Source organism: Prinia subflava, chromosome 14 (assembly GCF_021018805.1).
Source record: "Prinia subflava isolate CZ2003 ecotype Zambia chromosome 14, Cam_Psub_1.2, whole genome shotgun sequence".
In the NCBI taxonomy this organism is placed as follows: Eukaryota; Metazoa; Chordata; class Aves; order Passeriformes; family Cisticolidae; genus Prinia; species Prinia subflava.
Genome location: NC_086260.1, coordinates 4,411,045 through 4,552,796, shown reverse-complemented (window position 1 = coordinate 4,552,796; position 141,752 = coordinate 4,411,045). Strand labels below are relative to the sequence as shown.

The window sequence follows — 141,752 nt, the reverse complement described above, 5'->3', positions numbered from 1 at the left end:
CATAAAACCCATAGAAGATAAACTATAGAAACTGTAGAAACCAAGAACAAAGTACAGCACCACATGTTGCAGGTCACAGGAAATTTATAGCTTTAAATGGTATTTTAATTTTATGAAACTCCTGTCTGATTTATTCCTCTGGGTGAAACAGCTTTTCCCAAGCAACTCCTTGTTATCAATAGCATGTGAGGTAATACAAATTCTTTTGGCAGGAGTATCCAGCGATGGAATAGCAAACATTGCATTACTAACCTCAATAATGCAGGGAAAACATCTTTCTATTGTGCAAGCAGACAGCAACAGAACACAGAATTTCCCTGCAGGAATAGATCGAGCTCTTACAACAAAAGCTTGTGAAAGCCTTTGTTCTGATCCCTAAGGATTTTATGATTGTCACACAATCTGTGTAGATCAGCCATTCACTCTGATAAGCAGACTTTGCATTTCTGTGATAGCTGGCTGCTGTTTGAATAGAAGAAAAATAAAATAAAATAAAATGAAATATGAAATGAAATATGAAATGAAATGAAATAAAATAAATAAATAGGTGTTTTGACCATTTTCAGAAATATAAAATTTGGTTGGTTTTTTTTGAAGGAAGAAGCAAGAAGGAGTCTGAAATGCCCAGCTGGGAAGTGTGAGTGTCTCTGACTGACTACAGCTAGACCTCAAGGAGGTGTAATATCCTAAGTAGCCTCTAAATATCTATATACTATATCTATATACTATAAATATCTATAGCTTTTGATAGTAGGTTTTGTGCCCCAAATCTGCTCTGTCCTTAGTTGAACCTTTACATGGACCCCATGTCCTGATTTGGTGTTGCTGAGATGTGTGTCAGCATCCCAAATATTCACTGCACTAATACTTGTCCCACATTCAGTGATCACCCTCTCATGGACATGTTTTCTCCCCCTAGGCAGAGAACAGGAGGGATGTTGCTGATGCTGCCTGGGATTGTTTTAGAGCACTGAGTGTGTGTATAATGCTTATGCCATGCAGGGAGCCTGCACATGACCATGGCCAGAATTACTGCAGCTGCAGACCCGCCGTGGTGACATTTGTCAAGTGATATTTGCCAAAGGTGTTTTTATAAACCTCAAATATCAGGATCCTGAGAGACATAGCACTCAGCAAGTAGTGTCACTAGATTATAATAATTCATAAGTGATGGCTTAGTGATCATTGGGAGAAGGATCTGAGGGCACATTTGTTTAACTAAACCTGATTTCCTTCAATCTTGTCACAAATGGGCTGCACTTGCAATGGTTTAATATATTAAATCTACTTCAATGTCTTCTACTCCAACCAGTAGCCCGCACTTTAGGCAAAATTATAGGACCTAAATGGGAAACCAGACCACCAAGATTTATACTTGTCTCCACCCAGGGTAGCTCTCCTTGCCATCAGGTCCTTTGTGGAGTGCAGGGCTGGTGATTGCCATCGCTGCTCCCCTCCCTCTCCCCTCATCATTAGCATTCCCCTCCCGTGCCAGCTCCAGAGGGGAGCTGTAATTAAAATTCAACCTGACAGAGCATGTCAAATGCAAAGGGTCCCCTTGGCACAGAGTCTTTGCTGAGCTCCTGTTCATTTTGTGGTTGCTCTGTTCTGTGTGCTGCTTTCTAAGAACAAATGGACAGGAGGAGGTTGGGCTCCTGCAATATCCTACAGCAATTTTGTTAAGGTAATTTTCTTGACCATTAAATGTCATGCATTTATTGGTTCTTTCTTGCTTATAAAAGCAAAGCAATAATCCATGAATCATTTCTCTTCAGAGCCTGAATGTGCTCAGTGTAACAGAATATTGTCCCTGGAGCAAGGGCAGCTCTCTCAAGGGCAGCTCTTTTCAGCTGCCACTCCTTGGGAATGTGCAGGGAGGGCGACCTGGAGGGATGGATAAAAGCAACCAGCCCAGAGCAGAGCTTCCCAGTGTGCAAGATCTCCCCCAGTTTCACCTAGATGATCTAGGAAACAAGAAATACACGGCAATGCTTCAGCAAGGAGGCCTTGAAGTGAGTGAGGTCTGTGTTCGAGAAGGGTTTGCCAAAGGTGTCAGGCTCTGATGGATGTGGGGCTGCCAGGAATGAGAGGAATTTGAGACTGGCAGTGGCCCTGCACCAGCTCAGCTCCCCCTGACCACTGCACATCAGGAGATCACCCAGAGGAGACACAGGACATGCAAGCTATGCACACTCCCACCAGCACAGCGGGACAGGGACGGGCAGGGAGGATGAGGAGGATGGAGCAAGGACCAACGGGGCTTCTCTCTGACAACAAGGGGGGACTCAAGGGTCTTGTTCCATCAGGGAATTCTTTATTCCAAGTTTGCCAGTCATTTTCATTTGGTGATGAACCTCAGTACATCCCAGGGGTCCCACTCTGCTTTGAACCTGTCACTGGTGATTCTCGGGTGCTCTGACCTCAGTACAGATGTCACAGTAAAACCAGGGGAGATCACTGTGGGCACATTGCCTTTAGGTAGAGGAAACTTTAAAGACTCTTGAGTAAATATCCATGAAAGAGTAGGGCAGCAATAAAACTTCTAAAATGATAACAAAACTCACACCAAGAGCAAAACTCCCAGTGAAGTGAGGAGGATGTTGGGGTATGGCAGATCCACACCCATCATCATCACCCATCTCCCTGGGCTTCTCAGAGCAGAATAATACTGCTGGAGCAGGTATGGGATAATCAAGGCCATGGTACCTCTGGAAAGCTGGGACATTTCAAATCTCATGGAATGATTGCAGAGTTCATGAGAAGGAGCTGTGTGTTCTCCCTGGCTGCTGCTGAGGGCAGGGTATTTGGGCAGGCAGGAGAGGGGCAGAGCTCTCCCTAGGTTGTCTGACAGTGCTTGGGAGGGGTTCACTGCAGAGCTGCAGTTTCCTGTGGCATAAACACCCCTGGAAGTCTCAGCATGCTGCAGGAGGAGCAGATAAGTCAGGAAGAAGAGAGAAGATCCAGCTGGGATCCCCCTTCTGAGGAGGTATTGACCTGTAAGCCAACCCCCGAGGCAGCTGCGTTACCACATGAGGAGTGTTGGCTTAACTGCAAAAAGGAGATTATGGATGAAGTGGCTGTGCTGCCAGGCCTTTAGCTTTTGAGCCCAGTCACTGTGGGAGCTTAGGAAGCTTCCCAGCAAGCAGAGGGAATTTGTAATTTGTTATTACATATTAATGATGGAAAATATAACATCACTTTCTTCTGAGGTGTGGAAACTCTTGTAGCTGGCATTGTTGAGCTCAGGATTAGTCTCTGGGAGGATTTCTTGACACCCTTTACACTTGGAGCTCACTGGAATCTATGACCATGAGTCCAGTGACTTAAAGGTGTTTTAATTTATCCCTGGGCTGCTGTGGGCAATGAGCAGGAGCTCTGTTTCTGTGTTAGTTACATTGCCCTGCCCTGCCTGGGTACACCAGGGGAACGCCAGTACCCTGCCCAGCATATGTCCCTTCTGGAATTTTCTCCTCTGGGCTCTCCTCTCCCTATTCCCCAGCATTCCTGGGGTACTTCCAAGGAGCAGCTGCATACCTGGTGTGCCATGGCTGTTGTCACCCACTTGATTTCAGCCTCATGTCCCAAGATACCCCCAATGTCTGTTTGTACTGTGACTTACCCTGCTTCTGTTAGGTATTTACCAAATGCCATCCAACATCAGGGAGGTTAAGGTTTTAGGCATCTTGGCCAAGATTTAATTACAGCTGCTGTAATTAGCACTTGGGCTCTGAGTGCACACACGTGGAGCTAGTGGAGAAAGCTCCTTCTATCCTCTGTGTAAAGGAGACTTGCTCTCAGCCATCAGCCTCAGTCAGCAATGACCATTTCTTCTTGGACACTTATGATTTTTACCATGTTTGTGCTTGTGAAGCACAGAAAAAGGCCCAAGAAGCAGATAGGCTTGTAAATTGGGTGTGTGAATCCCTTGATGAGAAGAAGGCTCTTCCTGCACTGAGTTCCTTCTCTTGTGACTTAGAAGGGTGTAGAGCACAGGAGAACTTCCAGCTTGTCCTGTTTGATTTCAGTGACTTGGTCCCCTCCTGGTTATTGGCTGAGGAGCACTGAAGAAGAGTGTTGGAGTATGTAAGACATGTGCACTGCCCTCCCAAAAGCTTCTTTGTTAAAACAGAAAAAATCATGTTAACTCTCTACTTGATGCTTCTCTGAATATGATCAAGCATTATTCTACAGGCAATAAAACTCGGTGTCAAAGCACCAAAGTAATTTATTTTATTCAGTCCATCCACGCCCTCCTACTCAGAAAGGAATAATGCACACCAGCTGTACTTTAGAGCCTAGCTGGCTTTGAACATTATGAAGATATAAGCTAAATTCAGGAAATTACCTTGCTAAGGGCTCATTGAAGATTTCCATATATGGTGCTTATTACTATTACAAATGAATTCATGGGAAATTTAATTAAGTTCTCAAAAAGAAACAAATGGGTTTCTATCTATTAAGTACACTGGCCAAGCTTACTTTTGGCATATTTCCTTGTCCCATAAAGGTTTTGAGAACATTACTTTTCTCTGAGTAATCTTGTTACTAATTTAAGCCTTGGGGTCAGCACCAGCTCGCTGTCTAACATGGGAAATGTTGATAACTCCAGTGTGCTGCACCTGCAGCCAGGGATGCTTTAAAAATTGAAATCACTGCTCTCAAATAACACTCACAGAGGGCTCACAGTTACTTTCCCTGCATGTGGCTCCTCTGTGTTTCAGAGTGGATGTGTGAAAACAGCCTCTGTGCTGGGGAGCCAAAAACTGCCCTGCCCTGCTTGACTGTCCCTGCCAGGCTGGCACAGCTGGGGCACCTGGAGCTGGTTTTGTCCCCCCAGACCCCAAATCCAACAACCTGGTTGAAGGTGGGAGCTCAGATGGACTTATCTACTTCCAGATAAGGACTGTGCCAACATGGGATGTTCAGTGGCAGAGCAGTGGAAGATGGGGATCATCATTTATCCCTAAGTCACAAGGAATCGTGCAGGAGAGCACAGGCCACCGAGACAGCTGCAGAAGACAGTGGTAGGGCAAGGGGGAATGGCATTAAACTGGCAGAGGAAAGGGTTAGGTGGGATATTGAGAAGAAATTCTTTGCTGTGAGGGTGCTGAGGCCCTGGCACAGGGTGCCCAGAGAAGCTGTGGCTGCCCCATGCCTGGAAGTGTCCAAGGCCAGGCTGGATGGGGCTTGGAGCAACCTGGGATAGAGGAAAGTGCCCCTGCCCATGGCAAGAGGGGTAGAACAAGATGATCTTCAAGGTCCTTTCAAGCCCAAACCCGTTCTGTGGCCATATTTTGATGAAGCAGCAAAACCTTTCTGCTGGTTTAGGCTGTAAATCCAGAGTCACTTATCTGCAAAAGGAATTTAAAAACATGAGCAGCAGTACCAAGTCTTCTGCTTTTGTGCCCCTTGCTGTCTTGCCATCTGATCAATGAGGATGAGAGGGGAATGTGATTTAGCAACATAGATCAAAATAATACCAGGCATGGAAAATACTCTTCCTAAATCCTGCTATGTCAGAGCCACTACCTGTTCATGAGTCAGTGCTGACTGAGTCTCCTGTGCTGAGGGTGCTTTGCACAGGCAAAAAGCCTCACTGCACTTCAGTGAGACCCTTATTCAGTGCATGGATCAGAACACAGATGGGTTTGCTGGGCCGGAAACAAATCCAGCAAATCTTCACCCCAAATGTGAATTTTCATGCTGCGTGTATTCTGTCATTGTTGTGGAAATGTAGACTGGTCTGTCTTGGAGTCCATGGTAGGGAAAGGGGCTTATAAGACTGAACACCATTGACACTGCACCTGACAGCTTTAAAGCCATCCAGAAAGTGATGCAGAACTCATCTGCTTGGAAACAGTAAACTGCAGGAGGCACATTCAGTCACTGCTCCATAGTGTGCATTCACTCTCTCACAAACTGCATGCTACAGGCTGTATCTGCTCCCTGGAAATCCAGATAACTTAGGAACTTTATTTCTAAGATCCTGCCTCTCCACCTAGGGCGTGCTGCCCCAAAAGAGCAGGGGATGGAGGAATCTGTGCCTGGTCCAGCTGATAGAAGCTTGGTCAGATCTGTAGGGCTTCCCAGAGCCTACTGGGAAAGCTTGAGAGTAAAATAATTCAGTGGCCCCAAGTTGCTGTCCTGGCAACTGGGGGAGGGAAATATTCCCCCCAAGCCACCCTTAAGCCATCCTTTCCTCCTAGAACTGGGAGATGCAGTGGGGTGGCAGAGATACCTCAGATAAGCTGTTACATCACCAGATGATGCCATATATGATGGTGAATTTACACATATGTACACATATAATTATATTCAGAGACTTGCCCAAATTAACCTTGTGCCAGACACTTTGGTGGAGGGGACCAGCCTGGGGTAAGATTTGTTTGCTGGAGTACTGAAGCTGGCTAATTTAAAAGAGCATATTTCACATATTTGCTGCAGATCTCTGAGGACATGTGACAGCCATCTTGGGTTTGGAGTTACACCACAGAAAAGTGGGATTTACTGATTGGTTGTAAGGTAAGGCTTTTTATGAATTTAGCAACAGACAGTAAATGATGTAATGCTTGGTCTCTGGTCTTTCTAAACCAGCTGTACACTTCTACCTCATTTATTATTTAGAGCTGATATGTTGCTTTATGTGGTGAGGAATTTATGCTCTCAGTTATTGATTTGGTGAAAAATCATAAAGCCACTTCAGGTATTTCTGTTTGAGCTTGGAAAAATAAGCTATTGTCAACTCTATGGAGGCTGCAGCTGTTCCAGGACATGGTCTGATCTCAGGGTGATGAAGCTGGCCAATAATATTAATAATATTTCTAATAATAATAGTGATAGTAATGAAAAGGAGAGAGAGTAATAAAACTCAATCAGTCAAACTTCAATTGCACACCACCCACTGACCAATAACCATTCCTGAGCAGTGATCAGTGGCTCCCAGTTTGTGCACTGAGTGTGACATTCCCTGGTTTGGAGCATCCCTTTGGCCTGTTTGGGTCAGCTGTCCCTGCCCTGTGTGTTCCTGCTCACTAGCAAAGCATGGGAGCTGAAAAGTCCCTGACTCTGTCAGCCCTGCTCAGCAGCACCTCAACCACCCGTGTGTTTCCAATGTTGTCCTCACCCTAAATCCAAAACACAGCGCTGTCCCAACTCCTTGGAAGAACACAAATTATCCCAGCCAAAACCAGGACATTGTGGATACCCAGCCCATCCCCTCCCAAGGGGCAGGCACTCAGCTCAGGTAGAGAAAAGGAGCTTCTCTCAGAGCATTTCTGAAAGCCCTCAGTCCCTGCTTTCACTGGGGAGAAAGGGAATGTCCTAGTGAATTTAGAAATAAGCACAGGGCAAAATCTCTGACTGGGAATTGGAGTTAGGACAAAAGTAGTTATTTTATTTTGGGTGAGACCCTAGGTGTACTTAGATCTATAGAAGATTTTTTTTTCCCACTCCCAAAGTGTATCCCACTCATTAGCAAATAAACAGTTGTGCATATTTTCATTGACTTATCCTTAAATCTACCCGGGCCCAGCCTGCTTTCTAGCTGGAGACTTGCAAGGGTGTAGCAGGCCAGCCCTGGGAAGGGTGACAGCACAAAGAAGGGTGGAGGTGATGTGCTCTGATCCTTTTCCCCAGCACCAGTGAGTGCCTGCATCTCTGGGCAGGGTGGAAGAGCTGCTGGTTCCTGGCGAGTCAGCAGCACCATCTGCTGCAGAATGGCAGAATTGCGAATTAAATGCAGATTTCAGGGCTTAGGTGCCGCTGTAAATCACACAAACATGAGGCTAAAGTTGCTCAGTGCAGCAGCTCCTCGGTGAACAGCAGTGGGCTCAGCTGGTGCTCCAAACACGAAGTCGAGTGTAAACCTGCCTTGCTAAAATAAGAAATGTCAGGTTTCCACAGAGCCTCTGAGGCATTTCAAATGGAAAGGAGTCAGGGGAAGTGAGTCTTTCCTAATTATAGAAGTTGGTCAAAACCTCTGATTTAATCCCAGGAGAGGAGGAAGTTCAGCTGTGACCTCTGTATCTGAGAGCTACAGGACACAGCAGTTTTGGGATGGTAGTGGCACTTGGTGAGGTCATTAAATAAGAGGACTGACACTGCTGTGAGAGCTGTTTGGAAACCTCTCTGCTGCCCTTTTCCACCCTGCAATTGGCAAACTGTTTTCCTGGGAAGAATGGAAAATTGAGCAATGTGCTGAAGGCTTGATCCAAAGCATATTGGTTTCGAAGCCCATCCCAAAACTTCAGCTTCAGGGGAATTCAGTGTGTGCTCATCCCAGTAAATCTCCACTTGGAATGGTAAAGAACAAATTTATTTTTCAGTATAGGAGGTGCCAGACAGATGCACCAATCACCTGAAAATTTGAGTACCACACCTTGAACTGATCTCAGCAACTAGAAATTGTGTTGAACAGGGGAATTTTACCTCAGGGACCTGTAAACATGAATAACCTGAAAACTGCTTGTAGGTCTATACTGAAATCTTTTCTCTGGGAGCAGTGGAGGTGTTCACCACCAGGTCCTTGGCAGACTGATGAGCAGATAAAGCATTTGAGGGAGCTCCCCTGGGCATGGCAGGATGGGCTGACTCTGGGGCTGGTGATGCTCTGGGGCCCTTGGCCCTGCTCCCTCTTGCTCAATGCCCAGGAGCAAAGCACAGAGGAGTGTAAGGAGACACCCCAAATAGCCTGGCTGTTGCATCTGTTTTCCAGCAAGGCTTGTTCTGCACCCAGCAAGGGCAGCCCAGGGCTCTTTGGCCTGTCCAGGAATGTGTGTTTCCAGTAAGCTCCTCTCATGAGAGGAAGGCATGTTCAGGAAACCCAGAGCAATTTTATTTCCTCATTTCGAGACACACAAACAAAAAAAAAACCCCAGCAAAACCCAAAAAATGCTGCCAGAAACTCCCAGCAGGATAAAAAAATCTGGTGACTGGAGGATACTGGTGAGGAGGGGCTTTCAGATGGTCCAACAAGCCCCTGCCTGTGTGACATGGGCCAAGGAACTCCCGAAGCACCCCAACACCAGGAGAATATCGTGCCACTAGCTGAGCCAGAGAGTGCAGTCAGCCTTCTGCTGGGGCTTTGGCAAGCAGTGTCCAAAGCTGGGATGAGAATTTCCTAAATTGCAGTTAGCTTGAAGAGCTGCATCATAAATAAGGGGCTGCTGCAAAAGTAATTTTAAAGGCAAATTTCTGTCTTAACCCTGTACTTTGCAAAGCCCTGTTGATGCTAGGTAGAAGTTTTATTTCCATTTCAGTCCCACCCATCACATCCCACCCTTGATGGCTGTGCTGGAAGCAAGGCTCTACCTTATCCTCCAAGTAGAAGGTACACAGGCCACTTAGAGAAAGCCCCAAGTTCATCCTCTATATTTATTTTGGGGACAGGCTAAGGAAGGAGCTAAGATCCTGACCTACAGTTACATCAGCTTATTCAGCTTCAGCAGCCAGAGCACGTGGCTATTAGTAATCTAGTGAAAAATGTAACAACACTAGCTTAAAAATAAACAGCCTACTCAAAAAAGGAAGTTAAAATAAATAATCTGCATGAGAGGTAGCAATAAAAACTTCATGGCTGGAGTCATAACTGGCTGTAGAAATAAATGTCTCCAGAGCAGGAGGTATTGAATGTTTTCCTCCATACATCTTGCCACTGAGATTTCCCCAGCTGGAAGAAAGCAAGTGCTCCCAGGCCTGAGTGCCAGGGAAGGAGACATCACTGTGTTTAGAGTCACCTCGGTGCTTCTGCCCACACAACTTCCTTTCTTCAAGTCACGCTGGAGGGAGAAAATGCTTCCCTTCCACTTGCTCAACAGAGCATGGTGAGCTCATGAGCAGGAGACTTCAGCTTTCAAAGGCTGAACTCTGCTGAGGGCTGATTGCCCTCCTTATTTATGTTTTCTTCAGCAGCTCCCCTGAAATGAGGCACGCTCTGCTAAACTCATATTCACCAGCTTTCACTCCTCCTTGTCTGGAAAAGTTGTTGCAAGTGGCTGTGGCTGGCCTGTGAGTAATCCCCCAGAATTACTGCAATCCCAGATAATCGGGACTTGCCAGATGAGACAGGGACAGCCCAACAGGGGGGTGGGAGAGGTTGCTGCTTACATCTTCTTTCTGCTAGCTTTGAGTAATTTCAGCTCAAAGATGGATTGCTTAAAACCTGCTCTAAAACAGAGTGGTAAAAGCAGACAAACTCCAACTTGGCTTTGTACCACCAGACTCCCAGTTAAAGAGAGGACCCAAATCCAATTTCCAGGGAAGAGACTGACCCAAACCCCAATAAAGCCATGGCAATGCTGCCAATCCACTGCAGCTCTGACCTGACAGAGTTCAGAGAGTTGTTCTTAACTACAACATCCCACCCTGTGTTGCAGAGATGATATCCTCCCACACATGTTGATATTGTTCTCCAGAAGGCGTGTGTTTTTTTTATTGTGCTGGTAGAGTGAGATGAAACTAATGAGTCAATGGTCCCACATTTTTTAACAGATGGTTGAGATGCAGCACTTTTGATTTTAGTCAGCTGATGTGCTCCAGTGCCTGTGTGTTTTGGACTGTTTGGGATTACACCTGTAGAGAAAAGAGGCTTAAAGTGTCTGTGGATGCAGACTGTGGAGTGATGGTACCTCGCTGCAGGAAGCCTTCCATGGGTTTTAAGACCTTTCAAGGAGAGTGGTGTCCTTGAAAAGGAATAAATTAGTGTCCTGAGAGTGACTGGGACATCCTAATTAGCCCCACACTGAGACCAAGTTGGTTGCCAGTGATGTCACCCAGATTTCCTTGCACACCTTCACCCTCTCTGTAGCCATGGTGCTGTTATTCATGCTGAGCAGCACCTCTCTGAGGAAGCAGTCCCTGGTTACACCAGGACTGCTCATGGCAGCACCCATCCTCAAATGAGTAAACAGCTGTACGTGTGTGATGGGGCTGTTCAGAGCCCTCTGGTTTTGCAAGCCCAGGAGTACATTTACACTAATGAAAAGTTCCAGATAACTGCCCTCATGGTTGTGTTGGCATTTCTGCAGAGCAAAAAAACAAGAGCGTTTCAGTGATTTTAGCTGGGAAGATTTTTTTTCCTCTGTTCTGAACCCATTTCCTTCCTGTCATTTTCTGGGTTCTGTTGACTGAGCTTAGAAGCTAGGAGAAGCAAAGTGTGCAAAAAGTAGAGTTTATAGACCTCACAGTACCTGAATTCCTGCTTGGAAGTGCCCATACTGGCAGCTCAGAGGATGGCACCCAGCTTGAGGACTGGAAAAGTTGTCAAGCCCATTGCAATGCTTAGTTTTACTACTTTATGGATGATTTTAAGGAGTGTATTTGCAGCTTCCTGTGTTGACTGTGTAGAAAAGCCATCACAGAAGAGCTGATTGACATTTTGGACCCACTGTGCAGAATTGTCCATGCATCTCCATGGCCTCCAGGGCAGAGATGTTGGGCAGCCTAGTGTGGCAACTCTCAACTGCAGGCACACCCCAACACCACAGATTTTGGGCTCCTCTGGCTCTCAGTCCACAGGCATTTCAATAAATCCCACTCTGAAGTGTTCAGAGGAGCTGGGAATGGGTGGAAGGAAAAACTTTGTTAAGAGAATGGAAAAATCCCATTGCCTCTGCCCTCTCCATGGACTCCTGGAGGTAGGAGGGTGCTTTGAGTGGCATTCGTAGAGGCTGCCAGTCCCACGTAATTCACGTAGGAAGTTTCTCACTGTTACAGGCTTCAGGGACATTTCTTCCCCCTTAGTGACCTAATTTTGGTGAGTGAGCAACCGTTTGGAAGGACTTTCCTGCCTGACTTTCCGACTGCAGCTCAGAGCCAGCAGGAACAGGAGCTTGGGTTCAGAGCTTCCCTGGTGGCACACGGTCCACAGGGACTCTGCCTGGGAGCTCCCTTGTCTCTGCTGTCCTGCTGGGTCACAAGGTGACACTCAATGGATAGAATGTGACAATATTGCTAGAATAAATAGATCCCTAAGACATTAAAGCAGCCTAAAGCAAGCTTCAGATCCCACTGAGAGTAACTGGATGTGGCTCACTGAACTTTCATAGGGCTTTGCCAAAAGAAAGTAACTTTTTTTTTTTTTACACAAGGCACATGATTTTCCTTTGAAAATATGTTTACAGAATAGAGCTCATTGCTTCATCAGTCAGTGAATCCTTGATATTTTCATTTATGTGGTTTCTTATTCAACACGTGTTTGAATCATAAGACTTCTGCCCCTTTATCTGAATTTATCTACTGGGAGCATTTTAAAGAGTGAAATGTCAGTCAGGTGCATGCCAGACATCCAACAAACATTTTTTTCTCTGCTCCCCAACTCAGTTCTCTGGAATTCCCCTCTGCTTCCTTCTCATTTTTCATGTTCCCTTTCTAACAGAGAAGAGATACAGGGTTTTCTCTGACCAAGGGAGCACAGAGAGGTCCTAGGACCAGCTCCTTGCTTAGCATCTTCAATCCATTGACATCACACCAGGAGGTTCTCTTATCTCTCAGATGAGAGACTTTGAAGATTCCTTGCATTTATTTGGCTATTGATCTGTTCTGGTTTGGTACTGGAATGTTCCCTGCAAGCTTTTGATGAGTCTAAAACCTGACAGCAGCTGGTTGTGCTGCTGAAGTGTTTTTCAGGTGGGTTTTTGCTTGGGTTCATTGGCATGGCAAAGGAAGGGACAATCAAACGAGTCAGGAGCACAGGGAGCTGTGGGTGCACACCCAGACCTGTCAGCAAGCACTCCTCTCACTCCTCTGCTCTGGATGTCTCTTGTTTCTGATCCCTTGTGCTGCAGCTGCATGGAGATCTGAGGATGTGGGCAAAGCTGGAATGGCAACAGAATGTCATTACTTGTGGTGAATTATTTCTTCATGCTGAGTGTAGGAGAGACCGTAAATATATGCAACGGCACAGCATTAACATGCTTCTCTCTTCACAACAATAATGCAATTTTCTACAAAATCTTATGGAAATCCAGGCCAGAATTTGGTTAAATGAAATAGATTATTGTTTTTCCCACGTTTAATTTTTCACTTAAAATAATACACCTAGGTGTCACCAACAGCATGATGCATGGGCAAGAACGATGACAAAGAACAAACACGGGGGTGGTGTGATGCTGATCAGAGGCAGCTTGATGTTTGGTGGTTTAGGCAAGGCATGTTTAGGACCACAACACTGTATCTAAAATATATGATCTTGCATGTGTGCCCCTGTTGGCTGCCCCTGGAATGTTCTCCTGGCTGCTGTGTGCACTGACATCACAGGCAAATGTGGCTGCTGGCATTGATGCCTGTGTCACACACATTGTATGGGAACAGGGCAACATCTGGCAGTAAGTACTTCAGGCCCCCAATCAGAAAAATCAAGTGTAAGAGGAAATATGGTGGTTCTGTTGTCTCCTGGGTGCTTTAAAAATAAGACAGACTCAAGAACGAAACTATTTCTTAATGAGGCCTACATGATCTTTCCAGTATTAACTGCAATGAGCTCAGACAGCATCTCCCCAGAGTGCTGACGTGGGGTTTCAGATGTGTCTGCAGCCAGCAAAGGCATCACCCTGCTGCTGAGGTCCAGGGCAGAGCCCTGTCCCTCACCCAGGGAGCTCAGGGACACGTGGCTTCAGCCCATGCTCAGCCACACAGCAAACCTGGGGAGGGGACACAGCAGACCTGGGAAGGTCAGCACGTGGTGACATCTCTTTTCCTTACATTTGGATGTGCTGAATTTTACTGATGGTGCCCCAGCTTGGCAAGAATCCTGTTCACTCACCCCCAGTGGAAGAGGAGCTGCAGTGCTGATGGGGCCTGCAATTTCCCATTAATTGCAAGGTGCTGTGATTGCACATTTACATTTGCTGCTGCTGCTGATGGTGTCTTTCAGGAAAAGGTATAGAGTATTTTACATGACTTTCAGCTGGAACACGGTGTCACCAACACTCCCCCTCCCAGGCTGGTGGAGCAGCTCTGATTGCTTGCAACACTTTATTAATAGACTTGCTAACATCAAGGAAAGGTTGATGATCACTTAGGATACAGGGAAGTGCCAGTGACTGCACCTTGTGCCGCTACTGCTAATAATGTGTAGAAATTATAAATAATGTATTTTTATTTTCTGCCTGAGATGAGTTAGTGTCACCAATGGGTGGCCCTTCCTTGACCTTTCAGAACAGCACTCAGCAGCTCTGACCCCTCTGATGCTCACACCAGGGCAGGGACAGGGGACTGTGTGCTTCTTGCTGCATGGTTTGGCAATTTCTGGTAGCAGGAACCTGAGGGCTTTCATGCCTCAAACAGAAATATCCCTTTCCAAAGAAACCCTTGTTCCAGAGGTGATGACTGACCTTGGGTGCACTGCTCTGGAGGGGGTTATGAGAGTCAGTCTCAACCACGTTATTTGATTATATCTCAGCAAGGTGCATCAAGGTTGTCCTCAGCAAGGACATCCCAGTGCCTTGAGTAGTGCTTTTTGCACTTACAATGGATGAGAAATGCAGCTGGTTAAAAACCCCTCTACATGGGGAGGAAGATGATTTTCCATAAAAGGACAGACAGGTATTGAGGTGCCTTGTAATCACGTGGCATGAACAGGGCAAAATGTAGCTCTTTATAAGAAGCAGGACTTGAGTTCCTTGGCTTGGATAGCACCTTCTCCAGGCTTTCCACACATCTTGAGCTCTGATCCTACTGTACTTGTAGCCTCCACTACACCCCTGGTTCCAGTAAATCCAGCCACTGTTGGGGAAAATTAGGTGAGATAGGCTTTATCAGCTCCAGACAGAATAATCTACTTCAGAAATACCTCTCCCTGATAAGGATCAGGTCTAACCAATACAGGAACTCCCACTGGTGTGTATCAGAGCATCTGTGAGCCACAACATGTAGCCTCCTCTTTGCCTTCATTGAAATTTAAAAGATTTCTGGAGGTTCTGACAACAATCAGACTAATTAGCTGGATGCAGACAGGGATGTGAGGCAACCACTGGGTACCTTGATACTCGAGGCTGCTCTGCACTGCTTGGATGCCACAAGCAAAGAGGTTTGTAGCAAGGACAGCCCTGGTGAGCACAGAAAGGTGGATTTCAAGTAACTTGGGCTACTCTAGACTCAACCCTTCTGAGAAGGCTTGACTGGCTGTTGAGCAAGAAATAACTTCGCCTCAAGGCCTGCTGTGATGACTTTCCATGGATATCACTAGAGAGTGTTTCCTCCATTCCCCCACAGCTGTACAGAGTGTACTTTTTATTTCATGTTACCCCAGTAATGGCATTAACTGCTGGGAAAGCAGACATGAGCTCCAGGTCTGTCTTTCTGACTGTGAGCTCCTTGGAGAGGAGTCAGCTCACTTCAGCCATATCCTTGAAAGCTGCCCTGCCAAATAACTGAGGCCATCTGAAGCAGTTTGAGCACCCTGCTCTCATGCATACATCATTGGGCAGGGTGTGGAAGGCTGAGCCGTGTGTCTGTTCATGCATTCCAGTCACTGAGCTCTGCACAGTTTGGTCAAAGCTGTGCTATTCTATGTCAGCTCTCCCAATACAGAAAGGAGCATTGGTGCTTCCCAAAGGACTGACAAAATCTAAAGAAGCAGTGGGTGGTTGAAGCATGCACTGCACATGGCTGGGCTGTGCGTTTGGGGATGTTGATGCTCCTCCCAGAGCATTTTCCCCGGCCTCCTCACAGGCTGGCACTGGTGGGAATGAGAGCTGGATCAACACAGAACTGAGGGAAGTGTGGGGGAACAGATGATGGAGGGGTGGGAACAGTGGATGGAGGGATGGGAACAGTTGATGGAGGGATGCAAAAGGAGGGGCAAAACCACAAAGGCATTTTCCTGGGTAAGCTACCTCATTTTTTTTGCTTCTTGTACACACATATTTGAAGTAAACCTTTAAACTCCTCCCTGGATTTGCTCTTCTTCATGGCTGAGTGGCTTTTCTTCACAAGCAGGACACGGGCCAAATGGATTCACATTCAGCATGTTGGGTTGGGCTAGCTGGCCTTTAACTGCCCTTTTCTTAATGAAACCTCGTTAAAGAAAAAAGAAACCTCTGGCAAATTATCCTTCCCAGGTAGATGGAGGCAATGACATCATGGCCTTACAAAGCCTGTTCAGATCAAATGGCAGCCTGCTGAGACAATAAAGGAAAAAAGAAGTATTATATCCCTGTGGGGCTCTGAAGTAGGCACACATCCTGAGCAAAGTATTTAATGATCACTCAAGAAGAGTTTTGGGAAGCTTTTTTTTATATATATGTGCAGTTTTGATCTCAACTATACATAGTTTTGGCCCTTGATGCTACCAATTACCTCGGTATAATATGGATTTAAAATACTTGCCACACTCTCTTGCTGGCTGAAGGCATCCTTTTTGTACATCCAAGAGTGTGAAAGGTAACACAAAAAATTCAGCAAATTGGCCTTTATCCTTTAAATGCTCTGCTTCAAAAACCCACAAGTCTCAGCAGGCTTTATGTACTAAAGACTTTTTTATTTTCTTTGGATTTATGATTCTCTCACTGCTTAGTTTTGTTTGAAGACAAACTCTTTAGGTGGTGACATAGAAACGTAGAAATACAGTAGATGACAGGAAAAAAGGGATTCTGACTTCAGGTGGGGAATATTTTAGTATTTATTAGAATAATATTTGATATTCTGATTTCAGGTGAGTGAGTAATTGAAGACATTTGAGGAGAGTTTGTGTTTCATGATGTGTCTGTTGGAAAGCAGAAATATGAAAGCCTTGGTATTTGAACTCATTGTGACTAGTAATATTCATATTTCTAGTGTTAAAAAAGTCTTGTTCTCTTCAGCTAGTGCTTGTAATGAAATATCTCAATAGACACATAAAGCACAGGAATCATTCATGGGATTGTATAGAAATAGAAAGCCTGAGAAAGTTTTCACTGAAAAATCTTTGCTTTTTCCATTCAAAGCTATTATTAGGCAGTAGAAAAGGAAACAAACACCTTCCCTCCAAATCGATGAGATTGTGTAATTTAAAAACAGGCTGTGATTTTAGTCTCACCTTTTATAACAGGATTTTTGGAAGCAAATTTAGACCTGAGTGTTGTTGACGTGAAGGTGGCTCCATTTCTCAGGAAAGCTGAGGAGAATAAGGCACCAGAGACCAGGGCTGCTAGGCCAAGTCCCCTGCTCAGTGCTCTTTGCTCCTGGTTAGAAGCAGTTTCCTACACGTCTCTACAGGTTGTACTGGTTTAAATGCAACAGGAGAAGTTTGGCAGAGGTCTACAGGTTGCTTTTCACTTTAAAGCAGTCCAGTAAAACCAGTGCCAGTACTTAGGGCAAATGTATTTAAACCAGTTAACTCTCTAATCAGTTTAACTACCACTGATGCTGTACTGAATTACATTAAATCAGCATAAGTGAGAGTTTAACCTGGTTTATCTACGTCTGCTCTGGCCTTTGCACCAGTTTAATTAACTGGATTTGCAATGCTGTCTTGGTCAGATGAGGTTTGGCCTCACAAACTTTATTCTACAGAGGATTACTGAGTTTCCAGCCTTTGTTCCCAGCCTGTCCACGGCCGTGTCTGAGTGCCAGTCAGGGATATCTGCTGGGGTCCAGCTCTGGCTGCTTCTGCCCTGCCCACAGAGAGCTCAGCAGGATGAGCCTGCCTTCCTCAAGGAGCAAGACCCAAATGATTTCCCTGGAGGAGAAACGCTCTGGTCCCCAGGATGCCCCCACAGCCTGCTGCCAGCTCTTCTGACCCTATTCTTGGCCTTGGATTTGTCATTCTCAAGGCAGTAGTTCTTAGAGCTGTTCTAGCTCAGGAGAACCTCAGCTTTCACTCAAAGAAGAGGCCAACTCCCTGCTTCTCCCCTTGCAAATGCACAGTCACCACTTCCGAGGTGACTGGGTGTTCCTGGCTGGGAGCCCAGCTCAGAGCCTGCTGTCAGCTCCTGCTCCCCAGGCCAGGGACAGAAGGCAGGGGTGCCCAGACTCTCCTCTCCATCCTGCAAGTCTCTGAACACCTCCCCAGACTGTGGAGGACTGACCATTTGTCCCTGCAGAGGCAGCAGTGACCCCCCCACACCCTCTGTTTGAACCCAGGAACATCTGCCCTGAGCACCAGGCTCAGGCCCTGGCGTGGAAATCATGAAGGCAATTCTTTTGATGAAGAACCAAAGGGAATGACTTAATCCCAGTCTAGGCTTTTTTTTTTTTTTTTTTTTTGCCCTAAAGCCAAGTCAGAATGACATTGCTCTTCCAGCTTCTGTTTGCACCACCACTGCTGTTGCTAACCAGTGTCATGAGTTAGCATCTGGAAAGAGGAACATGTGAAAATCAAAACAAGGATATTGAACTAGAGAGATTGTCCAGTTCCCCCTTGAATTCTTCCGTTACCTATCCAAATATGGCAGAGATGAAGAAAGGGAGGACTAGGAATTAGTGAATGATTCATTAGAGTAACATAATTTGTTTGGGAGCCCCAGCTGCAGAATTAATCTCCTTCAATTCTGCTGATAAAACCACCCTGGGACTGACAGGGTTTCAGACTTTGTTCCAAACTGATGACACATTCTAAGAAACTATATTTGAAAATACAAATTCTCCTTATTTCTCCTAGTGTATTCAAGTAACAAAGGGGACCATTTTCAATATGAGAACTCCAAACTTTTTTCTAAGAGAAGCAAATGCAAACTTTGTTGGGAAATTATTAGATCTGGCAATAGCATCTTGTGTGGGGCAGGCTTTGGAGAGCAAGGCTGTCCTGCTGAGACGTGGGGTAGCTGGCCTGTTGTTTTCCCTCATAAAATGATTTTTGGATGCCTTCTCAAAACATCTGGTTGTTTCTGGCTGTCTAGCAAAGCCCTGCATGAAAACTGACAAAGCTTGGAAAAATTATCTCCTTGTATGTGGCTGCTGATTTTCACATATGTCAGAGATATGTCATGTGCCGCTCTTGCGACAATCAGGCTAAGTGATAATTCTTTGCAAAACTGTACCTGGTATATGCACAGCAAAGCAGCAGTTAAATTTCCATGAGCTTCATCCCTCTCAGGCATTTTCCACCCTAAATGGAAGCAGGATTTCCCGTCTGTTACACTTCTGAGGTCCTGTCTGTAGGGAGCTGAGAGGAGATTGTTTGGTTTCTTTTCCTGAGTGGGGAAAAGGAAACCCTTGATTTGAAAGCAGAAGGGGTGAAAATTGTACCTTATTGGAGAAAAAGCTCAAAGAGCACTCAGGGTAGGCAGAAACTGTGATTAAATACAAATGTGGCTATCACTGGGAGGTGGAGGGAGCTGAAGTCCAAAAGAGGGAAAATGTGTCTTGCCTGGGCAAAGAGATGGAATGGCAGCTGGGGAAGGAAAGAGATGGATGACAGGCTGGGGGTCTCCAGTGTGGCTGGAGAAAAAGAAACTGGGACAAGAAATGAGATCCTGGAGATGGGAGATTTTAACTGGCATTATGTGTGCTTGGTGGAGCAAAGAAATGGGACAGGGATGTTCCTGTGAGACTTTACAAAATCTCTCCATGGCTACTGGAAGCTCTCACTTAAATGCCCCCTTTCTTTCATGCTCAATACTGAAAAATTCTACCAAGTTTTCTGCCTTGTAAGGAGATAAAGAGCGATAACAACTTCTTGTCTTTTAGTCTGCAGGGGTAAATTGCATTCTCTTCACGAATTTCACAGTGTACAATGCCGAATATGAACGCAAAAGTCTGGGAACTTTCTTCAAAATTAAATCACATGTCTGTTTATTTTTTATTTTGAATAGCAGCATTGACTGCTTCCTTTCCTCTTCACATGAATGCACAAATAGTCGGTGCGGGGGAATTCTTGCAAACTGGGAACTCTGCTGAGTTGTGTGTCAATTTTTTGCCTACTTATAGAGATATCAATCTATGTTGTTGCTCCCTGCTGTCAACTAGAGATCCCCAGACTGTGGTTGGAGTAACATTGCTGATGGGAGAATCATTTTAAATGGTACTTGTAGGCAAGAAGAAGAAAAATACAAATTACGAGAATTATAAGTGAGGATATTACAAATAAAGGAATTGCAAAGAGTAATGGGGGGAAAACACAGCAGCTGTGCTCAATGTGCTTGCTGCACATTAAATTTTGTACCCCATGGTATCTGAAAATCATTGCTGAAATCACAGGAAACATTGGTTCAGAATGAGGAAGGGCTGTGTCTCCTGATAAACCTTTCTCAGGAGCTGCACAACCAAAGTCCTTCAATCTCCTGAACCTTTGTGATGCTTTCTCAGTCTTGATGAGGATCCACTCCAAAAAGGAGAATTTGCCCACTAAGCTGAACACATTTTAATGGCTTTAACAAAATCAGACCCATCATTTGAAAAATAACTGAACAATGCTGCCCCAGTGTCTACATGGCACTGGGGAGCCCAGACACAACTGCTCATGGTTTTTGAAGGGGTTATGTTAGTTTGGGTGAAAACTGAGACAAAAGTGTCACATAAACACTGAGACTGCCTTCATTGCTGAGTTAATTTCCAGCTCTGGAAAGGAATTAGCAAGGACTTGCTGTCAAGCAGTAGAAAACCAAGCTGAGCACTCCCAGTGAGCCCTAAATCTGAATACAAGGCTATCCCTTATGAAACCAAACTTTACCTCCCAGAGACTGTTTGGGACTTGCTTCTAGGCCATTGTCCTTTTTGGAGTGACAATTCTACAGAAATCCTTCCTAGTAAGAGTCTTAGTGGGGTTGTGCCCATGAAGTGAACGCTGGATTGAAGTTCATGTTCTGCCACTGATTTGATGTTTAACAAATGACCCTTCCATGTTTTGTTTTTCACTCTGCTAAACTGGATAATTGTTCTTGCTCACCTCCCTAAAGCACTTTGACATTTATAACTGGAAAACAGTCAACAGAGCTGTACAGAATTCCAGCTATAGAGAGTAACTACAGAACCCTGCAGCAACACAATTGTCACTTCACCTTAAATTTTACCTAATATGTATTTTGGGGTTAATTTAATTTTCTTGATAGCAATTTAATTGCAATATTGGCATAATAACATTCATTTTTAAGCACCATTTTTGTTTTGGGGCATGCTTACAAAGTAGTATTCTGCTTAGGGCACAGTGGAAGTATTGTTCTTTCACCCTGAAAGATGAACTCTAAAATGATATTATAAACATGGATGACATCTATTATGAATAGAACACTTTGTATGACTCAGCAAAGCCCTGTCAAGGTCCCAGTTAGCCCAGGTGCAATGAGAAATTGCCTTGATCTGAACACCAGATAAAACTTTGCATTGCACAGAGGTTGCAAGAAACAAAAGATTCATGGTCTGATGAGAAGTAAACCAGATTCCTTTCTCCCTGGGAGCTGCACACACAGCTCCTGCTGAAGCTGTGGTATCTCAAGTGAAGCAGCATTGCCTGGGATATGTATTTGCATAAAAGATCTTTGCTCTTTAGAACTAGTGCTATAATTAAAAAAAAGCTGAGGGCTCATAAGCTGTACACTGTAAACAGCAGAAAAGAATATCTCATTTTTACACCTGGAAAAATAGAAGCAAAATCATTGCAAAGAGATGAGTCCTGCTGTTTACTGCCTTCATCAAATCATGGAGTGATTCCTCACTTGTGAAAACACAGCTCCTCAGCAACACCCCCTAACCCACAGAGGCTCAGGCTGTAAATGTAGCTTAGCACTGGGTTTATTCTAAGTTGTTTTTAATTGTTTGTTGGTTGCCTTTTTTCCCCCCAAAGCACTGTTAGCAAGCCTACTCCTCTGTCGAGCCATCCCAGCCATCTGCCAATGTGGGCTCAAAAGAACATTCTTCAGGGCATTATCCAATTTGTTGTATCTGATTCATTAAAGTAATTACTCTTGCTATTAAGTCATTTTTTGGAGTTTGGCAGCTGCATAATAATCTGAGACTTAAATTTCTGAAGCAAGCCAAATTTCTTGGGTTTATTTTATCAAATCTCACATTGCATGAAATGAGCAGGAGTCCTGTCTGCCCAGGTGTGAGCAGTCCCTGGTGCAGCACTGAGCAGCTCTGGCAGTTGTGATGGAGGAAAAGGATGTATGGAAAAGACACTTTTTCTGGTTTATCTGGTGTGTTAGAGTTACTGGTGTCCCACTGGCACAACACGAGTGGTGTGATTTTAGATATGATATGATGGCACCAGAATTATTAGGCATCAGTTATCAACAGCATCCTCAAATATCCCAAGCCTCTGAGTTGTGCTATGACTTCATTAAGTGAGGTCAAAGCTGTGGGAAAATGCTGTGAATGAAATTCTCTATGGAATTTCTGTACTGAGGGGAGGCTCTGTCATCCTAAGGTCACAGCAGGTGAGGGGACAGCACAGAGCTGAGAAGGTTTCTTGCCCTCTGTGTTTTAAAGGGAGATCAGAGATGTCCTGAGTCTCAGTCAGTGCTGACAGAAGGCTCCTCATGAGCACAGGGACAGAGCCCCTTTGCTGAAATCCATCTTCCTGCAGCACCAACCCCCAAACTGAAGAAAACAACAAAGGCTAAACAGGATTATTTAATGAGTTCTGAATGGAGCCCTCCGCCTCTAGGGTCTTTGAAACCAAGGAAAGACCAACACCATCCCTCACAGGGGCTGAGCAGGCACAGGACATCTCTGATCCCTGACTCCATCCAAATCCTCCTGTGCCAGGACCTCCTTGCCACCCTCCCACCCAGCCCTCCTGTGTGGGTACCAGGGTGTGTGGCAGAGGCTCTTCTCACCTCTGTGTTCTGAGATTATCTGCTTTTAGTGTCCCAAACGTGCCAGGAGCCAAACTGGAAGGGCAAGCTGGCATTAAAACATTTCTGCTGGAAATAACTGCACCCAGCTGGCTTCAAATGTTCCATTTTACTGAACCTTTCTTTGCCACGTTTATGAGCTTTGGACTCTTTATAAAGGCAGATAAAGTTCAAAGAAAGCCACTTAGAGCTGTCAATTCTTGTGCTGGGAACTTAACTGGAGCAGTGCAAAGTCCTGGGATGCAAACAGTCATTGTTTTTGTACCCGTCAAAGTGAGTTACAATAAATGTCCCACGCTCTGTCACCACTTGATCTCTGCTGTGGGCATTCAAACCCGTCACAGCCTCCCCTCTAACTGAGCTCCTGGCAAGGCTGATTCCTGCATCTGGAGCAGTGCAGGAATGTTGTTTGCAGCTGGACTCCTGCTGCCTGTGCTGGATATTCCCAAGGGGAGGTGAAGAGCTCCTTGTGCTGATCCCTTCCAGCACCTGAAGGGAGCCCACGAGAAAGATAGAGAGGGACTTGTACAAAAGCCTGTAGTGACAGCACGAGGGAGAACGGATTCAGACTCTGGGAGGGCAGGTTTAGATTGTATATGAGTGAAACATTGTTCCCGGTGAGGGTGGGCAGGCACTGGCACAGAGAAGCTGCGGCTGCCGCATCCCTGGAAGTGCCCAAGGCCAGGCGGGATGGAGCAGCCTGGAATAGCAGGAGGTGTCCATGGTGAACGAGACGGGCTTTAAAGGTCCCTTCCGACCCGAACCACTCCATAATTCCGTGATTTTTGGGACACCCGCAGCGCTTTGCGGAGGGCGAAGCCTCTGGAGCTGCTGCTGGGGGGGGGCTGCGGGCAGCGTGACGTCACGCGGGCACCTGTGCCGTCAGAGCCGCGTGACGTCACAGCGGGGGCGGGGCGGCGCAGGGAGGGCGCGGCAGGTGGCGCGCACGGCCGGGCCGGGCCGGGAGCGGGAATGGGGCGGGAATGGGAATGGGGCGGGAATGGGCCGGGCTGGGAATGGGGCGGGAATAGGCCGGGAATGGGGCGGGCGGGGAATGGGCTGCGAATGGGGCGGCCCCGCGCTCCGGCTGACAGCCCCGGGCCGGCCCTGCCCTCACGGCGCGGCGGGACTTGTAGTGCGCGGCGGGCGGAGGCGGCCGGGCCGGCCCCGGGGCGGACTACAAGTCCCAGGCGGGGCGGGCGGCGCCGAGTGCGAGCCGAGGCAGCGGAGCGGAGCGGGGCGGGCGGCGCGGCGGGGCTCGCTCGGGCGCCGCAGCCGTAACCTCCCGTCTCTCCCTCTCGCAGCGGCCGCGGCGACGATGCAGGCGGAGTCGGGGATCGTGCCGGACTTCGAGGTGGGCGAGGAGTTCCACGAGGAGCCCAAGACGTACTACGAGCTGAAGAGCCAGCCCCTCAAGAGCAGGTGGGGGCGCGGGTCGGCGCCGTGCGCGGAGCATCCCCGCGGCCGGCGCTGCGCAGCGGGGCGGCCGCCGAGCGCTCCGTGCCATAATAGCGGCGTTGTTGGCGGAGGGCGGGCCGGACCCGCGTTATGTAAAGGGCATTGTTGGCCGTGCGGGCCCGGCTGTCACCCGGGGCAGCCCCGCCGGCAGCGGGGGCGAGGCCGGGGCCGCGCCTGCCCCGGTGAGCGCCGCGGCCGAGCCCCCCCGAGCGCGGAGGGTCTCGGATCTGCAAGGTGTTGTGGCGTCCGAGGTTGTTCTTGGCTGTTCGGCTTTTGGTTGGGTTTGGGGTTTTTTTTGTACGTGTGTTTTTGAGGTTTTGTTTTTGAGCCTGACAGCGGGTTTGTTACTTTCAGTCGCTTGGGGACTGGAAAGTTTTGCTAGGTAGGTCACTTTCTTCCTAGAGTGTTTTTTCCCTGAAATAGACTCTGTTTGCTTATCTGGAGCGGCTGCATCGCGTAGATATGCTCTGTAAAGGGAAATAAGGCGGTCTGTGTGTGTTTCCCTCCCTTGTGGGCTGTTAGCGTCCCGTTGTCCGTCCTACTGCTGGAAAAAGAAAGTCAGTGCTCTCCCGCGCCTCGAGCATCCACCTTGTCAGCTGTGGCACCTTTCTCCCTCTGTTTTTTCATTCAAGGAACCCTCCATTTCACCTCAGCACTGCCCTTAGCAGCACTCTGCTGAATATAAGGTCACAGCTGCGAGTGTATCGTGTTTATAATCAGGTCTGTTCATGGCCTGTCACTGTGTTCACATTTTAGTTTTGAACGCTGCGCTTCGTACATCTGTGTGTAGTGGAAAACTAAATAAGAATGTAAATATTTTTTTAAAAAGTGCTAGAGTGAGTTTGGATTGTACAGCCTGTCAGACAAACTTCAAAGTAAATAAATGACTTTTTGATCGTCTTCTGGATGTTTCAGATACACTGAATGTTTGTAGCAAAAGGTGTTAAAAATTCTGTTGCTGTCTCAAGGGCTGACATATTGCGGGGCCACCTCCTGTGGCCTGTCTTCACAGCAGTCCTGCCTCCCCCTGAACCCCTGGTACTGCTCAGAAATGGTGCAGGCAGTGGTGGTGATGTGCAGCCTGACAGGCCATCCGAGCAAACTGAACTTGCCAGAACTCCTTTGCTCCCTAAGGTTATGCAGGGAAATCGCCATTACCCAGGTAATTATCCGAGAGCCAGGCTAATGTGCAGAGCAGATGGGGTTCACCAGCACTGATGGGTTCCAGCTGTGATGGAGGCAGCTGAGTGACAAACAGGGTTTTGGTGCTCGTGTTGTCAGTGGAGTGCAGCAGTCGTGACTACTGTGCTGTGGCCCAGCAGCCCTGTTTGTACCAGCTGTGTGTCCTAACTGGTGTGCAGGAGTTGTCCCTTTGTGGTTGTCCTCTCTGTAGTCAGCAGTTTGTCTGTGCTTTCCTGGTGTGAGCATGGATAGCAGGTCTGCACTGGAGCTTAGGTGGCAGGTCTGCATATGACCTTGCACAGATGCTGCAACTGCTTCTAATTCCTGTGACTTGATGCTTTGGGACTCAAATGCAACCTTGCGTTGTTCACTTCTCTCAGGGAGAAGTGAATAAACTCTCTAATGAAGCACTGGAGTATTTTTACTGGCTTCTAAATGTTGTCACTTCAAATTTCCCTCGAGTGAATTTCCCCATTTCATCCTTACCTGCTATTCCTGCACAGACAGCATGGCCCCACCGTGGGTTTAAAGGGGTCTGTCATCCTGACATCCTGGTGGTGCCTCAAACATCTGCCCTGATGTTCCCAGGACAGCTTTTGGAGGAGTGACCAGCTCATCCCAGTCTGCCTCGTGTCCCTCCACATGTACCCATGTGTATGAGAAGAGGGAGCCCCGAGGGTGGAATAACAATCCATGGTTTTTCTGGCAGATAGGGAGCTGACACGTTAACCTCAGTGTGGAGCCTGCCCAGCTCACGTACAGCTCGTACCTCGAGGGAGAGTCTCAGCTGTCTTCTAGTATTGTGGGAGATGAAGATGCAAAGGAGTCAGGGGCCCTGCCAGGCCCATATAATCCTGTCCCTGGAGCCAGGCTGATAAAACTGATGATAGCAGGAGGCAGAAGTTGCTCACAAACCTGTTTGTTTCATGATCATATCTCAGAGGACTTCTGTAGTCCTTCAGCTCTGCTCAGGCCTGGAACCAGTCTGACTGATGATTATCAAGGGTATCAGCATCACCTATGCTTTCTCTTGTGGATGTAAATCAGGAGTAATTGCATAGCAGTGAGTGGAATAGCAGCAGGTCAGCGTGGTGTAGTTGTGGGACTGTGGCCATGGGAATTGCTTTCTTACCATCTCTGCAGCCTGGCTCTGGAAGGGTGCCTGGGGAGCAGGCAAAGCAGAGCTGATGTGAGGAGCTGAGTCTAAACAGCAATCTGCTCTTTTCCCTGGTGAGAACTGCTGATTTCCTAGCAACATTCAGGGCTTTCTCTGATCTTTTTAACCGTAAGAGTTGAGAAGCATCCTTGGCTTACTCATAGCAGCTGAAATTGTGAGTACAGAGAAAATTTCATCCTGCTCAGAAATAGGTAAGAAGAAACAGGTTTGTTGACCAGTTTAACTCAGCCCTGCAGATACTGCTGTCCTTCTCTCAGTGAAACTCTGCTATTTGCTTCCTCCCAGATTGCTTGTTTTCCAATATGTGACATCCAGTTAAAGATTTCTCCTCCCCAGTGTGCTCTCGCAGTTACTCCATCCCTGTTTCATAATTCAAGTCTGCAATCCAAAGCCACAAGGGGTCCAATAATAAAAGCTTTTTGCAGTAAATACTGTACTAACTTAGGCCAAGCCACAATTGAATGCTAGAGGCCAAGTTAAAATGTAAGCCCAGCAAAAGCTTTAATCACAGGGGGTGGAGAAGATACATGGGGCTGAGATAGATCAGTCAAACCCATACTTCCCAAACCCTCCCGACTCATGAGAACTTAGATCCTTGGGCAAAGTCATACCTACATTCATGGGATCTCTGGAATTTGCCATGGTCGAATGTCTTTGAAAACTGAGATGATGTTTCAGTTGCTTTGGTTTCTCCAGAGTCACTTTTCTCTGTGGGAGGAAAATGGGCTTTCAGGCTACCCAGTAAGACAATGAGATCTATTTTTTCCCCCTCATATTCATATTTGATTCTTCTCCTGCCATATTCACAGAGTCTAATAGCTTTAATCTGCAAGTACATACACTTAAATATGTATGTGTTTATGTAATGAACAAGCAAATAAGGTTTGTTTCCTGGTGCAGGCAATGTACAATGAAATCGATGGAGTTTTATTACCAAAAGTAAACACAGATCCTGACGTGTCTGCATGCAGTCAGCAGGGTACTGGAGGCTTGAGTTACATCTCAAATGTGGATTCTTTAAAACATTTGGCAATGTTTTGGATGTCAAACTGGTATCTGGAGGTAAAGGCTGTAGAGCCTGCCATTGCACAGGGCACTCCGAACCAACCCAGGTGTGGCAAATGCAGCAAAATTTTCTATATTAAATTGATTTTCTCTGTATTTTTTTGTTGTCTGCAATGTGTGTCCATTTGGATGGTCTGTGCAATATCACAAGCACCAGCAAATTATTGTCAGCTGTTGTAATTTACTGCTATGCTCTTAATAAAACCTGCAGATAAGTTACTGTTATTTGTGCCCTTTTCTGTTGCCTGTATTTTCAGACTGGTTAAAAAGCACCCGAATGATGCAATTACTAAAGTATTTTTAGTGCAAGAAAATATTAGGAAATACATTTAATTTGCATGATAGTTTCTTAGGAAGCTTATTTTTGTTTTATGAGCAATAGCATTGAGATGTAGAGTTTGTCATTATTAAAGCAGTGATGTCTTTATAAAATTCTCATCATTCCTACTGTCCAAAGACCTTTTCCTTTGTGCAAACCTTCAATATTTTACATATATCAGCTAGTGTCTCTTCTCTCTCTAGATAGGATCCTATGTAAAACATTCCTTTTGGTTTTTTTCCTCTTATGTGGTTCACAGTGCTGAAGTCTTGATTTAGTTAAAGCTTCTCTTTTAATACACAATGATTGTTGAGGAAATAATAATTTCACCAAATAGACACACGTTTTTGAAATGTATGCTTACTCTGGAGCCAAAGAGGACTCTTCTGAAGTGCCCTAGTGCCTTAGCCTGCAGATGATCAAATTTAATTTTGTAAATGAACTTTGCAGCGTGATTGAATTTGAACTTGATTACATTAGGCCTAACATTGAGTTTGTGCCTTATTGGAGGTAGTCTTTTCATATTACTGCTATTTATGGATCTTATTCAAGTGTTTTATATTCTGGTTGGGTTCTGCAATGCAGTTTGTTCAAGCTACCGCTTATATCTGTTCCAGTTGTGCAAGAAGTGGAAAATATCCTTTATTTAGAACAGGTCACATGTTCTTGCATCCAGGAACCGTGTCTCAGTGTGATTAAAAAAAAATAAAAAATCTATCTTGGAGGAACAGATTTAAAAAGTTCCTGAAATATTTTTCCGTCTGTTACAGAGGAACATTACATATTTTAAACTAAAAGGTAATAATAGCTGAGCTGGAAGTGCTACGTAGGCCAGCACTGCCTGAAATCAGTGGTAAAAGTCTGAACCAGCGTCAGTGGGAGTAGAGCTAAGCCAGAAGTATGTCTCTGAAATCTCTCCGGTAACATTTTTGTGAGTGAGTCAATAATTCCATGTTTATTCTGCACCTCAAATTCGCTGCACTGGGAAGGAAACCCTCACCACATCTTTTTGTACTTTTTTTATTTTTGAAAACAGTCTTAAAAGGAAAGGCTGCTGTTGGAGTGTCTATTGTATAAACATGTGGAGACAATAAGTGGTATTTCCGTATATTTCTTTACACAGGGTGCTGCTCCCTGTCTGTAGCACAGCATTTTCCATCGTGAGGGATCCTGGGTGACCTTTTCTCTCCTGCAAATCTCTCACTCTGTTATTTGCAGTAGGCCTTTGCTATTTAGCAAGGAAACAGAAATAGCCCATGAAATTCAGTTCAGCATTTGCTTTGATATGAACTATTGAGCGTCACCTTTTTGCTTCCCTGGCCTGCTTTCCTCAGTAGGGTTTTGTGTGGCTGCCAAGCTGATCAGAGAGGGCACAGATATTTTTGAGGCTGAGCTGGCTGCACTGACTGTGCATCTTTTAGCAAGCACATGTGTTTGCTTTTTATTTATCAGACTGCTGGCTGCATTAGTTGTGTGTAAGTACATACGCACTCTGCTTGAAATAAATCCACACTTTTCTGATGAGTAGGAAACTTCCTTAGCTGGCTGCTGTTGGTTTAAAGATTCCAGGTGATAATTTGAAGCAATATATTCTGTCTCTTAAAAGGCTGAAAATAAGGCTGTGCATCCTTGCTGATGGACAGCTGGGCTGCCCCTGGTGCTGCTCATTTCCCCACTTAGAGTGAAGGTAATTTCACAAGCTTCTGGTGTAGAATTTGTGAGGCTGCTGTGAACCTACCTATTGTCATTAACAAGTCATTGCAGAGCCCTTGTGCACTGTGTATGTTTTTATTTGGCACTTAGGGCAATGTATCAGAGGTCCTTTCCAGCACGTTGGTAGGCAGCATGACTAATTCCTGCTGTACGGTCTGGTCAGGATCTAGAAGAAAACTGGGAAGCAAGAGCAGAAGATATTTGCAGATGTGCTATTTTACAAGCAAATTTAGCCTCTTAACCATGTTCTCTGATTAAAAGTTGATTGGGAAGAAATCAGTACAGCTGCCTAAAAATGAGGGTACAGGAGAAACCTGTTCTGACACTTAATGATGCTGTCCTGCTGTTTCTATGTTTGCCTTTAAAAGCAACATGCTTTAAGACTTTGAAAATGAAACAGAAGGAGTAATTTTCTGTTTACTTTTCTGCTAAAAAAAATGAAATTGTGTGTTGACTGTTAATTGTCTTCTGTTTCAGTGTTGGGAACAAAATGAGAGTCCAACTTCCATTAAGTTGGTCAGGCTCTTGGCCATTATTGTCTGTCTCGTTCTATTTTGGATTCAAAAAGTTTTTGAAATACACAGGCTGTAACATTTCTGTTTTAAAAAATTCACTGTCTTTTAATATAACTTCTTGCTGAAACAAAGACAAGATGATTAAGCAGCCTGGCATGGCAGATTTTGCTAGACAGTTAACTGTTGCATCACTATCATATTGTATGAGAACTGTGATGATTTATTTTTAATAATCTCTAGTTAAACAGTAACAGCACAGCTAGTGGCTTGTGTGTAGTTTCACACTTCATTTCATACTGGAGAAAGAAAACAACACAGGAAAATGAATTTTATTGTGTATTCACAATATAACTATGCCACTGCTTTATTTGTAATAGCTGAGAAAAACCTGATACTGATTTTAGTGTCAAGATTGAAATATTCAGGTTCACTGGAGCCAAAGTCTTGGAAGAGGTCAGCCTATTCTCCAGTCCATCTGAGGCAGAAGTTAAGAGCAGTTTTCAGTGTTAGGCACCCCAAGGCTCTGCTTGCTGTGGGTGGGCACTAACAGTTTTGGGGTGCCTTTTGAAAGGATCTGTCTGAGGATCTTTGCCCAGAAATTCAGCTTGTGACTTGCTTAGGCCATTGTTGCCTGTGGGCTTCACCTGAGAATAAATGTTTCAGAGAGGTCATAGCAGTGTCCAAATGAAACAGGATAGTGTGGGTATCACTGGTACAAGCACAAAAATGACAATTACTAAGGAAGGCTTGCACTACAACTCTCAGCTAATACTTCAACACTAATAGTGCCTTTGGATGGAGCTCATTTTTTCTGGTAACATCCCTGCTGCAAGGGCTGCTGTAATGTTTGTGTTAGCAGCTTTCTGCCAAGCGTGCAAGCCAGGGGCTGGTGGTTTTTAGCTGTTTTTCCCTCAGTGGTAAGTGATTATGTAGAAACACTCCGTAGGCTCCCCCCACCCTGACCTGCTGCTCGCAGCTGCTGCATGGACTGGACTGGCAGGTTGAAGGGCAAAATTGTGTTGCTGTGATATATAATTACTTCTTCCAGCATGAGCCAACAGAGCAGCTTGCTGTGATGATTGTTACGTATACTGCTATGTAAAACAAAATGCAAGTGTAATGTGGGGTTCGGGCTAGTATTTTAATGTTGTAATTAGCAGCCTCTAACAGTAAACAAGTTTTTTTTAAAATCAGTTCCCATGAAGAGTATTCCTTTACAATGCAGGTGGACATACATTTGTAGATGTGGAGTTTATGAATTCTGTGTTCCTTGTGGAAATGAGCATCAAGAACAAACAAGTGCCTTTTTTTCAGACCCTTTTTCTCTTGCTCTAGAGCACCTCAGGTGCGGTGTCAGGTGGTTGGAGCCCCGTCCTGCAGTTGGTGTTTCATAGGGATATTACAGCTCAGGGAAACAGTTGCATTGGAGACCATGCTGCAGCTGCCACCTCGGGGAAGACTTGGATTGATCCTCAACTGCTCCCCAAAAAACACTGATCTAGATTCACAGGTACGTTGCACCTTCCTTTGTGCTGCTCTTCTGGCACAAAATGGGCATAAACCCACCTGAACCTGCAGTTTGGGCTGGTGTGACTGAGGACAACATGTTGAGGATCTGGTCTTCTCAGGCCACCTGTCAGACTGCTTCTGAAGACAGCACTGAAGTTTTGGAGAGTTGGAACTATGTCTGTGTCTGTTCAAACTGCAAAAGCAGTCTTTGTGTGCAAGGATTACGTGCCTGGTTTGGCCTACTGTTACATTAAATAATTTATTTGGGGTGAATTCTGAGAAAATCCAGGTGAATATTGGTATTTTGGGTTCCTTGAAAGATGTTGATAATCTGTGAGACATTTAGGTGCTGGAATCTTGCCAGTTTTAATGTGTTTAAAGCAGCACAATGATAACATAGTATATTGTTAAAGCTTGCCTGTAAAACAAATGCTGAGATGCTGTCTCTTTTCTTTGTAAATATTTGTAAATGTTTGACAACACAAACTGCTGGAGGAATGGGGGAAACGAGTAGGGTGGGAGAATTGGGGTCTGGAGGTGGGAGAAAAGTAACAAGAAGTGGGGAAAAACCAGAATGTCCCAAGTGAAGGATGCCTTGTAGGATGGAGAATGGGGCAATCAATGATTGTTACTAATCTTACTGCCAGCTGTCCTGTTGTAACATATAAACACATAAAACAGGAACTGCTGTGATCCTTTCTGGAGGAGAAGCAGCCAGCTAGAAAAAGAAAACTTGGGCTGGAGGTACTGTTTCAGGGTGAGAAGACGGGAGCAGACTTTGGGAGCTGTCAGATGGTGAGAAATTGGGAATATGGGCAAGGAGAACGTGTGGTTCTGGAGCTTCAAACTGGGAGGTCGGACAAATGCCACAGAAGTGGAAAAGGATCTGAGAGATCTGAGTGGGAGAGGCTAGCTGAGCATGTTTTGTGCACATGTACTGTTTCCTTTCAGGATTCTTTGGGTTTTTATCTAAATAAAGGAAAAAGCTTGTATAAAGTGTGACTTTGGAAATGCTTTTTCTGGATGTGTCGCTGCATGGTAATATGCAGCTGCAAAGCCAAGTTAGGAGTACAAACCCTTTCTATAATGTTTGTGAACTTCAGCCTGGATAAAATTTGCAGCCTGAGAGAATGAAATCAGAATGGTATTGACATGTGTACACACGCAGGCGGGAATGATCTTAGAGAAAAACAAAGGGAAAAATGTTATAGGGGCAATTCATTGGAAGCTGGAAGGAGTTCAGGGGGGTGTGGGTCTCTTGCACTGTGTCCCCTGGGATGCCATTAACTGCTGTGTTTGGGTTTCTGCTCAGTCTAGCAAGCTTTATTTTATTTGTAGCAAATATTTACAGCTCTACCCAAGCTCAGCCAGCTAAAGGCACATGCCAGCTTTCAGTCTGTCTAGTGAAGCCACAGGCACGGTTCACAAGAGTTGCTGGGATCATTCATTTATTTATTTATTGCTGTTGTATCATGAAGGTTGCTATCAGATAAATAATTATTCCACTCTTGGAGAAGGTACCTTGTAAATCTGCTAAGCTGCTCCTTTGTTTGTTAGGCTTGTGCATAATGAGTTTGGAATTTAAGATTAGTAGTGTGCTGTGCAAACTGCTCATTTCGTGACCTCATCCTCGGCTGGGCTCGCCTGCCCCTCCACCTGTCACATCCTGTTGGACACTTGGGGCTATGTTCATTAGGGGAACTTTGGGTTAGCCTTGCGTCATCTCATTTTTATGTGTTCTGTTGCCTAGTGGAATTTAAAAAAACCCCATGAGGTGAGCGTCTGTGTTCCTTAAAGAACTCGGGGTGGCTTCAGAGCAGGCTGGTGAGCCCTGGCCTGGAGTTTGGGAATGCCTGAGCTGGCCAGGGAATGCTGTGAGAGGCTGCTGGTGGTGCTGAGCACTGTCCCCCAAAGCCTTGGAGGTGTCAGGTCCAGGGGAGCTGTTGCCAAATCCTCCTTGGAGTGACGTGCCCAGGGCAGGTGTGCTCTTGGAGAAATGAGGAAGAGCAGCTTTGTCCACTCAGCACACAGAAGTTTTGAGTTCCAGTCCTGACTGTGACTCAAGACACAGGATTGAAAGTGCCCACTGTCCTTGGGAGTGCCCAGACCAATGAACCATGGGCTTTGTGAGGTGTCTTTCTTTTGCAGAAGCTATTCCATTTTGCCTTGTATAGAGTTTGGGCCTGGTGGGGGCAGGAGTGACTTGGTGTAACACAAGGGAGAGAATATTTGCAATGGGATTGTTCTGACTTGGCTCCAGAAAATAGTTACCTGTACAAAGTGGAACAGCTCTACCAGGAAGCAAGTAAGATGTGCTCAGAAATTAGATGGTTTTCAGCTGCCTCTAAAAGGTAGTTCTCCAAATCTCTGTAGTTGAGGTCACAGCATGACATATGGGGACCTGCTCAAAGTAAGAGTGGTGACATTTGGGGTAGAGGGAGTTTGATGAAGGGAAAGGATCCTGAAATGTTGCAAGGAAGCTGAAGGGTGGTATGGATTCTGATGCCCAAAAGGCCTCTCAGAGTGGTGTGTGTTGGTGAAGAAGCTTCAGGCAAAGGTGGATTATACGAGTGACGACAAACATACGTTAGTTCTTAGGGGTGCTTAATTTTTTAGGAATGTGAAGTCATTTGTGGTGCAGCAAAACGACCTTGAATCTGTGTAGAAACAAGTTACAAAGAAGTAACATGAGTAAGGCAGGAGCCGAATTTAGATTGTGTCTGTATCACAAACTTGTTTTTTAATTTAGCTTGTTGCACAATTTACAGTTTCAATCTAATTGCAAAACTACTGTGCAAGTGATAATTTGGTTTCCAGCTAATGCAACTTTTGATACTGTACAAAGCTGTGCAATAGGAGCTGTTAGTCCATGGGACAGGAAGGACTTTTCGAGTGTGTCAAGTAATATAGAGAAGTGTGAAATGGGTCTGCCTGTTAGGAGGATCTCAAAGGTGCTGGAGCTGCCCCTACAACAAAACCAGGGTTGACTGGAAGGGGCCTGGTGCTGCTGCTGGACATTTTCAGAGCTGGGGAGGTGATGTTCCTTGCAGTTTTCTTGGTATTTTCCAAGGAATTGGCCACCCTACCTTTACAGCAGCCTCCTGCTTTCAGGGAGAGATCCCTCCGAGCAGGCAGTAATTGCTGTCTTTCCAAAGCAGGCCTCCTTTGTGGAGGAGTCATAATTATACCTCACTTAGCCTTTCTAATGAGGGTACTTGCAAGACTTGTGCTAGGGTGCAAAGATGTCCATAAGGCAAAGTTTCCCTGTCTGTGCCTGCAGTGGTCTCTTATCCCAGTCTGGGGCGTGTTCTTGGTTCTCAGGTGGGATCTTCAGGGACCTGCTCTTTGAAACTGGGGACCGTTTTGGCTTTCTGCCTTGCAGCACTACTTGAGACTATAAATAGAGCTGCAGGGGAACAGGTCCAGTGATCTTGTGTTCCTGAATGCAGCTCTGCTGTGCTGAGAGTCGCGCTGGGCACCACCTCCGCGAAAGGAGGCTGCTGAGAAAAGGTGGCTCTGCAGTGAGCTTCGACCCGGGGTACCTGATGGTGGCTTTATCAGCTGGTGATCCCACAATTTCCATCCTCAGAGCTTTTCCTGGGCATCCTGCTGCACAGAGGGGAGCTGGAAGGGTCCTGCTCTCCCCAAGGACTGCAAGAGCGTCGCTGCGCTATCGCTGTGCTGCAGCTCAGCAGCGCTGGGGATGAGGGCAACCAGCAGCACTGCATGAGAAAACATACTAATGATCTAAAGAAGAAATACTTTGGGGATTTCTTCCCGTTTGAGAAACTCAGTTTAAGTACTGAGCTTGCTCACTGGCCTGTTTTCTCCTCTCATTTTTGGGGTATACTCAGCAGATGCTGGTTTGTGTGATAACCGGTCCCATCCTCTGCTGCGGGATAACTCCTGCCCCGTTGCTATGAAACATTTTAGTGAGAGGCCATGTGAAAGGGATGAATATCCATCTCTAACTGCAGAGAGATTTTTTTCGTGGCTCAGCTCTTGCTGATCAGTTTTCTGATTCTGCTGTTGGTGGATTTGAATGATTTCAGGTGTTGTCATATAATTATATAGATGCTTGTTTCCCTATCTGTAATTTAATTCCTTTGCTTTGAGATTTATTAAATAGCACAGAACAGAAAATTGCAGTATCTGTCCTCATCTCTTCTCAGTGGGTTTATTTTCTGTGGCAAGGACTTTCACAGCTCTTGAAATTCTAAATCTGTAATCACTATTTCATCTAAGACAGTTTTCCCTGTATTTAAGAGCTGCAGAATCAGGCTGTGCTTTGGAGAAAATAGCAAATTTGCTAAATTTGGCTGCTTGCAGAGTCATTCGAAGTACATAAGTTGTTCAGCAGGTGCTCTTTGGCTTCTTGTGCTGTAGGGAATGCTGGGTTTTGGAGGTTAAGTGGGTGGGAATGCAGTTCCTCCTTTCTGCATGTAGCACAGGAAAAATTAAGTGCTTGAACTGCGTGCAGTTTATTTAGTGGCGCTTACACATGCAGAGCACCCCTGGCAGCAGAAAGATGGGTCCTCTAGAACTGCAAGATTGTATTGATTGTGCTGCATTTCTGCTGGAACAAAATTATAATGGGCTCAGCATTTGCACTTTCCACTTGTGCATTGTTTTCTCTTTATTTTGTGTATTTAGAAAATGCTATGCTTTGCAGACTGCTGCTTTAGTATTTTCAGTGGAATGAAAACCATCTGGATAATTTAACTGAATTTTATTGAAGTTTTTGGGAACAGGCTCTTTTCTGTTTCCTGGCATCTTGTTAGAAGATGAAAATTTGAGTTTAAATTCAGGGAGGTGTCTGATATGCTGGAATTTTGGAAACAATTTGGGCTCGTTTGAGGTTGTAGAAGTAATTAAAATATTAAAATGATGTACAGTGTCTCCCAAAAGCATTCTTCCTCAGCAAATGCCTGCATAGACCGTCCTCCCCCCTAAATGTACTTTAAATCCTTGGCGTAGTGGGAGCTGCGAGCTAAGAAAGCATCCAGTGTTTGGGATGAGGCTTCTTTGAAAGTGATCAGACTTAAATGCCAGCTGAAGTTAAGCATATGTTTAGAGATCTGCCTCAATTAGACCTTTGTTCAACACAACACTTCTGTGTAGTCTTTTTTTCAGAATCTTAAATAATTCAATTGGTTTTGTACTCGTAGTTTTCATCTTGTTGCAGCCCCAGGCCTGTAACAAACACAGGAGGGATCCACCAAGCCTTAAGCATGTGAGCTGTGCTGCTCAGGACTATTTGTGCTTCAGTTTCAGCTCATGGTTTGAGCTCAAATCTGTGTTGTTGGATTGAGAGAAGAGTGTTCAGCATATGGCAAGATCCTAAATCTGATGTACTTTCAAACCTGACACTGTGATTTTAATATGTTCCACTTTCACTGAAATACTACTTAGAAAAGTGAAAAATCTCCCTAGAAAAAGATAAATTCATAATCCTTTCAACATGAGATGCAGAATTAACTGAATTTTGGTAGTCTGTTTAGCAGAGGATGAGCACTATCAGCTGTTTTGGTTTTTTTTTTTTCTTTCTTTTTTTTCTCCAAAAGACTTAACTGCCCATTTGGTTTCTGATATCCTGATGATAACGTTTGAGATGAGTGTTTAGATCTGCACATGCTTATATCAGAGAACAGTTCCTTCAGCCCCCACATGTGTGTTTGTCTGCTGTGGCAGCGAGTGCTCGTGGCTTCCCTGGAAAAGGAGCTCGATGTGACCACAGATTTCTGGATGCAAAACTGGGTTGTTCTCAAAGCCAACCACAATGTTGTCAAATCTGAAGCTGGGTGTCACACAGACAGGATTTGGAAGTTTGGAATACAGTTGTTTCCAACAGTCTGAAGCTTTTCCCAGTGGCTAGACAGACTCACGGAGTCACTGAGGTGACACCTCTGCAGATCATCTTGTCCAGCTCCACTGCTCAGAGCCATGTCACACTGGGTTTTGAGTATCTCCAAAGACAGAGACTTCCCAACTTGTCTGGATAGCTTCTTCCAGTATTGATGACTCTCACAGTGAAAAAAGTATGGAGCTTTTTTGGTGTATTTTGGGTTTTTTATTTTGAGTTATACATAAGCTGTTTCCTGACCTCTGTGTCACAGTGTGCACAAGATGGACTGTGCAGGAGGCTGCACATCTCCTCCCCAAGCTGCACTCCCTCAGCTTTGCTTTTTGAAGTAAAACAAGGGACTGCATTTTTTTTCTAAACTATTGGGGTTTGCCCTAAAAACAGTGGGTTGCACAGGTCAAGCTTAAGACCTGGTGGGCAAAACTGCTGCATCCTTCAGTTGTGATTCAAGGACTGACAAGTTTTCTTCCTCATTTTGATTCATCCCTGTCTGACACAGATTAGTTTTTAGCTCTGCCATTGCCCATTGTGGATGGGTGCAAAGCCCCCTACAACACAACCTTGCATTTAATAAGCAGCTCTGCCTCAGAGCAGAGGTTGTGTCTGGTGCTGCAGAACTGTGCCTTGGTGTTGTTTGTGCAGAGCGTTTGACAGATGCTCATCGCTTGCGATGTTATCTGGACTGTTTAACATGTATAATAATTCCACCAGGCTGTTGACTAAAATATTCCTGTTCTTTGATGCACCAGCACTAACTTGTCTGCTATGAATTCATACACTGAAGTTGAAATTACTTCCAAAATAGTAAACATGAACTTTGGCCATTTCTTGCTCTGGGATAATTCTAGAATTCATTCCTTGGTGAGCCATGCACAGAGTGGCTTTCTGTAACGTGTAGCTGTTTCTGTTCATCAGGACAGCATACAATGCACTTTGGCCAACCTATATTAAATACACATCACATGGAATTGAGCATCTAATCTTTATCTGGGACTGATCTGGTCTTGACTCTGTAGGACTCTGTTTCAGTTTCGTACAGATTGCTTTTGGCAGCTTCAAGGGCCAACAAACTGGGGATTTTAAAGAATATGTTCTTTAGCATAAAGAAAATTTTATTGGAATTATTGGCAAAGTTTATTTTGGAGATGTCTTCCAAGATAAAATAGCAATTAATTAAAATCTTCAATGTGAAGATTGTGAATACTATGACTATTCACTGTGAATAACAAGCAAGAATAAGGTGCTATGCCCTGCCATAGCATTCTCACTTGATTTACTTGGTATCAGCCATCAAGGTGACCATGTTCAGTCTCCAGTCTGTGTTTTCTGAGACTGCCTTCATTTCTGTGTGTTCTCTAGCTCTGACATGTTTGGATAATTGCAGTTGACTGGCAATAGCAAAACATCAAGTATAGAAAATAAGCTGTATTTACTGTTCCAGACTTCGTTCCTTTTGCATTTCCAATAACTGTTGAGAAATAAGCAGAAAGTTATGGGTGATTTCCCAAAGCAGCATTTTTTGGGGAAAGAGATAAGATTTCTTAATGCCATCTAGAAGTTCCAAAGGAACCTGAGGCCCTGTAGATTCAGGGGTCCTTCTTACTTCACTGTTTTAGATGAGGATGATACATTTGTGCAATCCTTTTGGGCTTTTCTTTTGTAGATTAGAGTGACTGTGGATAGTTAATGGTTAGCAGCAATAGCTGCACTCTCAGGGTACTTTAGGCATGGTTGGCTGTTCATGGCTTTGGTGACAGAATTAACACCATGTGAATGCTGAGTGCTGGCAGATCTTGATAGCAGTTTTTGCCTAAACTTGTAATTCATGAAGTAAGAGCTCTTTTTACCCACTGCTTTTCATTGTCTCCCCATGTTTATCCCAAGGCTTAGTGATGTGGATGAGGCAGGTGAGAAGTAGGTAGAGGAGAGGTCTGGACATCTGCTTACAAGGCCATCACAAAATGCTACTTGAGTGGCTCACTGCAAATGCAAGATTCTGGATCAGGAGTCCTGCCCCATCATCTGCATAAAATATGGGATCCTGGGAGGTCTTAATGTGTGAGCTGCAGCTTGAGTAAAGCTGTTGGGGCAGTTTAACTCTGCAATGCTTAACTTCAATTAAGTTGTCAAGTTTAGCATTGCTTTAGGCATTAATAGAGTTTTACTCTCACTTAAAAATCTGGTTTAGTAATTAACCTCCATTTTATTCTGGAGTTCAGAAGGTGCTCATTTAGTGCAGCAAATCTAATGTCATGTGAATTAAAACATGAAAGATATGCAGTAATGAGAAACCGAAACAGGGTAGTGCAGAAATTCGATTATATGCAGTTTACAGGGAGCTGAGTTCTTAATGAGAAGTTTGTTAAAGGCACAGTCTTGCCTCTGCACTTGCAAGGTTAAGGGATGTTCTGAATTAAAGTGGGAGTTAGTAGTGGAGCTGGTATTTGTCATGTTACACACTGAATTTTTGTTGCACTGAGGTTTTATTGTACAGCTTTTTCTGAAATCTGGACACGGAGGCATGGCCATGACCGTACAACTACCAGAAGGTGCGAGGCATTTGCAGGGGCTGGGAGAGGTGTGTAAAGATGAAAATCCCCTTTTCTGTTCTAATGAAGGTCTGAACCCCAACTCCAGCATACTCTGCAGTTTATTGTTGGAGAGAGGCAGAGAAGGTGGTACATGAAGGAGAGTTACACCTGCAGGCAGCAATGTTGCTCCACAGAAATTGGCCTGGTCTTTGTGAGGTAGTTGGTAGAGCTTTTCATGCTGTTGTGCCTGTATTTTACATCCTACCAGAGCCATTAGTGTTCTGAAGAAAAGTCCACAGCTCCTTTGACAAGGAGACTGTTCAACTACTCCCAGCACTGGGTACAGATGTGTTTAATTTTCCTCAGAAAGTGTCAGTTTATTGCAGTGTGAAGTATGTGCCAGCTGCTAGGTCCTGTGCTTTTCAGGGCTGACTGCTGGCATCACACCAGTTCATATAGGCTGACTTGCCACTGGATATGAGGGACAGACCCTCCAACAGCCTGGAAAACTGCACCAGTTTCTGCTACCCTAGAGTTTTGGGTAACTGGAAGGATAAAGCACAGGTTTCCCCTTTTATACTGGACATTGCTTGCACAAAATGCTGATTTTACATCTCTTTTTGGTCTGGGACAAGACACTGTGTAACAGATCCTGTTCAGAACACGAACATTTGCAGAGCGATGCTGTCTGTCATGCTTTTGCTCTCTAATGTGCCCTCTCACATGAAAGTGTGCTTTTACCAATTCTTTTTCATTGTCTGCTTCAGAAAATGTTGGAGGAGAAGATGCAGAAGGCTGAGTGTTTTTCCAGCCATCTCCTCTTTAACTTAGGTATGCGAAATCAGAGGCTTTGTCTTTGCTATCATTTGAGTGATTTAAGGTAAAAAATAGCTTCTTATCACTTAGTTAGCTACTTGATTTCCAAGGCAGCACTGAGGGGTAAAAGTTCACCTCCCATGTCAGAAGGACTCTGCTCTACACAGGTGTGGTTTTGTGCTACACCTGATCTCTGCAAGGTATGGCTGTGCCCAGTCCTGAGAAGGATCTGGGCTGCTAAATGACTGTAAGGAGAGTTGGTTTATCCCACTGATTCAGTGAGAAGGGGACCACACATGCTCAAAAATAAGAAGTTTTCCATCTGCTGACAGAACTGACTTTTGCTGTGGCCACACAGTTACAAGACCCAACCCAAGAGAGGATTGAGAACCAGACTGTGGTCCAGACTCCTCCTGCTGGGACAGCTTGCAGTTATGCTGGGTTGGATGGAACTTAAAATCATGTTGCTGACCTTATAAAAACATGGTAGAAGGCGTGTGGGTTGCATGCTTGCTGGCCTGTGATTGTTTCTTTGTATGCCATTGAATTTTGCTGTCTTAAAACCAGCATTCCAGTAGAAAGTGTGACAAGTACCACTTTTACAGCCAGTGACACCTTTGCCAAAGGTAAAAAAGCGATGAATCCAGTTTGAGGACTTGGTGTCTGATTCTTGACATACTGAATTTCTGAAATAAACAAGAAGCATTTGCTAGTGGTCTGTTAACCTGCCAGGGCTGTCTTCTTCAGCTTTATGCTTACTCCATAGGAACCATGACCCAAAAATATAGGCTCACTGAGCTAATCATCCTACAGCTCAAGCATAGTTGAGTTAATTCTGTGTAATAATTTACCGCTGTCAGCTCTACAGCAGGAGTTATCTGTGTGCAAAGTCCTGGTTCATAGCAAATACCACGTAATGCAGGTTAACACTAACCCCTCTGACTACAGACTAAGCTAAACTGTCTTAGAACACGCTGGCTGTTGTCTAACCACACACGTGGCTGCTCTGGCTGCTCTGCTGCTGGATGCTAACTTGTTTAGCCAAGGGGTTTTGATGGATTGCTGAAGTCCTCCTGCCACCATGGAGGCCTGGAACCATTTGTGTTGACTGAGGCTCTGATGGCCAAGTTGTCCTGTGTTAATCCATTCTCCATGGAAGACAAAAAATGTAGATAAAGGATGAAATGGGATTAAATTCTTCCAGTGAGTAGCTGCTGCTGGTAACTGTGGACTAGTTTGACAGGGTTCACATCTGTGTTAACTTTCAGAAGACAACATGAAGCTATTATGCAGTTACTACCCACTCCAGGATCTGCACATCAATTAGGAGAGGCTGCTTACTCATGCTCCTCAAAAGTTGTGCCAAAATAGCTATTACATTATGTCAGAGCCCATATTTTCATCCTGAACAATTAATCAGAATATAAACCTTGTTTCTCCTCAGCAGTTTTGAATACAGACCTACAACTTTGATACATGGTGCTTTCAGCTGTTCTGGTTGAAGAGGGCTCCTCTGCTGTTGACAGACATTAGGGAAGTTGTGATGAAATGTGATGTTATTTTGTCAGCAGTATATCTGGGAAGCTCTGACAACACCATCTTCTGTAAACAGCTTTAATTCCGTGTGTTATGACTTATTCTACTGTAACACTTCGGGTCCCTGCTCGGGACGCAGCATCCCGTGCTGCTGGTAGGTGCTGTGTGAGCATGAGGGGAGGTGGTGGGCTGCTTCACAGCAGCTCTGCCATCTGAGAATAAGGCACAAGAAGCAGATGGCTGCAGGGGGAAACAATGAGGCAGAGCTGTCAGCGTGATGGGATGGAGTCCTAGCGCACCCACTGCCTTGCTGTTGGTAGAGCCCTGCTCCGTGTCCTGCCCGGGAGAGAGCTCTTGGTGGACTTGGGCAGGGCAGGTACACTTGGAGGTACCTCTGAGGATCTTCCTTTGTAAGGGGGATAAAGCACTGAGCAGGTGTTGCTGGAGAAATGTGACATTGCTTGTGACCAGCTTGCGGCTTTCCTTCTCGAGCATCAGGAACCTGGGGCTCTGCATCCCAGCCCTGTCCCCTTGCCTGTTTGTGGTGGTTCATTACAGCCCAGAGATCCTTGGCAGCAGGGCCTTGGGCAGGTGTAGGGTCTCAGGTAAGATGTGACATGCCAAGGAAGTAATGCCTGTGGTAAAGTGACAAAACCTGTTGTAACAAAAGCAGAAGAATATTTGCTTTACTGATGCGTCTGGTATTAGACAGGAACGTGGAGAAACATTTATCTCCTGATTTTCCAGGCTGTCTTCCTATAAGAGCTGCCTGATAATGCTATTCAGAAGCTCCTCTTGTGGGAATATTTGTACTGTGCAGCACAAAACTTACATGAGGATTCTATAGAGGAAACAGTACCATCATACTGATGGCTAGACTAAGGTCCGTGCTGTAAGTCTTGATCCTAATTCACAATTTTCTGTCTTTTTTGTCTTTTGCCAAATACCTTTAATGCAGAGAACATTGTAACTCAGAAAAGATGGTATATGATAAAAACAGAAGCACTTGCTCCAGTTCTTCCATATGTTAATGGCTGGATTTTCAGGCAAGAGATTCCAGTGAGGTGTGCCAGCAGTCTGAATACCTGCATGTGCTGTGGCCCTCTTTCCATAAAAAAGCTGTTTGGGTTGGAGACAAGGGTGAGGTCACTGGGAGTTTGGTATCTCTAAATTGGATCCAATTCCGTGTGATTTTATTAGAAGAAATGAAGTATTGCAATTCCTGAGGTACTTGCAAGGTTCTTGCTTTGGAAATTCTGTCTTGCTTCCATTTATTTCTTCTCCATTGGAAAATTGGGAGTGCATAACTTCAGCACACTGGAGGCCATTTGGAAATAGCTGGAACAGGCTAAATTACACATTGCATTTGATAAAAACTTTTCAAAGACCCTTTCTCTGGGAAAAGGGAGGATGGAGGTTTGCAAAAAGCTTAAATAGGAAAAACAAGTTAGGGTTCAATAAATAGGAAATTATGGTAATGTTTTCATTCAAAGAAAATACAAAGGCAGAGATATTAGATGATGATTAAATACAAATGTGGTCAACCATCAAAGGGGTCCCTTGCCAGTGGCTGTTCTCTTGGTTTATTCTTTCTTCTACCAGCTAGTGTATATGACTTCAAGATGCAAACCACTTTTCCATCATTCCACAAGATACCTACCCGGATTAAAATAAAAGTAAACACATTAAATTAAATAATACAGGCTTGTGGGGAAAGTAATAAGCTTAAGCAGGTACTTAACACATGGATTTGCTTGTTCAGGAGGCTGTGGAGGTAGATTGTACTGGAAGACTCGAGAAGATTGGGGCTGTTTCATGGACAAACCAGACACTGAAGGCAGCTGGACTGGGGCTGCTCCATCCCTCAGTTAATGACTGTGGATGCTTGAGGGGAGCAGAGCACAGAGAGTAGCTGGGCTTGTGTCCTTTCCCACTGGAGACAGGCTGCTGAACAGGACAGGATGTGGCTCTGCCTCTCCCATGCACTTCCCCAGCACCTGGGATCTGGGTACCACTCAGCCAAGCTCTGGCAGGTTGGATGTCTCGTTCCTTCTTTCTCTCCTTGTTTCAAACCCAGGAACAACTCGTCAAAGTGTGGACTAATGAATCATTGCAAGTGCTTGATGTGTTGGCAGCTCCTTGCCACCCAGCTTCACACTCTGTTCTGCCGCCGTAATTTTAAGAAACTATTGGAACAGTGCCCTCCTCCCCCAAAAAAAGTCTATCCAGAGATCTGGGAGGTAATGTATGCAGCCCTCCCCCAGTTTATTTGTTCCGAGCCGTTTGGGTAGGCCTTGGTGTTAGTTTTAGCAGCAGAGCAGGTTCTAGTCAAGGAACAAAATCTTGGATATACTTTACCCTGAGAGGGTAATTGAGCCAGTTATTCCAGAACTGGTGAAAACAAACTCATCTGAGTTGGAAGAATCCAGTCCAAGACACCAAAATCTTGCAAGTCCATAAGAAAGAGTTTTGCTTTGCATGGGGTATTAGTCATTATCCTGTCAGTCATGTTTGTTATTTTGATTTAGAATTTATGTAGCAGTCTCTCACGCCAAGCTGTGTTCGGTGTTCATCTTTGCATGTGCATGAGACTTGTTTGTTCTCCCTGTGTCTTAGTTTACTTGAAAAACTGAAATCTGTACTTTTTGTCAACTATTTGTCATATTTTATTTGACTCACAAAGTCTGTATCATGAAGTACTTCAGTGTACGTGTTAAAACAACGTAGTCCAGTGTTTCTAAAAGGCTCCTCTGGGCAGTAGATTTCTTGTGAGGGGGACCTTCTTCCCTTGGCTTGGCTGTGGGGTCAGTAGGTTGTATTTGTGCTTTCAGCAGAGAAGAAATAGGGAGTTATGGAAGTGAATGGTCCTCTCCTGACTGGGTTCTCAATGAATCTTTGGGTTTTCACCCCACATCCCTGTAACATCTTGAACCTTTGCTTTCTGAAGCAAACCACAAGTCTCATTGCAGGTGAGCCTGGCCAGAGGAAGAGTTCTCATTTTACAGATGGGTGAAATCAGGGACAGTGTTTCATCTTGAAGCTGGGATTTGGGCCTTTCCAACAAATCCAGAAGAACAGTTCCCTTCTACAAGAACTTAAACCCTTTTCCAGTATTTGAAAAATTGCCTGCTCGCCTCTGCTAGTGTTCCTGCCTTTTATTTTCCTCCATTTCTGCAGTGTCAGGAAGAAAAAATAAATCTGTAATCCAAGTAACATCCTAAATATAGAAGTGCTAGTTTACAAATGAGAAATCTTTCTGATGGCTTCAAAATGGTTTTGTAATAAAAGGAAATGTATTTGACACTGCCAGAATTTACAGTCCCACCAGAGACTTGTGAAAGAACTGCTATACCAAACAGCCTGGGCTGGAATGGAGCTTGTTGACACGTAGGGGTTACTGAAGGGTATTTCTGGCTGTTGCCATGAGGATAACTTAGCAGGAAAAAATACCTTCTCTGCAACTACTGTAGGGCCTGTCTGTACCATCAGCTTTAAGAAAAAGTATTTTAATAGAAGGTGGTTAAAGGGGGAGGCTGCTTTTCAAAATGGGTATCAGAATATGGCCCCTGTGAGCCAGGAGGAAGGGGTTATGAGCAAATCTGCTGTGGGTGATACAATCTAATCTGCTTTTGGCTGTTTAACCGAGTAAAAAACAGTTTTTCTGGAGTCCCTGCAACTTTCAGGCTTTTTTTTTTTCCTCTCTCTTTCTCAAAAATCTTTCCAACTTTGAGTCTCTCATATGTTCACTTACAATTTCAGCAAGGTGTCACAGTGGTGGTCAGGTGCTGTCAAGCACAGAGACCATTCTCAGCTGTTTCATGAGATGTCAGCTACTGGTTTAGAGGTGAATGGTCTTATTCCATTTGGCAGCAATTATTTGCAGCTGCATCCAGGGGTCCAGTTCTGTTTGGCACTTAAAGGCATAACCACAAAGGAGTCAGCAAAAGGGGTGGTTTGCTGTGTTTTCTGCTTGGTCTACCTTTGTCAAAGAGTTGGGGAGAGAGGAACCTTCTACCCAGCTTCTCAGAGCATCCAAAAATAAAACAGGAGGACTTCAAAAAGTGACTGATAATAGATGGGAATAAAAAGGCTGTAATCAACGTTTTCCCTACCAAAAGTAGTATGCAGAGTGAAATAAGATGGCTAAAACAAGTATTGAAGTTTGATCAATATAATTGTCTATAAAACTGGGGATCTACTGCATTGTCTTCAGATGAAGTTCCTGTCTTATTCACTGTCACACACGAGGCTTGCACCATATTATTTTCATCTGCAGGCATCTTAAGGGCTTTATTGCTTGCCTGGGAATCCTATGTTGCTGTATGATCAGAAAACAGAATGTCAAGGTGTATTAGACATTGAGGATTTGCTTAAATGTTTTGCTAAAGATCAGTTCCCCGTGCTGAGTGACAGCGGTTTAAACAGCAAAACCCCAGCTTTAAAGCCTCAGTTTTCATCCACGTTTAGGCCTGTGGTTGTATAACCTGTTCCTGTGGGTGATGGTGCTGTGCTCTGCTTTTTGCTGTGATTTTAACTTGAGGGTTTCTGCTGCCCTCACACCACTGGCTCTTGTTTGAGTCCCCACTGTGCTGGGGACCACCAGGCTCTGCTCCTCCTTGGTGCGCAGTGAAAATACCTCCATGAGCTCTCAGAGATGTTTCAGGTTACATAAACCAGGATTTAAAATAGTATCTTTTTCACAACATTCGGAACACGTGTTGGTGAATATAAATTTTCAGCGCAGTGCCAACAGAGTTAGTTTAACAGATGCAGAACTCTGTTACTAAGAATAGTTTCTGCAGTTATCTCCCCACACAAATTTTCTCCCTGGGCATTTGCTATGTGCTTATCAACACTGCAGAAGATCATATGCATGTTCTCTTTTTTCAGAAAATAGTCTGCAAGCTTTCTGCTTTCAGAAGCTATTGAAAGCACGTTCTTCTCAAGCCACATTGAGTTTCAACTGATGAATCAGAATTCTGCATGGAAAGATTTGGGTACAAACACAATAAGAAAATTTAGCAATACTTTTTTTTTCTCTTTTTTTTTTTTTTTTTCCCATTCTTGCTTTCCCTTGGTAAACAGCAACACTTGCTGGCAAGAATGGGAATAACAGATCAATCTGCTTATTTTCAGTTGTCGGATTCATGTGTGTCAGTCATCCAGCTCTTTTCCAGCTGCTGCCCGGTGAGAATTTACCTGGTCTGGAGGAAGATTTAATGTTTTGGCAAAAGGTCAGACTCTTCCGCAGTAACATTAAGCCCATAAGAGAACCTGAAGTCAGTTTCAGATTTTATTTGAATGAAAGCAGAATTTTTGGAGTTTTCCCACCAACATGCTCTCATGAGTTAGGCAAACGGGGTTTGGTCAGCAGTAAGCTCAGGAAACTATATTTAAACAAGAAAAAGGAGTTAATTGAAGGTTGCCTGTTCCTCTTTTGCCAAGCAGCAGGACTTTTGTAGGGTGTGAAACTGTGGTTATTAGCCAGGGTTAATGGGGATTGTCTCATTCATTACCATGCACTGTTAAGAGTAACTGTTGGTTCCTCTGTTCAAGCAATGCCTCTGTTGCCAGTGCTGTCAGGAGATCTGCTTCATTTAAAAAAAACAAAGACCTGGGTTTGCTACATTAGTAGCCATTGAAGGGGAACATAAAAGGAATACAATAGGAACAACATACTGAAAAGAAACACGGTTTTTAAGGTAGTTGAGTGCTTAATTCTTTTGTAGTCAAAGAGAATTCAAGTGCCCACACACAGTAAAAATATGGCTGGGGAAAAGAAAGTGTCAAAACTAGCAAAAAGGCTTTGGGTCTGCTGAAGTAAAGGGGAAAAAATGAGGGAAGTATCAAAACCCCCTAAAACTAATGAACCAAAAAAAACTAATGAACCAAAACAAACAAGAAAACCCCGAACCAGACAGAAAACCCACCTTTTGGTGGAGGTTAAGGGACATAAATTGATTTGCCGTGACGTACTTTCTGTGTCCCATCACATCTGACAGGTGGCAGTGGAACATGGAGGTTCTGCAGCAGATGTGGACACTGCAGAGTTACTTGTCTTCTGTCTGCTTTGATGTCCAGTAACTTATCAACAGATATAATTTTAGAGAAACGTTGGTGTTAAGGTTTTACATTTTTGTGCATGTTTGAAGTTTTGTTGTTAAGAATGCATTGTTTCTTGTATGTGGGAGAGCAAAGTCCTAAATCTTAGGATGATCAAGGGAAAAAAAAAAAGAAGTTTCTATGAAAGTGTATGGAATAATGTGTGTAGCTTTGCTTGGGAGAGGGAACACTTTTCTTGTGTCCTGTGAACATCACTGCTGTTGGGTTGTTGCTGAGGGATTGGCAGAGTTGGATGTGCTTAGATAACACTGAGCCAAGTGAGCATCTGCTAGAGTGGACACAGCTCTGTGCTTTGGGAATAGCAGGGGATAAGATTCCCTAATAACTGGGTTTTGTACTTTTATTGAACTTGGTAATTGCTGTTGTGAAGGTTGCTGGGATTGGTGGTGTGGTCTGTGGTGTCAATTCTCATCTTCCTAATTCCAAGTTCAGTTCACTGGCACCACCAGCTCTGATAGGTCCAACCTCCCTGGGAGTTGTCCCTTCCCCATCCCGGTGGTTTCAATGAAAAATGGATTTTTCAGATATTTAAAACTTTTTCTGGAGGTGCCATTTCTTTCCGCTCAGCTTTTGCAGGCTTCAACATTGTGGTGCAAAAAATCTGTGCTGGGGTATTTGCAGGATTCCCTGAGCAAGGAACTACTGCTCCAAGTCTGGCTCTAAATGTTACTGTCCCTTTCCTTGCATAAAGACCATCTCTGGTTGGATTCTGCACGGATTCATCTCCTGAAAGTAACTTTAGGGTCTGCTCTTGGGAGAAGAAAAAATAGCTGAGCCAAGGGATCTGGAGCCTACTGGTCACGTACTTTACTTGTCTGTACCTAGGGGCAAAACTGATTCCTTAGGTTGTGTAGGACTTCCCCTTGAAACAGGGAGTAGGAATATGGGGAGGCAAAGGAAAGCTTGGGATTTTCCATATTCTTGTGCTTAATTTAAGACAGTGATTCAGCCAGCCAAGGGAGACAGTTTATCTGTTCAGCTCTGCTACAGGCGTTGCCTCTTCTTGTGCCAAATACCTTTGAGGATGGGAAGAGCCAACATGGTCCTGCTGGAAACCTGAGAAGAATTTTGGTGGTTAAAAAGAAATAAAATAAACTTGAAGCTGCTGAGTTTGTGCTGCCATTTACACCTAATAGAAGAGAGCAGAGGTTACAGCAAAGTTCAAGAAAAAAGCCTTGATTGAATCTATGAGTATGTAATTTTAACGAAGCCTTTTATTTGTGACTGATCTGCGTGCCTTGGTATTTTTATGTCTCGTGGAGAAAGCTACTGTGTGTGGTTTGTCCACCCAGCAGCTGTGGTAACCCATAACCCTAAAGTGCTGCGCTGTAGGTCTGAGATCAGTGTTGAACTCTGCGGGTTTATTTCTGAAACATGATGCAAATGTAATAACTTCTGCAGATCAGCTATAGATTAGCAAATACTTCGTGAGTCATATCTTCCCCTTGCTGCCTTTTTTTTTTTTTTTTCTTAAGCATGTCATAAACGTTTAGGAAAGCTCATTCATCCCAGATAGGTGTGAAATCAATCTTTGATGCATAGGGTTGTGACTCAGGGAGTGGAAACAAAAAGGCTACTTGGTGTAATGTCTGCTGCTGCGCTCTTGCCAAATGCCTTGAGCAGAGGGGGAAATCTCTCCTGCTCCAGTTTGTTTGGGAGATGCTTTGAAGATTATGGATCTCTTCCATATAGCAGACACCCAATTAACTGTGATTAGGAGTGTTGTAGGTAATAGCTCTGCTATGAGGATGAAGAGAAGATGAGAAAGATGAATAGCACAGGATGTGCAGGTATTGGCTGGATGTGTGAGGGGAGGTGATGGGGTATTGGGAGTCTTGTTCCACAGGGACAAGGCAGCAGGGGAGCGTGAGACGTTCCAGCCTGGAGGGAGCTTTTTCAGGAGGGTTTCTAGGGCAGGCGTCAGCGGCTGGCTGGGAGCTGATGTCAAGGTGAGTTTCTGCTTAATCTCCTCGCTCTGGCTTCAGTCCCTCTCTTTGTTGTGTGCCTTTGGCCCTTCTGATGGAGTAAGTGGGGCTGCATCCCTACAAGAACCTTAGGTCCTTTATGCAGCACAAAGAGGAACTCAAAGCCTTTAGAATCTGTCTCTTGCCCATTCTTTCTGGCTTGAAACTAAGTATGTCAAATATATCTTTAGCCATGAGAACTTTCCTTATCCTTCCACGTCCATCTTCTGTCCCCAGGGTGCTCCCCATCCCTTTCTTCTCATACTTGCTCTTTCTGCGTGGAGGTGGTTTTGTCTGTTAGTAAAAGGAACTGGCTGTCATCATTTCCTACATGTTCTTCACCTTCTCCCTTCCCACCTTGGAAGTCACTATTCCAGATTTGTCCTGTGTTACAGCACATTGCTTCCCCTTCCCAAAGCTTTTGCTGTGTCCAGAAGATCGTGTTCCACGATTGTTATCTTTGTGAGCCATTTAAAATGTTTTTATTAGGGAACTGTGCTGTAAACTGGGAGATGGCAAAGAGTGGGTGTCATGTTTTTACTCCGGAGCGTGGCTCTATCCCAGGCACAGGTTCTGTCCAGCCTCTTGCACTCGGGCAGCTGAGGCTGATGGAGCAGTTCTCAGGGCTCTCTGGCATGCTGAGTGTGTTTGAGCAGTGTTGATGTTCCTGTAATTGCACTGGGTGGACAAACAGGCTGCTTATTGCTCCTGTGATTGCCCAGGAAATGTTCTGTCAACTCCACCCTTTTTTTCCTGATGTGTAGCACATCCCTCTGATCCAGTGTTGAGCTAAGCTGGAGAGGAGAGCAGAACACGGGGTGAGTCATCTCACAAAGCTTTTGTAGCAGGTGTCTGCCTGAATCTGCTTACCTGCCTTTCTTTCCTCATGTTTTTTTTTTTTTTTGGCCCCATCTCTCCAGTTTCTTCGGGTTCTTGTTTAACAAGATGCTCTTAATAGAAAGAGACCTGTTAGCTTATTTTTTTGCCATCTGTCTTCCATTCTTTTCCTCAAGATCTTCAGCTTGTGCTGCAGGGGATAAATTGGCAGGTTAAGATGATCTTGAGATACTTTCTACTGCAATGCTTCTATGGCAGCTTCATTCAAAGGAAATGAAGGGGAAGGGTCAACAGAGCAGCACTTGGGGAGGAAGGAGAGGGAGGACTCCCAGCTACAATGCTGTTTCAAGTAAAACTTTGTGTAGGCCTTGTTGCATCAAAATGACTTGACCATTTCATATGGAAAAGATATTTCTCCTTCCTTCAAATGGAAGAAGAGATCCACAGTAGGAAGTAGTTTGGGCTTTTTTGTCGTTATTAAAAAAGACAAACAAACCCTTTGGCTAGCATCTATTGTAAGGATTATTGCTGTCTCCTGGCACTCTTCTGTCTCCCCTCATGTTTCTTATGTTGTCTGTCTTCTATAATTAAAGTTTTTCAGGACATGAGTGGTCATGTTTGCTATTTGTGTGGTGCTGTTTGTACAAGATGCTGATTGATTTGACTGCTCCTGTGCTCTGTGGCAGTGCAAACAAGTAATTAAGTAGCAGATAGAGATTTGGTGTATGTATGAGTGAATATGCATAACCCTCCTGATGTGCTAATATGGAGGGAAAAATACAGATTTTTAGGTTTTGTTGCTTTAATAAATAAACTGTTTTCAAGTAGAGGAACAGTGGGTTAAAATACCCAATGTGCTCAAGGGAATGTGGCAAAATAGAAGCCTCTGAGTACAGGAAGCTGTCAGGAACAAGTCATTCAGCAGCTGCTTTGTTCAATACTTTTAAATGTTATTGTAACTTTTAATGCAGATGGATAAACCTTTACCCATTTAAACAATTTAATTTGTTCAAATGTCTATAATAGAGTGTATTAATGCTTTTGGTCCTCATCAGTTTTTTACAAGTCAGAAAGAAAGAGCTGTAATAGGCACTCCAATAAGTCCATTTTGATACAAGTCCACTCTTCAACTCCTCCATCACAGCATAAATGCTGTATGGTTTCTTTTCACAGTGTAAATATTTCAAGGGAACATAACCTGTCGGTGGAAACCATCTAATTAAAAGTATTAGGAGCTGTGTTTATTTATAACATGTATGAATAATTATTACTCAAAGTCTGGGTATTATTTTCTTGGGAAGTCCCTCATTAGAAACTCTGCATCATCAAGGGTGAACTGCACTGTTACTTAACCAGTTTCGGTTCGCATCTGGGCAGGGGCAGCAGAAGAAAACTCCAGAGGCAAAAAGGAACATGTTGTGAATACGAAAGCAAATTTTCCAGCATCCCAGCATTTTTTGTAATTATTTTCTATATGTGTCTGGAGCTTAAACACAGCCAATGCTGAGCTGCTTGAGCAGTGCAATGTTACGTGCATGGAGTGTTGTTCTGGGTGGTGCAGGGAGGAAGGGGAGAGCAGTCAGGGAGGGGGGAGTTGTTTCCTTCCCTTAATGCCAGTGTTGCTGAGCATCTCTGGGCCTACCATGTACCTTCTGCCAGACTGCACTCCCTTGGTGCAGCTCTGCTTGGATTATACATCCAAGCATTTGGCCCCTCTCCATTTCCTTTAGAACAAGGACCATTGTTTGCGCTTGGACAACAGTGGCTGTGTTTTCTAATTCAAAAAATGCCTTGTAGAAGAGGCCTTTATCATGGTTCCTGCTTTGCAAGTGGGGGAATAGAAAGGGAGAAGGGAGCAGCTTACCCTCAGGTGATGGGGATGAGCGGCAGTGAGGAACAGGATCCTTGTTCTCACCAAGTCCTGTAGTTATTTCATCTGATGTTAGTGCCATCAAGTAAAACTCTCCTGTGAGCTTGTAAAATAGGAGTTTATTGCAAAATATTTCAGGACATGAACAACCTTTGCCTCCATTCAGCCAGAGCTGGATTAGTTGCAATTACTGGTAATCATGGCCTTAAGCTACTGGCATTGATATTCTTGGACAGGTAGGGATAGCTCTATAGTCTGTGCTGGAGCTTTGGGTTGGAGAGACCTGGCAGGCAATAACAGCAACAGCAGGCTGCTTCTCATCTTTCAGGTTCCTGGGAAGGGAAGTTTCTGTACTGTCTGCTGGGAAGTGCTCTTCTCATGGTCCTATGCATGGAGAGCAAGTCTGACTAGCTCACTTCATGTAGCTGCTCTTCAGATTTTGTTACACAACACTTGTCCTTTCCTTAAACAGAACAAAACCAAAAGCCTTTGGGGTTTCTTGTCCTTATTTTCTCAATTCTTCAATTTTTTTTCTACATTACTTCCTTTTTTTTTTTTTAAGATCTGATAGTTAAGTTCTTCCTGAGCCTGTAAATACTCATCTCCAGTCCCATCTGTCTATCTCTACATACCCCCTGACAAGTATTCTTCCATCTTTACTACAGTGATACTCAGTTGTGCTCTCCACACTTTCCTGGCCCTGTCTTTTTTTGCCTTTTACCTCACCTGCCCTATCTCCTATGTTTCTCATGCTGCTGATGTTTCAGACTCCACCTGTGCCACATCCCTTGGGATTGTTCCTCACACACTGACTCTGTCCTGACAGCTTCTTCTCTGCATCTCCTTTTTCTCGCATTTTCCTGTGCCCTTTTCTCCTGAAGGAGAAATCCTCTTGTGCTGCATTCTTCCTTTTGTATTATATTTTTTTCTTTTCACTTTGTTCTCTGCCCTCTCCTTGTACTATTGAAGAAATGAAATTTCTGTAGCTTCGTGCCTAATAGCCAGATCTTGGTTCTTTGTGTTTTCACAGTATTAAAAAAAAAAAAAAAAAATACAGTGTTTTGTACAGCACAAACCCAAGGGTGATCCCCACAACTCTGCAGGGAAAAACTCCTCACAACCTCACAATTGTTTTGTGAACTTACTTAATTTGGGGTGCAAAGGATGGAAAAATAATACAGAAAGAATGGTGGTAGTAGTAGTTACAAATTCAGCTGGCAGGACAAGGAGAGGCTGCTCTCTGTATTAAGAACTTTTTGTTAACAAGTGGCAATTGTAAGGATTTTGCTAACTGTCCACTTTTGAGACCAGGCTAGGGTGGAGAGCAAGCATTTGTGGCAGGACATGAGTTTGTTTTGTGTTCAGGGTAGGGTGACAAGTGATTCTGACCTCCCTGTCACTTTTTTTCTTTTATCCTGTTTGCTATCCATTAATCCTTATATCCATGACCCAAACGAACCATAATGTGTGCTTTGTAGCTGTCATCTCGCTGTGATTTATTTTTACCTGTTTGCTCAGAGCTGTTTGCTTCTGTGGCTAGAAGTGGGATAACCAGGGTTTAGCATGAGGGCTATACTGCATGATGCCAATGATGTTAGAGCCTTGCTCTGCTCCTGCCATGGAAGAGGAGGAATTCAGCCTTGAATTTGGATGTTTCCATCATACAGCAAAGGAAAACTGAACTGGAAGTTGAGGCTTGATAGCATTTTTCTATTCTGTTATAAACCATTATTTCCTGTCACCCACTGCCTCCCTCCCCAAGACTAATTGAATTTAAGGAGAGTTGGCTTTGCATCTAAGAACTGAGCTCCCAAAAAATGCAGTGGAAATGAATCAATTAATGCCTTAAGAACTTTACCATAGAAACATCTCAGTTCTTCCACAATAGCAGCATTTTTCTTGATTTATGCAACCAGTAGCATGTGAAAACGCTCTGTGTTGCTAAAGACGATCCATATGTTGACATGCTATTGGAACAGCAATGCACTTCATGGTATTTTAGATTTGGTCAGCCATCAAGCAAAGTGTTTTCTGATAATTTGGTAGTTTTCTTTAATCATGTGACATTGTAGATGCTGGAACTGGAATATAACCATGCAGAGCTCACAGGAGAGAAATGGCTTTATCCAGTGCCCTGCTTCTGTCTTGTGTGAGAAATACTAAAACCAAAAAGGTGTATTTTGGAGCCTGCTGGTGGTGTGAGTGCTGTGAGCACCGGAAAGCCTAATGAAGAATTTGTCTGTTAAAAGCTTGTGCTTTCCCCTCCAAGGGTTGCTGTTGCTCTGAAGAAGCAGTCTCCTTGCAAACTCTTGAACTGCCCGTGCCCTGTGATCATCGTGGCTGCGAGCACATTGCTTTCTGTTATATTCTTATAACTTCTGGTGTCTCAGCCAAACGTGTTTGTTCATCAGCTGCTCTTAACAAGTACTTTGTGGCTGCATCCTGCAGTCATCTGTCCCGGTTTTCTTTATATTTAGGCAAGGCAAAGGAGCTGTACTGTCAAGACTGACCAAGGGTGGTCTGGGTCATCTCCTTTGAGTCTTGGAGTTGTGGCCCAGGACCTTTAAGCAGTGACTTTTCTGTGTGGGTGCCTGAGTCCAGCTCATCTGCAGCCTGTCGTCCTAAGTGTGGGGTGAGGGGTCAGAAAGACCAAGGTGGAAGGAGGAAAAGAGGATAGAGATGGGCAGGCAGCTTTCTGTCCTGAAGCTCAAAGCCTGACTTAGGGAGATGATATGAGAAGTGAGGGCTTCTGTAGGATTTGCTGGCTGTTTCCTACACAGAAATTAATACTTGTGCTCTAGTCAGTGACAATGTGCTGAGACAAGTCCTGGGGTCTCCCCACCAGTGCTCTGCTGTGCAGGAACTGGAGAGATGGGGAGTGTTTTCTTCAGAAGTTCTGGGAGGACTTGCAGTGTCAGGATGTCTGTGCTGCAGCGTCTGGTGGCCTGAGTGACACTGCCAGATGGACTCTGTGCTCAAGTGGCACTGACCACTGGCCAGATCTTTGCATGTCTGAAGGCTTAGTCACCTATTAGATGAAGTTTTTGAAATATTTTTGTTTTAGTTTATCAAACAAGGCTTAGTAATTTATTCTAAAATCTATGGAATATTGTTTGACCTTCATCCAATAGAAACAGTTATGAGAAAGTGTTTCTCAAGATATGCTCTGGTATTTCTGTTGACTGAAATTGCTTATTAACTTGGTGATGCAGCAAGGCTGCTGTCTGGAATAGATCATTAATACACCCTCTACTGCTCTATTCAGTGTGTGTGTTTCCTTAAAAGTGCTACAAGAAGCACAAATATAGCTGGAGCACCTAGTCTGGAGTCAGGGACAAAAATAAACATGACATTATTATATTGGACTTGGCCACAGTTCTGACTGGTGGTGCGCTTTGATAACTTTGACATCTAAAATTTTTAAGCAGACCTTAAGGTTCACAGGCTTTGCTAGTTTGGTGGATAAGCCTTTCTCAGTCAGTTTTTTTCTTTGATGTTCTTGTTTTGGTGTTTGTATCCTTCTCTTAAGGCTGTAATTACAGAAAGCCAGGGTTGTGCTTTTCCCTGCTCATTCTAAAGTGGCACTTGGACACGATACCCCAGCTGCCAACTGCAAATGCTTGTTTTTGGTACAGCAAGGTCAAAATTATACAGACCTGCAATCAGCTCGCTCTGCTACCTTACTAAAGCATTTTTGTACCTCTCCTACCTCCCTTCCTGCACTGAAACACCTAAATTTAGAATCGTTGAAGTCCAAGGGTTAGATTATGCTGTGAATTTGCCACAACTCATTTGGTGTGCATTATGCCCATTCAGACAGTTAAATGGCAGTTCCCTTTCTCTTGCTTGTGTTTTGGGAAGCCGTGGGCTGCTTGCCAGCAGAGTTTGGCCACTGGGCTGCTTTGGGTCCATGTCACTGCTATTACTCCCACTGCTATACCAATAGCTGTATTTATATTTGCAGTATCACCAGCTACAGCCTTTCTATTTTAAGAATCTCTGGCATGCTGTAGCCTTTCCAGAACATGATTTGCACTCTTAGGGAGAATGAAAGATGCATCCAACAGAAAGGAGCAAGCTTGCAGAAGTTTGGATGTACATCAAGTTTCCTTGGGTCGTACCTTAAGAGAAATGATGGCTGGTTATGAATTATGACTGCTAGAAGATTTCTGTCACTTACAGAAAGCTAACAACGAGAGATTCTGACTGATTCTGATTAATTTTTTCCAATGCGTATACACTGATCAAGTACTTCTGTTTCTAGTTCTGAATAACTATTAACTCAGTATTGTGGATTTGTCATTGAAACTGATGTTCAGTAAAGATTATGGCTTCTCTAAGCCGTAGTCTTAGCCTAAACTTGCTTAAAGGTGATAAAAAGTGCTCTGAGACACTGTTGTGGAATAGCAGTATGCTGGACAACTTGTGTGTGTGCATGTGTTGGGTTTGAGCTGGAAAAATGCTGAAGTTTGACTCTGTTTCAGGGGAAGAAGGTGAATTCAGCCACTCAGTGCAGTCAGGTTTGATTTGTTAGTTTATAAGAAGGCAGTCAGGAAATTTGCTGCCTCCACATGAAGTTCTGTGCCTGATAAAGAGAACATGTGTAAGGTTTCAGTGGTTTCTCGTTGGCTCAGCTAACTGAATTTTAGTAGTTGTCAACATTATGAAAAGCTTACGTGATAGCTCTGGTTAATTCTATTAAAAGAGCTTGGCTGGTATGAACATTCAATCTCTGAATCTCTTAAAATTACAGTAGGTCAACAGACAAACTTACAGGGATTAATAAAGAATTTAACAACAAGGGCCTGGAGAGTAAATGACTTGTGTAGAGCCTGTGTAGCAATTCATGCACAGAGGAGTTACTGAAGACTATCAAGAGTCTTGTTGCAGCTATAAATGTTCTTATTAATCTTTCCAGTGGGTGATGCAGTGCCTGTGGCTCAAACCTTTCTAACGTGGGTGAACAAAATATTTTTAAGTACACAGTAAGTAAATTAAGAGACAAGGATTGAATGTCGCTGTTTGTGGATCAGAAATAACTTGGGTTGGAAGGAACCCCCAAAGGTCTTTGGGACCAACCTCCTTTGTCTGACCCCTTTGCTTTGTCCTTCTAACAGCCCCAGCTCTAAACCATCTTGGCAGTGAGCAGCCAGCCAAGGAACCAAGACAGGCCCACTGATTTCCAATGTGTTTATTTCCTTTTTGTCAGAGGGCTCAGCAGTGCCAGGGCTGTGGGGCTGCTGCCTTTCCTTCCCAATGCACTGCATGGCCTGGATGTTCCAGGTTTCAGAACATTTTCAGCTGTACTGATAGGTACATTGTGGGTGGGAAGAGTTTGTTTCCTGTTGAAGAAATTAATTGCTGGTAACTTCCCACATTCTTCTTTCTCGGTGTTGTCACTGAATATTTTCCAGGACCTGGGTTTTTTTTCTGGTAGCAGTTTTGGCTGGAAATGCTATAGGCTGTTTCTCAGTGCTGTTCACCCAAAGCAGCTAATATTAAGAGGAAAGCTAATTTGAATTTTCAGAACTTGTGGATGATTAAGTTTTTGGTAGGAGAGGGTTTTTTTCTTTATTTAAGTACTAACAAAATATGTGCATGTACAAAAGCTGTGTTTGAGTGCACAGAGATTAAGCCAGCTAAAAATAGCGACTTCTGTGACCCTGCTGGAATTTTCTTTAAGCTTGGAAACACTGAAGTGTGTGTTTTGTCAGATTTGAATCATGAACCTTGAAGAAGAGCTAATGACTTCTTATTTCTTAGCCCTAATCTTCAACTAGTGCATTCTTTATGTGAACAGCAGATCAGTCTGAAATTGTACCACAGGCTTCACTTACCTTATTTAACTTTGCTTACTGGCTTTGTTCATTGTAACATTTTTTTCTGCTCCAGTGAGTGTGTTTATGAAAATCATTATTTTCAAACATTATCAGACAGATGCAAGCTGTGCAGTTGTTGCTGGGGATGACAGTTCCCCAAATCTGCCTTATTTTCTGTTGCACTTAAAACCAAGCTTTTCCTCTTGAACATTCTTACCCTGATGAAATGTGTGGCTTTCTCTGTTACTCCATCTTGTTTTCCTGGCAACTTAATGAAGTTTTTAGCTTTTTAGCTGGGGCTAAATAGTCAACTCTTGAACAAAAGCTGTATTCTCTGCTACCTGTGCTGGTGGATCTGGTTGTTGCTAAGAGATGTCAAAGCTCTCGTTTGCTTTTGGGGCTGAGATTCAGTTCTGGCCTTCAAAAGTGTTCCCACGTTGTGCTGCACCCAAAGTGGGTAGGGTGCAATTAGCATTACCATTAATTATGTTTTTACCGACAAAAGGACAAAAACTGATAGAGATGCCCCAGTTCAGCTGAAGTTGAAATGTTCTGGTAGGAAGCAATCGTGATGCTTTGCACGTCCCTTTTTGATGCAGATTTTCTTTCAGATATATTAGTATTTAAACTATAATAGATGTTTTGGTAATTGGTTGAATCCTTGCTTCAAAAAATCTTTTCTTTAAATTTGTCTCTGTTTCTGTGTAGAACAGAATTGCAAGAAATAAATTCCAGTGCTTGACTAGCTCTTGTTTGGCATGAAGTTGTAGAGCACTTAAAATTCCTCATACAACAGCTTTAATTGCTTGCTAATCTTGCCTAAAGATTGGCTGAGAATGTCGGCTCAGCTTTCCTGTTGCTTATTCTCAGTAGCACACACTGCAAATGCTTGGGGAAAATGTACTGGGAGCATTTACTGTAGAACATGGGTGAAGGGGTATGGAAACACTTGCCTGGAGGTTAAACTGTTGACGTTTCAGTAGTTGGTTATTGATCTCTATCAGCAGCCTGGCAGTTGTATGGCTTTTGTAGAATGAGTTAATAATTTCTTGGTGTGATGTAAAATCAACACCCAATTGACCCGAGCCCCTGAGTGTGAGCCCTGTGGAAGGGGCTGGTGTGAGATGCTGCTCCCAGCACCTCTGCTGTGCTCCACGGAGCCCTCCTCAATGAGCAGCTCATTTGGACAAAGCCTGCCCGATAGCTGTGCCTTCCTCTTTCCTTCCCACGCTGTGCTGGGCTTTGATGAATGTGTTAGTGCTCATGTTGGTGGCTGTTCCCTTTTTTTAGAAACAAATCTTACCCGCAGTAACTCTGTATCCACAGTGAGTAATGGAGAAATCATTGCTCGTTAATGATTCACTTGCAGGTTCCTGTATTGCTCTTGCTCAGTCACTGGTGTTGCTGTTGGCTCCACAGTGTTGCTCAGCCGAGCACTTAGACCTGATTTTCATAGTTTCAGTAGGGTTGTTGTAATGACAGGGTGGTGGGTGGCTGCCCTTGGTTACTGGTTGTCTGGTCCAAAATATATCCCTCCAGAGCTGGTCCTGATGATGCCCTTGGCAGGATTGTAGAACTCCTGTGCTGTTGAACCTTTCAACTGCTTAAAGACTGCTTTTACCAGTTAATTTTTGCTACTTTGCAAAAACTGTTTTTGGGTGTCTGCTTGAAGACCACCTTATGATTTACCTGTCCTGCTGTGCGTATCCCCTCTGTGCTCAAAAGGTTAAATTCTAAACTTGGAGTTTCCACTTTGAACCTTATTTTCAAGAGAAGTTCTCATCCCAGCCTCTCCAAAGTGTTTGTTTTCTGTGTGCACACTTGGTGATCCACTTTCTTGGGAAATGCCAGTGCTTTGCTGCTGCAGTTACAGGAATGGTGCCTGTAATCAAGGAGCAAAAGCAAACTTCAGCTCTTAATAACTCAGAAACAGAATCTGAAGGATGGCTGGGGTCACAGAGTCCGGTCCTTTGTCTCGGTCGTGCCTGTCATATCCTCCCTGGGCTGATTGAGTTACGCAGACAGAGCTTGCCTAATAATTCAGCTTCCTATTTTGTAACAGTCATTATTGTAGGCTGTTTCATGGTGCTATTGTTCAAATAAACTAAGGGAAAAAAATGATAAAAAAGGGCTCACACAAGAACAAGAGGATGCTTTCGCTGCTTTTGGCTTGGTTACTTCCTGTGAAAAAAAAACATTCGCCATGCAGTGCTTGGGATCATTCAGCACCAGTCAGCCCAATAACACAAATTAATAAGCTAAAAACCCCTAGAAGCTTTAGGATGTGAAAATGCTGTGGGCTGACTTTTGAATATTGAGCATCTTTTTTTCTTTTTTCCTTGCTGTCTACTCACCTTACAGCACAGGCAGCCAAAGCCCAGTGTCTCCAAGTCATTTTCCAGCACCATTTGTAGGATAACGGAGACCTGGGGCTTGGTTGTGCTACAGCTCAATCCAACACTGGTGTAAAACCTGCACCCCAAAAAAGGAGACATGGCCTCTGCTTGGCCATGGGCATGAGCATGGGAGGAGCAGGAGGCTACAGCAGACCCCAGGCCAAAGGGGGTGTGTGATGGGAGGCTTCATCAAATAAAGCGTGGCAGACTTGGGGTGATTTGGGACCCTGTCATTTTTATTGCTTTCAGAAGTTCCTGTAATTGATTTGATTGCAGAGAGGAGAAGCAGAATTCTGTACCAGAAGTAGTTCTTGTGGCTTTTCTCCTTTCTTTTCTCTCATACAAGGGAAGGCTTTCCTGCGGTCATTCTCCCGCTGTCACTTCACAGCAACAGCTTCATCCCCTCTCTGTTTTCTTCCTCTCTTGTTGCCCTTCTCCACTTTCTCTTCCCCACACGCTGCCCTTTCCCTGTGTCCCACCTGTTTGCTCCTGGCACAGTCAGGGCCGGCGCTGTGCCAGCGGGAGCCGGGAGCTGCCGGAGCACCTCTGCCTCCCTGAATGCATCAGCTCCTGCCAGGGAGCTCAGACCTGCCTCTGCCTTCCAGTTTGTGCAAGAATGTCTCTGTCCAGATTTATCTTTTACTTGAACTCTCAATATCTCAAGTGGAGGAGCACAAAACATGATTTTTAATTTTTTTTTTTTTTTTGTGAGGGAAGCCCCTTCAAACATCCTGAGATTGCTCCACATCGTGTTGATCACAAATTGTTTGAGAGTCCTGGGCATAAGCTCATATGGGAAAACAGCCGTGGATCAATGAAAGAAAACATTCAGCAATGTGCATTTTATATAAGCATTTAAACTTCTTTTTTTTTTGCCTTTTTTTTTTGGTTTTGTTTAGTAATAAAAGGAACAAAGCTATTATTAGTGACCATGGGCTTGGGAGTTTGCTAAAGCAGCAATAGTTACTCATCTGTTTTCATTTGCAGAAGTGTTCTAACAAAGGCAGCCACAAATGCAGCAGCAGGGTTAGGAGGTGGATGGTAGGAGTGGAAGTGCAGTTTCTGGAAGCCGCTGCTTACTGAGACCTTTCTGTTTGGTCTTGGTTCTGTGGCCACCACGAGCTCAGGTCCCAGGGAGCTCTTGCCTTGCCTTGGATTGAAACGTGAAAGGATGAATGCCCTGGGTAAGTCCTTGGTCCTTTTTCTTCTCTGAGCTGCAGCAGAGCTCCACAGAGCAGTTCTCCCTCCTGGTGCCAGCCTGGGGTTGTGCCTGTTTGTCAGCTCCTGCAGCTGCCTGGTAGAGATGGAGAAGAAGCAGTGGTATATGATCATTTTATCTTAGTTTTCCCTCTGTCCTCCTAGCCCAGGTAGGAATAAAATAGAGAAATTACCTGACCTGGAACCACAAAAGACTCCAGTATTTTCTCGCTCATTTCTTTTTCTTTTTCAAACCAGCTGAACAAGCGTGCACAAAACCTTTTGCATGTGCTTTCATGTGCAGCCAGCTGGGTCAGGGTTTGCTCCGTGGCAGATGCCATGGACTGCAGAGCTGCCTCTGTACGTGGTGGGAGCCACGCTGCCTGTGAGGGCAGTTTCCTCAGGTGCAGCAAGGGCAGGCAGGTTTTTGGCTCAAAATGCTGTGGCATGCCCAAAGATTCTATGGGAAATCAGAATTAAATACTCCTATTGATGTCCTTGGGTTTGGGACCATGTCCCACCTAAATTTGGTTGTGATGTGCTGAATACATGCCTGGATTTAATGCTGGAATTAAATGCTCCACGAGAGTTGCTGTCTAATAATCCCAACCAGCTTCTTTTTCTCCCTAGTCCTGCAGCAGTTAAAAGTCTGATTTGCAATTTGAGTTTACATCCCGAGGTTGCTATGACAAATAGCACGAGAAATATCTTGAATAAGTAACAAATTTCAGGAATTGCTGTTTGCCCACATGTCTGCATGCTGAAGATACACACTTAAAACCATGGAATTGCAGAAGACCTAACTGGAAGGGAGAGATGCAGAAGGAAAACTCTTGTTAGTGCACAGGGATCTGCACAGGGGCAGCTGAGCCACAACCTGGAAAGTTGCAATTATTTTTCTAGTGTCAGAAATGATAGTGAGATAATAGATAAGCAAGGGAGGAGTGATTGAGCTGCTTTATCGTGCTGCTTACAGAAACGTGAAATTTAGCATGATAATTGAATGAAAGGTCTTATCTGTATTTATGGTCGTTAATGGTCAGAAACTGACATCTAAGAGGGCAGATTATGTAATTTGCTCTAATGTTGTGAATTTTTTTCCTGGATTTCATACAAACATGTTAAAAAAAAAACCCAAACCTTCTCTCTGCACTGTGTGGAATAATATTTTGCATTCAAAGATGCCAAACTTTTGGAAGTAGACTGATAGAATAAGAAAGATTTTAAACTTCGTGATATTTTTACACATGGCATTTTGGACGGTTTTTCTGGTTTTTAGGAGTGGGTTATTAAAGTTTTTCATCTTGTAGTTTTCTTTCTTTTTATTGTTTTGAAGGTTTTTGCAAGCATAATAAAATATGTAGGCACAAAAGTTTGAAGTGACCTGGCACTGAAGGGAACAAAGAAACTTTCACCCTCTTGAAACAGGATTCTGCACACAGAACTCCAGTTTGCTTGGTTTTCCTCCATGGCAAACAAATTTTTGAAGTTTATTTTGGCAGGAATTCCCACCACCATTATGTTAAACAGAAGTGGAAGGGTGTTTCCAAGCAGCATGTTTCTTTGTTGCCATGCGGAAATACAGTTTTAAATCTGTTTTCTGTTGGCATTTCGTTTTGTTTTTTATTTCCTTGTCTTCTTCCCATGCATCTAAGCTTCCCAGCACCACTGGGAATCATAGAATAATAGATTGGTTTGGGTTGGAAGGGACCTTAAAGATCATCCAGTTCCAACCTCCCTGCCATGGGCAGGGACACCTTCCACTAGACCAGGTTGCTCAAACTGTTTTAAGATAAATAGCTATATTCATGTTTTTAATTGAAATGAGGAAAGAACTTTGTTCTGGCTTGAACTTCACTGTTTATTTTTTTTGCATGTGAAATGTTAACCGATACAAAAATGCCTGCAGGTTGGGAGCCATCTTAGGTTTGCATATTTGGGTTTTTAAAATGAAAAATTATAAAGAGGGACTTTGCTGTAGAAAACCTATTAGTTTTCTGCCGTAATTTTTTTCTTTGGGTGCTCTAGTGATTATGGAAAACTTTATAGAAAATGCTTTGTGTGTTGTTTCTTGGAGTATTTGAGAGGCTGATAAAATGATGTTGCTGTTGAATAATGCAATGAGAAAATGATAAATCGAGGAGGTTTAGTGCTTAAAACCTGTTTTTTCACCAGGATAAGGTGATTCAGCCCATCCCTGCCATCTCCAGCTGTTATTTACATGTGGACATGGAAACGGCTTTCCACCCTCTCAAACAATCACCTTTTGAATTCACTGGAATCACAGTAGCCTTTTATTGCCTTTGTATTTTTAATGCCAGTATATTGAGGTTTTCCTTAACTAAGGAGTGGTACAGTTTACCTGAAGAAGTAAATGTCAGGCTGGTTTTGGTGGCAGCTTCTTCCTCCTGGCACTTGCTAATGCTTCATCTGCATTTTCTGTCCTGGGCCACCACAGTACCACGGTCTTGGACCTGTTTGAAAGCCTTTTGGCCTGGGAACTGCTTTCTTCTGGCTGACTCTGCAATCCCCAGTTTACCTGATGCTGGTTCTGCAGAGGCATGTGGTGGGATGGGTGGAGAAAATTGATTATTATGGTTTTTTGCCTAGGGCTTTTTTCCTCTTGTTTCGGGGAATTTCTCAATCCCGGTCTGTAAAGATTTAATGTGCTGGCTTTTTAGTAGTACTAAACACTTGTAAGATTTTTAAAAACATACATAATCACTCAGATATTAAAGACTTCAAATGACTTGGATATGCACTTAATTTAATCACAAGAATATATTAATGCATTTGATCTGCTTTGGGTTTTTTTCAGTGTAACTTTTTCAGCTTAGCATTGCTGTGCATTTTTGAGACTGTCTTTGCTTTTCCCCAGTTACTTTTAATAAATTATTTTAGCAGCAGGAGCTAGTGTAAGTGTCCTTAGAAATCACTTGCTCTGCCAGACAGGAAGGTGTTTTTCAGGTTCCGTACTTTGGTTTTGTGTACTTAATTATTACTTTTTTCAGAATAAATTAGCCTGTGTTAGAAGTGCACCGGAGGCTGGAGTTCTTTGTTCCCAGGCTGTAAATACCTTGGTCAGTGAAGGTGTTTTCATTAAGCTCCACTCTTGAACTTCAGTGGAAATTTTGGATGGCACGTTCAGGATGTTGAACAGTTACAGGCTGTCAGAGGTTTGGATTTTCATGCTGCTGTAACAAACTGAAAGGTTTTTCTCTGCTAAGCATGTGAGCAGGTGTTGTAAGAGCCTGGCAGGTTCAGCTTCAGTTATGTCTTGTGTTGCTTGTCAGTGCTGAGTAGGATAAGAGGACATGGCTGTTGGCTACAGAGGCTGGAGCATTCTGGGCTTTAGAGATGTGGTTTCCACTCCTGTCTGTACTGCCCAGGCTGTGTGTCCCTAAGGGGCTTTGCTCTAAAGCCTTGTGTTGGAAGTCATTATGGGTGATGGAATCTTGGCCAGGCGATCTGTGGCTCTTGGACCCTCCAGCTGCTGTCTTGTCTTCAAAGGGTATCCCTCTTTTCTGCTCTGGATGAAACCTCCTGCTCTGCATGCCTTCTGTCTACTCTAGGATGTGTCTTTTTGTAGTAGATATTTCTTGAGCTTGTTTTGGGGGAACCTCTAGTCTTTAGAAAGGAGGGGTTGCATTTTTGAGGTATTATTTACTGCTTTAATTCAGGATGGTGTATGTGAAGGCAAGAGCTCCTGTTGTGTGCAGTATTCTAGCACTGCTGCAGATCCATCTGCTCTGCCAAAGAGTTTGCTTTGCTCTGCATCTGTCCTTTTGGAGCCTTTGGCTGCAGGGCATCTTCTGGGTTCAGGAAATGGCACTCAGTGCACTGCTCTGGTTTATGAGGTGGTGCTTGGTCAAAGGTTGGGCTTGATGATCTTAAAGGTCTTCTCCAACCTCATTGATTTTGTGATTCTGTGTCCTGCAATTAGTTGCTGGCTGCTTTATTCCACAGTGACCTACTTTGATTAGGCAACCAGTCTTTATTTGCAAAGGAGCACGTTGTTCCCTCCCCAGTCCTCCAGCTGGAAATGGTTTCAGTTCTGAACTTCTCAGAATGAGACTGTTGATACCAATTTAATCTTGCTCATGGCTGGTTTATATCACTTGGTGACGTGCCAGGGTTGTTCTCTCCTGGGTGTTTGTTTCTCTGCTGTATTTATAGACAGCAACACTCACTCCTGTCAACCTCCAAACTTTTCTTTAGCTTCCCACTATTATGTGGGCTTGTTTCCCTTGTCCCCTCAATTTAGCTCCTTGGTCTTGAGCACGTTTCCCAAGCAGGAGCCCTTGCCCACAAGGCTCACACAGGTTTTGCACTTGGAACACTGCTGCTTCTCCATCCTCTCTGGCATTGCCTTGTCTGAGACAGCCTGGGGCTGCTGCTTTTTCTGCTTTGCAGTGCTGGCCACTTGTGACTCATCCCCCTGGGCTCCTCTCAGTCCCATTGAGTTTAAATTCATCAGAGAAATTCTGATGATGTACCATATCCTGTTGTGCTTTGAAAGATCCTAATGGAGTTGTGGCAGCTCACCAGAAGGATGAGCTGTTTCTCTTGACCTGTGATCTGAAACAATACAGGCCAAATCCAACAGATACAAATCAAGGGGAATTTTATCCATGATTTGCTTCCCCGAAGTGTCGGTGAATCCAAGGCTGGAGCCTGAGCAGAGGCATTTGGGACAGATGTTTCAGGTTAATAGAGAAGAGATTCAAGAGCTTATTTTGAAAGAAAATAACTGGGAATATGAAGAGGGATACAGGAAAGCCAGAGGCCAATTCAGGTGTGTAATCTGGTAATAAGCTTAAATGCTGTCCCATTATAAGGGGAGGAAAAGAAGTGTAATTTGACTTTGGTGTGAGCTCAGGCAGTGCCTTGCAGCCATGGTAAAGGCTGGTAGGAGCTCAGCATGGATTGGGACTTGGAATTGTTGAAATCTTCCATTCTTTGAAAATGTCAAAGCAGAGCTGCGTTAAAATCAGAGCCAGGAGGGCCCGGTGAGAGCCCAGGTCCTGGCTGGTCCTTGCTGTTCCTGAGGCCACTGCTGCAGGCTGTTTATTTGGGGTGATGCTGCTGTTTCACCCTTTGCCTCTTTACCCTTTTTATCCCAGCTCAAGGGCACTGCCAGACTGCTGGGGAAGAGGGGACAAAGCTCCATCTAGTGTGGAAAGGGAGATGTCTGGGAGCTGGCCAAATGAGAAATCCTACAAGAAGCTGCCTTTCCCTAGCCCAGGCATGGGGGTTTCTTTTTTAGCTCTTTTTGTTTTGGGGTGGGGTTTTTTTGGGTTTTTTTTGGTTTTTTTTTTTTTTTTTTGGTAGCTTGTGTCTAGGATTGCAAAGTGCTTTGGTTGTGCAAGTGTTAATTGAATAACTCTGGCATTGACAGCTGATATTCACTTTTGGTACTCTGGTAGTGTGTGCAGGATAATACTGGCTTTAATGCAACTTTAAGTCATCTGTAATGTCAATTCAAGGCAAAATTAAATAGATATCCTTCTATTAGTATTAGGAGTTCTGTAGCCGGATTGTAGCTGTGTGAAGGGAAGTGACAAAGAAGTACAAGACTTTTAAGGTAGAGTGTTTTAGTTTAAGATGAAGTTCAAGGTTTGTACAAAAATAAACTATAGTAAGATAGATGATTAAAGCTGTTATCCATTTATACTTTGATTATCTGCTTTTAGAAACAGGAAGGAATAGAAAATCATCTTGTTTGTTCTGGAGATTGTAAAAAAAAGATATTCCCCCCCCCCCCCCCCAATACTTGTAAAGCCAATTGCAGTTCCTGAATGTGGCTTTGCATCAGCCTCTCTAAAAGGAAGGGGAAAATATTTTCAGTGTATTAGATATATATTGCCATCTAAGTATCAGGCAGCCACTAAATTTCTGAATTCAATAATGGCTGTATGAAAAAAAAAAAAGTACTACAGTTTAATCCAGATTTTGTATGTGGGTTATGAAGGAAACATTTTTTTTATTTTCCTTAATCCATCTGTGATGTCCCATTTCTAATCCAAACACGTGCTGCTTGTCCTCCTGCCTTGCAGTACCTCTGCTACAGTTCAGTGCCAAAGACCACTGGGCAGAATTGGTCCCTGCCCGATGTGGTAAATCTGTGTAATCTGTGGGGAGTTGGGATCAGACATCCCTGTGGGTTTTCATTGTTGTTTTGGGAATTTCCAGCTTGTTGGGAATACTGGGGATCGTTCTTGCTGGAGGAGAATCATGAAGAACAGAAGGCGAGTGCAGAGAAGCTGAAGTTTTCTGTCACACTGGTAGGCTGAGGTGAGGGTATGGTTTGTAGCACTGACTTTTCTGAGCCAAGAAGCTGAAGAAATGGCAGGGTCACTTTGCTCCAGCACCACATTTGCCAAGCATTTGTTTCGCCCGAAAGTGCAGCTGCAGGTCCTGACTGAGAGCTGCTACAATTCTGCTTTTTAGGGACAGCAGTACAGTTGGCTGCTGGGCTCCAGCAAGTCTGGAGCTGCACATCACTTCCAGGTGACTTTGCTGCATGTTTATGAACCTGACTGACTAATGTAGCACTGTACAGTCGCCTGCTGAAGCCTAAAATAACAGCAGGTGTGAAATGCTGCTCCACAACAATGGTGAGTGCTCCAGCAGGTACTTTGCCAAGGTCACAAATGCTAAGTAAACCAGATTAAACAAAACCCTGTTGCAGGAATGCATGATTAACTGTAGTCTTTGCAGGATTTATTGGTTATAAGCTAAGGCCTGCCTCTATGTTTTTGTCCTAGTAACTAAGGCAGATGTGAACTTCAAGTCCAGTGAAACATTTTTTGGCTCTTGCCTCTGTTTACATGATTCAGGAGTTTGCAGTAGTTCCACAACAAATATAGCTTTGAACAGAAATAGCCATTCAAGTGCTGTGCTTCTGGCAGTGCAGAACAGATTAGGAGGGCCTAACAGAAAGGCTTGTAAATAATTTTGAGTTGGCTGCTTTTTTTTTTTTTTCAAAAGTAAACCAAGGGCTATAATGTATTTTGAAAAGAAGTGGTGTTCCTGCAGCAAGTGATATGGACAGCATGGCTCAGTTGTCACTAAACTGTGCAAAACATGGGGTGTGCTGGACAGTTTTACTTGAGAAAATCCCATTTTCTAGAAACTCAGCAGCTGTGTTAGTTTTTGAGATTGTATTTGGTTGCATAAAGTTATTTCTGAAGATTTTTCCTGATGTCTCGTCTTTGAGATGTGCTTGTGCGTTTTAGATGTGCAGAGCAGAAGGGTGATTGCAAAATTAAATTAAGGCTGTGTATTAGCAGGACCATATTTGAGGTGCTAAAAGATCTGTAAATAGATTAGGGTGGATCTTTTTGTATATATTTTTGACTTTGTGAAATCAAGAAGTATAAATGTTGCTTGCATGTTTTTATTTTGAACGAGACTTCATTCTGTACCATGTTTTTTCATTTGGTATTTCTTTTATTTACATGTGACCCCATGTTTAAGTAATTATTTTCCTCATTCCCTCTCTGATGTTCATGAGCAGTTTGTGGCTTGAAACAAGAAGCAGAATTATTTTGATGAGGGAAGAGGAGGAATTACCATAATAGTCCTTGGAGATGCTGAAGATTCCCCAGTGCTGAAAGCTTTTAATCAATGCGAAGCATTTCTGTGAAATACTGCAGTTCCTGCAAATGTGACAAATTCAGGCAGGTGAAAAAGTCCCACCAACTAACATTTGCACTGTCCTGCCCCACAGTGCACCCTCTTGAGGATGGAAGCACACAGAAACTGTACCCAACTTGGGGAATCCCTGAACCTGGGATTTGGGAGAGGTACTTGGTGACAGAAGGCTGCTCACTGGGTGAGCCTGTACTGAGGATGCTGCTGACAGCACAGCAGTGATGCCTGATGGACTGAGGAGGTTTGCTTCCTCCAGGAGCCTTGGCTTGGGATTCTCCCAGGTCACGGATGTTGTGGGGACATTGAGTAGCCTAAGCAAGGGAATCGAAGGCCAGCTGTCTTTAGTTGTTTGTAGTTGGGCAATTCCTCCATTTTGCTTTGCCTCAATTAGCAAGTTTGTAAACATCACTAATGCTTCCTTACATGGACAGCTGGAGCTTATCCCACCTTCCTGTCTGTGCTGTGAAAACCCAAGGCAGCAAGTCTGCCACGTCTGTCCTGCAACTGCAAATCATAACTGCAGGGTAAATATCCAAATGGTTGGTAAAGTAACTTGTTGTTGAATAAGGGCCTTTTTACCCCCACCGCAAGTAGTTCAGCTTGCAGAGTCAGGCAATCCTCTTTGCTCCTATAACTTTTCCACAAATATCTGAAAAGGTAGAAGAAATATGAGCAATGCTTAAGGGACTCTAAAATTGAAGTTTGTTCCAAGCATGGGGATGCTGCAGAATTGGTTTCTGCAGCCTAGAGAGTTGCTTTGTTAGAAAGAAGAGTTGCTAAAGACATTTGCTGATCTGATCAGATCTTATAATGAACAGCTAGTGCTGTGGCTAGAGACTGAAGTGAGAGTTTGCATAATATCTGTCCAAGAGTGGTTTAATGTTAAAATTATCACAGTGAAGTGTTAGGGCTTGTTTGTTCCCTTGCACATTGTATTTGGTGTTGTGAGCAAGTCCTACGTGCTGATAATGCCGACATACCGAGCACAGAATTCACTGCGTGGTTTTCATCATGACTGTTCAGGATTCTTAATCATTTAAAGCAAATCTTCCATAAACACTTTCCCTTTTGCTCTCAAGATCCTGTTTGCTCAGCATGCCAGGGTGAGTATGTCATCTGCAGGAGATGATGCTTCCAGCTGCCTCATCCTCTTTGGAAAGCGTTGAATAGTGCTGTAACAGTGGAGTCAATAAGCAGAAAACCTTGGATCAATGGAAGGATTTAGGCTGGGAATTGCTGGTCCTGGTAAGCCTCGAGGGGCTTTTTAGATGGGAAGAAGTCCGGGCATGTAAATTATGGATACAAGCTGTGGACACAATGTGGTTGAGCCTTGTCTTCTGCTGAAAACTGCCTCTGTGAATAGACTTGCTATCCAGCTGTGGAAGTGATAATTTGTAAACCAAGATATGATGGAAAGGTGCTGTGAAGCCAGACCTGGGCACTGTGTAGTTGTAAAGTATCAAAAAGTGTGGTGGTCATATGTCATCTTCCCTCTCAGCGACAGTGTTATCGTCTCTGTTTACCCAGATTAAAAAAAAAGGTAAATTCTGCATTACAAAATCAAAACCTACAGAGATTGCTAGTGGAGCGTTATCTCCGCGCTTTTTCTTTTATCACCTCTTGGTTGTTTTAGCAATCTGGCTTTTTGTTTTGTAAATTTGTGTAGAGCTCTTTAGAGAGGGAACTGCCCATAGACGTGGTGTCTGAAAAATGGTTCAAAAAGCCTTTAACAAGGTCAGACTTTTATGGGAAAGGCAAATCAGCTTCATGCTTTTTTTTCCTCGTTTATCTTTTGGTAATATTTTCTCTAAGTTTGTGATGGAAGCTTCAAAAGTTTGAGGAAAAGCATCAAACCAACATTGGATAACGCAGTCAACTATATTTTAAATTGCTTTAGCCCTTCAGGGGACATTTTGGGGAGCTGGAGGTATTTTTGTGTGCCCGCCTTCTGCTTTTCTGAGGGTTTCAGCCTGTTGGAGCAGAGGTGGAGTTGGGGAAATAGTGTGTGCACTGTCACGTCTACTCTGTACCTTTGCAGAGAGATGCATGTGCAGTGGTTCCTAGGTGGGGGTTCGCCTAGGTGAGCCTTGAATGCGAAGAAGTTACATCCCAGAAAACAAATTTGTCTCGCACCCACCCTTTCCCTTCATCTTTTTGGAGATAAGGATCGTGAGAAAACGGTGCTGTTACAGACAGCCCTTATCCACTGATGGTGTTAATGGCCTGATCACACCCCTTTTAATTAATGAATGGGAGAAGTGCTTTCAATGCCAGCCCGTGTCTTGGGTTTCTCCCATTCCTTGCGGGGCGGTGAGGGGTGGTGCAGCCCCTGGGATCCTCTCAGCCCACGGAATTTACCCCAAATCCTGCGGATCGGGGACCCTGCTCCTCCATCAGGAGCCTGCGCGGCGCTCCCATGCAGGTGAGCAGGATGTAGCAGGATGCTGACTCCCAACTCCTGCGTTGTTCTGGAAGTCCTTTGGTGCTGCCCGCTGGCCGTGCTGCCTCCAGCGCGTTGTTTCCTCCTCGGTAGGTGCTGGATTGCACAGGTCTGCAGTGCCGGAGCCGCTGCCCGCGTTGCTGCTCCGTGGGGATTGGAGTTGCCAGGTCCTTATCTGGAGCCTCCCCTGGAGACACAGCCGGCCCGCACGCCGCTTGACTTTCACCCGGGGGTGCTCAGCAAAAGCCCTTGGACACTAAATTTGGGGGGAAAAAGATGGAAGCTGTGCAGATGTTCATGCCCTGCTCCTTTGACAGCCCCTGTCTGTGAGTGATGCTTTCCCGGGGCACTGGGAGCAGATTATTGCGGGGTTGGTTTGGTGTGGTGGAGGCTCTGGGAATTGTTCTGTGCTTGGCACTGGTCACTGTCCTCTGCAGAGCCACAGCAGCTGGGCTGACCTGCTCAGATACTGATGCTGACTTTCAGAAGGGGAAAACCCTGTGTTTAAATATATATACATGTCTCCTGTTCTGAAACTTCATGGCAAAAACAGATTTGGACTAACAGAAGTTCAGTTCAGTGTAAAAAAACTTGGTGTATTATCACTGTTATAATATGGAAGTCTTTGAAGATACTTTAGGTTTGCAATTTTTCATCTCCCTTTTATCATCAGTGGTAGTAAAGGAGTGTAAAATGTGACCTTTGCAGCTTCTGGATTGATCCTCTTAATTTTACCTTGTTCCTTAATCTGGTTTCCAGATCAAGCTTTCCAGGCTATACTGCAAGCTGTGTCCCCAAGTAGGTGGGCATTCAAGCAGATCAACTTACGGCATTTTATTAAGTCAACACTCATACAAAAGCCACCTCCAGAGCTTAATAATTATTTACTGAGTGCTCCTGGGTCATGAGAGAGGTTTTCATTAAGTTCAGAAAGCACTATGTTCAGCCACTTGTGAAGGTGTGTTTTAAAGACAGGAAAAAAAATGGAAAACTACTACATGTTGTAGAACAACTTTAAAAAATCCTTAGCTGAGGACTGAATATTTTTGTTTGTGAGGTTGTGTTTTGTTGAAGGGGTTTTCTGCGTGTGTGTGGTTATTTTGTTGTTTTTATTTTTTTTCAAAGCGGGATGTTCCACCAAATTAATTTGATTTGAAATTCAACCCTTTGCTCCTTGGTGTAGTAAGTGTGTGTGGTGGATGGATAATGAAGGGTTTTGCCTTCCCTACCCAACCAGGTGCACTCAGTGCAGCCAGGCAGATGGGTGGGTGCTTTTTTGGCTGTGGGCTGTTCTGTAAGTGCAGCCCATGGTGCAAGGCAAGCAGTGCAGGTCAGGATACAAAAGCATTTAGGAGGCACAGCAAACATTTACCTTGATGATGGAGCAGGGGCAGGCAGCCTGTCTCTTTAAACATGTAACCTTCAAGTGCGGAAACCTTTCATGTACGAGCCTGAAACGTAGTCCTGGCTTCATTATAAAGGCTGATAAAGGTCTCCACACCGTTTTTGTAACTGCTTTGTCCTTGGCAAGTCAGGACGTAGGAGGGTGCCAAATCTTGGGCTTGTTTTTTTTGCATTGATACTTCATGCAGCGCCAGGCAGTTGGCGCGGTGAGCGGAGCGTCGCTGTAACCCACAATCAATTATTAAATGTTAGGAATGAAGTACAAAGTGCTCCAGGGGAAATGCTGTAGTAGTTGGAATCCCTTACCTTGGCTGAAGGGGAAAAGGGATTGTGTATGGGGTTTTTTTGTTGTTTGTGGACTTCTTGCATTTTGTATTAGACTTTTTTGGGGTGGTGGTGGTGGTGTGTGCAGTCTGTCTCCTCCTTGCATTTATTATTTTCTTTTTGCTGTTCTTTGCTTTTCTGTCACTCCTTTCTGAGGCAAACAGCTGGCAGGCCAGAAGCTACTACTGGCATTGTTGCTTCAGCCACATATAGAGTACAGGGAACAAAAAGTTTCTTGCGGTTTTACTGCTTGGTAGAGAGATTGAAAACAGAATTTGTACAAATCAACTTTAGATTTGTAGAAAGTCTAGTGATTTTCTAGGAATGGTGTTGAGAGCTGAGTGGTGGTCTCCTGAAAATGTCTTCTGGAGGTCAAGTATTTAAGTGTCCACCATTATAGCATAGAACAATCTTAACCTTTAAATCAAGGAGATGAGAGATTGTCAACATTACAACTCAAATGTAGATGCCTTTATTTTCTCTATGAATAATTATGAATGGGATAAGGGTAAGACATAAACAAAAGCATTTAAATCCGCCCTTATTTCTTACCTTTGAGATCTGGTGCAGCTCAGTGGATTTCTTGAGGTGCCAAATCTGCTTTTCTTGGCTGATTTCTCTGTGGACTAACCCATTAACAAACAGTTGGCATGAATGGAGGGAGGAGAGCAGCAGCCTCCCTCTTATGTGCCGTTTCTGAATTAAGAGCAAGGTAGTCCATCCTGCCCAGAACAAGTGGCTTTGAAGGCTCTTTGTGTAATTTGTATAACAAACATTACATTGGAGACATTTTGTTCTTAACAAATATTCAAAGATAGTTACAGTTTCTAAAGTATTTTAAAAGCAAAGTTGAGTTATTTTTTTTTTCCTGTTGAAAGTTTCCAGGGAAGTTTCTTAATCAATGCATAGGTAGTGCAAAATAATGCTTGTACATCAGATAACTCATAACTAATGCATGTGAACCAGAGCATTTGTTTGATCAATTTATAGAATCTGAAAACAAAAACTGTCCAAATAAAGCCAAGATTGTCTTTTTGCCTGAGGAGACAGATAAAATAATCAGTAAACATCTGGGAAGGTTATGGTCTCTGTGGCTTGATGGCAACAAAATCAAACTTGATTTTAATGTGATCAGTTGCCTTTTATTATGCAATGACCACCTGCATAATAACTCATGTATGCAGTAGCTAACATTTCCCAGGCATCTGTGCAAAGGATATGTAATTTAAACTTATTTAATAAAGCTTTATCACTTCATGATTAATTGGATTGGCACATGACACATAACTAATAACTCCCAGTCTATATTACGCTGTGCTTATTAGAGTGCTAATGGATAACTGGTTTAATCATGTGTCAATTAAAAGGATGAGTCGGTTTCATTTATTGCAATTAGACGGTTTCCATAAACTGTTTGCAGGAAGTATCTGAATTGCATTGTGTATTAGCTGTGTGTGGGCTCTGCTCCTGGCTCCACGTAATCTGGGGGTGAATCAGTTCGTGTAGGGGAGTTTTGGATCCACGTGTCCACTCTGGATTGTTCTGTGGTACATGGCACTGAGCTTGGTCACGGGAGATCTGCCTGTGCACCAGCACATAAAGGTTAAGAACCTTTAAAAATAACCATTTTCAAAAGTCTCTGGATGAAGCTTTTGCAATAACAAGTTTTTAATGGCTTCTTTGGTTGGAAAAGTGAGATTCTGACAACCCTCCTGTTTGCTCTGTGGAGGTATCTGGTCATGAAACCCAAACCATCTTCTGTTCCTTCTATTCTGTGCTTCAGCAGATGGGCAGACATGGTGGAAAAGGGAGCCTGGATGGGAGAACGACGTGTGTGATGCATGGGGCAGACTTAGAGGATGAGATACCAAAGTTTCAAAGTATTTCCACGTTTGATCAGTGCCACTCATGGCAGGTGGGAGGAATGCTGCTGTGGGGAAACTGTCATGCACACAGGAGGAGCTTTACAGACACCTGGGAATAAATAACAGGAAATCTGTCCATGTTCCTTCCCAGTGCTTGTGACAGAAGCATCTGGTTAGGCAGGCAGGTGTTGTGCAGCATCTTTTATCCCAGAATAAGCTTTATTTGAACTCGCCTGCACTGATGGTGTGACAGTTGGGTGCCCATCTCCCTTTCCCAGTTAATAATAGATAGGATAAGAGGAGATGGCCTCAAGTTGTGCCAGAGGAGGAATTTCTTCACTGAAAGAGTTGTCAAGCACTGGGACAGCCTGCCAGGGAGATGGCTGAGTCACCATTGCTGGAGGTATTTAAAAGACAGGTAGATGTGGCACTTGGGGACATGGTTTAGTGGTGGGCTTGGCAGTGCTGGGTTAACAGTTGGACCTGATGATCCTGGAGATTCCTTCCAACCTAAACAATTCCATGATTCTGTGGCAGTAGCTGCAGTCTGGCAGCACGTGGCTGCACTCTCTGTGTCCAGGGCTCATCTGCCTCTTTGCCATGTAAAATACTCAGCAGAATTGCAGAAGAAATTAAGCCTGGGAGCATCTTTGCCCTTTGGGGAAGAATTTGACAGAACAGCATTTTCTGGGACTGTTGTCTCATTAAAAGAAGCTTTCATTTCCAATTTTTGATCAACAGTAGAGTCCTGAATCACCTGCAGGAAGCTGGAGAGACACTTGGTTCAAGTAGGTAAAATAATTGTGTGAGCAAGATGAGGTTCCTGGCAGGAGCTGTTTGAAACGCTGTGGAAATAATTTCTCCTTTTTGCTCCCTCTCTTTGCCCAACATTTTTGTATATGGGAAGGTTCTTCTGAGATGGTTTCCAGCACACTTGGCTTTGGTAGGCGGAGAAACAGTTCAAAATGAAAGAAGGTAGGAGGAACTGCTGGGTTACCAATTTTGCAACATTAAGTATCTGTAAAAATTGCCAGTAGCACACAAATGAGAATGCTGACAAGTGTGGTACAAAATTGGCCTTTTTCCAACACGAGGAGAATGAATCTTTCCCTGAAAGCAGAATTTGGGTGCCTTGTTTTTTTTCTCATGTATTACAGTGGTCTTCGAGGTGGGATGCAGTGTTATTAGTGGGCAGAAGGAAAATATGACTACCTCAGTATCGCATGTATATAGCTCATAAATAAATAAGTAAATGTTTTGGGGGTGCATGTTCAGACATTCCTGGTAGGAATGTATAATCAAAACAATTGGGAGACCACTGATCTGTAACTATCCTAGTCATGGAAATAAAGCATCTCTTCGGTTTGGAAATGTGAAAGTGGTTCAGATGTGCAGCCAGAAAACAAGCTGCTGGATTTAGATGTGAGAATGCTTCACCCTTAATTGAAAAGGGAGTGTTTTTTACAAGTATCACAGTCAATGACTTGTCTTGAGCAGCTAATTAGTACGATTATTCCGCAGCTGCATTAGTTTCACCACAAAGGTTTTCTCTTGTTTTATCAAAAGGATCAGTGTCTCTGTGAATGTTTCAACATGACAGGTCTTAAATAGCAAGATGGTCCCCTGCCTCCCTGCCCCCAAAATGTGTGCTCTGGAAGAGCAGAGTTTGATCTCTTGGGGCGCTAAGCGTGGGTTCTTTTTTTTGTTCCTGGCCTGAACTGTGTTCAACATCAATCCTAAACAAAGCCAGAAAACTTCCAGCAGTGCTGGCTCTGGCTATCCGAGCACAAGCAGCACTCGGTGCCCACAGCTTCCAGGCAAGACCTGGAAGGGATCTGTGTGTCCTGCCAGCATCCCACAGGTATCAGCACTGGAGCCAGAGATGGGCGTTTCAGGAGCAGCTTCTTCCTAGAGCTGGGAGGGTTACTGCTGGCTTACTAGGGCATGGCCCATGGATTTTGGTTCTGTGGGCTAAGAAAATGATGAGTTGCTCCAGAAAGTGTCCCTGCAGTCCACGGCAAAGTCCTGTGGTCTATCCCATGCTCTGCTTCCCAATGGCTTAGAAATATCCCTTAGGTGGTCAAGCTGTGCTGTGTGCTGGAGTGGGCCAGCTTGTTGCTTTTTGTAAAGTATGACTGGAATAAAGCTGTTACGGTTGTTTGTTTTGCCTGGTTTTGTGCCTGACGGTGCTTAGAAGATGCTGGTAGGCCTGGGGTGGGAGTTGGGTTTTTTGTAGAGGTCTGTTTTCTGACTCTGAAAAGTCACTGCCAGCAAGTCCAACCCTAAGGTAGTACGATGCAGGAAATAAGTGAACTATGTTTTGTCATGTTTTCACGGGAGAGGTAGATGTAAATTACTTTGAGCTAGATCATTGGACTGGAGTATTACCCATACCAATCATTAGACTTGCTTCAGCTCTTTATTATTCTTTTTCTTAAAAAAAAAAAAAAAAGGCATATAAGTGAGTATATGTACCCACTACTGTCTATAAAAGCATTTGTTTTTCTCGTGGGCGGTTGCTGTAAATTTTGGAAGAGCAAATGGCTCTTTGCAGCTGGATGTTGGCGTTTGGGGAAGGGTTTGGCTGCAGTCAAGGCAGCCTAAGGTGGCCATGAGCACCTGAAGCAGGTCTGCTCCGAGTTCCCCTCTGGCGGTGCCGTGGATCCTCGCGTTCCCCCGTAACTGCACCAGCTCCGGCCGCCGGGGCTGCCGTCCCGCCTCGTGGAAGCTGAGCTGTCTTTCTCTGGTCTTCCCACAGCAATTCCGAGCATCCTGGCGCTTCCAAGCCTCCCTTAAGCTCCTCCAGCATGACCTCACGAATCCTGCTCCGACAGCAGCTCATGCGTGAGCAGATGCAGGAGCAGGAGCGTCGGGAGCAGCAGCAGAAGCAGCAGGCAGCCCAGTTCATGCAGCAGCGAGTGCCCGTGAGCCAGACACCTGCCATCAACGTCAGCGTCCCCACCAGCCTGCCCCCCGCCACCCAGGTGCCCATGGAGGTCCTCAAGGTACGCACCTTTCCGCTCAGGAACTCCTCAAAACCCGCTTCGTTTGACAGGGATGTGATTCTAACCATTTTCGGCAACCAAGTTTTGCAAATAAGTTGCATTTTGCCTTAGTTTGCGGCTTGTTTTGTTGGTCTGATAGCAAAGAATGGAAAAACTCTTTAAAAAGAGTTTGTGTAACTTTTGTTTTCTTTCAACTTTGAGATCTCCGGAGGGAGGTTTTTAACAAAACTGAAGTTTTCCGTCATTTTCCCTTTGGAAAATGCGTCTCCATCTTTCTAGTACTTAATGATTTTCAATACGAAGAAATTATTAGTAGATAACAAATCAATGTTTTGGTTTTTAGAGGAAAACAATGAAATAGTTTTGTAAGATGGAGTCAAAACTCTTTACAAAAGAGCTCCTCAGAAAGCCTTAATCTGAAATATGGGTGAGTTTCCAGCTACTTGCAATGAGTCTTTGTAATCCTTTTTTTGTTTAAATGACTTGTTTGCTATTAGTAGCTTTGGATTCCTTGTCCCACTGGAAGCTGTAGGAGCTTGTTAGTGTCCCTCTGTCAAAGGGGATGTAGCTTGCTAATTACTCAGGGAAAAAACATGAACAGCTATAAGAAAAGAGATAATTTCACGCACTGCCTAAATTCAAGTAGGCTGAAGCACCGTGAAATGTGTGAGTAAAACAATGTCAAATGTTTTGGAGAAGTTTACTGACATATTTCATGAAAATATGATTTTCACCAGTTTTGTAGCGTTTGCTCTGCGTTATTGCTGCATCTTTTTGTTACAGTTTGCTGTTTAGTCAGTGAACATATTCTTACCACATAAGTTAGTGAAGCTTGATGACAAACCGCTCATGTTTTGCTTGTTGCTGTTGTATACCAATGATAAGCAGTCAAAAATTCAGTTTTAAAATAGACTTGCCAGCTCAGGATTTTGAGGTGATCTGTGTGGCAGGTTTATGGGGAAAATATAGGGTAATTTTATTTATTGACTCTGTGTTAGGGTGGTGTGTTGTCAGTGCTAAAACTAACACTGATTTGGGATAGTAGAGTCATAGTCCAGTATGATTATTACTATATATTATTATTATTATGACTATTATTATCTAGGAGCAAAAAGGCAGCAGTTGAATTTTGATTTTTTTCTCTCCATACTCACACATTTCCATTAAAAATTAAATACTGTGTTCTTTGAGCACGTGAGCATATGTCTAGAGTGAGGTGTCTGAAATTGGCTGGGAAGAATTGTTTTGTCTAACCTTTGTGTATTACTCACAGTGTTTGTGTATAACAATTTCTTCACCTTGTTTCGAGGTTAAGGCTGTAGTTTTAATTCAGATCCAGCAGATGTGTAGGTGCTATGAAATAGGGGTTTTTTGTAATGCACCAGGCTAAATAAGCATATATTACATTTTTTACATCCTTTCATCATAATTTGTTAGAACATGACTTTTAGGGTATTTTTTAAATACTGTGAAAACTTGTAGGAAAGTGTTTACTTTTTGATGATATTTTACTGATAAGGAAGGAGTGTAACATCTTGAAGAAGCATTAGCAGTCGTCATTATTGTTCATTTTGCAAATGCCTCTTTCTATGGGAGAGGAGGGAAGGCAGCCCTTGATTTCTAAGGGACAAACCAGAAATCTCTGCAGCTGAAAGGTGATGCTCAGTAATTGCAACTGGGGTTCCTGGGACAGGAATCTTGTGCAGAGCTGTAACCTGCTGGAGCATTGCCAGGAAACTTCACCTGAAGGACTTGAACCTGAGTCCTCATCCCTTAGGATTCCAAAAGTGGCATTTGTCCCCCATTTCCCTCTGATGGAGAGGGATCTCCTGGAAAGAGGTGGAACACCTCTCCCCCACTTGTTTTTAGCCCAATAACCCTGCAGAATAAAAAAATTAAGGTAATGTATCCCTAAGCAGCTTGTAAAATAAAAATACTGGCAACAGGTACCTTTTGGAAATGGAATTCCATTTTGACAATGATAGTTGTGAAAATATGAGCAACCTGCTGGACCAAGGTGATGTCTGTCTTCTCATCACCTATGTTTCCATAAGTAGCAGTCCAAATTAGCCAAAACCAAGTCCTTTTGGTCTGGCTGTGAGAGAAGAGAAAAACTGCAAAACTGAGAAGAACAGCAAAACTGCTTTGCGTAGTTTTGCTGTTTGTGTTTTTGGTGGAGAAAAGCAGGGAAAGATTCACCCTTTTATCCTTATTCATAACAGTGGAACGGTTCTGTACAAAAACAAATTAGTACAAAATGCTAGGTTTGAAGTCATGATCTTCCTGAAAATTACCACTGAGGCTTCAGGGAGAGTGAGATTTGGCAAAAGATCCATATAATTTTCTTTGTGGTTTTGGGGGGGATTGTGGTGTGTTGTTTTTTGTTTTTCCTTTTTTTTTTTTCCAAATAGGATATTTGGCTCAAAAGCTGAGATTAACAATAACTCAGGATCTTCCTGGTGCCAGTGTGCTGACAGCCAGCTCTGGCTGCAGTGACATCATTTCCCTGCAGCTGCTTTTTACACTTCAGTTGTTTTTTAGCTGTAGACAGATTTTCCATATGAGTTGTACTGAAGTTTTAATAGATAAATAGGGAACTAAGTTGCTAACTTTACTATGCAGATGGTCTGGATTTAGTCATCTTAAAGAATGAGATAGACAAAATGGGAATTTTTACACATTCAGAAATGTTCACCTCCAAGGCAGCTTTGTTTATAAGTGATCTTTTTCAATGTTACTTCACAAACAAGACCAAATCTAGCAGCTGGTTTTGTTGTTGTGTGTGTTTGTTTGTTTGTTTGTTTGTTTTGGACTTTGCATCAAAAAGTCCCACTCTAAGCCTGTTGAATTTGTCAGTGTTTTGTGGTTTTAATTATGTTGTGTGACTTGCCCTTTCACCCATATCTCACAGTTTGAGAAGGAGAATAGTACTTGCATATCTGAGGATGGTAATTCAGAATGACTGGTTTAAAAAGAAGTCAGAGGTGCTAATGAGCTTGGATTTTATATTTGTTTTCAAGATGTCCATTTAGAAACAATACAGAAAGAGAAATATGTACTAATCTATGTCACATTGCATAGGCATCTCCAAATTGCATAACATAGTGTGCTCAAGGCCATGTGAATAAATGGGATTTCATTTTCTTGAGTAATGACTTCTCATTGCATCACTCCTCTGCCAAGTAATGTAGCTTGGCAAGGTAGGAGATGACCTGCTGGAATTCAAATTTTGCATTGCTTTGTGGTGCCTAATCAAGAGATGGACTGGGAGTAAGTTTGATGCTTTTGGAACAGTATCTCTTCAACTCTGATAGCAAAAGGAAGATTTGTTACAGCTTGTGGTTATCCTTCTGCAGAGCTGGGGCTGGCTTCATGGGCTGGTTTGTCTTTAAGCACCTTCTCATCCATCTCCAACACTACAGAAAGATGTCACCAGGAATTCTTTGCTTCTGCTGTAATTCACCTTCTATCTCTGCCTTGGAAGTAGGAATGTAATTTAAAAAGTTATTTATTGGAGTAGTTTCAAGCCCTAAAACATCAGGACCCATTCCTGAGGTACAAAGTAAGGTTATGTTTTTATTTAATTAATTAATTTATTTTTATATAAAAGGATTAGCATCTTTGCAAAGAGCTCATCATAAGTTGACCTCCTACTTATTTTTCTATCCAGGTGTATTTTAGTTTTGTACACCAAATTAATATTAAGGTTCTATTTTTTTTGTTGGTGGTTGAAATTACTCTCTTGTCTGATGAGAGTCCTTATCTGCTGGAGCAGAAGAACCATGTCACATCTCAGTTTCAGAATTCCAGTGCTTTTTGATAACTCCACTTGCCTCATGTACAGAACTGACAGTGATCCTGAAGGTGAACTGCAGAAATCCAGAAGAGTAGGGACTCACCTGTCTGCTCAAGTAGAGACATATCAAAAACTGAATTGTAGCTGTGCTGTGTGACTTGTGTTGCTTTGCCTGATTTCTGGATCAAGATTATTGTATAGAGCAAGTATGACCCAATCCCCTAAATCCTTTGAACCTGCCTGCCCAAAAGGCAATGTGGCATTACAGGAATTGTGGCTGATGTGTGTCCTCCATGGGAGAAGCAGCACCAGAACATCTCTAGGAGGCAGCAGAGGAGGCTCAGGGCCAGCACCAGCCCACAGAATTGCAGATCAGTTCCACTGAAAATATTACCAGTTCTTGCAGGATTGAAAACATTACTGGTGGGCAGCTGACACCCAGCCCTCTGCATGTCTCACTAAGCAGATGGAAGGTGGAAAATGAAGGGTGAACATTTCTTCCCTCTGTCCCTCCATGTCACTTGTTGGCGTTGCTCAGTTGGTGCGTGGATGTGACACTTGCTGTCATGTTTCTGATGGGATGCACCAGGTCACGGTGATGGAACCTAAACTGTGCATGTGCTGTGGGTCCCCGTCCCTGCTGCTGGAGGCAAATGCTCCCAGGGATGAGGCTGCTGCACATCCTCTTCCTCCTGAGTGTTGTCACACCGAATGCATAGCAAGGCAGAAATCTGCTGGACTTCTCATGCCTCTTCCTCCTTCTTTGTCTGCCATTGGGGCTTGAAGAATGTAATTTTTCTTTGGCACAGATGGCAAATTCTGGATACTACTGCCCAGAATAGCCTGGAGGGCTGCAGTGGGAACCTGCAGTGGTCCAGACATCTTTGGAGTGCTGCATAAGTGCTTTGCAGGTAATAAAGTAAAAGCAGGTCTCCTCACCAGCAGATGATGTAGCAGGTCCATTTCATCCCCTTTTAGCTTGTTTTTGGAGAATACAAAAGCAGTTTCATTCCTCCAGGGGATCTGGAGGAGGTGGTCCTGCTTTGGGGATCTACATGTTGAGGTCTCAGCTTTCTGAACAAAAATCTCTACTTGTGCACATACTGCCAGCCCTTGCTAATAGGGCAGTTCACCCCAAAATATATACATGTATATTTTATATATATGGAAGCATAGGCCACAAACTCATTTTAAATGTTTGTCATTAAGGTAATCAAATTTTAATTCTCTATTTCCATACAACAATGCTTATAATATGCTAAATATTTAAAAAGTTTTCTGCCACTAAAGCCCTCACTTTGGATTTCTCCTGCCACACTGCCTGGGTTTGTGTCTTGACGGTAGATGTTAATTGCTCTTTTAGTGTCAGAATTTCATCATGGCCTTTCTTCCTTGTCCTAAGCAAAGTGAAACCTTTTCAAAGCCTATGGCCAGATACTGTGTGCTGGGTTCCCTCTCTTGCTTTATTATTCCAACATGTTTGCCCACCTCATGGCAGTACTGTGGGCTGATCACTGCTGATACCAGAGTGGGTGTGTTTGTCTTTTCCTCAGTGCCACCCCATTGCTGCAGTTTGTGCTCATCTTTCCCCCTTCCCACTTTTTCTGAGTGGACAGGAGTGCAGGCAGCCGGCCTTGCCTCTCTCCTTCACCCTCATTCAGACTTTAAATGTGCCACCACGATAATCTCTTCGCATCAGAAACCCTGTATTTCTTCATTTTTGAAATGCCAAGCATTTCTTCCATTTGATCTTAATGACTGTTGGACATACATCAAAAAAATACCTCCTCCTATTATTTTTCCAGTGTGCTTATTCCAGAGAGTGACCTGTGGAAGCTCTGCCTGGCAGGGAAGGCTCCACAGCTGGCAGTAGTGTTCTTGGTGTAATAATTACCGTAAGACTTCATTGTGGAGAGGACTTATCTCACAGTTCTGAAGAACAGGAACAATGGGATGGCAAGATAAATGTGTGGTAGTGCCTGCCCCAGCAAATGTGTGTTTGTGGACATGCTTATCTGATTGAAAGTTAATTTAATCTTACCTGACAATGGTAGATAGTAGTGTGTGCGGGTGTGTTAGGTAAGCGTGGTGTGTATTTGTAATCAAGAACTTTGACAAATGATTTGCCAGACTGAGTCTTGGTGAGCTGCAGATAAAACATTTAAACTAAATTTACTTACACTTGGTGACATACCTTAAGCCATCAGCAAGTTCTTCATAAAGAAGAACTTGCATTCAACTACAGAACCACTGAAGTCTGCCTTGTCTCTTCAGCCTTCATGTAAGTAAAAATATTTCTTAGGCCTTAAATCTTTTGCTTGCTCAGTGGGTTGAAAGCTATTTTAAAACAAGCACTGGTGCTTGAGGTCTGCATCAGTAATAGAGGTAAAATGTAAACTCTTGCTTAACACCCAGGGTATTAGACATTAAAAATGCATGGAATTTGAGGGGGCAACATACTTCTGTGTACAAGTATCTGATGGTTGACTGCTAGTGCAAAACGCTGCTCTCAGCCTTCGTCCCAAATGTCCTTTTCCTATGCATGCAAACACGTGTGGTGCTGGGCTCCTGAGAGAAATGGTTGTGGCTGATGAAGATGTCTGATCTTTCCATCTTGCTTCTTCAGCTGTGGCCACTGTGACACAAAAATGCTGTTCCCAAAGTTGTGAGACAAACTGTGCTGCTGCTGGATTGTGTTGCTGGAGGTGACAGGGTTTCTTGGGAAAATGATGTGAGCAGAGTGGGAAAGTAGCTGAGAAACTGCTCCTCATCACAGAGCTCTTGCCCTTGCAAGTTCACAGTAGTTACCTGGAAGTTCGAAATAGCATATTTGGCACAGAGGAAATAAAGATATACTCAGACAAAATGATACAGATATCTGGAGGTCCAAGCTCTGATTGCTCCTTGGAAATTCTTGCTGGTTTATATCCTAGTTGGTGGTCTTGAGGATTTGCTGTCTTCCCGCTGGCAGGGTAGCATCCACAAAATTAGGAGAGCTTGCTGAATTCTGTCTGTTACAGCTTCAAAGCCCTCTTTTTTTCATGGTCTAGACATATTATCTGCTGGCTGAGTTACCAGACCTTGGGAAAATGGTGGTTCACCACGTGTCAGTGGCTGTTTTGGACCTGCAGAAGATGAGTTAATCTTGTGCAGATTAAGATTTGTAGGTGCCCATAGTTGTGGGTATTAAGAGCATTGATGAGGCTCCACAGCCTCCAGCTAACAGGTTTAGCAGCTTGTACCAAGTCTTTTGTCAGGCAACATGAATTTAATAACCACCTTAGTCCTGGAGCCAAGGCTGTAAGAAGAGGGTGAGTGCTGGTCACTGCAGTGGTGTTGGCTGAAGCCATGGCTTAATTTAGCAGAAAATAATGCCCAGAGCCACACACAGTGCTGGAAAATGTGGGGGGAAATCCAGGGGGGCCTCTGCTGACACCTGTGATAGGCGTTAAATTTTAAATGTGAAAACTCAGATCTGCTTAAAGTAATCTTTGGGTATTAGGTATACTCACAAATATTTCAGTTCTTCAGCTGGTTTGGCAGCTTTATTCTCCGAGATGCTGAACCTGTGTAGTGAATGAATTCAAAGTGACAAGCTGGAGGCATTCCTGCCATTCAAGAGAGGCTTAAGGAATTTCTTATTGGCTAAATTACAAATATGTAGCATTTTGCCCAGCACTGCATGGCAATTTCAACCTGCCTGACCGTGACAAGATTAGCACTTTTCCTCCCCCTCCCCAGCAGTAATTTTTTTTTTTAAAAATTAGATTAAGAAGTACCAGGCAGAGATGCAAAAGCTTGAAAGAGTGAAAACCAGCCTTACCTTGAATGATTCTGTCTGTCATTGGATTGGTTCCTTAATTAGCCCCATGTCCTTTAACCTCTTGAGAAATAAGTAAGGGATAAATTTGGGGATAAAGACAAAGACGCCTGGAGATTTACCACACACCGCTAGGTAATTCATCAAGGAATGTTGGTAATTAGCCCTGCCTCTTTCCTTTCTGGCTCATTTAATAAAACTGGTTGATTTAAAATAATGCCTGCTGGTTCATTATCAACTACTTTAAGAGCCAAGTTATGAACTTGAAACAAAACCCAGTATTGTGTTGTCTGCAAAGGACCTGGCAAGTGTGTTCTGTTTTGTTTGTATAAAAAGAAATTTCTCTGTTGGGTCATCAGTCTCCCCAACTTGATAATTAAATATTACTTCGTTTGGATTACCATTTGGCTTTTTGGGTGTATTTATTTCTGGTGTCTACTGCTGAGAGGCAGAGAAGAGGGGGAAAAAACTCCAAGATCTTGAAGAGGTACGTGTCAGATTGTGTTAAGAAAGCATGGTCTGATGGAATTCAGCTGAATAAGGACTTTACAATAGTAGTAAAGTTGTAGTGTAGTAAAATACAATAGTTGTCCAGTTGAGGAAATGGGCAAATGTTTTAACCCTTTATGTCTCAGAAGTGAGTGCCAGCTCTGTGCCTTGTTCTTTGAGCAAAATGATGCATTTTATTAACCCGTCTCTTTAGTGCTTTTGGTGGAAATTTTCTCTGAGCTGAGGACAGAACTCATCTAGTTTGTATTTGCTTAGGAAACCATGCACCAGTCTCTTTTTTTCTTTATAGAAGGGAATAGCATTACTTGAAAATGAAATGAGAGGATCAGGCTAGCAGTGGATCAGCACTGCTGCCTCTGCACTGCCTGGGAGAGTATCTCAGTGTCCACTTTGGGTTTGTTACAGCAGCAGCTGCTGGCCAGTGGATCTGGTTGGGTCAGTCTGCCTGAATAAAGAATGAACTTACTGTAAATCTTCCTTCAATAGTTAATGTCAGTCTTAGGTTGCAACACTGCTGAAACTGCTGTGGGCTAGCGGAGAAGCAGGCAATGCTGGCCTTCTACTGATGGAATCCTCTGTAAAACCTTCTGAATATCGAACCCCTCAGTGTCATTTGGAGCAGAATTGGATGTAGTGTTTCAGTGCAAATAAGGAAGAAAATCCTCCTGCTCATCTTCTGTCCATCTCTTTTCCATCCCCTGGGGTAGTGCTTATTCTGGGGGGTCTCATGTTCCATAGGTGCTTTTGTGACCCAGCAAAACTGTGTCTGCTTTTATATGCCTGCAGTTTAGTAAATCAAAAAAGAGATTAAATGTGATGGCCTCTGTGGAAATATAACTGCCAGGGATTCTTTTGTTATCATTAATGAAAATAACTTGCTCCTGCAAACAGTTGCAGAGAGGCCTCTGGGATGTTGGGGTAACAGCTCAACCCTGCAGTTGTCACTGGAGGTTCTGCCACTGGATACCAGTTACCTATTTGTTTATTATATTGAGACCTGTTAATAAACTCTGATAGTTTAAACAAGTTTAGCTTGTAACGATGTGGAACAGAACACTGAATATCTTTTAAGGAAACACCAAAATAACCCCCAACAAACAAAAGTCTAATACCAGTTTTTGTCAAGTTAGAATGTCTATGCCAAATTATTAGTTTGAGTTTTACACATTGTACTATTATAACATACTTATACTATATTTAATTACAGATGTAATTATACAGTATTTAACTACAGAAAAATATTTATTACGGACCCCTCTGACTTTGTGTCCTAGACTTATTGAATATCAGTAGTTGAAGTCAGTTGTTTGAAAATTGTTGTGTAAGTTATACAGTGCAAACAGATTGTTTTTGAGTTGATCCCCAGCAGCAGGCACTTCCACATCAGCATTGCAGTAATTAAACAGTAATTCATGGTGCTGCACTTCCATAATTTCTCAGCAGATGGCATTATGGTTTCCAAGACTGTGTATTCCTTGGGAAAACTCTCAGCTGCCAGGGAATTCATCATTCTAGACTGTTCCCTTCCCCAATGAAGGCTAATACTCAGGTGTTAAGCCTGTTTGGACACATTATTCTAATTGTGTTGTTTGGTCGTTTTATTGTATTTTGTTTTCCCAGAGGTGCCTTTAAGCCATTAACCAGGTAAAATGCTGTATGTGTGATAGTTACTGCATTCAAAAACTAAGGCAGGCTGCCTGTTTTAAAATGCTACTGGTGTCCAGCACAAGTAATAAATTTTGTCAGCAGGTAAGACTAGAGCATTAAAAAAGGTTAAAAGACAATGTTTTCCATTGAACATTCCCAATCCTCAAAGCTATGTACAACACAACTGCTCTGCATTAAATTCTACCCGCTCTGCATTAAATTCTGCAAGTCCTGGATTTTGTAGAAAATGTTAGCCTACCATCAAAACCAGTCCATTAATCCGAGAGGAAGCTTGTATGTTAAGCAAGGCAAATCAAAGCTTGTATTTCAGGCTGCCTTTCTAAAAGTCACCCAGAAGTTCCTGGTTGAAACCATCAAAATTTAGTTTGTGGACGTAATGGTCAGCTGTGAATTAAACCTTTCTGTTCTGTCAGAGGAAAATATCAACAAGCAATTAATGGGAATTCTTTTCTTGGAAAATAGTCCCTTCCTTGAAGACATTTGAAGGCTGAGGTGTAGCAAACAGCCTGTCTGCCTCTCTCAGGTCTCCATGAAGCTCGTGCCAAGGACCTGCAGGCAACACACTAAAGTTTAAGACTACTTCTAACTTCCTCAGGCTGTGACTTCTCTGCTTGTATTTTTTCTATAGGTGTGTAGATTTCTTTTTTTTTGTTCTAGATTTGGGCAGCCCTGGAACTGATATTGTCAGGAAAAAATTCCAGTTTACCAATATCAATGATCTACAGTGCTGTTGCCCTTAACCAGCATCTCTGTCCTGATAGCACCTAAGTGATAAACCTGCTTTTGGGGAGACAGCTTGTTTTTACTGGGGGAAAAGATCTGCTGTCAGTTCTGCTACAGTCTCATGTGAAGTAGAGCTGTTCTGTTGAATAATGCTAACATTTCAGAAACTGCTTTAAAATTAATTATAATAGTGTGTTAAAATTAAGTTTTATCTTGTTAAACAGAAAATTCTGAGAAGTGAGACTTCTGTTTGAAAAACTATGCCTATCATCCATATTATCATAAGTTATTGATTGAAAACTTGTCCATTGAGCTGTCTGAAAGCATTTTTTCTGTAGTATTAATTCGTCTATTACAGTTCTGCTTCCTGACTGCCACCAAAACCATACTTTGCTGAAATACCTGTGTCTCAAAGAAACAGTTTGTTTAGGGAAGGGATAAAATGACCTTGAATGAGTCAGCACTTGTGTGTAGCAATCGTAAGCCTTCCGTGCTCTTTGCTTTCTAAAAGGAAATGAATTCTGGACCACAGGCACCATTCATTGCAGGGCACTTAATGGGCTCCATTCACATGAAAGTTCATATATTCCTTAAGGGTTCAGCCCCGTATGGTTTGCTGTGTAAAAGGGAAAATACTATTTAATCATGCTACTTTGACTTTTCAAAAGAGTTTATCCTTTTCATACACTGGCTTTTTGAGGGAAGAAAAATGATTCCTTCTGCTCTGGAGTGCTGCTTATGCAATCAGTGGTCTGTGCAAAGTGCCACTTCCTCCGTGGGTCACTGTTCCAAATTGCCTTCTGCCTTTCCCTGCAGTGTTTGATCTAAGACATCAGGAGAAAGCTTCCAGCCTGGGCTTCTGCAAGATTATCCTTAGAAACCCTTCTCTCTGAACTTGCACCTTCCCCAAGGAAATGGATTAATTCAGTTTATCTGCTTTGGTTCAGGCTGCAAGGACTGAGTTGGGTCTCGATGGCTCTGCGTGATCTGAGCACAGAGTCTGGATGCTTCTCCTTGGGTACAGAGTGAGCAGTGTGACTGCTACTGGGCCCAGGGAACAATGACAGATAACTGTTACAGGAACACAGCTCAACTTTGAGTTTTCTGCTCTGGTAGCTGCAATTCCAGAATACATGCCCAGATAGCTGTTGCTGTCAGCTCTATGTAATCAACAGGCAACTTGAAGGGGTAAATCAGAAGCAGCTTTAGCTGTTACTCAGTCATGGAATCCTAGAATGATTTGGGTTGGGAGAAACCTTAAACATCATCTAGTTTAAACATCAGCCCCCTGCCATAGAAAGGTGACTTTTTAAAAATCAGTTTCGTGGTTTTGATTGCCTGGGTTGGTGTAGTCCTGCAAACATCTGTACCTGTGTCACAGGGAGCTGCTGTGGCAGGGCAGGAACAAGCAGTTGGACATCAGCCCTGGCACCTTCTGGGGCTGACTCTGCCTTTAGTGTGGAGCAGCAACAAGGCTTTGAAGTCAATTCCCAGTTGCCCCCACATATTACATATTAGCTTATTTTTATCCAGTGCTGTTGAGAAGTATTAATTAGATTCTTGTCAGAAGAAATTAAATGAGGAGACCTCGTGTTATCCAGCCACTCCTGGGAGTTCACGTTGTGAGAACAGACCAGAGCTGGGCTGACACCAGTGACTTAAAATGCATCATAATGTTCTGAACCATTCACCTGTGGGTCCCACTTCTCAGACCACGTTGTTGGCTATGGTGGATGTACTGGCATCTCCTTGACTCCAGCAAATGTTAAAGTATCTTAAACTTTCACTTTTCATCTGTTCAAACTTCATTTAAAATGAACTCTACAGTGTAAGCTTATTTGTATTTTTTAAGCAATTGAGCTCTAAAAAAATTTGTGCCATCCTGTAAAGTAGTGGTATGCTAAAATGGGTTCATAGTTTTTAAATAGGTTTGAAAAAGGGCAAGGGAAGTGGGGAAGTCTGAGTTAAGATCTAGTTAATTCCCATCTAGCCTCTGATTACATCCCTAGCTCCAGCATCTGGTTGCCTTGAGTTATGTTCCCGTGCAGTTTCTTAAGCAGCTCTAACCTTGTGTGTGTTGTCAATCAGTGATGCGAGGTATGTTGTGAAATACATGTCATGATGATTGTATTTTTCAGTGTTAAAAGGACATACACCATTTTTTTTGCATCAATACAATTTTAGTGAAAGATACTTTGCCTGTTTCCCCTTGAGAACATCAAGCTGTTCTTGCAATAGCACTTCAAGGGTTACGTTAGTGTGGGTCAAGTGCGGTTTAAAATAAGATTCTTCTGAGACCAAGCCTGGAGGCCCTGAATTTCTTTCTCAAAAGACATTTTGATCTTCTGACAAACTATTACTTCTGAATTTCTTGGTGCTTCATATTTGCAGCTAACCTTTGGAGAACTGGAATGATAACACACACTCTTCTTTGTGTTTTGTGAATGTACCTCCCCTGGTGAGCCGATGGCTTGTGCTTTTTTGAAGTTCAGATGAAATCATTAAAAAGAGTTTTCTTTAAGATGTTTGGAAAGATGGAATTTTTCTGGTGTCATGTAATAAAATGTGTTTCCAGTCCTGCAGAAAGAACCCTAACCCTTGTCTTGACAGGACTTCACACAAGAGAGAATCAAGAGCTTGTAGTCCCTTGCAAGCTGAGGTTTTATATTTGCTCACATGCTGCAAATACTCCTCTGACAGTTTTGTGCATATGTTGGAAAAGCACCACGGTAGAATTTCAGACTATCTCTTCGTATAACCTATTTTTCAGTCCTAAATTTTTTGTGATAAGGAACATGCTTGTGCAACATCTGTTGAAGTAGTGAACCTGAGTGCAGTTCTTTGTTACAACTGCAATATAAACAGGGCTCCTGACAGCTGACTGGGGTTTTGTCAAAGATCTCGCTTCTTCAGTTGATGGTCCTGCCAGCACCCATCCTTTGGCCTCATCGAGGGTCATTTATATGGACAGCAGCTTCTCATTTCACAGGGTAAATAATTATTTGCCTGCCATATGTGAAATAACATGAGGAGGAGGGTTTTCAACAGCTCGTATTGGGAAGATGTGGAGGGGCAGGTGTGGGGAAGGTTACAAAATCAGCCAAGGGGGATGTATCTTGTGTTTGTAGGTATAAAATAGATTGTGATGCCGTGACTCCATGCATGTAAAGCTTGAGATCTTAAAGGGCTGAACTGTTGACATCCTTGTTTAATAAATGAGCCCATGTTCCTCTTGTTTTTTCTGGGAGCCAGACAATAGCTGCTGTCTGACTGTTGTGGGAATAAGATCATGGGGTGCAGAGGTGAGGTCGTGCAGCCTAATGGCTGTTTTTCCTAAGTATGTCTTTCTGTTACAGAATTATTACAAAGTGACATACCTTTAGCTAAGAAATAACTAAAACACTAAATTCCATTGTGGTTTCTGGGTTTAAAATTAAGAATTAAATAAGGATACCTAATTTCTTACTCTTGTTAGTTTTAATCTCTTGTGGCTGCTGTGATGCTGGCTCTGGCATCTCCTTTGTAAGTGACATGTCAGGAAAGAAAAGATGTGATGTTGCTTAATGGGAGTGTTGGCCTTCACTTGCAAGGAAGAGCCACCATCACTCAAAAGTAACCCTGACAGTGTTGGCTTTCAGTCTGAATGCTCTGTGTGGCATCAATTTGGCCCCCTAGGTTAACTCTCCTCCAGACTGGTGTCATGCTACTCCACACAAGGAGTGACCCCCCCTTTGTGGCTTGCCAGAGTCCTCAAAAAAATCCTCCTTCTGGTATTTAGCAGGATGGTTCAGATCAGAGCCAGTTGGGTTTGCATGAAGGTGACTTGGATTATCTTACCTTAGCAAACATGATGATCAAGCACTCTGAGGGACTGGAACTCTTTTATTATAACTCAGTAGGTTTTAATACAGTCATAAATAACAGCACAGCTCGTTGAGCAGAAGGATAAAAATCAAGGAGTTCAGTGGCAAGCCAGCTTGCATTTCCTTCATGTAAGTGAAGTCAGCGATTTATTATTATTTTAGGCTGTGTCTAATGATCATATTAGTGGTGTGAATAAAATGGATGTATCTGGAGTACTTTATTCTTTTGGTTATTCAAGCCTTCCATATTGAGGCTGACATTAGACATCATCAGCTGTAGGCCAAGTGGTATAGAGCCCACCTAAGTCCTTCTAATTCTCCATTAGCTGTAACATGTAGAGGCTCAGGGTGTGTTAGCAGTGTAAAACTGGTTTGAATTAACACCATCTTCATTCTCTTGCTTGTTCTGGTGGCTCTGTGTGTGTGCAATAAAGCAGATCCCCTCCAAACAGGTGTGTTCCAGGACTAGTGTCCTTTTTCCTTGTAGCCAGTGTGCTGCCAAGTGCTTTGTTAAAATAAATGATCCTTTCAGAATTATTTTCACTCATATTTTGGGATGCTTCTTTGAAAAGTTTGGTAGGAAGACTTTCCAGTTAATGTTGAAAGCTGTTCCAGCACGCACTGGTTGGGTTTGATGTGTTCATGTTTTCACATTGGGGTCGTGATTGGTGGCATGCTCTTGGTATGTGCTGTGTGAGTGACCTTGAGAGCAACTTAACATGTCCCATGGAATTATGTGAATGGATGGAGCAGTCTTTCACTTGATCTTTTCCAGACAAGTAGCTCAGCAGTGTAGATGTCTTTGAACATGTAAGCAACAAGATGTAGAGGTTGTGCTTGATGACCTTTAAAGGTCCCTTCAACCCAAACTATTCTATGACGTCCTGCTGAGCTGCAGTGTGCCCTCAAAAAGAGGAGATGTTTTTCTGTAATAATGCCAGAGTTGCATTTGAGTTTACAAATGGCTTTTATTTAAAAAAGAGAGGGATACAACTGTTTCTCTGTGTGGCATTTGAGTGTTTGATAGATTTTGATCTGGTGCCATCTTTACGTCTCTTGTGTTTCAGTGCTGAATGTTGAACTTTTGTAAATAAATACTTCAGTAGCCCACAGGCAATATTCTGAACACCAATTCATGCTCACAGTGTAACGCTGTGGATATGAAAGACTCGTGAATGAAAGTCCCTTCTTGCTTAGCCCCAAAATGCCAACAATTACACTCCTTAACACTGGAAGTTACCTTGGCACAGGTGTGTGTCCATGTGCTGTATGTTTGAGCAACCCTTCACAAACCTTATAGTGACAGATGAGACCAGGTTTCAGGGTATGATGTTTTAAGATTTATGAAAGCAACAGTTTGGGTGCTTTTCCCACTCTTATATTTTTTATTTATAGTTTGGGCAAAATAGCCAATTTTAAGTTAATTTTCATCTGTGGAAATCAGTATTGCATAGCACATTATGAGAAGTTCATGCAGGGGTAAAGTAGATTTACTGCATTAAAATCTTGAAGCTATTTGAATTTCATTTTTTAAAGTCTGGACAGGCAAACTACCTGTGCCATTCTGCACATCTCCAGGAAGCTGATAATAAGGAATTTTATTTAAAAGTCAGCATGTGCTGTCTCTCCTACTCTTTTAAGCTTAGCTCCAGTTACCTTTCAGCCAACATCTTTCATAAAACTGATTTCAGTTTTCTCCATTATTCATTTTGTATGAAAGATGCCATTGTTTTTACCCAATCCCATTTGTGTTCTTCACATTTGACAAATGAGTCATGGATGAACAACTTGAGCAAAACCAGGTGTGGAGAATGATGCTTCTTCTCCCTTGTGGAAACTGCATACTCAGGGCTTCTCAGGATCAGAGAGAAAACTCATGTTCCTCCTCTTGTATAGCTGAGTGCATGCTCTCTTGGGTTTGGGCCCCAGAAATATACCCAGAATCTCCAAATCCTGTGCACGTGTGAAAGTTAATGTGATTTAAGCAGCAGTCAGACCTGCCAAGGGCCTTCTGGGCAGAGAATGGGCATTCTGCACCTCTTCCTGCCATGGGAAATGCAGTGAAGTCATTAAAACACCCACTTTTGCAGCTGTCTTAGTGCTCTGGAGACCTGGGTGCTCCCATGCTCTGTCCCTCAGGTCTAGCAGGGGTTACTGTGGGCTGGAGCAGTGCCAGGGTCAGTCACCCCTGGGAAATGTCACTGGCAGTCCTGCCCAGGCTGCCAGTACGTGACTGCCACTCCGAGCTGGCCTGGCTAGTGCTGGGCTTGGCAGCCCCTGAAGGAAGACAAGGTTGGACAAATTCTTTTGCCCCTCTAATGTGACTCTTCAAGCCACTACTGATCTGTGTTAGAGTGACATGGTAAATCTTGTGTTGATGCTGCTTGGGCTGTAGCAAGGTGGGAGAATTGTGCTCGGGCAGGGGGAAGCTGGCAGAATAGGTGGCTGAACTGGGTTTGGGCTTTCAGGCAGCTGACATATCTGTAGTCCTGTGACTATGCTCCCTCTTGAATTCACATCTCTATGCCAAGTCTTGCAAGAGATTCTGGAAGCAACTTTATGTCTATCTTTGACAGTTCCTGTGAGGAGGAGTCATTGGTGTCCTACGTGAGTAATCTCAAACCCTCTAGTGCTGATGCAAGTGCTGCTCAGCCTCCTTCTGAGAGAGAAGGGTGGCAGAAGTGGACCTAAATATGTGGTGCTTGACTTAAGCTTTCCTCTGTGGTAGTACCATAACTCCAACTTGTGTGTGAAATGTAGTTGTGTGGCTGCTGTTGTTGCCTGTAAAGTCAAAATATTTACACTCTGAAGCACCTGGGGTAGGTAAAATCATTGCAAAATATTTGTGCCTGACATTTTCCATGTTGTCAGTTGCTTGTCTGTCCTAAAATGTTGCAGTATTTTTTGTTATCTTCTCAGAAACTGTATAAAATTAAAATTTATGACATGTGTGTTGGGAAGTAAACAGCTGAAATGTTGATTTTCTAACAGAAAAGTAGCAGGACTTCAAAGGACCTAATTCTGACTGAAAGCCACACTTGCAGAATGGCAGCCAACAGGCCACTAGCTTGCAAATTACATCAGTTCCTATCTCCATGAGTACATTTGGCTAAACTCTTTAATTTCTTTAGATGCCATTGTCATGTGCTTCTATAGCTAAAGCAGAGTTTTTAAATACTAATCTACTTTGTTCTTGTTTGCTTCATGGCTTTCCCTTGGATGAAAAGTCACATTACGCAGAGGAATTTTTGGTGATGCACTAAACAATCCCTGGTTGTGTGAATGATGATAATTCTGTACAATGTGCCTTTTCTTTTTCATAACTTTGTGCTTGAAGATGAGTGTTGGATCCACTTAGGCTGCAATCATGATGCCAAATCTTAAATAATTTTCTGCTATCTGCTTTGGTTTTCAAGTTCAGAGGGGTTTGGGGTGAATTAGACAACCAGAGAGTTTTGTTGTGCTAGCTGATGTAATTTCCTTGTGTTTGCTGTATCCTGAGGTAAAATGATGGAATCAGCTCACCGTGGTTGTCATTCCCCAGTCAGTTACTTTTCATCTCTTTCTTGCTCTTGGGCTTTCTGGTCAGTGTTGTTCTGGCCATTTTTCTTGGGTAATGGGGCTAAAAGATAGGAGAGCAAATGTACTCTAGAAAATTTGGCATTAAGGGGAGAATGGGAACTGGAGAAGTTACTGAAAAGGTTTCTGTATTACTAAATTCACAGTGACCCTATGGGGAAAAACAACCCAATCAACTTCGTTTTGATGACATTGTAAATGAGGTGGCTGTTTCATCTTGGAGGACTGGGAAGGTCTCAGAAAGCAAGAGGACTGAACTTCTCATGTGAAGCTACTTCAGGCTGCTGACGTCTGCAGGGGGGGGGAATGAGATGTTGTTTAATGTTTGAATGCAGCATGTGAGAAGATGTCTTTGAGGATGAGTTAAACCATTGTCTGGCTGGTTGTCTGGATTGCTCCAAGTTTCCTGGCATTGCAGTGAAACCTCATGATCAATATTTAATGAAGCTAATTGAAGGGGGTTTATGATCTTTAGGATTTTCAGACTTAGTGACCAACCTGTGGTGAATATGATTAACAGACTCTTGAACCTGTACTGGAAAGCTTTAGGAGAATAAATCACTCTTACTGTAAGTGGCACTAATTGATTATCTTTCTCAGATGTCATTCTCTTATTTTATTTCCCCTAGCGACAAAGATCAAACACTTATTTATACAGCTCCCTATTTTTATTCAAAGTCCTAGAAAATAACTTGTTCCTGCTGTTGTGGGGTTTTTATACTTGGAAGTGATAGGTTGAAGCAGCTTTGAAGCCCAGGACTAGCATGGTTAACAGGCACGGTTGTGCAGTGGACATAGCTGAAGCTGGAGCCCTTGCAGAACACATCAGTGGATGTGGTTTTGTATCGTTTTTCTTTGGGTACCATTAATTGTTTAATGACACAGAATTTTAACCTTTCTTAAAAATCCCATGACATTTAGCTGTCTAGGCAACAAAAAGTTCTATTGAACTGAGAAAACCGACCCAAAAGTATTTTACTTGTAATTGTAAACTGTAAGTCCTAAGGCAATTTGCTTGAAACAAATGGTCTTTTTAATTAAAAAGAGAGAAAAAAAAGGGGGGGGAGTGGAGTGGGGAGAAGAGTCTTCTTCCCCCTTGGTTCACTGTCCTCTGAACATCTCTGGTATGTCCCTGCTTAAATAAAGCTTTGAGTGCTTCAGCTTCACTTTTTTACACAGGAAGCTTCAGGGGTGTTTTTGGTGAGAAAAATCTTCTGTGTGGTTTTGGGAACAGGAATATTCTCCTTCCCAGCTCGTGGGGGCCAGAGCAGTGGGGCAGCCTGGAGCTGTCATTGTAATGGCTTTTGGTCACTTTGTGTTGCAGCAGCAGAGGATTTTGGGGCATCTTCAGCTTTGCTTTGAAAGCAGCAGTACTTGGAGATGTAGCAAATAAGATGATGTGATTTGAACTAGTAACTGAGGTGGGAAAACCAATACTTGATGTTCTACCTTCAAGAACTGCTCTCTGGTTTGTGCTTGCTTCCAGAAGTTGCCCATTGCAGAGAAATCAAACCTGTGCAAGGACAAATTCAGGAGTGTATGAGTAACCCAGACCAACTAACTAAGCCTGGTTACCTTCATCCAGATGTACCAGTGACTCAAAGCTTGAGCCTGCAGCAATTAATTGAGTCCCAACTATGGCTGAACTTGATGATCTTAAAGGTCTTTTCCAGCCTAAATATTTCTATGATTCTGTGACCTTGAAGCTTTCCTAGAGGATGAATGGTAGTAATGCCACCGTTCATTAAATATTTTTATTCTGGTTTAAGTCCCCTGTTAGTTTTTATTGTTAGCCATTTAGTCTCTGGATTACACTGTGCAAAACACATTTGCCAAGCCGTTAGGCTGCCCTGTTCTGTGCCTGCCCAAGAGAGAGCTCTCCTGGATGCCTTTCCAGAAGGAATTTGGTCCGTGCAGCACTGTTCCAAGTTCTTGCCATCATTAGCAAGTTGTTAGTAAATGAAGTCTGAGTGATTCCCAGCAAGACTCGACAGAAGGAGCAAGTATCAGCAGTATTGTTTCAGTTGTTTGTGTTGGCTTCATGCAGAGGAACTACTTGAGCCATGTGCTTTGTGCTTAAGCACACAGCTATGCTTTGTGTTTGAATTCCTGAGCCCGATCACTTAATGGGAAATATTTTTAGTTCTGGAAACTGAAGGAAGCTGTGTGGGTCCACTCAGAGGTTCTGTCACTGATGTGTAATCAAATGAGGATTTTGAAGAATGTAGTCTGAAGTACACCTAAAATTCCCACTGATATACTGTGTGTGCTTAAAGCTAGTGCAAGCCATTGATGAAATGTTTGCCTGATTGATACCAGACCCAAGGCTGGGAAATCTGCTCTACTTATATGGTTTATTACTGTTCTTTCTGTGGTGTGGAAGAAAATAGGCAGCTGCTCAGATACTTGAACTGGATGTATGCACTGGAATCAGCAGTCAGATTTCAAGATGAGTGAAGGTATGAGAGAGCCTCTCCTCTGCTTCAGATAATGTTGTTCTCCAGGGTATTCCAAAGTGTGAGGGATGAGTGCTGAGTAATCAGGGTGGCTCCATCCAACACTTTTGTAGCACAGCTCAGCCTTGTAGGGCCTAGGCTGGGTTACACAATGGTGCAGTCAGGTTGAATTCTTTCTACTGCCTTTCTCTGTGCTTCATCTGAAGAAAAGAGATCCTCCTCAATGTCAACATGGCAAGAGCAGATGGAGCTTGAGTGGCTGACAGAGAGACTCAGTGCAGGAGTGTCTGGTACTGGAGCCAGCCCATGGAGACAGTGGAGATGCTGCTGAGCTGGCATTGAAGGCTCTTCTGGAACTGAACCAGTTTTGGGGCTCTACTTCTAAGGCAGTGTTTTACTCTTGAAGCCAAATTCTTGTGTTACTATGCTGTGATAGATTTAGCTTTTTTTGCCATCTTGTCTTAGCTCATTTCTGAAGTTCTGCAATGATAATAATAATTCTTACGTTACTTCTTGTTTGTCAATACCAAAATGCCCCAAACCCACTGTTCTACTCAATTGAGTAACAGTGCAGCAAAACTTTGGTTGAGATTGCTGGAGAGAGAGAGTTGGAGATCCAGAGGATTTGGGTTCAAGTGGATTTCTTTTTCCTTTCATGTCCTCATTCAGTCACATTTCTTAGGAAGTGTATCCGAACCAATTATTTGTCATCTTGCACTTTGTGTCTCATGAATTTGGACAAACAACAAGAACTATTCTTCACCCAAAATGCTAGAAGGGGCTGAGAACCAAAATTAGATCTTAAGTCAAAGCTTTTATTCACGGTTTCAAGTTCAGGGTAGTGGAATTTCATTGTAGGGTGGTTTTTTTGGTGGTGTTTTTTTTTTTTTTAGCTCTTTGCTCATGAGCTATTTTGTCAAAAGGGATGAGTGCTTTATGGCTTATTGACAGGGTGACTTGGGGGCATCTTGGGACGTCTGCCCAAGAAGGCACATTTAGGTTGCCTTTGATGTAGAGTGTAGAAGAGGATGCTCTAGGCCAAAGACAGAGTCTCAACAAACAGCATGGAGTTCATTAGGGTAGTCCCCACCAGATTGCCATGGTGGAACTCCTGAGGAAGCTCAAGAGAGCAGCCAGTGACAAAACAGAGAATCAAACTCAGATTCTTCTGTGTAGCCAGTCAGGCCTCACACTCAGCCAGAGCAGGGAGAAACACATGTAGAGCTTCTGTGGGAGCTCCTGTCCTTGTAGGAATTATGTCACATCTCCTCCATTCAGACGATAATTTTATGTTCTTGTATTTGAATGTGAAAGTGTGTTTGAGCATCTGTGAATTAAAAGAAATGTTTATTCCGTGAATATCTTCTTTGTGCCACTTTGGAGCAACTTAATGACAGAAAAGGCAGTTCTCTGTGTTCTTTGTTTCACTGCTGGACTTGTGTGAGCTTGTGACATGTGAACTCAGAACTTGCCTTCCCTGGCATGCTGAGGGCAGCACAGGCCATTAAAAAAATTAAATTAATAATTGAGTAGCAAGATAAAATATTTTAATGTAGAATAGCACAACAGAATCACAGGGAGAGCATGTTCTCATGAAATAAATTTGTGTTTTGCCAACAAAAGTCCTGTCAGTTAGGCAGTGTGTGTTTCAAGACTTCAATGTAGTGGATTCAGTTAAATGTGTTGGTATGTGTGATAAATAATGTAGTATTTGATGATACAGGGTTGAGATGTGGATCTTGGAACTTTGCTGGTCTCTCTCCTGTGAGTGTGGAGGGTGGGCAGGTGATGGGTGCAGAGAGGAGAGACTTTGCTCCATCCTGGGATACAGAACAGCAGAGGCACCTGATGCCTGTGGAAGAAAGGGAATGTGCAGATTCTGTCAGGCAGGTAGAGCTTGGTTTTAAAATGACATATTCATAGATAAGTGTTACAAAAATAACTTGTTTACTGACAACTTTATCTTCTTGAAAGATGAAAATTTAGTAAAAAGTAGACTTACCTGGGTAGTGTAGCTCTTAGCACTGATGAAAGGAAAATTGATAATGCAGTTTGGGACTGACAAAATAAGTGCTGTACTTATCATAGCACAGTGTTGTCTGTTGATACAGTGCAACAAAGCAGATAACCTTTATAGAAATGCTATCTTAATGTGCTTCCCTGTGAGCTGGGATGTCAGAAAAAAAATGCCAGTTGTCAGTTTTTATGCTTGTGTTTTTGTAGAGACTTCTTCAAGGAGTTGGATAGGAAGAAAAAGGAAGCTCTGGAAGGTGTAGGGACTGTGCCCAAATGCACATAAGTGCACTTGGAACATGCATTAGCCCTTTGTCAGCCATTCCCGAATTGGAAAACGTCTTGCAGCTCTAGATTGAGACAGAATTAATGGCTTTGAAGCACCAGGGAAGCTGAGGATGGGGTAGAGCTTTTTCAAGTGCCTCACGTTCTGCTGCAGGTCCTGGGTTGTGCTGGGAAGCTGAGGACAGGACTGCAGAGCTCTGTGGCTTTATCCAGGGCACCCACTGCCAGGGAATATGTGTTAGGCTCATAGGGCATTTATTCAGTTATTTCTTACTCTGTACTTAAAAACTTTTAACCTTACTGCTAAAGAAAACTAGCATTGTGTGTTAGTACGACTGGAACGAAAGCTGAATAGCGAATTAGCCTTGAGCGAACTGTCAATCTGACTTTGATAGCCCATCACTTAAAAGGTCCTTTTATGTTTATGAAAAAGCATGACATCAAAGCCAGGGGAAAAAAAATACCAATACTTAGAGCTTAACTTAAACTTGCATAACTTCCAAGAAGAGGCATTGTGTGAACTGTTTGTTTGTCCACTTGCATGGCTAATTAGCGTAGGTTACTAAAAGTCTGAGCAGTGGCCATCAAGTTTCTTCTGCTCTTCTGGGGTTTGTTGTGCTTCCATATGTGGATCCCTCAAACTGGACTAGCATAAAGGATATTGCAGTCGCTTCTCTTGCAATCTCTAGGTAGCATGCTGGAAATGCTTGAGTATAACCATTACCAGGTGAGTTGTTATTAGAGACTTATTTTAAAACCCGTTGCTAAGATGTGCAGTGTACAGGAAACCTTTTTCCTCTGGTGTCCTGGGTGCTTTATTTAATTTCTCTCACACCAATAAGTGAGGGCCATGCATGGTCACTTGTAACAGCAAGAGTCATTTTAATGGAACTGTTTTAAAGCAAAATAACTTCTCAGTTTATTGCCATCTTTTGGGTTGATTTCTAGTTTCCAATAACAGCGTTAATGATCAACGAAAGGTGACAAAGAGTTTCCAGGATATGGTGGAAAATTTTAATGGAAAAAAAATAGCCTTTCTTCTCTTGCTTATCTAGAGTGTGCAACAGTTGTTTGGTATGAGGATTTTCATATTTTGTATGTAAAAAATTTCTAAGTACTGAGAAGCTTATCTTAAATACAAAAATAGCTGTTGCTGACGACAGTGATTGATCTGAACTGAAACACTTCTCCTCTTGCATCTTATTTGCATGATGTGTTTATAAACAGGCTGTCTTATTTGTATATGATTTAGGCTGTATATCTGAGATATAAATAATCTGTAGGCAGAAAAAGGTCTCTTTGTTTCTTCTTTTATTTTAACCAAGGTATTAATTTAAAAAACCCTCAAACATTCAAAACCTATACCACCAATAACAGACCTTTTATCTCTGTTGACACTGGAATAAGGATAGCAATCCATACTTCTTGATTTTAATTGTTAGCTACTAACAAGTAAAATGAGTCCTGCGGTACAAGTCATTTCTCCATATTTTAGTGAAGACTAAATGTCACATAGCTGAAGGTCTGAACTCAGAACTGACTGTTCTGGAGTGTCTGTATCAACTGAAAACCCAAGCGTTGGTCTTAAGTGAGAAATTTCATGTTGTAGAAAAATAGCTGGAACTTCTTGGTGTATTGATAGTAAGTCAGTTGTTGAAAGACCAAATTGTAAACTGATTTCTTGTCACCAAATGTGAGTTAGTGAAAAACTGTGGGCTTCCTTGGAGCTGTGTACAGGTTTGTGTTTTGTCAGATAGGTTCTTTATGTCACAAATACATAGCTCAGATCCATAGCAGTGATGTCGTAAAATGATAAAATCCTTTTATCCTTCTCAAATTGTGTCGTACAGGTGCAGACTCACCTTGAGAATCCAACCAAGTACCACATTCAGCAGGCCCAGCGGCAGCAGGTAAAGCAGTACCTCTCTACCACTCTAGCAAATAAACATGCCAACCAAGCCCTGAGCTTGCCATGTCCAAACCAGCCTGGGGATCATGTCATGCCACCTGGAACGGGGAGCAGCGCGCCCAACAGCCCCATGGCTATGCTCACCCTCAACTCCAACTGTGAGAAAGAGGTAAGAACTCTCCTGCTTGTGTTTTCAGTAAAACAGAGCTGCAATCTGCATTAGTTCTTTTAAACCGTATTTGCTCGCTGTTAAGATGTTGTGTTTATCTTTCCTGTTCATTGTGAAAATCTAACTGCTACCTCTGTGTCTGCCTGATTAATAGATATTTTTGGCAAGAAAACTATGTCCCTCTAGCTTGCTCTTGTGAACTATTTTAACTAGTTTATAGTTATTAAAACTACTTTTCTTGTTCTCCACACTGTTGCTTGATGCACACAGTGAATAATTGACCTTTGGAGAATACAAAGCAGCTTTGTAAGCTGTAGCTTTCTGGAATAATGTTATTTATGGCTTGTTCGTCCAGAAAGTGCAAAGAACATAGCAAAAATAACTGAAAAAACACAAAGCTATTTTGAGATATTTTAGGTATTTTTATGGTAAAAATTTGAGCAGTTTGACCAGATTATCCCAGCTAATATGCCCTAAAATGTTACTGATTGTTGTTCCAGTGCTGCAAATATAAAACTTCACTAGCCTATGTCTAGAAGTCCTTCGCAATCTTGTCTTAATCTTTAATGACAAGAACTGAGTTAGATGTTACATGTGTGCTCAGGCTCTGAAGGAAAATGGTTGGGAATATATTAACAAGTGTAAAAATCATGTCAGAATTTTTATAACATGAAAAGTAGGAGGCAATTGTGGAGTTCCTCTTGTCTCCTCGTTCCCCTTTCAAGCTTTTGTGCCAGATTTTTAGTACAGATGCATTCCATGAGCAAAATGTTACACGGCTTGGAGAAACAGTTACTACAGGATATATTCTGCACATGCAAGGGAAATACTTGTGCTCCATAGTTTCAAAAGAAATGAAAATCAGATATTTCCATCTTATTGTCCCAGCTGTACCCAAACATTTTTTTCTTGAGGCTATTTACAGCTTCACTTTGCTGTGTCATCGGGAACGTGTGTGCATGACATTATTTCATTCGTGCTCTTTTTGGGACTGAGACTGTGCCATGAACTCAGATCCATGCTTTGCTTTTTCTTCTTCTTTTTTTTTTTTTTCTTTTCTTTTTTTTTTTTTTTTTTTTTTTTTACTTTTTATTTCTGCAGGGATTTTATAAATTTGAAGAGCAAAGCAGGGTTGAGAGTGAGTGCCCGGCTCTGAATACACACTCACGAGCATCATGCATGCAGGTACTGGATGACACAGGAGGTGGAGCACAGGTCCCCTTTCTAATGAGCATGTTTCTTTCATGATATGTTGAAAAATAAACTTACCCACAGTGTCTTTAAGAAGTTGAATATAAGATGTATTCAAGGTACACTACAGCAATGTTGTTTATTAGTATTGGTGTCAAAAGTGCATGAAGGCACCTGGAAAAGGCTCATACTGTTCTGGCACTGTAATGCCATAGCAGAAGGACACATCAACCATGCTCCAAGGTCTTCCATCAGGAAATCTTTTCTAACTGCATTCTCCAAGACTGCATGGATGTGGTTTTGCCCTGATAATCTCTAAGTCCACATTTCTATGCAGATCACACTTGTGTTTTTAAAAATTGTATGAAAAGGCTTTAATCTGTCTGTGGTAATTCATCCTCAGTAATCACCCTTTTGTATTTTCATTCTTTTTCTCGAAACTAAGGGGTTTTTATTTCTTACCATAGTCAGTAACAAGATCTCGGGTATGGGCTGTAACTGTTAGTTCCTTTCTTGCCCTCACTTCCAGTCAGTGTAATTTGTTGTGATCACACTTTCTGGAGCTGATAAAAAAATCCCATGTTCTGCTACTTTTACCATCACCATTATGCATTGATTTTGTAGATCTCTCTCATTTAAGTTTCTTTTTTGTAATGAGTGAAAAGGAAATAGTCAGTCCTGGCCTGAAATAGTCAATCCTGCAGGACAGCTCGAGCACCTGTGTGGGTGCTGTGAAGGGCTGTATCCTCCTGCCTGTGCAGGAGCTTATGGAGACACCTTCCAGCCCAGCCCCTGAAAGAAAGTGTTTTGTGCCACCTAAAATCAGCTCTGAGCTGCCCCTGGGTGGTGCTTCCTGGGAGGGTCCATGAGGAGCACGATTCCAATGGATTCTGCTGTCGAGGGCCAGCAGCAAATCTTTGCTCCCTCTCCTTCCCTGGAGGTGTCCAGGGCTCCTTGTTCTGCCTGTGCCCAGGTTTTGGTCCCATTTTATGGAGGGGATGCAGCAATGCTGCAGTGGGGAGAGGGAGTTGTGTCCTTAGAGTCATTTACTCCACGGACAGCTTCCTCCTCTGCCTTTCTGGAGGAGCAGTGTGTCTTTGGGCAGGTGGTGCAGGGTGACTGCTGGTGGGAGGAGGGCGTTGGACCACGAAGCCTGAGCTCTGCCATGAGCTGGGTGTCCTGCCTGGATAGCAGGAGTCACTGCACGGCTGCACAGGCACCTCTGCTGTGTGCCTGCAGTGCTCTGTCAGGCTCCCAGGTCCCAGCGGTTCTGATTACTGTCCTGTTTCTCTTTGTCACCTTTCTGCTGCAGATGGATGATGTGATCGATGACATCATTAGTTTGGAGTCCAGTTATAATGAAGAAATCCTCGGCTTGGTGGACCCAGCCCTGCAAATGGCAAACACGGTACAGCTCCTTTCTTTCCCTGTTAAGTCTAACTGGTTTTCCTTGAGAGGAACCAAAACTGCAGCAGGACTTTTCTTCCTTGCAATTAAGTAGTTATTGCATTGTTCCACAGAGAGAGTAATTAGTTTTGCTTTGAAGGGCTGAAGGTGAGACAGCTGCAATGAAAAATGTGAATTTAAAAATACAAGCTGGAGTCAGGTCGAGAGAATACAAAGGACAGTTTTGCTTTTCTTGTTTCCAAGCCAGTGGTGAGAGGATTGCAACAGAGGAGTAAACTGTGCTACCAGGAGTAGCTCATTCCCACTGATATTGAAGATTGTCATGGACTTTATACTTGGCTTAGAAAAGAAGGAACCTCTAGCCTCCCAGGTTCCTGAATGTTGTCATATTCAAGTAAGAAATTGTATGCCATGTGTTAGCATCCCTATCCAGAGATTTTTTTCTGTTATCTTTAACATCACAGCTTTCTCTCTGCCTGATTTCAAGTGGGGAGAAGTCCCCAGCTAGACGGCAGCAAAGATGTTACAGAATTTAACAGGAGAAAAAAAATTTAAAAAGCAATCTTCCAAACAAACAAAAGGGAAGGAATAAAGAAGGTTGAAAACTGAACAAGGCAGGGGACGTGGGAAGCCTGTGATAAAAGCCAAGAACACAGAGGTGCAAAAGCGCCGAGGGAAGGCGCAGGTGTCCTCCAAGTGGCTCTTTTGGTTTGGTTCACATTGCTTAGAGAATTAATTTAATCATACTTCTGGCATAATCTGATTTTGATCTTCTGTGGAGGGTAGCTCCAGTGAATTTTTTGCCTTAGGCTTAAGTGCTGTTAGATCTGGCTGAGTAGATGTCTGCCAGTGCTGGCGTCTGTTTCTGTTTCATCTGGTGCCAAAACGTACGGCTTACCACAGAGCATTGATTTTGTGGCATAGGTTTACATTTGCTGACAGTAGTTGTCTGATGTCATGTTAACCTGGTCCTGTGCTCCCACAGATTCCCACAGCCCTCTCAGAGACGTGGTGGATGACGCAGGAAGCGGCCCACCAGCTTCCCTTTCTAAATAGTGCCCTTTGGGAAAGAGCTGCACGGTCCTGCTACAGAGAATAAATTTGCCTTTAATCTAAGATGACTTGCAAAGTGCAGCTGTCCTGGAATTTGAGAGAAAACCTCAAGAAGCTGTCAAAAGATAGCTTTCAAAAAGTTCATCTGTTTTTCAATTCATTTTTTTTTTTTTCATTGAGGGATGAGGTTCTTTTGGAGTCCTTTCTCTGAAGTTACACTGGATTGGGACCCATTAATTCAGAAGGGGCTTGGATGTCTTGATGCTGTTCTTTTCTAATTTCACAGGGGTCCCAGAGTGGCTCTTTGCTTCTAGACATGGACAGAAGGATACTCTGCACTCTTTTGGTGCAAAGAGCTCCTGTAGTCAATGTTTAGGCTAGTCTGCATCCCTCCTGTGCTTTGCTGTGCTTACTGCATGGCAAGAAGCCTTGTAAAGACTGCCTAATCCAAATTTACTCTGGAATTTCAGAATTTTCCCACTCTGTGGTGAAGTCGGAAAAATAAGGATATGAAACAGCGAAATTAAGACTTCTTTGCTGATAAGTATAAATAACTGGAGGAAAAAAGCATATTTCAGTCTCTGAATCAGCCTAGTACCAATCCTGACGAGATGGAAATTGAACCATGTTTCTCAACAATTGGTTTAGGGAAAAAAAACAAGCCACTTTTCTTTAAGGACAGGACTTAGCTCTTAAAACATGCAACATTTTATTAATAAGGATTTAATGCCTACAGACTGAGCTAAGTCGAGGTAGGAGAAATCAAGAGAGGAAATGGTCTCTAAAGAGACACAACCTATAAATAGCTGTGCTGAGTCTGTGACAAAGGCAGTTGTTGTTCCATAACCAACAAAGAACAAAAGGACCAGTTTGTTACAGTTGGTAACAGTACTTAATTGATAAGCAAAATCAGAGATTTCTGTGCAGACCAAGCTAAGGGAGTGTCCAAGTACCTTGAATTGAAAACGGTCCATTGCAGTCAACTGCTTGTGAGAGTGTTTGTCAACTTTGGTATTTGGTGGAATAATATCTCTAGTGGAAGTAGCACAAAATGGTCACTAGTTTATAGAGGTTTTCTGCCTAGATGTCACCTGGTAATTGAGTTAATGAGTACTGCGTAAAGTGCTTTTGTGGAGACGACAATTAATTCATCCAGCTAATCAGCTCCAGCCAGAGCCTGGCATGGAAAGCTCTGAATAGGTACAGCTCCACTTATAAATATGGCTTTTTTCTCCAATTTAAACTCCACAGTAGAGGAGTTTTGTTACAGGGACTGCTGCTGAGTGTGCTTGTAGGTCAGGGGACATCACAGTACCCTGTGGGCTGTGAGCTGGGGTACAGAACCCCTTCAGTGTGTGCTGGTACCTTAGAAACAGCCTTGTTGGTCACACAGCTGATGGCTCAGTGATTTTAGACAGAATGTGGGTGCTTGTTTTGTTGGAGTAGTGGAGGAGAAATGAAAGCCTCAGACTCCCATGAATGTACACTATGATGAATCTGCAGTCATAATTACCATATTTCAAATTTCTGTTATATAAAAGCCATTATTAGAAAAAAAAAAAAAAGAAGCAGATGCTAAGTGATAGGAAGATTGAAATTTGTTTTACTTGGTGTGTTTGTGCAGTTTGTGATGCCAGGACCTTGAAATATGAAATCTCCCAAGTGAAAGCATTTTCAATCATGCTGTTTCAATGAAGAGAACATGCTAAACCTGGCATAAGGCACTCTTCCTTCATTTACTTTTTGGAAGAGTAAAGGTGGATGATTCGGCTGATGCTGCATTTAAATTCCTTCTTATCCAGAAATAGCTAAGAAAGCTGTAAGGAAAACCATATTTAGGTTGGAAACATGCTAGAATTTAGAGAAGACAGGGAAGGAGCTTCCTTAGCTCCAGAAAATTCCATGTCTTTCTCAAAGTTTGAGACTCCATCTTCCCTATGAAATGGCTGTGGAAGTTTTGACATTTTCCCATCTTGTACTTGAGGATGGTGGTGAAAGGCTCGACTGTCTCACAGCTGAAATGCTTGCCAGCAATGTGTATTTTTTCCCTGTTTCTTCAAATAAGAAGCATTTGAAATAAATGCCCAGGTGTCACTGCAATGGGCACATAATAAACCCCTTTTGGGTTTTTTTTTGCCCCATTCAAGTCTAGTGGCTGATTTTGTGTGCTCACCACACTGCTGTCAGGTGCATCTCAAACCAATGCCCTCAGCACAGGGCTCCTCTGCCCTTTTCCAGTTCCTTAAATGCTGCACTAATGATTATTTGGTTTACCTCAGTCAACTGATTTTATTCCTCTGGGAACGGTTATAAAATTGTGAACTTGAGGATGTGCCTTGATTTTATCTTATCTTTAGCTGCAGGTATTTTATGTGAGATGGCCTGGAGTGTTTTATGCACTTCATTTTTGTTTGAAAGGAATTAGTATAAGTGAGTCCCAGAGATGTGACCTGCAGGCATCCTGGAGAAAAGGCCTCTCAGAGACTCATACTGAGCATGGGCCCTGTGTAGGAAAATGTTACAACTGAAGCTTTGACTTGTGGAGTTTGGGTGCTGGGGAAAGAGGTCAAAGAAAGAAGCTGATCAGTCTCTTTGCTCATGAATCACTGATTTAAGTAGAGACTGTTGGCATCTCCTCCTCCAGTGTGAATTTTCTGGTAAGCATTCTTGTGGACAGCCTTTAGCAGCCATGCACATGTGCACGTTCAGCAGTTGCTCCCTGTCTTCTCTGTCCCCTTTTGTGATCATTGCTCACACTGGGCCTGTTTATTGACATGGAAATCTGGCTCAGTGTTTGACACCATTGGGGAAAAGAAATCAATCACAAACTGTTGTTGCAATCAGGGTCCATGTTGCAGTAAGGAAAGCAGCTTGGTGATCTCAACATTTCATTACAACCTGGCTGCTTTATCCAGGCTTTGAGGTGCCACTTTCGAGTTTCCTAACAAAAAAATCTTTTTTATTTCTGAATTCCCTGAAGTTCCTTATTAGATTTCACCTGTCTGGTTATGAACTTCAAGTCCTTAGGCTACAAACAAGGTCTTTGTGTTCCTCCATGCTTAGGAGCATGAATAGGACAAGCACATCCAAGTCAGAAGAGTGTGTGTGACACTCTTGCTGTGTTGGTGTCAGGGATGTGTTTGGGGGACCCAAAGACACAAGGGTCAGCCTTGGAGAGCAGTGAGATTGCATGGTCACCCTGACACCCACAACCAGCTCAGCTGTGACCTGAGCAGCATTATTACATCTTCCTTTTCTTTCTTTCTTTCTTTTTTTTTTTTCTTTTAAATAAGGCTGACTCACAGCGTGAATTCAGTTAGATTTATTCCTCTGTCTCTTAAAGTTTGAGTCAGGGGACTTTGGTTTTGTTGTTGGCCATTATCTGTTCTCAACAGCTATCAGCATGGGTTCTAGCTGGTGGTACTTTACATATCAACTCCTGTTTCATCTGCTTCCATATGGCAGAGAAATTTTCTTAGGTCCCAGTCTGGCAAGGCCCATCAGTAGGAGTTTAATAGTCCTGGCTGTGACTCACTGCATTGTATTCACCAGCATTATTTACATGGGTGTAAAGTTAATACCTGCTCTAATCTCTGCAGGATCAGTGTCTTGGAGGGATTGGTTTTCTTTGCAGCAGTGATGATAAGAAGTGTTGCCACTCAGATAAGATATCGAAGTGTTTTATACCTGTCTTTTCAAAACCAAATAAGAGACGGGTAAAATAATCCACTCAGGATAATTGCAAGCTTCTTTGAATATGTTTCAATATAAAGGGATAGCTTTGATAGATCTTGTTGAAATACTGTCCTATTTCTGTATAAATCTACTTGTTTAAATACCTAAATAAACACAGCAGAGTGAACAAGTAATTGAGGAAACTTACTGTAAAAATAATCCTCCTCCTACTGGTGCGCATTCTTGTTATGTAAGGCGAAAAACAAAGTAAACTGAAATGTTTTCTGTGTAGGTAGCTTTCAAATCACATGAAAAATGTGATTAATTAATACAGTGTTCTTCCTCCGGCATGTGACAACTTGCAAAGTACTTCCACTCACGTATCCCTGGAAAAAAGGGTGGGGGTTCTCTGGGAGAGTTCTGTAGGCTCTTTCAGATATGAGTTAAGTTTAAGAGATGTAGATGTAATAGTTTTAGTGAAAAATAAGGAGCAACAGTGCAGCAACATCATCAGCATTTTAACTCTTCTACGATCTCTTAATATTTTAAGTCTACATGCTATTGAGGAGAGAGAACAGAATTTTCCCAGTGTAGGTGTTTTATCCCTCATGCCCGTGAATATCTGTGGATTTTGCTGACCTTCTTGCAGGCTCTGTTTGCACATGGCAAAGAGCACAGATTACTTAGCATATCCTGACTCTGTGTTTCTGTACAAAGGCATTCATAAATGCAAACTAAATGATCCTTTTCCGTGTTTGTCTTTTCCAGTTGCCTGTGTCTGGCAATTTGATTGACCTTTATGGCAACCAAAGCATGCCTCCTCCAGGACTAAACATCAGCAACTCATGTCCAGCTAATCTTCCTAATATAAAAAGGGAGCTCACAGGTAAATACATCTAAAATACCACCTTGGAGTCATAGTGTCATTGTTATGAATTCAGGTGATATTGGACATAATTCTGTTGTGAAAAGGAATATATGGGTGAAGAGTTACTTTCAGCCTGTGTTCATGTGTGGGAGTGTGTGTGTTCACTGTCACAAGTTCATATAAAGTCCTTAATTGTTACAGTCACAGCTGCACTCTGTTGTGTTCCAGAAGCTTCCATGCACCTTTTCCAGAGCTGTTTTCTAGTTTGGGCTTGCTGTTTGCTCTATCAACACCAAACTTGAACAACTTCCCGTCCAGAGTCTCTGTGGGATTCATGGCAAGGAGTGATACACATTGGGGCTTTACTTCAGTAGGGGAGGGTGTAATGAACAAATAACCCGTTGTAATGTGAAGTCTGCACATGTAGATCCTTTAAAATGTAAAATTAGGCACTTGGGGGATTGGAATTTGATGATCTTTAAGGTCCCTTCCTACCCAAGCCATTCTGTGATTCTATGAATATGCATCACTAAATTCAGATGAAAACGAAGTGTTCCTTAAATTTTTTATGCTGGTTCCTGCAGCAATGCTCTGAACAAGCTGTGGGAGGCAGGGGCAGGAGAGTGGGACACTAAAAAACCTCTTTTTCTCAAGCACATGTGTACAGGAGCAAGATAGTTTGAAGCAAATAACGAGTTTCATATTTGCAGGCGTGTTTCATTTCTGCTCACTTGGAAGGCTGTAAACACACATAGGGTACAAATGCAAGGTATGGTTGTTTGTAGGCTGAACAAATGGAGATCCACTCTAGAACTGATGGCAAAATCACATTAATGCCCAGAAATGCCTATTATTAAGCCCAACAGAGAGTCACTGACCGTGCAGTAGTAGGTAGGGGCCTGGTTTCTTTCTTGGCTGTCATCTTTCTGGGTTTCTGTTGTGAAACCTCACAGGCTGACTCAGTTGCAAAGCAGGTTCTGGGCAGGAATTAGCTTAAGCAGAGCAGTTTTAACAGGCCAGGAGGAAATGCCACCTCTCTGAGCCAGCAGATATTTGCATTTTTAGGACAGCACGGAATTTGAACTCAGCACCAAAAACACACACAGAGCACACAATGATTTGTGGCTGCTAGAAAAGAGCAAAGCTTGTAAGAGATGGGACTGTGTAAAGGAGGGAGGAGAGCTACTCAAAGCCCTGCATTACAGGCAGTTTTGTTATCCCAAGTATAGAAAGTTCCATGGGCTGTAGGCTGCAAACCCAGCCCAGCTTGGATGTGCAGACAGGTGGATTTGCTGCAGGTTTTTGTGCCAGACTTCTGGCCAAGAAGGCAGAACGAGAGGGGAAATCGTGAGTGAAGTGGTCTTGTGGAAGTCCTCAGTACATCAAGTACATCAAAACAGAACTGAAATAAGTTGAATGTCTAAATGTTACACTCACCTGTACACAGAATTAATTTAGTTGAGTCTGTTTCTGATCAAAATAAAGTAATACAGGAAATAAACAAACTGGCTACAGTGAGGGATTGTTTTCACAATGGAGTGTGTGATAAAAGATGAGGCACTCATTGCATCTCACTGACTTACTGTGGAACTGCAAAGTGCATGCTGGTTTGGGGATTTGAGTGCAATGGGGCAAGGATTAACGGCCTCACCTTTTAAAAAAAAGGAAAAGGGTTTGAGCAAAGATAAGTACTTAAAAATGCTTGAGAAGCTAAGGACCAAACGCGATCTGAAAAGAAGAAATTTAGTTGTGCTGTTGCTGAACTAATGCATCCTAAAGTTAATAATGATATTATCCTAGCATAAAATAGCAATAATAATAGAATAATAAAATATAGATAATAAGTGTGTGGAGCAAGGTGAAGGGCAGTTCTGTGTTGAGGAGACAAGTTTTGTGCAGCAAGGCTGCCGTTCCTTTCCTTTTTGCTTTTCCCAAAGCAAAACCCATTGTTTTCCAACTTCATTGCTAAGAAAGGTGTTGAATTTTTCACCTTTTTTTTTCTTCATATAATAGAAACAGTTAGTGTAGCTGGAAAATACACTGTTTTTAACAGGTCACTTAAGTTATCCCTTGAGTGTTGTGGTGATGTGTGTGCATGTGCCACAGAAGGATGCAGCCTTAATTTGTGTGAGCAGAGCGTGTGAGTGCTGCGTGTGTCACATCCTGAGCAGGCAGCAATGCCATGGGCATGCTGTTCCTCTGGTTCAGCTCCCGTGGGATACATGAGAGGCCTGGGAGGAGCTATGCAGGATTTCAGCAGTTTGTTGTCCTCAAATACCTTGCTGAGTCAGGGCCTCCGTGGGAAACATTCCCATCGTGGGAGTCACTCTGGGAATGTGGGAAGAGACGTTCCTCAGGTGCAGAGGTGAAGCTCAGTCCCAGCGTTGTGTTTGGGCATCCACCAGCCCTTCTTGCTCCTTGGAATGGGGGTAATGATTGCTGTGACAAACATCCATCGGGCTTCCTGTGCAGATGCTTCACAGGCTGAAATGCTGTGATTGAATTATTTTAATTCTAATTACCTCATTCACATGCACAGCATGTATTTTTCCTACAGAGTCCGAAGCGAGAGCCTTGGCTAAGGAGAGGCAAAAGAAAGACAATCACAACTTGAGTAAGTTTTGGTTCCTGACATTTTGCACCAATTCTTGGAATGATTTTGGGCATTGAGGGTTCAAATATGATGTTTTAAATCCAGATGAGGTTCTGCACATAGTATAAAGCACTAGATCATTGTGTTATGCCCACAGATCAAATATCTCAAATTCTTGTGAAATGTGTCCTTAAATCTACTATTGAATTTTAACTCTATTATTACTTATTTTCAATAAACCAAGTGAATGAGTGGTTGTTATCAATGGAATCACTAAGTTCAACATGTGACCCAGTTGCTTTTAACAAATCCACCTTGCACAGTTGTGCTTTTTTATTTTTTTTAATTAGAGATGTGATCAGTTTGTGACTTTAAACAACAGTGTGGGTCCTCAGTATGGCAATTTTATAAATTTCGTTTTTGAAAGGAACTTGTATTTCCAAGTTGGGAAAAAAAAGCATTTTAAAATACTGACCATCTTATGATTTAAAGGATCTGTAGCTTATTTTTTTATACTTTATAGTAGTAGAAAAAAGGAACTGTTTCGTGCCTTGAGCCACTCAGAAGGCTTTTCCATAGCATGAAAACGTTATGCAGGAAAATTGGTATTTAAATTTGACTTTTGGACCCTCAAAGTGTTGCACATGAAGGACTACTTTAAAAAAGTGACTGTGCCTTTTGTCCCCTTTTCTGCCTTGAAATCTCCTTGAGCATCTAAATATTAATCTCTTAATGAGAGCTTATCCCTAGAAAATGTTTGCTTCTCAGTCATTCTGATTTTTAGTCTCAGTTAAACTCTGCGACTTCAGCAGTCCCAAAATTTACAGTATAGACAGAACTTCTGTCTTAGTGTGTCCATGTGTAGGAAAGTAAAATAAATCATCACTGGATTTGAAGCTTCAGCTAAACATTTCAGTGGTGCTTAAAAAAATGTTTGATAAAACACTTGATAAGTTGTAATGAAGTGTGAATATTACTTGTAACATCTGTGCTGTTTTTCCTGAAGTTGAACGAAGAAGAAGATTTAATATTAATGATCGTATAAAAGAGCTGGGCACTTTGATACCCAAGTCAAATGATCCGTAAGTACAACATGCCCGGGGGTCTGTGGGAGGGAGGAGGTAAAATAATCCCAGGGGAAAACAGAAATTTGCAAAAACCCTCCCAAAATTTCTGTTTTCTGCTTACTCTTAGCACTCTGTGATGGCAGAAATGCTTGAAAGGTTCCATTACATTTTTTGAAGATTTTTTCAAGGGGTTCGTTTCCCCTTTTGGAACCTGCTTGTGTCTGTATTAATTCTATGATTTTTGTCTCAAAGCTGGGCTTGGTGCTGGGAGTGACTGACTGCCTTACCAGAGGCAGAGTTGTGAGGATGGGAAACTTTATGCTGGTCTGGCTGCTTAGACGACTGCATGTCTTGCTGAATGATTTTTTAAAATTAATTAGATGTTACAGCTTGACAAGACAGAACTAGTCCCTGTTTCAGTGAAAACAGAGGGCAGTTTATCTGGGAAGCCATCACAATCCCCTTCCCTCCAAGGGAAAAAAAAGAAGGAAAATAAAGAATGTAACTGTGTGCTTGTTCACTGGTAATTTTTCAGTGTTTGTTGTAATTTCCCAGATGTTCTTTACAATAATTCTACAGTGATTTTACTGCTTTTAGCTTGTATTTACACTTTCGCAGTGCTCATTCTGTAGCAAGGAACCTTCCTTGCTCTGGAGTTTGAAAGTCCACTTAAATCTGAATCAATGCCCTGTGATGATTTGGGGGAGATTTTCCAGTATTTTGAGGCACTTGCTTGTGGAGCAACTTCACAGCTCCTCTGCAGAGAGGCTCTGCAGCCTCCTGCAAGGCCAGCAAGAAAATACGTCTCAGTACCAACCCACAGGACAGGTGCATCTTTGCACTGACAGTCTGCAGTAAGATGTTTTTTGCCTATTTAGAGGCAGCAAGATGATGTGAGGAGATGGTGATGCAGCAGCCTGTCTCTCTCTGAAGCAAACGTGCTTCCCAAGGGCTGTGCTCCAGCCCCCTCTAGTGCACTGCAAGCGCCTTCTGCATCCACAGACTTGCAATAAACAGCAGCTGGGTGTTATGTCTGGATAAGGTGCAGGTATGAAGGGAACAGCTACGAGGCAGAGCCTTACCTTGTCCTTTTGTGTCCTTCCCAAGTGACATGCGCTGGAACAAGGGCACGATTCTGAAGGCATCGGTGGATTACATCCGCAAGCTGCAGAGGGAACAGCAGCGCACCAAGGAGCTGGAGAACAGGCAGAAGAAGCTGGAACATGCCAACAGGCACCTGCTGCTCAGAATACAGGTTTGCTGAGAAATGAGCTGCAAATGCTCTTGGTGTTGCAGCGTGTGCCTGCTGACAGTGGTGGCTTTGTGGGGTGCGCGTTTAATTTGGCAGTGCTGAGATGCCTGCAGAGATTTTTCCTCAAAAAGGCAAAGATATCTTAGATTTTAAAAAAAATGGAATCATAATACTCTAGTAAAAGCGCTTATGAGTGGTCTGCTTTTGTTCTACCATGGCCAATGCTAGTTCCAAACCATACCATCAAAAATATTTACATGGTAGTACATTCCTCTGTTTGCCAGGTCTAAGGCATTGAGACTTCGTGTGTCGTGTAGCTGTTGATAGTCGTGAAATTGAGTTTAGCTGTTTGGGACTCTTCCCTGCTGCTTGAAGTCTGTAGGGCTGTACAGCAGTTCTCCTCAGCACTGAGAAGCTGTAGGTGGCAGGAATATGTTTTCCCTGTGGGTTGTTGCCTTGTTAGATTCACCCAGGTTCCCAGAGTTCTGAGCTACACAGAAATTTAAGGGTGAAACTCCATTTCTCTAGCAAACTCCTTTGTCTTCACATCAAGCTGGATAGGAAACCTTAACCCTGAAGCCAACATAGGGTTCTTTTTTTCTGGATAGCCTCCATTACTCTCCATAGAAGGGTAATTAAAAAGTGTACCAGAACTGGGTATTAAAACACCTACCATGGAAACAGTGATATCCCAGATATCCTCGTGTTGCTGCTCCCCTGCAGCACGAACAGCTGAGCTCTGCATGCAGCTGTGGCCTGCCAGGAGACCCCTCAACAGCCCAGCTAATCCACCAGGGAGATAATGAAGCTACAAATACCTGAGAGTCAAGTGTGGAAGTAAACAGCTTTAAAATAGAACAGGCCGAGTTGAGCCTCAGCACAGTTTTGTACTTGGTTGAGCAATCTGCTGCTAGAATGAGATAATAAAAACACACAAGCCTTTTGCAGAGAGGCATCAGGCAGTGGTGTTTCAAAGCTGAGTGAGAACACCATTTTTAAACATCTTTCATCTTGCTTTGTATTACCCATCTGCCCTGGGTCCTTCAATCAAAATACCATAAAACCCAGAGCCTTGAATAACAATACATCTGGCAACAAGCAACCTCAAGTGTGTATTTTCCCTTTTTGTGTTCATTCTGATTAAGCATGGAATAAGGAACTCCTGATTATGGCACGTTAGCTGATGGAAGAAGAGTTTGCTCATTCCATCTTCTCCTCTGATCTTGCAGGGTGCCATTACAAGCTTGTTTTAGCCTGGAAATGATGGAAAAGGGCAATAATCAGGCTCAGTGACAGGAATATCCACAAACAGCACAATCACAACAGTGACTTTGCCTAATATAATGCAGAAGTAGAAGCAAAACATCTCTTTTACTGATGTATTTGTGCGAGGGCATTTCTGTATGATTAAACATGAAGGTGGGATTTAAACTTTCCATGGAAATTTGAAGACTCCTGGCTCTGTGTGAAGTCTGAAATCTTCCTGTGACTTCCTTGTGATTTTTCTGCACAGGAATAGTGGTGTTGCTCAGTTTTGATTGACCTCTTCCAGCTCTGCCAGACTTGCAGAGTGAGAAATGTCCCCTCCAGAGTTTCAGCAGGGATTGATAAAGATCACACAGACATGCTGTGCCTTCACATACGACTTTTTAAAAATTACTAAACACATGCTTCTGCTATTTCCTTTTTTAAATGTTTTAAATACTTTTTTTCCTATTTTTAAATGTTTTCCTCACCCTACCTGATGCCAAACCTGCCTGTCCTGGCACTGGTTTGAGAAGAAGCCTGAGGGCAACATGTCTGTGCTGCAGGGTGCTGGGTTTTGGCTCTGGTGTAGGTGCTGAGGAGGAGTGTGAAGGGCCTGTGTGGGATGGTGTTCACCCACCTCCTCAAGACTCTGCTGTTCAGGTGAAAATCTGCAGGGCTGTGCAAGGTACAAGCACTTGGCACTGTGGGAAAGGGAGGAAATGTGCGCAGGAGAAGGAAACTGGAAGCTGCAAGATGAGCATAAGATGACAGATTTTGCTTCCAGATTTTCTTTTAATTTGCTCTTTGTTCTCCTTCACAGGAACTCGAGATGCAAGCCCGGGCACACGGACTGTCCCTTGTCCCATCCACAGGCCTTTGCTCCCCTGACATGGTCAACAGGGTCATCAAGCAGGAGCCCGTGCTGGACAACTGCAGCCAGGACATGATGCCACACCACACAGACCTGTCCTGCACCACCACCCTGGACCTCACCGACGGCACCATCACCTTCAGTGACAACCTGGGCAACGTGACTGAGCCAGCTGGCACTTACGGTGTCCCTGCCAAAATGGGATCCAAACTGGAAGATATCCTGATGGACGATACGCTGTCCCCCGTGGGAGTGACTGACCCACTGCTCTCCTCCGTGTCCCCTGGCGCCTCAAAGACGAGTAGCAGGCGGAGCAGCGTGAGCATGGAGGACACTGACCATGCTTGTTAGCATCTGTTGGCACACCTTTCAGAAACTGCTTTGGTTCTTGATCAGTAGATGAAATAATTTACCTTTTGTAGAATTTTTTTGATTTTTTTTTTTTTCCCCGCCCTTCCCCTTGTGCTTCATCGGTGTGTGTGCGTGTGTGTATATATTATATATATAGGATTTTTTTTAGAATTTTTGTGAAGAAACTTGTATATTCTATTTTAAAACTACCAATGCCTCCAAAATATTGTACAGCATATGTACAGAATCTGTGAACTGGGTTCGCCAAGAACTTTGAACTGGTCAAATCTACTCAAAGCAATAGAATTACAGATGAAGAGTCTGTTTCTACTGGGGGGGAGGGGGCAATTGTAGGATTGTAAATGCAACCTATTTACTTGGAAACAAAATGTAAAATTTAAGAATGTAAAGAAACAACAACAACAAAGTCCAATTTGTAATTGTGTTAATTGAATAGTGCTGCCTTAAAGATACAGTGTCCCTCAAATGTTGGTCTTACATGACAAGTGTTTAGGGAAAATACCCACCTGACTTCACTTAGAAAACAAACTAAACCCAAGTGTTAAGACATCCTGATTGTGTTGATTGTGATATAAAATGCTGTTGCTGAAACTGCAGGGAGATGTGAGTGTCTCAGAGTGTTGTTTAATTTTCCTCTGAGCTGATTTGGGTTTTCCTTTTGATCACGGTTCAAGTTTTTCCTCTTGAATTTTTATTTTGTTTTGTGACACACATGGATGGCTTTGCCAATGGCAAAGCAGGAGCACTGTAAGTTGGAATATGCTCTTTGGACAAAAAAAAAAAAATTATGCATAATATCAGCTGGGCACATTATGTTGTACATATCTAATTGGCTTTATTTTTTTTTAATTGCATTGTACAGTTTCTTTTGATTTGCATGGATTCCTTAGTTATCCTCAAATTTTTGTTTTAAATTTATTTGTATTTCATTTGTAAGATTTTTGCCTCTTAATATTGCAGCGATTTTTTGACATTTTTAAAACTCATTGGAAGTTTTCTGCGTTCTTTGTAAACACTTGAAAGGAAGCTTTTATGCAGGGTTCTGTGTTTTAAGAGAGATTTTGAGAATATTTTGTATATTACAGTCTCACTTTGAAAATGTTTTTAAACGCATTTAAGGTAGAGTAAAAATTTAGATTAGGTAATAAAACAACTCTGTAGAGAAACTGAACTTACATATTTATTTTTAGTGATACAGAAAAAAAGTAGTAATATGCTTGGAAACATAACTATGTAGTTAATATACCCGTTAGAGAAATTCGTGTTCTATTTCAGCACCGGGGCTGACATAAGAGAAAAAAAAGAAAAAAAAAAAACAACAAAAAAAAGAGTAAATTACTGTATCTGCAAATAACTGTTACTTGATAACAATGTTATTAATTTTTAACATGCAACCATGTTGTAAAAGTAGTTCGGTGCATTATCTACTCAAGTGTAGTCCTATGCAATAACGGTAGTTTTCCTTGTATTATATCCAGCCTAGGTGTTCCACGGAGGTGACAGGTGGTGTTCCGAGCTAGACGGAGGGATTGGAATTCTCCACGGCAGCCTACAGCTGACTGGCAGGCGTAGCTCGTTCAGAATGAAGTGCCTTAAACTCTAGTTGTAGTCTTCCTCGACTAGCACTGACTGAAGTGTGGCGTAGACAGAGCTTTAGGGTGGTGGTGTGTAGGGCGTTGAGGTGTAGCATGGTGCCTACGGATAGAAAACCAGAGCTTCCCTTCCTCCTTTGTGCTACACTGGAAATTACTTAGGATGAGTGCAACGGTGAGAAACTTGAGTGCCAGTCTGGCCAGCTTTCCAAGGAGACCTTGGGCTCAGCAGGTGTAGTGTTCAGAAGCCAAATGTGAGCTGGGTAGGATGGGGTGGTCAGGGAAGGTGATGGGAATCACCTTGCAGCTCAGTGAGCTGCGCCCTCTCCCAGACATTTCCCCAGGGAAGGGCTCCTGGTGTCCCCTGCCTGCCACCACTGCTGTGGCATGGGGGGCAAGGGCTCCTGGTGTCCCCTGCGTGGTACCTGTGCCACCAGCACAGGAGCTCAGGCTCAGTGGGGCTGTGGAACTCGGGGTCTGTGTTCCTGTCACTCTTCCCATTGCTATGTTCAGCCCTTCCTTCCCGCTTGAGCTGCCGGAGATGTGTTAGCATTGGTGCAGCCATGGCGTTGTGGGCTTGTTTTTTCTTTCTTTTATAGTTTTTGAAGGAGGGGCTGGAGTTGGGTTGTAATGATGTCTCTCCCCCTCAGCCCAGACAGCTTTTGGGAATGTGTCTTTCCTAGGGCAGAGGAGCTCTGGCTGAGGCAGGAGGCTGCAGGATGATGTGCTGAGGTCACCATGGCCCTGGGGCAGGAAAGGCCCCCAGTCCCTGCAAGGCAGCTGTGCCATAGCTCTGAGTCAGGTATGGGGTACAGGCTTCTGGTGCTGCTCTTTGGCTGGGGTGACAGGTAGGAAAATGAGGGCTGTAGATGATTGTAGCTGTAACACAGGGCTGTGTTGTCCTTCCCCAGACAATGGGGCAGGTCTGCAGCATTGGTACAACAAATCAGGGTGTGCATGCTGGAGTGTGATAACTGAGAACCACTGAATGTATTGAATGAGGCTTTTGGTTTGGTGCCTGCCCTGGACATTCTGAAATTCAAGTCCAGACTGTGGTATATGAATATTTTTCAAGCTTATGTGAAACCACTGGTACTCACTGACAGCCATGACTTCTGATTTTTGGCTACATGCTATGTGGAGGTGAGTTAGGATTCAAGGCCAACCATTCTATCAAGAGCTGGATTCCTTAGCAGGAGTCTCTGTGACTGCAGCAGCTGTGTTGTGTGCTCCTAAACCTTGTGTTTTCTGGGGTAACACATAAATTGGCTGTGCCCTGCTCTCTCTTCCCCCCGTGTTTCCTTAGGTTACAGCCCCTCTCTGAGCCTGCCCACCCTTGGAATGGTGACACTGCAGTGGGGACACCTCCAGGAGACACAGCCCCCAGTGGGTGCCAATGGGAGGTGCCTTTGCCCGTTTGAGCGTGGTGCAGGGTGTGGCTGTGACATTGTGCAGGGGTTGGTGGCAGAGGACAGAGCCAGCAGTCACAGGCAGGGTTTGGCATGGGCTAGGTGGAGTGAGATGGACAGGAGTTGTTGCCTGCTCTGGTGACAGTGACACGTGTGACGCTGGGCAGCGGTGGCTTCCCTGAGCGGGTGGAGGAGCTGACCAATTCTCACTTTGCCAAAGCCATGCAACAGGAGGGGACGTGCAGAGTACCATGAAGTTCTTCCTTACTGCTTTTGGCCTGTAAAGCAATATTTAACTCTTACAACCTGTAAAAGCAAAAAGAAGGTACATAAGGAAAGCACAAAGCACAAAATAATGCACTTACATTTATGTTGTTTGACATAAAATGCACTGGGGGGGAAGCTGATGTTGATAATAGTATAAATACCTATATTTCTTGAAAAAGTGACATTAATTACTGCCTCTTGCTATGATGCTTGGTACTGTAATGTTGATATTCATCTGCTGTTGACTGCAGCAATAATTTGTGTATGGTCCATAGCACTGTAAATTATGGATCAATATTAATGTATCCAATGAAATAATTTGAACTGTTGTTCTTGATAGATGGATTAAAGCATTTGGTTTTTCACATACATCTGTGTAAGTCACTCGTTTTCCATGTGAGTGGATCTTGTTTTCCTGTGCATTTGAAGTCCCTGCAGTGCTTCTGTGTCTGACTTGGCCATGGATGTGTCCATGTCCCTGACCTGGTGTTGGTTGGCATCCTTGGTTCCACCAGTGCTGTCCAGTTGTTTGTGTGGCAGTCACACGGGGGAATGAAGCTGCAGACCAGACCCCACCTGGGCTTTGCAAATACACGCCAAAGTGGAAAGACCCAGAGCCTAGAGTAAGGAATAAAACAGGTGGATGTGCAAAAACATCATTGCCTTTCTCCCCTCCCACGGGCTCTTGTCATTTGCCTCTCTCCCTCCCTGCCCCTTGCAGCTCATCAGGTGCCCTGTGAGGCCTTGGGGTACCTGTCCTTGTTTGCCCTGCTGTCACCCCTGCGAGGTCACTGTCCCCATCAGTGCTGCACAGGAGCACCTCACCCCCTTCTCCAGCTGACCTGTGCACGGTAGGATCCCCATCCCCTCTGCTCAGTCCTCCCTAACCTGTCAGCCAAGGTGCAAACACTGCTCCTGGCTTCTGCTGGTGAGGAACCAGCTGTGGTCTTGTTGTGTCTTCCCATTTTCATTATTTCTCCCTGTCTCTGTCGCTCTCATCCCTTCTGGTCTTGTTCTTCAACTTCATTGAGTTCCTGCTCTCTGTGGACCTTGCTGCAGCAGCACTGAGGGTTATTGAGTGTTGTACCAGGGGGCTTGAGCCCTGAGTATAAACAGGAATACTGAATTTGACCTGTGTCTTGAAAGTCTGGTTCCTATTAGAGGAGAAAATACTTAATTCAGTTGGATTAAAAATTACTAGCTCAATTTAAAAACCAACCCAACAAGAAATGCCTGACTCTATTAGGACTACAGCTGAACAGCCCCACTCCCTCTTTGTAAAAGATACTTGAGTAAAAGCTTGTGAGTATTTCCAGCAGGTTTTGTAATGTAATTTCTTTAGAAATTAAGCATAGTATTAGAATGTAGTAGTACTGCATTAGAAAATCTATTTATTAGCAGCCTAGGATATAATTGCTATTTTAAGTTTGAGTTCTTAAGATGTATTTTGACTTTGCTTTTGGTGGTCTGGGTTTTTTTGTGGTCGGCTTGGAGTGAATTTCTTGCTGTGGGTGACAGCACCTCAAGGTTTTGGCTGGGCTGGAGAACCCAGGAGGAGCAGGAAGAACACCCATCACAGGGATATTGGCTGTAGGCAGTGGCTCTGTGTCAGTAGAGACTTGGTGGCAGTTGTGTTGGACAAGCCTGAAAAATTCAGGGCAGGGTAAGGAAGTGGATTCTGAAAGTAAGTCCAGGGTGCCTGGTGTGGCCTGCTTGGCTGGGAATCCCTGTGGCCGGGCTGGAGGATGCTGCAGGGCTGGGCTGTGTGGTGTGGTGGCACAGCAGGACACTGCCACCGTGTCACCTCCTTGTGCTTTCCTTCCCGGCAGCTCCCAATGCCAGCAGGGAGGGGTGATGGCTCTGCCTCGGTGGGCTCAGCACTGCTGCTCCTTTTGCTCTCACTTCTGGGAGTGGTCCCAGCACTGAAAGTTCTCCTACAGTGTTGCTCCAGCTCCTTCAAAATACTCTTGTTTAAAATTGCAGGGGAATGGCTTGAAGAAGTGTTCCAGAATTACCAAAATCAATGAGGTTTGACGGGATGCTGGCTCACAGGTCAAATGTGTGTGCACTGAGCAGCACCTTTGTCTTTTCCTGTGACCTGAGGTTCACCCTGCCTTGAAACTGCTCCTTTTCCTGCTCAGCTTTTGGGAGGGACTCTCTTAACAGGAGTTGTGCTCTGGCATCACAGAGGGAAGTGATGGATCCTGTGACAGACCCCTTTGTGTTAGTACTGTCCCAGAGCTGTGCAAGGTAAGGAGAAGGCTGCTGTGGTCAGCAGGAAGGGCCAGGGCATGAAAATATTTATATGCAATATTTATGTGCAAAGCATGTCAATATCGATTGTTCCTTTAGATATATATAAATGTAAATGTCACCGTGGGGTTGATGTACACATTGAGGATGCTGCCTCAAAGCAGGCTTTGGTGGATGGGGCACACGGCTCTGCTCTGGTCCTGCTCAAACACTTTTCCTGCTCTCTTGCTGTTCAGCAGCGCCTCTCTAGATCTCCCTGCTCGCTCTGCCTTTCCTCCTGCGTGCCTGTGACAGCAGCAGGAGCCAGGCTGGAATTAAAAGAGAGGGGAACAGCACACTCTGGTGGGGCTGTGTCCCCACGGGGTGCAGATTCCTGCCCTCCATCCCCGGCAAACCCTCCCTGCTCCGAGTTGAGACGCTGATGCTGTTTGCAGGTTGTTTTCTCTGGGTGAAGAGTTGTTTTCTCTGGGTGAAGAGTGTCACTCACACAGGGGGGATCGGCTCCAGGCAGGGAGGGGGAGCAGGGGCTGTGCTGTCCAGGAACGGGGCACTGCTCTTGTGTTCAGCACTGCTTCTTCAGCTGCTTCAAATACATTTAATCAAAATCTTTTCATGTCTTCAAAGTTGGTCTGATTCTCCTTTTACACTGAGTACACTGAATGCTGCTGTTCATTGGGCATGAATGATTGCTGCTTTATGCATTCCAGAACAACAGAATTATAGACTGGTTTGGATTGGGATTTTATTAATATTTCTCTTCTTTTTTCCTGCTGAAAAGTAGTTTATAGAGCAGGTTGTTGCAAAAAAAAAAAAAACCAAAAAAACCAAAAAAACCAACAAAAAAACCCCAAAACCCTACTTCAGCACTTGTAAATAATAAAATAATTCCTTATTCTCTGACCACTAAAGTAATTTTGTTCAAACAAATCCATGAAGAACTTGGACTGCAAGGACCCAGCTGGGACTTTTTGCTTTTCTCTTTGGAGTAATGCATCACAAGAGAATAAGCAGAGATCTTAGATCTAATATAATAGTTCTGTTTAAAAAAGCAGGAGCTAAATCAAAGCTGAATAAATGGAAAAGAATTAAATTCATGCTAGACATTAAAAAAAATGCACCTCAAACAATGAGAGGTATTTTAAAAAGTCACTGTTTTATTAATAATACTTTCCACCCCTTTCTCTTGATCTTTTGATGACAAGCCTGGCAGAGGCACTTTTTATCAGACACTGAAGCAATTTTGCTGCTGTCATGTGCCTTTCTTGATACACACATATTAGTCACGCAGCCGTTTTATGTTCTTTAGCATATTTTAATATATAATTAAAAATGTGCCTGTCTGCTACCAAGCAACCAAGCACGTCAGGGGCTGATTGTGTTCTGTCACCCACAGCAGAAGGGAGGGTAAAAAATACTAATAATCATGTGTTCACTTTTCAGTCCTAATTGTGCTTCAGCTCCTTGGATATGTTGTCACAGACACAACCAGTGGCTTCTGAAGGCAGAGGCAAAGCCAACACAGGGGAATGACTGGCAGGTGACCCACAGCCAGGTCACTGTCACCCATCAGTGACAGTGCTGGGCTTTTCATGTGCACGTGTGCTTTGGTGACTCTTTTTAGTTCAGTTCACCTCAACCCCTCGAAGCTGCACCTTGGCTTTCCCTGGAAATGGAGTGCCAAATGCCTTCGGGCTCCTGAGTCTCTCCCCAGACATTTAAAATAAGCAACTCAAGCTGATGTTTGTGTTGTACCTCCTCCACGGAGGTAGATGGGAGTAGGACACTGTGCTGCAGGACTTGGGCAGGTGATAATCCTGTGCTTCATTTATTTCTAGGTTATCTGGTGTGCAAAATGGCCCACACAGCTGCTGGAGAGGAGGAGGACCATTTGTGAGTGTGCCCAGGTGGTCACTGTAAGCACAACACTAAATGGCTTTCAGCACCTTTGCCCCTCAGACTGCTCTCCCTGGGGCTCTCTTATGCTCCCAAAACATCGGGGTCATGGGATGTTTCAGGTTGGAAGAGACCACAGTGGGTCATCTGGTCCAACCTCCCTGCTCAGTCAGGGTCATCCCAGAGCACAGGATTGTGTCCAGACAGTTTTGGAATATCCCCAGTGAGGGAGACTCCAGACCCTCTCTGGGCAGTCTGTCCCACTGCACAACAAAGGAGTTTTTCCTCAGGTTTAGGTGGAACTTCGTGTGCATCAATTTCTGCCTGTGCCTTCTTGTCTTATTGCTGAGCAGAGCCTGTTCCATCCTCTGACTCCTCCCTTCAGACGTCCATGGGCCCTCAGCTGCTGTCCTGTTGCACTTTCCTTTCTGTTCCAGCAAAGCTGGTGGTGCTGGTGCATCCCTGAGAGAAGCAGGGATGCTCTCCCCACAGTGGCTGCTGTCAGAAACCCAATGGGTGAGCCTGTGTTTGATGGTCTGGAAAAAGGAGACAAGTTCACTGATATCCTCAGCCCTGGGCTTATTTAACTCTGGGCATTATAGGTTTATTTCTGACAAGTTGTGGCTCTGAGGATGAGCTCTAAAGCTCCTTGGTAGGATGGTAGCATCTGTGTGAAACCCTGTCCTGAAACTGGAGAGATGCACTGCTCTGGAGAGGCTGAGCAGGGCTTTCTGTGTAGTTTTAACCCTAACCCTTAAACCCTAACCCTAACCTCTTCTCCAGGCTCAAGAGGAAAAGGGATTTATTATGTCAGCTCTATGCCTCACTTCTCAGTCTCTGTCAAGCACACGCAAATATTCTCAGGCACACACTGTGGGCAGCAATGCAATCATTAGTTCAAAACTTGTTCAATTTTAGTAGCTTTTATTACTTTAGCAAAACAGAAGCCAGCACATCAGCACAAACTGGTATGGAAAAAAAAAAAACCACCAGGGGAAAAAACAAATAATGTTGTAAATAATTCAAAGGCTGTTTGTTGATTGCAATTCCTTGATTGGACCTCCAGGGAGAAGGATGGCATTACTTTTACATTTTTCACCATCAGCATCCATTATATAATCTGCTCTGGGTCTGCCAGGATCCTGAGACGTGACACTGAGGCTGCTTGAAGATAATAAACTTGCTTGGAGTCCTCTAATTTCTATTGGTTTTCTCCAGCTGGCCTTATCTAAGCAGAAAAGGCTGAGATGGGAAAGGAGCCAGGCTCTGACAGGTACGAGGAGCCCTGTGGCAGATGTGGGGACACCAGGGGCTTCTGCAGTGTTGCCAGGAGCCCAACTTTGTCCTTAGGCAGCAGTGCTGCAAATTGTGCCCTGTTTGTGACACCGGTGGCTGGCAGGGCTTACAAAGTGAAACCACCACATCCTTTTGGGCAGCAAGAGGAGACTTGCCAGCATGTCCTCAGTGCCTGAGAGCCCAGAGACAAAGGGCTGCCAATCTGCCAAGGGACAGCCCCCACGTGCCTCACAGCAGCGATATTTGCTGATCTCTGCCTTGTAATGCTGCCATTCCCTTACACTGGTGCAAAGGCTGGCAGATGAGCTTCTTTGGTTTGCTCTTTTGAATGAGAGAAAACAAGAAGAACACTAAGAAGAACAGAATGACCAGTCAAGGCGATAACCTACTTGAAATATTTTATACAGCAGAGAAATTTTGCATGGTGCCATACCATGGTCTATGAGTCAGCTACACCTGCTCGTGTCAGGGGTCCAAGCTCAAGCAATGGTGGGATACCAGTGGCAAGGGCCATGGCAGTTACCAGCTTGGATTAACTAAATAAATGAATAACCCTGCTCACTTCCCCTGAAAGAAGACCGTTTGCTATGAACTACACTACAGGCACTCGGTGGTTTCACTTGTGAGCAATCACTTCTTCAGCAATAATAGAGTCCCTTTCAAACAAAGCAATTGAAGAAGGTAAATCACATCAGATGCCAATATTGCTGCTTGTTCCACACAGCTCTGGGGTGTATGCAGTTTCACGGGTGCTTCCAGATTTGTCTTGTTCAAAATTGAGTTCTGCCCACTGCCTTACAGCTCAGGCCTGGGGCAGGACCTTGGGTTTGCAGTCCTTGACCCACAGCTCGTATGCTCTTTTCAGGGTCTCTTCACTGGTGTCATTGAATATGTCTGGAAAATAAGAATTGTAGTTAATAGGACATTCTGAGGAACTTTTCCTGCCTGCACGCACTGACTGGCAGAGCCACTCCGGTTTGTGAGGGCCTTTTGTGTTGTGTGTACAGACTGAACTTCATGGAAATGGTGTGAAAAGGAAAGAGATGCCAGAGATCACAACCTGGTCCCATGCACTGTTTCTGTGTTAGGGGTTGGTTGGCTTTTATTTTTAAATCTTATGAGCATTTCATCCCTGATACTGAACACATATTATTTAGTCTATAAGTATTAGTTCTAGGCACAATAAAAAATTAAATTCCTTTTGCCAAGGGCTATTTAACAAAATTTTTAAGTATAGCAGAGGAATTGTTTTTTCTCTTTTCCCCTTGCTGGTTTGTCTGCTGGAGCACTGCATTTCCCTTCGCAAGGTGAATTGATTAATCACAACGCAATTAATTACACCCCGGGCCTTAACGGAGTTCTGGGGCTTGCACACAGGAAGCATCCCCTCTCTCCACAGGTCCACCAAGACGTGAAACAGAGCCCAAAAACACAGCTGCAAAGCACAGAGCACATTCCCCATGGTGCCACCACCCACCATCGCCCCTGGGGCGGTACCTGCCACGCCGAGCCCGGTGGGCAGCGGCATCCGCGGCTGTCCCCCGCTGTGCTTGAGGCGCTCCCGCAGGGCCCTCTGGATGAGGGCCCAGCTGCAGCCGCTGTGCCACACGGGCAGCTCCAGCCCCTTCATGCACTGCAGGATCTGCTCCTTCTCCTGGGCGTCGAGGAGCCCGCGCGCGTGGGCCACGTACGTCATGAAGGCCATGTCGATGTTCACGGCCTCCCCGTGCATCAGTGACGGCAGGACCCTCTGTGGCACGGTGAAGGTGGGTGGCAGGGAAGGTTTGGGGTGGCAGAGAGGAAATAAATGGGGTTTATTTCTAGGAGAGTCCCTGGAAGTCGACATTTGACTCACCGCGGTTGCTGGGTGTTGGCGTTTTGTGATTTATGGGTTGCTAGGATGATCTGTTTTACACGTGATTAATCGCAGCTAAAATCTCCCCTAGGGATCGAGGATCTGATTCTCCTCCCATCTAAATCACCATGAGATGGAAGGATGAGCTCTGAATATTGAATAAGGTGCAGGTGTCCCCCCTCATTCCTCAATGGCAGTTTCTCCCCAGCAGTATGGGCTGTGGCCTCCATGCCTTTGTGCTGTTACAGTTCATGTTGGTGATTTCTAGTGGCTTCACTGGAATCTGGTTTTCTTTGAGCTTCAGTAAGTGCCCAGTAAGAAGCCACAACTAGGGTGAGGTCTGAATTGGAAATGGGTGGGGGTGTGGGGGAAATGGGGCAGGAGAAGGAGTCCCTTTGACACCAGGCTGGTGTTTTGGGTGACCTGGGGGTAGCATGTGCAAGTCTGGAGCTTATCTCAACTCCTTTTCACAAGGGTTTCATGCAGCCTAGTGATTTTTTTTTGTTTTTTAAGTGGATATTACAATATAAAGTCTGTCACTCACCATTTCCAGCTCTGGGCTAATAAGGTGGCCAAAATCAACCAGTCTGTCCAGGTCATCCTCCCAGAGGTTGGGAGCCAGCTCTTCCAGCATGGTTTCAATGGCAATCCTGGTAGTCTGCAGAGCAGCATCCCCATGGTGGGCAAAGCCGTTGCAGGACTGGAACTTGGTGTCCAGCAGGTATTTTCCATGGTTCTTGAGCAGGTCAAACAGCCCTTTGTGTTTCATGAGGGCCATCTGGGACAAGGAATAGAAGAGATAATTAAGGATAATTGTCTGATCCTTGTATGTGCTGTTGGAAACTTGAGTGTTTCAGTAGATTGGACTGCAATAACATGTTATACACTAGCAAAGAAACACCTGCACATGTGGTACATGGACAAGCTGTGCCTGTGTAACCTATAAAAGGAGTTTATGTAGACACAGCATCTGGTTATCACAAATACATCTGGGATGTGTTCAGCAGGTCTCTAGGGAATGTGACCCAGTGCTGTCACACATTGTCAGCTGTGCTGAGTGAAGGTGTGTGCAAAAGGCAGTGTGGAAATGCCAGTGGGACTCTGGTAAAATGGCAGAGATGATGGGAGCCCTGGTGTGCAAGTTCCCCTGCTGCTGGGCAGCTCTGCCCCTGCTGGGGCTTTGCTCCCATAGCCCAGCAAGTGGTTTGTAATGAGCTTTGGTACCTGCAAGGAAACTCAGGACTGGATGGTGGCCATCCCCAGGACAGGGACTGAATGGTGGCCGTCCCCAGGACAGGGACACAACTCCCATCTAATCCTTGGGGTTGCTCTTTGGGCAATGGAAGGAGGGAAATACTGCAGTATAGAGAATATGAGGGTTTAGAAGTGATGTCCTTGTTAGAAGTAAATGTTTTTTCCTTCTCTGACTCAGGCATTAGCCCCCCCCTGCAGTGGGGAATGGTGACCTGAGGATTTCATAATGCCTGGCAGAAACCTTCAGACATCCTGGGGATTTCTCACTTGCAAGCACTGAAAATTGCTGTTGATGAACTCATCCCTAATACACTTTAATAGCTTGGACTCTGCTTTATCAAAAGTTTCCAAAGCTCTCCAGACATAAAGCCATTTACTGTGCACTTTCCAGGTAATTTTAGAAGCAGAATTTGCCTCTCAGGAGATAGATTGACCACACTTGACATACCTACTGAGGTAGGTACAAATGATCTTGCAGATTATTAATCCCCATCATAATGAGCCTCAGATTCTCTGCCAGGAGTTCATTACAGAGTGCTGTGGATCAGTCACAATGGAAAGATGAGTCTTTTCTTCCCTAGTTTTGCTGTGTCTGGTTGTGAGTTTTTGCCGGGTCTAGCTGTAAGTTTTGGAGTTTCCTCTGCAGGGTTAGCACTGGACATTGAGTGTAAGGGAGGTTCTAACAAATTTAGCAGGTGTAAAAAAATATATATATATAGTCTCAATGAGAGTTAAAAGTCCCCATGCACCTTTGATGGCCTACCTTAATTTCTCTAAGTTGTTTATACAGTGCTATGGATGCTGCTGGACATTCTCCTTTTCAATACTTAAAAGGGGCAAGAAAGATGAGGACAGACTTTTTAGTAGAGCCTATTGTGACAGAACAAGGGAAAGTGGTTTAAACTGAAGGAAGACAGATTAAGGCTGGCTGTGAGGAAGAAATTTTTTACAATGGGGGTAGTGAAACCCTGGAATGAGTTTCCCAGAGGACTGGTAGACGCCCCATTCCTGGAAATACTCAAGAACATGTTGGATGGGGCTTTGAGCCACCTGATCTAGTGAAAGGTGTCCCTGCTCATCACAGGGGATTTGATTTGGTGACCTCCAAAAGTCCCTTCCAACCCAAACCATCGTACAACTTCAGCTTTGAAAACTGCAAAAGTTCTTACCTTTAAAATTTCCCCGAGGCCGTTGGAGATGTGTCGCCGGGGGATGCTCTGGATGAAGGATCTGTCCAGGAAACTCGCCACGGGCGGGGTGTAGCCCCCGAGCTTGTTCTTACACTGCAGGAAGTTCACCCCGTTCTTGGCCCCCACGCTGGCATCCACGTAGGAGAGGAGGGTGGTGGGGACCCGAATGTAGGGGGTGCGCCTCCGGTAGAGCGACGCGGCGAGGCCGACGATGTCCAGGCACACGCCGCCACCGATGGCGATGATGGGCTCCGTCCGCCGGTCCAGGCTGAAGTTCTGCACCTCGTGCAAGATGTTCAGCACCAAGTCCATGGATTTCGTTTCCTCGGTGGTCGGCAGGGCGAGGATTTTGTGCTGGACGTTGTTCTCTTCGAAGTACGCCCTGACTTTGGAGCCGTAAAGTTTGTCGACGACTTCGTCTATGACGATGAAGCGCCGCAGTTTCCTCTTGCTGGCGGTGGCGAGCTCTATTTGCTGGGGGTCAGGGATGTGGCCCCAGAGCAGAGTGGTGTTAGAGGGCTCCAGAATGTTGTATGTTTCTACCACTTTGTAGCAGAAGTAGATGGGAGCTTCAATTATCCAGGAAATCCCACCTTCGGAGACGCGCTCGCCTCTGGCAAGGATCAGAAAACACGGTTTGAAATCGTTATGCTCCTAGTTTGACCTTTGCATGTCTGAATTAGTTTAAGGATGTAGCTGGCAGGTGAAGAATCTAGAGTCTCCTGCCCATGCACTGCAGAAACACTGGGCTCAGAAATTTTATTCATGGAGAAACTCTCTGAGGTTTTAGTGAAGAGTTAAATGTCTGAATTCCTACATAGCATTAAAAAGATACAGTCCAGAAGGGCTGGGACATGTTTTTCATGCTAGAAGTTTAAAACCCATAATGAATGAGCCAGCCCAATCATTTCAGCTTCCAAAAAGGGAGTGGGGAAGAGAGGAGGTTGCCAAAATTTTCCATATTTATGGAGGAAGCATCCTCTGATGCTGTATCTGGGTGATAGGAGTTAATTTGTACCTGTCTATCTATAAACAGCCACACGTCTCTATTCAGACCAGTGTTTCTACAATGCTTTAGTTAAACTAGCAGATCTCTACCTCAAAATAGATGTGATAGAAATAGTAAGTTTTCCTGGAAAGGGAAAGAAAATTGTTTGGAGGTTGGGAAACATCTCCATACTGGAGTTTTCAAGGGTAAACAAAAGCCAAAATTAATTATCTTTCTAAAACAGTGAAAAGCACAACCCTACAACCTCTTCCTTTTGTGGGATGGGCAAACTAGGGAAAAATAAAGTTGGGAATCAAAAAAAAAAAAAAAAAAAAAAAAAAAAAAAAAAAAAAAGGCAGAAGGAAATAGCAAAATGTTTTTTATATAAGACTGTTTCTTGAGCTGCATTTCGGTAAAAAGTGAGTTTCTGTGATATTCATTGGATAATCAGATTTCCCTACATGCCCAATTTCTTTTCACATGCCTGAGCATTCACTTAGAGGTTGAAATAGATGCTTCCCTGCTTTCTTTACTAAATTGTCTCTAAGCCCTTAAACTCCATAGCTGTTAAAGAAAACCAGTGAGGATTTACACTTTCCAGAAAATTTCTTCTGGATTTTTCAAATGCAGTATCAGAAAAAGCACCATTGTGTACATTTTAATGCACCATCCTACAGCTGTATTTAACTATGTGTGCATTCATCTCTGGTGTGTGACCCTTCTAAGAGATGGTTTGGAATGTTATTTGGTGGAATCAGCTTTGGGTGCTGCATGGTGCAACCAGTACCCACTGCAACCCCTCTGCTGTATGAAAACAGTAGTGAATTTGGGGCTGAACTTGGCTTTGTGGGAGCATATGTCAGCTGAGGATTTTTCTGGGTGTTCTTGGGCCCTAGGTTCATCCTTCTATTGGCTGAGGTCCAGCAGGCTGTTTTTTGGGTCTGCCAAAGTCCTGCTCTACCTGCTGCAGCTCTGCCTGGGTGATGCTCGTGCGCGGTCACTGCCAGCGCTGGTGAAGGTCCCTCTGACCTGGCTGAGAAAAGGGTTAGACTTGTGCTGTTAAAATCTGAGCATGACAAAGACTGGAATACTTCTGACATGAAAAAGAGAGCTGTATTAAGAAAGATCTGCATTATCAATGGGGATCCATGTGCTCGTGAAAAGGAATATCGTGTAATTAAAAGATAATTAACTGGAGATGTACTATCAGCAAAGAGCTGTATGTGTCCCTGGGGGAAATTTGTCTCTGCTCAGTCTGAAGCAGCATTAGGTGACTTCTGCAGTTTGAGGGATGTGTTAAGGGCTTTGCTTCTGCCAGTGACAGTCTATTTTTCCCACCTACCCTTTTCATTTGTCTGCGACCACCTCTATAAACCCATCTGTCTCCCATGCCTCGGCGTGAGATTTTGCACACACAGATTGCAGTTTCACAGAAGTGGAGAAAAAGAGCCCAAGTGAAGCCCACAGATGTCCCTGGGTAAGCTTTTCAGAAATTCCTGTCTACAAAAATGGAGGCTGTTGATAAAATTCCCTCTGTAACTCAGAGCTGTGTCAAGGACCATTGCAACCGCCTGTGCCACCATACTGAACGTGTTCCCAAGGACACATTCACAGGTTTATACACACAGGTCAGGTTGGATGGGGCTTGGAGCATCCTGGTCTAGCGGAAGGTGTCCCTGCCTATTGCAGGGCTTGGATTAAATGACCTTCAAAGATCCCTTCCAGCCCGAACTATTCTGTAATGCTCTAATCTGTCATTGCGGGTTGAAGCCGCCACGGTGCCCATGATGGTTTCTCCATCCCACCAAGAAGACTGCCCAGTTTGGCCGGCCAGAGCAACACAGCCTCCTTCCTATACTCACATTTTTGCCTCAGAGAGGGTGATCTCATCCTCGTCGTTGGAAAGGGCTTCTCCTTTCTTGACACGGCACCACGTGCTCTTGACTCTCACCAGCTGGAAGTCCGTCTGCCGGGGCTCCTGGGGCACGGTGGCTGCTGGGGCCGCTGGGGCACGCACCTCTTCTGTCACCAGCATGCTTGCAGAAGGTGAGATCTCCCTATCCAGAGATCTCCCATCACTGGGTGCCTTCGAGGTGCTTTTTAAAGGCTCCGGGGTCACCCGGCATTGGGAGGGGAGGTCTTGTCTCCATGTGAGGGACTAATTACAAAACTGAGCTTACCTAATCCGGGGTGCACGCTAACGGTGGCAGCAGCGTTTGGAGACACGTGCAAGACACACCAGGATGGGGTTGTGTAATCAGCTGGTTTTGTAATGCTTCAGATGTACAATAGGAGTGCATACATTCACTTCCAACATGATGCCCTACAGCAAATTTAAAGTTATGAAAGGCAGTTTGTGTGATTCTTCGTATCATTCAGGAACCTCCTCTGCTGAGCAGAGCCTCTGATCTGGCTGCAGCTCTAAGCTGCTCGTATGGGATGAGACAGGAGCAGAAGCATGGGGATCACCAGCTGGTTAAATCTCTTTTGAGCTCACATTCCTGGGAGCCTCCTGAATTGAGGAACAAAAACTATTTATATAATATATATTTTAGCTTTTATGATGGGTTTAAAAAAATTATCAGAGAGGATTTATCTCCTGAAGGGCTGTTTGGGGCATGAGCTGGGTTTTGATCCCCACGTGACTGGGGGATGCACAATTCACTTTTCCATGTGATCTTCCAGCTGGGGCTTTTGGAGGGCCCCAGGCTCAGGTTGCCACACGAATTATTCCCTTGGCATACAGCTCTGTGTGCTGAGCAGAGGAAGATCTTCCTTTGATTTCACCAGCAGTGCCTGAGGGCACAAACCTGTCTTTGCCACCTTCTCAGCCGTGTTTCTGAAAACTGTCCTTGTTCAGAAACAAAGATCAAGAAAACCAAAATCAGATGTAAAAGCAGAGGCAGGAAAAAATGGGTCCTATAGAACCCATTGGACAACCCTGTGTCATTGCTTTGAAGGTTCAATTGCAGCCAAACTCACTTTGGAACCTTCATCTATCTCAAAATTAATACTGAGAAAGAGTTGCAAGAAAAATCTCCAAAGCCATGTAGCCCTGCTCCAAGAAGTGTCTAACTCCTGACTCCAGTCCTCACTGCTGGCTTCATCTCCAGATGGTAAAGTGCTTTTTAATGAGGACAGGCTGTTAACCCCATTTTGTAGAAGAAGAAAATAGAGTCCCAGAAGTGAAACAACTTGCCCAAAGTCACCTTAAAGCTAGTGTGTGTGGATTAGATGGCACACTAAAGCTTGTAGCTTGTTTACCAAATACTCATCTGAAATTTTAACTCCCAATCTAAATACAAATTTTTTGCTTTCTGCAGGAACTGCAATTCTAATGCAGTTTGTTGTTTACTAAATCATAAAATAGGTATACCAAGTATATCAGGAGGTCTGTTTTCTTCATCTTGTTTATTTGTTCTAATTAATAACAATAGAGTCAGCATTGAGACTTCTTTTATTTGCTTTTCTTTTACTCTACCATCATGTCCATTTACTTATTTTCTATTTATGCCTCCCTGTTCTGTTCTGGGGACACTGAAGTATCTTCTGTCACATTTGAGAAGTTGACAAATTAACTTTGCACAGTCCAGCTGCTTCCCAGCACCGATGGCTTGCATGCCTCTGTACCTTCCATCCAGCAGAAGAGCTGCCAAGAGCCCTGTCTGAGCTCCCCCAGCCTGTTCACCTCCCCTGCCCAGCCCTGGGCTCTCTCTGCACACCTTACAGGTACACTGAGTCAGTCCTGGAGTGAATGAGCCCAGGGGGATACATCCCAGGGGTGACAGATGCTGTTCTGGTTATGGGGCAGTCCATATTTCCTCATTACCTTCAGTCTGTGTTTCATATGAATGAAAAGGAGATGCTTTTCAAAAGGAGCCCACCTCGGCTCCATCACATGCTCTTCAAGGACTTTGCTTTAATTCCTCACCAGCCCTCTCTGCCCAGCCCTGCTGCAGGCCACCTTTTGGACACCTTGGATGTTCCCACTGCTTGCTCCTGATGGGCTCCTGGGACCCTTTCTTGGGGCTCAGATCAACTGGTACCCAAGTGACACAACCTGCCCAGTGTTTGGCTGTATGGGGCAGTGGTGACCTTGTGGCTCAGGACCACTTGTAGATAATCTGGGGTTCAGATTATCTGTACCTGGGAGATTTTTGGCCCCATAGCTGGTGGTTTAGCAGGGGCATGTCTGTGATAAGTAATTAGAAGGTTATGAAACTGCCAAATACTCCTTGAGAGCCAGCAGCTTCCCAAGGTCAGGATGTGAACTTGCTCTTATGTAAAGCCAAGGCATTGGCAGTCGGCTCTTTTGTTGTGCCTTTTTCCTGCCAGGTGCTGTTGGATCTCACCTGGTGCCTGTGCTCTGGTGGGTGCAGCCCCAGCCCGGGGCCATCCTCCCCACGCAGCCTCTCCCCAGGGCTGGGGCTCTGCCCTGCTGAGTGAGGGAGGAGACTTTGGCCGGGCACCCAGCACCGACCTCCTGCTCTGCAGAGGCAGCAAACCCACCACAGCATCCTCTGAGGCCAGGGGACCAGAGGGAACATGCATAACCCTTCAGGTAAACTGCCTGTGTGGGGTGGGGAGCTCCAGGAGAGTGATGTGACAGGAGGGGACACCGTGTGACGCCCTGGTCCTGGGTCCCCACCTTCCCCGTGGAGATGGGACCTGCAGGCTCTGTGGCTTGGCAGCAAGCAGCAGAGGGGGGGTTTGGCAGGGAGAGGAGAGAGGCTGAGCACAGGAGATGGGTTTGCAGGAGTGAAAGGAGTGGGACAGTCCCAGAAGAGAGGAATGGTGGGGTGGTGGACACTTGCAATGTCACGAGAGCTTTGGCTGTGACTGATTTCTGGTGGATTGTGATGCTTGTTTTGCAAATAATTTCTCTCCCTAATGGACCACAGGGGGGATTCAGCTTTTCAACATATTTTCTAGCAGTAGAACCTGTAGGAAATGCATCAGCCTTGCTTGTTCCTGAAGCTCAGTCAGAGTTTAGATCCCTGGCTCCTGCCATGAGCAGCAGTTTCCCCTCTCTGGCTGCTTCTTTCCATTCCTCCTCATCCTCCCACTCCATCCCTGAGCCCTGCTTGGCTTTTGCTGCAGGCTCTGGCACTGTGGATGCTGAGGCTAAGGCTGGGCAGGCTGAGCTCTGCAGGGACCCCCTGCAATGTTTGATGGGCACACACTCAGGTTTTGGCCACAATGCCCACCCACCCCTGTCCCCACACAGGCTGTGACATGCCCCGTGCCAGGACGTGTATTCACACACTAAGGCAAAGAGGAGAGGCTGGGAATAAGCTGCTGTCAATGCCCCAGGAGCCTTGGTGAATGTGATGGCTGGAACTGTTTGGGGTGATTTTAGCAGACTGGATTTCCAAGCGCTTAGCACCAGCAGCTCCTGCCAAAGTGCTTGGCACAGGAGCAGCAAACAGGCTGGCAGCAAAGTGTTCAGGTGGATCAGGTTCAGTGCTGTGCCCTGGCTGGGAAGGGGGGCTCGTTTGGAAGGCACTGCTGGGGCTGCAAAACAGATCTAGAGCCTGGAAGGTGAAATGAGGATAGCCCTAAAATGGGAACCAAAGATTTGGTCTTTGTGGTCTCACGTATTTGCTTTGTTTTTGCCAAATCCTGGCTGTCTTCTTGTCTCTGTGCCTCCTTCAGAGTGGCCCCCTGCAAACAGTAAAGAGCCCTCCTCTTTTCCCCACCTAAAAAGTGCCATCTGAGCACAAACTGCAGAGTTTAATTGTGATTCTGGAGCAGCAGGTCCCTCCATGGCACTGCACTGCCTGTCTGCTCAGGGGACTCTGATGTCCCACATGTACAACCCTGCAATCCTGACTCCTGACTTTGGTGTGAATCAAAAGTTCCTGATTTCAGACAGAGTGGAAGCTGCAATTTATTATTCAGCTTAGTTGTAAAACAGGGTGGCTATGCTGTCAGCACCTGCCCAGGAAGATGCTGGGAACCATTCTGCTGGCAGGAATGATCTATTTTAAGAATTGCCACCTTTTCTTTCTTTATGAAGCTGCTGGAGACTTAAAGCAACCCTTTCTTTCATGGTAGGGCTATTTTCAGCATTTTTTTTTTCTCTAAGTAAGCTGTTTCTTTTTCTCCCGTTGATGATAATGCATAACAAGATGGGAAATGGAAAGAGATGTCTGTACATACATAGAGCCATAGGGACACAATCAGGAAATCTAATTTAGTGCTTAATATAATCCAGCAGTTTTTCTGGGATTGTGTAGAACTATGCACTGAAATGAAGCACTTTTTCCTGGAATAACCTTAAAAAAAAAAGTAATTACATAAAGTTTAGCTCACCTTAGTCCTTAGAGCCTTGGGCCGGGCAGCCAGCCCTGAGCTCTGCTCTGACTTGTCTGATGCTTGCATAAATGAGGGCAATTCTGACCTCTGCTGTTGGCCCACTGCATCACCAGGCTGCAAAAAACGCAGCACTCCCTGCGAAGGTTGTGTAACCTTGGATGGAGGGTTGCTCCTGCCGTGCCCTGCCTGCACCCTCTCCCTGCAGCACCTCTGGCTCTCACGTTTTGTGTTATAACACAGGTTACAAAACAGCTGCTGGCAAGTCTTGCTTCCTCCCCTCTGTGTGACAGGCAACCCCTGTCTGTTACTTACCCAGAAGGATAACATGATGATTACTAAAAGCTGACATGGATTATAAACGTGTTTTTACCGCCAAATTAGCAAAAAAGCCTCGGAGTTCTTGGCAGGGAGGATGAGCAGATCCCAACTTCCAGCACTCTCCAGCTGTGCAGTGGAAACCCTGGGATGCTCCCTCATGTGGTGGTGAAAATGCTGCAAGAGGAGTGTGTGTGCTCTTCACTCCAAAGATAGCTGGGCTGAGGTCAGCAAACCAGCATGGTTTGGTAAAGGAGTGGTTATTCCTGCAATTGAAATTATTTATAAAACTGCTGGAAGCGATAAAAGCTGCCCCTGATGGTTAGAGATAAGGATGTAAATCATAGTGCTGTATCACAGGATCACTGAATGGGTTGGTTTGACAAGATCTTGAAGCCAATCTCATTCCACTTCCCTGCCATGGGCAGGGACACCTTCCACTATCCCAGGGTGCTCCAAGCCCTGTCCATCCTGGCCTTGGACACTTCCAGGGATGGGGCAGCCACAGCTTCTCTGGGCACCCTGTGCCAGGGTCTCATCACCTTCACAGGGTAGAATTTCTTCCTAACAGCTAATCTTAACCTACCTAGAGAGCCATTCCCCCTTGTCCTGTCACCACATGCCTTTTAAACAATCCCTCTTCATCCTTCCTGTAGGCTCCCTTCAGGTGCTGGAAAGCCCCAGAAGTACAAGAGATGTTATTTTTTCATTCACTCCACGTGGCTCTCTGCAGCTTTTCTATCCCAGGCAATAAAACCCTGCCAGGGGCAATCTGCTCCACCCCAGCTGCACTCCCAGCCCGTGTCTCACGGGTGCTTTCATAACCCAGCACGTGGCTCTGACACTTGAGGACTGGGGGAGTTTCTCTGAACCATCCTTGCCCTCTGGGGCCATGGCTTGCTGTGATCCATGGTGGATTGCTACCATAAGGATTTTTTGGGATCTCAGGGCAGGGTTAGTACCATGGGCAGCATTGCTTTGGCCCCCAGAGCAAGGTGATGTGGATCTTGGGGGTGTTTCCACAGCCTTTGAAACACTGTCATGTTGTGTGTGCACAGCAGCCCCCCTGGCACAGACACAGCTTGGGGACACTTGTGCATCCCCTTGACACACAGATCCTCCTTTTTACAAAGCTTCTGTAAAAGTCCATACAGACATGTACTGTCTGCATCTCCTGCCTGGTGTGGCAAGAGCAGTTTTGGAAGCATCCTCTTTCCTCCAAGGAAAATTGCACCTGGAGGAGTGGGTAGCCCATAAATGGGCCCTCATTTATGGATTTGTGTGCAGTTGTTTGGTGTTTGATGTCTGTCTTGGAGCTTTAAAAGCAAAATTCATGTCTTTAAAGCATTCTTGTTCTTGATCAGCTCTGAGAGGAAAAAAGGAGAATGCATGCAGCAAAAATCTATTAGAAATATAAGATTTTTTTCAGTTTGAAAAGGTT

General features: G+C 43.9%; 2 protein-coding genes across 10 annotated transcripts; one reads left to right on the top strand and one right to left on the bottom strand.

Moving 5' to 3' along the window:
• Positions 1 to 23,776: 23,776 nt before the first annotated feature.
• On the top strand, positions 23,777 to 123,318 carry MITF (melanocyte inducing transcription factor). 9 transcript variants are annotated; one of them, XM_063411257.1, is made up of 10 exons: positions 23,777 to 24,131; positions 79,047 to 79,293; positions 103,857 to 104,084; positions 105,186 to 105,269; positions 106,588 to 106,683; positions 112,179 to 112,296; positions 114,818 to 114,892; positions 115,878 to 115,953; positions 117,046 to 117,193; positions 119,259 to 123,318. In XM_063411257.1, exons 1-10 carry the CDS (start codon positions 24,028 to 24,030, stop codon positions 119,658 to 119,660), a joined length of 1,578 nt encoding a protein of 525 aa, XP_063267327.1. In that variant the 5' UTR covers positions 23,777 to 24,027; the 3' UTR covers positions 119,661 to 123,318. The 9 variants fall into 9 exon arrangements, with proteins under 9 accessions (XP_063267327.1, XP_063267328.1, XP_063267329.1 ...); XM_063411258.1 differs by having other exon boundaries at positions 23,778 to 24,131; positions 114,836 to 114,892; XM_063411264.1 differs by lacking the exon at positions 23,777 to 24,131 and adding an exon at positions 61,988 to 62,586.
• A 5,510-nt stretch (positions 123,319 to 128,828) lies between these two features.
• On the bottom strand, positions 128,829 to 135,987 carry LOC134558129 (2-epi-5-epi-valiolone synthase-like). The gene is made up of 5 exons (XM_063411696.1): positions 135,541 to 135,987; positions 132,670 to 133,303; positions 130,791 to 131,024; positions 129,889 to 130,141; positions 128,829 to 129,285 (listed from the first exon to the last, which is right to left on the bottom strand). The coding sequence occupies exons 1-5, from the start codon at positions 135,711 to 135,713 to the stop codon at positions 129,194 to 129,196; spliced, it is 1,386 nt and encodes a 461-aa protein (XP_063267766.1). The 5' UTR covers positions 135,714 to 135,987; the 3' UTR covers positions 128,829 to 129,193.
• Positions 135,988 to 141,752: the final 5,765 nt, after the last annotated feature.

Coding starts and splice junctions, on each gene's coding strand:
- MITF (XM_063411257.1), top strand. CDS start 24,028: ATGCAGGCGGAGTCGGGGATCGTGCCGGACTTCGAGGTGGGCGAGGAG. Junction 24,132..79,046: donor AGCCAGCCCCTCAAGAGCAG/GTGGGGGCGCGG, acceptor GTCTTCCCACAG/CAATTCCGAGCATCCTGGCG. Junction 114,893..115,877: donor GAAAGACAATCACAACTTGA/GTAAGTTTTGGT, acceptor TTTTTCCTGAAG/TTGAACGAAGAAGAAGATTT.
- LOC134558129 (XM_063411696.1), bottom strand. CDS start 135,713: ATGCTGGTGACAGAAGAGGTGCGTGCCCCAGCGGCCCCAGCAGCCACC. Junction 133,304..135,540: donor ACCCTCTCTGAGGCAAAAAT/GTGAGTATAGGA, acceptor GATCCTTGCCAG/AGGCGAGCGCGTCTCCGAAG. Junction 129,286..129,888: donor CACCGGGCTCGGCGTGGCAG/GTACCGCCCCAG, acceptor CTTATTTTCCAG/ACATATTCAATGACACCAGT.